The sequence below is a fragment of the Equus przewalskii genome, chromosome 5 (genome assembly GCF_037783145.1).
Source record: "Equus przewalskii isolate Varuska chromosome 5, EquPr2, whole genome shotgun sequence".
NCBI lineage: Eukaryota > Metazoa > Chordata > Mammalia > Perissodactyla > Equidae > Equus > Equus przewalskii.
In genome coordinates, this window is record NC_091835.1 from 16,171,274 (window position 1) to 16,315,452 (window position 144,179).

Genomic DNA, 144,179 nt, shown 5'->3' on the forward strand with positions numbered 1-144,179 from the left:
CAGGTGATGCTTGTTGACTGAAATCAAGAGACTGGGTAAAAGTTAATTAAAGGAGTCTATTTTATAATCAAGGTGAGGAATTCAAATCCCAGGAAACAGTTCCACAGAGCGCTCTAATGAAACTGCTCTGAGGTGTGTGAGTCGAGCTTGCACCTCTTTCAGGGAAGAGGAGGAAAAAACCTTACAACTAGATTTCATATATGTTAAAAAAAGAAGTGGGGAGATAGAGTACATCTGGGCTTTTCTCTAGATTATACATTAAAGGTAAGATAAACAAAATTTCTTGGTGATACATCAAACAAGTTCAGAGATGTGACGTTATCTATGTGTGGAGGGAGGCAAGGAGCAGGGTCAGTAATTATTCTCTCAACATCTGAGAAAAGCAGCTGGGAAACGTGAGGGCAAGCTACGCTTTATCTTTCCCTCTTGGGGATCTGTCCAGCTGGCGTCTTCAGTCCTGAGAAGTGCAAGGTCATTTTGACACAGGCTGAAGATGGGCTGCACGGCTCCTTCAGAGTACAGCATGGATCTTATTGTACTGACTTAAAGCCTATGCAGTTTTGCTGGATTCGCCTATTAGCCCAGGGAGAAGAGTCCCCAAATCTATCCACATTCTGGTGCACCTAAGGTTGGAGAACCACTGGATTAGAAGATAAACTTGAGAAAAACTGAAGTGAGCTTTTTCCGAGTGAATACATGGGAATCTCCCAGGACATCTCTACACAGTATTCTCTATTCTCAGAACATCTCCACAATTCCCATTCCATTTTCCCTATACATCTTTAGAGGAAAATGCCTTGACTAGGTTATCTATATGCATGGTCTCAACTTTCTCTGCCCTAGCAATGTGTTTATCTTATACTATGTTTTTCCAAATTCGAAATATTTCAGCTGCACTTGGTTATGAATGCTGTATCTTTACACTTTGAATTCCCCACTGTCACGGTTCTCCCAGTGTCAGGTGGTAATGGAGTGACTACGGACACTTTTAGGATCTGGTGACAGGGAGCTGAGTTTGGGATACATTTATTTTATCTTTGGTAGATTATTTTGTTTTGTAGTTTGTGGGCACTTCTGTATATACCTTTTTTGCAAGCCATCCAGGTGTGGGAATGGCCTTTAGGAATAATGTGACTACCCATTGTGCCAAAAACAGCATTGTCACACAAAGATGGAGGAGCAAAGGTTTTATTGGGATATGGATGTGTCAACCATCCCTGTTGGGAAAAGTATGCCAGTCTAGAGAAGAAACAAAGTTTCCTGAAATGAGTGGAGACAAAAATAGTCAATGGAAAATTTTTCCAAGTCTTAGGTTCACCAATAAAGAAACTTTTAGTAGAGATTTTTCCTATCCAGATTTAGCAATAATTCTCAAAATTCACACAGCATTACCAATAAGAAGTTTTGAAGCTAAAAGAAACTCTTATAAATTATCAAATAAAACCATGGCAGAAGAAAGATTGAATTCTTTTTTATTCTTTTTGTACAAATGATTTTACACAATTGTTTTCTTGTGAAGAGATGATCAAAGACTATGGAGCCAAAAACAGTGAAAAATAGTATTGTAAAGTGGAGTCAGCCAGTTGGCCAGATAATTCATAAAAATATGTTATTTTTATATATTTTTGCAATGTTTGTGATATGCCAGCTTTTTAAAAATACGTAATTTTGTTGTATTTTCTTTTTTCATTCTTAACAATAATTCACTTTCTAACCTAACTTTATATCTATAACTTTATATTCTTTTTTGTAAACAGAGCCTCAAAATTAGCTTTAGGCCCTACAAAACTAGATCTGCCCCTGGATATGGACTACTGGCTGTTTAATAGTATATTTTGCTGTTGTTTTTCTTTATTCTCTTTAGAGGAGCCAAGTTCCATTCTCTAGTTAAAAATAATTGATTGATAGTAATAATTTCTTAGTTCTTTTAATTCTCTCCCCACAGCATTCAATACTCTTTCTCTCTGTCAATATATACAAGTATATATGCAAAGCCTTCTCTGAATTGTACAGTGTCTGACACCAAGAAATGCCATCACTATTTGTCAGTAGTTGAAGAAAAGGATGTCGGAGAGTATATTGCATGCTACTAATGCCTCTTCTTCTATGGAATATAGTATATGTTGACAAAGATTTTATTATTTTGAATTTTTGATAAACTGGATTACAGTAATTCACTGTGCATTATTTTATAATTATAGTTACATTCTTCAGGAAAATAATCTGTTCCTGGGATAGTATTCATCACTCAAATGTAATAAACTTCATTAACGACATAACTAAATGAAAGCTATATTGACTAAATGTCATACAATATTAATGCAGGTTAATAAGGGTTGGTTTCTGTGAGTGGGATGATAAGATAAAGGTCATTTTCTTCGACAGGTGTGGCTTCTGTTGAGATATATTCATGCACGGATCAGTTTCCGTCCTCATACTGACTGTACTTAGGATGTAAGCCGCATTTCTTCCAAGTGCTAGCTCTGATTCATGCGTTGAGACTGTCTGGGACAGCGTTGAGATGAACTGTGGAGCCCAGTGGGAAATCGCGCCTTAATCTATGAACAGTCCTCTTCATGGCCAGGAAAGGCTGAATGGCAACCCACATCCTCATATTGGCCAGCTATGGATTATGAATCACAGCATGGGGCTCTCTCTCCTGAGACTGTGTCTTGGACACTTGAATCCCTCCCATATAACACAGTACCCGACTGAGGATGTGGTCAAAGGGCTATTATTGTTGAATGGATCTTCCATAACTGTGCTCCATTTTTTCCATTGTATTATTTACCTACTTACTATGTTTATTTTCTGTCTCCTTGTACTAGCATGTAAATTTCACAAAGTATGCATTTCTTCTTTTCTTGCTTTCTTCATTGCTAGAATCTTAGTGTTTAGAAAAGTGCTTGGCTCACAGCTAGCACTCAATACGTATTTACAGAATTCATGAATTAATAAATATAATTGGTGACATTTCACTACCTTCCATAATGACTTTTATCCAGCAAGTCAGACTGCAAGGGGGAGGAGAGAAGTTTCCATCCAACCATGTAAAACGAAATCTGCCTCAATTATTCTTTACCTTCTACACAGCTGCACCCAACTGTTAACCAATTACCTCCATTGTCCTCTGTTTACTCTGCTAAACAGAAGCCTTTTGAATTTTTCAAATGCCCCCATAATAAAACAGCCATAATTTGGAGATGATGTTTCCTAAAATTTCTTCATGGGGAAACCATTCCACATTCACCCTAAATATGAAACTCAAAGACAGAAATACCATCCGTTGATGGTGCCATCCATCTTCCTGACCACACATTCCACATTCCTTGTTTGTTTCTGTCTCCGAAGAAACAACCCAGACAGAGAAACTCTAACCTTGATGTTCACCTGCCTATTTCAGATGTCAAGCAGGGTACGGTCGTGGGCAAGTTAGGAATGGAGGCATCTGGGATAGAAATGGTCTAGGGAAGCTAGAGAGAAGGGAAACTGGATGAAAGTACCATCCTCTCCTAGGCGTATTAACTGCCTGAGCAGTGAATAGAGGTCTGTAAACTGAATCTCAAACCATGCACATAAGTGCGTCTCTGACGTTATTGTTTATTTGTTTGTTTGTTTTCCAAGTAAGATTAGCCTAAGCTGACATCTGCCAATCCTCCTCCTTTATCTGAGGAAGACTGGCCCTGAGCCAACATCCGTGCCCATCTTCCTCTGCTTTCTATGTGGGATGCCTGCCACAGCATGGCTTGCCACGCGGTGCCATGTCTACACCCGGGATCCGAACAACCAGTGAACCCTGGGCCACCGAAGCGGAACATGCGCACTTAACCACTGTGCCACAAGGCCAGCCCCAGTCTCTCATGTTTTTGATGCCCCTGGGAAAGTTCATCCTGCCACCTTACGTGATAAATCCCCTAAGTGTTTAATATGCACAAACTAATTCATTTCCAATTAACTTCTGAATTGCAGAATATTGAAATTCTTAAGGCTTGAGCCCTTGACTTTTGTATTTCAGAGGCACCAAGTATTAGCGATGGCTTTACAATGCTTTGCAGGGTTCCATTTTCAAAGGTTTTTATACCAATGTAAGCATTACTACCAATAAGGCAGCATGTGCTGCTGACCAGAGCGACAGTGTGTTGAGAGATAGAAAGAGAATTGCACTTCACAGTTGTTGTCATCAGTGATACTCCTCCCCCCACCCCCAGCCAGCACCATTGCCACCTCTGTCCCTGTGGCCAACAGAGAGCGCTTTCAATGCTGAGCACCCCTCACTTTAGTTGGAACTGATTCTGGCTCTTGGTCTACAGCACAAGGATGTGCTATCTTGCTAACCTCCAGGGATGATCTTGTCAAAATTAATAAAGGGTGTTATTTTTCCTCCCGTCTTTCTGCCTGTGACTATGTACTCAAGTCTCAAGCTCTTACTATGCTTCAGAGATGTTAAGAATTTGGCGCAGGGATCCATGACATCAAAATTCTCTGAGGCCCTTGGAACACAGATTGCCAGGCACAGCTACAGAACTATTAAGACAGGATCTCCAGGGCTGTGGCAGGTAAAAGGATTTTTTTATGTGACCTCGCAGATATGTATGATATATTTCCATGGGCACCAACCCCCTAAGAAATAACTGGAGAAAGAAGAGTTTGGCTTAATGGTGAGCAATGGGATTCAGATGCTGTGTTTCTTTCTGTTTCTTTCATCCACACAAATATGAAAAGCTGTGCTGTGGTTTCTGACACTTGTCTGATCTCACTTTTGGTAGAAAGAACTAATTTCCTTTGTGAGTATGTTTACACCCGTGAGCTGCCCAGGAGTTTCTGTAGAAATATTCAGTGGAAAATCATGTAAAAATTGTCATGATTTTCGTACTTAAGAATCCTTTGAGATCTCAAGCTATTTGTAAAGGTGTAAATTCAGTGGCTTAGGATACAATTGCTTCCCTCTTTTTTGTGTGCATTCACCCTGAATAGTAAATCTTAGTATTTTATACTTATGAATAATTCATATACAATGAAAAATGCAAAAAGGAAAAGAAGGTGCTGATATTTCCATAAGAAATAAGCCTTAAGCTCCTGATTTGAAAGTCTCATGATGTCAGCCTTGGAATTCTACAACATCTGGATATTTATGGCCTCAACTACAACAGAGAAGATTATCTGTTTATGTAATAAAAATCTTTCAAATTCAGAATGAAATGAAGTCTCTGTTTTTGGATTAAATTTGGCTGCTGAATTTAGAATTTCTCCTTGGCTAGAAAAAGAGAGATTGCTGCCGTTAGTGACTACTACCTGTTTTTGAAAGGTGAATTACGGCACCAAAACAGAGGATGGCTGCCTTTATCCCTCTTAAGTTAATCCACCTTTTCCAGGCTGTTTCAGTCCTCAGTTCAACGCAGGCTAGAAAGATCTATTGGGAAAGAGGTTCATTATTATTAACAATGCTAGGTCGGAGAGAAATTGTGAAGCAGGCAAAATTTGGTTGTGGTGTTGTCAGCAGCTCGTTTTCAGTAGCTGTTTCTTCCATCTGGAAAGCCATAATCTGCCCAGCAGTCTTCAAGCACTAAATGGTTTCTTAATTGTCTTTCAAAAAAAGGGGGGAGGGAGAGGGAGGGAGGGAAGGGCAGAGGGAGGGAGAGATGGATGTGGGATCATCCATTCATACCTTTAACCAAATTTCATTCGACATTTTTTCTTTTTTCTTTAAGGATCGCTTATACTGGACTCATGTTGAATTATGAAAGCCAAGAAAAGAAAAGAAGAGCTACCAGCCATGCAGCAGGAAGCTAGGATAGGAGGCAATATTTCGGTTGGGAGATTTCCTACGTCGTTCGTTGAAGGTATCCACTTGCATTTGTGCCTCTTATGTTTTAACTGTCCAAATCCATAATTAGAAGAATATGGACTAACTGTCCAGGTGGACTAGACATTTATGTGAAATTATTGAAATTATTGAAATAGTAGGGAGTCTTTTAGTCAATATCTTTCATCTGATTTCAGAGGGCAGCATTTATGAAGTGGTGTAATAGAGACTGCCCACAATGATTCCATTACAGAGTTCTAAAAGGCACACCCTAAGATGAAGGCTTTGTTTTGCCTCGGGAAAAGCATGTTTGCTTTTATTAAAGTGGGCTGAGGGCCTAATGATTTTCTGAGCCTGATGTTTAAAGTGCGGTTTTCTTGCCCTTTTTCCTGGCAAATGCAAAATTGCTGACAGATATCATGGCATGCATTATCACTGCTGGCTAGTCGAATATGCAGTTGCCAGAAAACTGGGCCAGCCCTTTTCCACTGGCAGGCCTGTACTTTAATCATGCAAATCTAAATACAGAGTGAGCAAGGGAAAGCAAGTAATTGTCAAGGTGGCTGGGCAGTCGCCTGTCCTTTGAGGGGCTCAGCATCTCCATGTTGCCCTGCACGTCTTGCCCGGGCTCCATCACAAATTCATAAGAACTAAACCCTAGTTTTCATTCCTTTTTTTTAACTTCAGTATTATAATTAGTTGCATAATTATTATATAACAGGGAGCTGGATATTCTATAGGGCATTGTTAATCCTTTTAAGCGTATTTCTTTCTCAGCATCAAAGAGATGTGGTTGACTTCACAATATGTGTGTTTAATTTGCATAAATTCGATGTTAAGTGAATACAATTTTCAATTCACCATGAGGAGCGTTCACATCTCTTAGCCTTATGAATTTATGTAACAGCTCAAAGACAAAGCACTGTCTTAACGTCTGCAATAGGTAAGGATATCGAGCAAATTCATACTTAGGGTCTGTTGTAGTTTTTTCTTTTTTTAACCAGGGTGATCACTAGGATGATTATAATCAACTACAGATTAGTTATGAACAAAAGATTTCTTTGACTTGCAGCATATTAATCATTCTAAGAGTAAATGCACTTGCAGGTGTGAGGTTTTATTCAACAAAACTGTTATTAAATATATATAGTAGTGCATAGCTGTGTAGTCTTGAAACTCATCACTTGTGTGTGTTTTCTCTTCTGTAAAACAAGATTAGATCTGTTTCAAATCTGATTTCAAATTTGATTCTCTTATTACATTAGTGATTACAAACCAGGACTTATGTATATTTTTTCAACAAATATTTATCAACCATATTTGTACCTGGCATTTATATAATAAGCAGTGAAGTATTTACAGGTAATATTTAGCCCTGACAACAATTCCGTGAAGTGGGTATTTTATCGCGATATTATAAAGGAGGAATGTGAGTGACTCTCTCAAAATCGAACAGCTCGTGATTGACCAAAATGGGACTCAAAACCCAGGTGTGTGTGTTTGTGTGTTAAACTTTGAGACCACTTCCCTGTATGTATTTTTTTATCCAGTGCTTATTATGAGCATAATGGTGTGTCGGACTTTGTGACAGATAGAGGTAAAATACCAGATCCCTTTCCTTAGAGAATTTGTATCCTAGTTAAAGAGGAAAGACATGCAGAATATTAAATGACACTGAGAATTGATAATGCAAGCAGTTTCAAAAGAGTGAGAAGAAGTGCCAAAGGAAAGGGAGAGACAATAAATTTCGTGGGTTCCTGTACATGGAAAGAATCAGGGGACCTTTGGAGGGACATAGTCAAACCAAGAGAAGAAAGACTGGATACGGAGCTCCAGGCTTCTCAGGAAGGGATGGACAGGGGTTCCCAGTTTCTAACTGGCAGTGACTATACCCTTGTCTTTCTTCAGGACTTCCCCAATCTGGAGGTATGATTCTAGAATAAAGAAAGCCTGTTGACTGACCATCTCATATCTTTTAAAGCTGAGAAGCAATACCTTTTCTCAGAACTAGGAAAATACCATAAAAGATTTTTAATTTAAGCGTCCATTGTGGTGCTGGCCCTGCATTGTGATGGATGACAGCAATTGCCTCAGCTCTGGGCTAAAATGAGGGGCACTGAGGTGAGGGACCAGGCAGTCAGTTCGTCCCTACAGTTGCCCTCCCCTTTAAATATATATTTTGTGACTCCTCCTCTGCTCTCCTCAAGTGAAATCCATGGAAAATACATATCTTTATCTGTGTATATGTTTTTGCGTCTAGATCAAGTGTATAGCGTTGCTCACTTCAGAGGGTTGGCATTAATTCAGATGCTTCTTTATTGTTTAAATTATTAAAGCCATTATTGTTTGAATTGTTAACTTAATTTAGTAATGTGCTACTTTTCTAATTCCCAAGGAGTGACATTTAAAAAATGTTTTCCTGCATCCTGTTGAATCTATTGAACTTCGCATTTCTGAACAGAAATAAATATGAATCAAAGGAGATCAGCATCCATTCTTATTTTAGAAAATCCTAGGTGGTCTAAAAAGAATGAGAAGAAAATGGTATTGAAGATACCCATGGTTGGTTAGCTCAGTTGGCTGGAACATAGAGTCAGTGCAGGCCAGGGGATCAGCTTAATCCCTTGGTGGCCCTTTAGTTATGATCAGTTGAAAAGCCTCAAGCTGCCTGCCCAGACAAACCCCACACAGCCTCTTGGCAAAAGCATATCATTGTTCTTAATGGGAATCAAGTGACAAAGTGTGGCCGGTTCAGTGAAACCCAAATTAACTGTGGAGGAAAGAGGGCCCTTCACATTAGGGATGGCAGTTAGCAATTGCGTCATGTGTGAAGAGAAGCAGTATCTTCCTATGGTGCAATTTAGCTTTGAAATATTTCTCCAATATATAAAGTGGCAATCCAATTGTATACATTATTTTGCCAACCCTTTACTGCCAAAAGTATTGCTGGAGAAGTCCTTGACCAACCTAATTTTCGCAGAATGGATTGTACAAAATAAGTAGATTTTTAGATATTCCTAAATCCATGCCCAAACATAGTGAATATTGGATGAAGGTAGGTTCTATTTTGGCTCCAGTCTGATTGCATTTTTACAGAATTATGGAAGTTACTGGAAAAACATATTTGATCATAGAACAGAAAAATTCACTTTTGTAAAAATATAGTTTTCTCTGCATTAGTTCATAAATTCAAAGCCATTCCAAGTAAAGTGACTATAAGGGTTTGTTTCTTTTGTGTAATTTCAGAAAGAAAAATTGAAGTTAAAAGTTTTTTGGAAAAATAATCGTGCAAAAATATTGTTCTGAAAATGAAGATTAACAGGAGTAGGGCACTAGTTTGACTAGAGGGTATTAAAATTTTCCATTGATTAAAACACGTGAAAAGAAAAACCAGAAATAAATCAATAAAATCGAATAAAGGCTTCTGATCGTGATACGAGTATATGAAAATTTTACATAAAATGACTCCGACATTTTAAATAATTGATAAAATGTGGACTTAGTCAGTTATTAATATTGGTATAACTGGCTAGCCATTTAGAAAGAAAAATAAGAAAACTTCTTACTGCATTTGATGCATTAAAAGAAATTCCAGGTCATCAAAATTCAAATATCAAAAATACATTTGACAGGTACTGGAAGAAATCAGAGGAAATGTTTCTCTTAAAAATATTTTCCTGAAATAAATCCAATATTACTAAAAATATTTCTTAAAATAAATCCAAATTGCATTAGAAGAAATTATGAGAAATAGTTTCTTAAAATCTTGGGTTAAGACTGTCACTAAAATGACAAGTCACAAAAGAAGACTTATAAATTTGACTACTTGAAAATAAAGCCTTCTAAATGTTCAGGATAATTATTTTTAAAGTCAAACAACAAATTATAAACTGACAAAATAGTTGCAGCACATATGAAAAACATAGGCAAATTTTCATAATATGAAAGAATTCTGACAATTAATTTATTAAAAGTTCAGTAAAGTCTTTAAAAATTTTATGTTTCAGGAAACTGATATTTTACCCAGCATTGATTCTTTTACCCTGTTTAACATCACAATGAATTAAATCAAGGCTTGAAAAAATAGGCACAAAGGAAAATAAAATGAGATTCAGTTTGAATTTGCAACTTCAGGTTTTTTCATTTCTTTTTCCTGAAAAATACATAAAGATAGTCCTACTTCTAGGGAGGTAAGTATCACCGGTGGCTTTAAAGAGCATAAGGTCATTTATGTAGTAACCCTTGTGTCCTGGCCTCTTGAATGTCTCATCTCTCATACGTTGATCAGTTATCAATGTATATAGGACTAGGACATTGAGTTTTTCTGGAAAGGATTGGGAGGTGTTTAGGGAGCTCAAACAGGACCCCTTCCTGGCGGTGACAACCTGCACAAGAAGATGCCTCAGACCCATGCAGCAGCAGGGATTGGAGTTGGGGGCTGGGAAGACCATAGATTATGGAGAAGGCTCTGGGCGGAGAAGGCGAGAAGCTAGAGGGATGCAGAGTAGGGCTTCCTGGAGATAGGGTTGCCCAGCCTTCACTGATTTGGTCCTCCTTCTGCCATTTATAAGCCAAGTGGGTAAATTTATATCACTGAATTTTAGAATTAAGAGGGCTCTTAGCTTTGCGGTCTATCATTCTGCACAACCCAGAGAGCTTTATGCCTTGCTCCTACTCTTAGTGTCACTATCATCTGTTTGCATGCCTTCAAACAGCATCTAGGAATTTCCCACCTTCTGCAGGTAGCTCTTTTTTTCCTATTGAAAGCAAAAACCAGAAAGGCAAATTCATACCCATAACTAAATCATCTGGGTTTTCTAAGTCTGGTTTGCTTGTTTGTTTGGGCGATTCCAAGGCTTGAATTCTACTGATTTAAAACTCTTCAATAGGGGGATTGTGTGAGAAAGGAAAAAGGAGTTGTTTTCTTTTCACGATTGTTATTTTCTCACAATAAGTAGCGATTATTTCTCAACCATTGACGGTCCATCTAGGCGTCTCTGTCTGGATGGGGATGGGCGGACAAATTCCTAAATTGAGTAATTGTACTCAGAAAGCTTGCGAACTTTGAAGAGATGAAGAAAGAAGGTGAAAGTATGGGCTATCATATCATTCTGCTTTCCTCTAATGGACCTAACACACTTTTGGTAAAGTCCTCATGAATCTATTTATGTCATGTCTCTGTCAAAGTACCTTTACTGTCTGAGGACATAGTACATACCCTACAGAATGCCAGAGGAACCTGACATTTTGAATGTTCCATGGATTTTTTTCATTAGTGGAATTAAGAGCCATGCAAGGCTCTTTGAGATTTTCCTGTTGAGCAGTTTAACTTTATAAGTGAAAAGCAGAGGAGCAAGGGGTCTCCTGATCAAGGCCCAGTTTCCCGTGCTGCGTCCCCTTTAAATTATATGTAAATGACAACCATGTGGTCGAACTGTGCAAACACTCAGGTATTCCTCCATCACCTGCTCATTATATTTAATGTTTCCCAGGTGAGAAACTCAAACCTACTTCTTCCAATTATAGTTAATTATGTCGGTCCTAGTAACTTTTATCATAGATCTTGAAATAATAAAAGCTAAAATGGCATACTTTTTACATAAATAAGCAAATAAATAAAACAAATCAAGTAATCAAAGTCTGACTACTGAGTGGAGTGTTTTTACTGCCAAACCTGCAACTAGAGTCTAGACTCGGGGGATGACGTTCGGGGCAAGAGATATGATGTAGGTCTTTTAAAACCAAAATATCATGAACTTCTTGTATTAGGAAAGCAAAGCCTCGGGGCACTGCTGATTAACTGGCCATCTTTGGGCTTGTGGTCACATAGCCAGTAGCCAACTGGAGATGGTCTCCTGTGGTCACAGGGACACTACCTGGGGTTGTGGCAACCAGAAGCCTCTGCTGCATTCACATCATGGCACAATAAAGGTTATGGGGCCAGTCAGGTTTACACTGATGTCAACAGGCCAAGTGTCCAGGCTGGGTGTCAAAGTAGGTGGCCAGATCCACGTTTGTCAGGGTTGACCATGTGCCAGGCATTTCTCTGAGAGCATTACATATATTTATTGATTTAACCCTCATCAAACCAATGGAATAGCTCAGTTGATTAATCTTTACCTCACAGATGAGAAAAATAAGGTACAGAAAGGTTCAGAAATTTTCCAAGGTCCCAAAGCTAGTAAGGTGGAGCTAATTGGATTAAACCAGACAGTCTGGTTGTGGACTCAGGTTCATATTTACTGTGCTGCCTACAAATAAGAACAATAAATTGGATTTTTAACATGCCTAAGGCTATTCTTTATTGTATAATAGAGAAAGAGAGAGGAAAAGAGTTTTTTTAAGGGAAGAAAGCAAAGTTTCTTGATACGTGAGTAGGAAATTTTTCTTTCTTCTTCTTTCTCTCCTCGTTCCACTCATCCTCTTCTTCTTTTTCTCCTAGATATGGTATCTGGGGAAAACCATGAGAGGTGGTACTTTTAAATGATAAAGTTTTAGTACATAGACAGAGAACTCTCTGCCTACATTACTAATCACTATTGCCTCAGAGATCCTTGTGAGCAATTTAGTCTCCCTCATAGCAAAATGAATGGAGAGAGCACATACAGTTGCTGGTTAGTGGACAGAGTCGTTTTGAATATACAGACACAGCAGAGACCTGGTGACAGATGGAAGTGCTTCAGGCAGCAATTGCCATACACACTCCTCTATCCGCACCTCCATCTGTCAGCCGAAGTGTGTTACTATTTTAAGACTCAATTTATCCATTTGGAGAATAATTTTCAGGCTTGTTCTTAAGGTTAAAATGAAATCTGTAACTCACCAAAACTTTTTCTTTTTGCCACTTAATTTCTTCTCTTTTCACTAGAAGTAAGAATTATTGGGGTGAGGAGATAATTATACATTTTTTGGAGGGTAGGGTGTGCTTGGAGGGGATAACAATATTAAAATTTGATGCCAGCACAAAATAAAAGTAATTAAAAAGGGGACTGAAGATATCCTGCCTTCTGCAGAAAACATACTGATTTGAAAATACAGTCTGATGATAATTCATGAACAGGAAAGTCCAGACTCAAAATAGAAGTGTCCATTTCCACCACATCTATAAAGCACCTATGAACCTAATTCTTAAATTTAAAAGGAATATCCAAGGAGTGACTACTTAGCCAATGGCTTTTTTTCTCCCTCACATTCGAAGAGCCTAGAGATTAGATCAGCCATAGTCTTGCTTCGACAAAAAGAGATGAACAAAATGTTTTGCCTGTGTCCTGCAAAGAGAAGAATCTAAGTCAAGAGAGTGAAGGCTCAGTCTAAGACTCATAGGAAAGGGAATTCAAGGGACACTATATTGCGTGCTCCGCTCAAGGTAACAGCTAAGAAAGGTTGCCTTACTTTTGCCTAAAAACAATCTCAGATGTGCTTCCTCTTTTAGATTAACAAAGAAAATAAAAGACTGCAATGAGTTCAAAGGAAGTCAGTCTTATTCATTTACACCTTAGGCTGAGCCCATAATAACGCTCTCAGATGGACATAATAATGCTCTTGACAGACATCTTGGACACTGGCGTCAGGACTCATGTAACACTTATTGTGAAGACTGTCCATTTCCAACTTTCAGCAATGGAGCTCCCCGAGGAGGAATGAACTCTCTCCCATCCTCCAAGAATACCTTATGTTTTCCCCACCCTTTCCTGGGCTCCTCTCAACAAAATTGTCCTTTCTTTTCTCTGCTGCTTATGTAAATCCTACACAGCCTCTGAATACACGTCCATCTTCTCCCTCCAGGAAGTTCTACCAGATCGCTCCATTCTACAAGCACCTCTTCCTCTCTCTCCTTCTAAACCATATGAAGTCCAGTGGTCAGTCAGGGGCCTCTAGTATACTGACTTGTGCCAGTTAAGCAAGAAGACACTGAGGTGGGGTTAAGAATATCACCGGTGTGCCTGGGAAAGATAATGGAGGAGAGAAGTAAAATGGGGCAGGAAAAGCCTCAGACTGTGACAGAGATCTGACATCTGGAGAGAGGGGAGGAAGCAGAATTGGACAAGGAAACTCACCTGTGACACAGATCTGACAGTCTCAGCCAGCCGAAAAGGGAATTGGGAGCAAAGATTGCCTATTAGAAGAGTCTTGCTGTGGGCAGAAATGGTCAGACTCTAGAAGCCTTTCTGTGCTCAGTCCTTGGCTGGGGTTGTCCAGGAAGAGCCTGACATTTGCTCAAAAGCTGTGGTGGCTGCAACTAGAGGCTGTCAGCTAAGTGCCCATGTTGCAAGTTCTTTCTTGAAAGGAGACCCTAGTGGCACACCTTCAGGTGGAATGCTTAGAACCTGCTGATTTTATTTTGTGCTATTATCTGTGTCTCTTGTGGCTGTTCAATTTACCAGGTGTGCTAGGCTGAATAATGTCCCTCCCCAGTAGATGTGTCCATGTCCTCATCTCCAGGACCTGTAAATGTGTGCATACATTAAAAGTATTTTGCGTATGTGAATAAATTAAGGAAATTGAGATAGAGAGATTGTCCTGGATTATCCAGATGTCTTCATTATAATTACCAGGGTCCTTAGAAGAGGAAGGCAATAGAGTTAGAGACAGAGTAGGAGATGCTGAGGTAAAAGCAGAGATGGGAGTCGTGAGACGGAGGGGTCCTGAGCGAAGGAACGCAAGTGGCCTCTAGAAGCTGGAAAAAGCAAGAAACTGGGTTTTCCTCTAGAGCCTCCAGAAGGAACACAGGCCTGTGGACACCTTGATTTTAGGACTTCCAACCTATAGACTGTTAAGATAGTAAATTTGTGGGTTTTTTAAGTCATTAAATTTGTTGTACTTTATTATAACATTGCCAGGAAAAACTAATACACTGGGTATTTATGACTTGCATCCATGTGCAATATGATCCTCTTACAATAGAGAGCCCAAGGGGACAAATGCCTACCAAATTGCTTAAAGATTATGATTATACAGATTTTATTGGCTCAGATTATGGGCCAATACCAGCTGCAAAGCTGAGGCAACCGGCTTCGGCTCACTATTTGGGTTATAAAGGCTGGTTAATTAAACCAAATTCATCAAAAATTTTGCAGGAGATTGGAATTATAGCCCCAGGACCCACTAGTGGAACTGTGTGGATCACAGAGAGAGATCCACTCCAAATATGCCTCATTGCATAAGGATTATTTCAGGTTGATTATTTTTAAGAAACAGCAGGCAGAAGGGAAGCTCTGAAAACCAAGAAGTTACTTTTTTCTGAGACATCAACAGTTATAAGGGAAATCTCCAATTGTAGGAGTGTCTTCCTCTCTGTACCAGGAAGAGGAGGATGACCAAATCTCTAGAAATTCTTACTAATTGAGAAGGCAGTGACTTAAATCTGCATAACAACCTTACCCCTGTTTACTCTGCTTTTCCTGGTAACCTCTCATGACTGGATCCCCCTCCACACACACATCTTCTTTTGTCTTTAGTTGGAGATGGTATTTAAGGTGGTGGCTTGGGCCGTTTCAAGGAGTTACTCAATTTTCTTGGGTATCTCCCATGTATACAGGAGGTATACATGCTATTAAACTTCTGTTTATTTTTCTCCTGTTAATCTTGGAGAGAGTTACTTGCTCCATTGAAGTCTTGATTGAAAGCCCAGCAGGGTCTCAGCCAAGAACCTAGAAGGGTAGAGGGAAAATTATCTTTTCTTCCCTATACCACAAAGGAACTCCAGAATCCAGCAGTCTCTACCAGTAGATGTGGGCCAGGTCCCTACCCAACTTTACACAAGGAAGTAAACAAACTCTTGCTCCAATACAACCACACTCCTCCATTGGTCAGAATCCAGACTGCTTGCCCTCAAAGAGGCCCCACAAGCTAGTCAAATGCAAACGATCTCCTTTGTTGTGGCTATTGCTGTTATTGTATACAGCCTCGATAATAGGGTTACTAGAAGACCCTTCAAGCCTAACCTTTGTCCCAAGAGAGGCGCTGGAACAAATTCAGCCAGGTACAGGACTGCACCACAGGAGGGTTGAGAACCAAACACTGGCATGTGTCCCACTGGGTGTGGATTCTGAACCAGAGCTCACCTCCCTCTACATTAACTGGTGCCAATGGAAGTGATGCTTAAAAAGTCACCCCCTCTTTACACTATGCCTCAAATTATAGCCCCAGCAGAATGGCCTTCCCAATGTACCCAAATAAGACCCATCTGGCTGGCAGATTTGTGTGCTAATGATCCTACCAAAATTTTAATGGGGCAATCTCGGGACTGTGTAGCTGCCATCCACAAAATGTCCTTACAATTAACTCATCAATGTGCCCAGAATCTGTATGTGTTGTGGATGGAGTTCCCACAAATCTCAATAAAGGACATCCTGTGCTCCTTTGCAAGGTGTACCCTTGATGATCTGAAAGAGCTCACTGAGATCTGCTCAGCTGGCAGTAAATTCCATACTTGTAATTCCATCCTGAGTCTCTAGCATATACCTTCAGAATTTAACACCAGCTAGCTACTCTTACCTACCCTTCATAGATCTTCACCTGCAAAGGCATTCTTTCCCGGGCTGGCCTCTGCCACCCTGAGGTACACCAGTGCCTCAGACGATGTCACCCCAGCACAAGAAAACAAAGAGTGAGACAATGTTCCCCAACCTTATTAGACGTTGGGATTCCCCCTCCTCCTGCCCCATATCATTTTCACACCAGGAGGGAAATGACTGTGGTGGCTGTCAACTTGGATGCCAGGTTGCAAAAATGCCTCCAATTCATTGACCCTGAGGACCATATAGGATGTATTTTTCTGAAATAATTAACTGGTTGCCCCTCCAACCTTGCCTCTGTCAAAATGCTTGCAATTGGTTAGGTTCCCTGCCGACTGCCTGGCAGCGATAGATCTCATTTGCCTTGAGGGTAAGCCAAACAATGTATTGGAAACTACACTAGCCATGATAAGGCACTTTCTCACAAAATCCCTACCTACCCTGCTTAGACCTCATCCCTAGGGACGTTTTGCTGCTGTGTTTGTTACTCAGTACCCTAAATTACAGCTTCTGCTTCCCCCCATGCATCCATAACAGACACTGTTAAGGTGGTTCTTACTTGGAGGGCATGACTTACTCCATTGGAGTCTCGGTTGAAAGCCCAGGATGTTCAACAAGGTTCATCAAGCCATAATCAAATTCCAGTATCTCCCCATCATGCCGAGATCTCTGAAATCTATATTTATCTTTCCAGGCTCCCAGTGGCTGTGCCCTGCTAAACCATTCAAAGTCTTTCCCTGTGCATGTGATACCAGCTCAACACAAGGTTGACATAAGGGAAGCCAAATTGTAGAAAAGAAACCATATTGTAACTCTGAATAACCTCTGATTAACTAGCCCAGATGTGCTCTGTAGATTTTGTGGCTCCTCTCAGCTGCTTTAAGATGATAATTTTGTTCCTTTGAGTTCCTTAGGAATGTGATGACCCCTGGGCAGAGAGTCTATGCTGATAGCCATCACCAATGACAACTGAAAGATCAGGGTATAGGGCATTGCTCCATTCTCTGATGCATATCCAGTAAAACAAAGGACTATCAGGAACTGGGACCAGATGTCTGTCTCCAATAGAGATCACATGGAGTCCCCATCCAGACACCAACCACTTTCCCCACCTGGAGACTAGCCTTGTATATAACTGGCCTGTAGTCTTTCTTCTTAAAGACGTTTTCTTTTTTTCTGGACATTAGTCAGCCATCTTCTCTCTTGCTAGCAAGCTGTGGTAAAAAACCCTTTCTTTCCTCCCACCTTGCCTCCTGACTATTGGCTTGTCTTACAGTGAGCAGAGGACCCCCCTCGGGCGGTAACACGTGCAGGTGGGAGTCATCCAAGGACCTGAAGTAACATGGGTCTTTTGCAGATATTCAGGGCTCTTTTTCTGCAGGTCTCTCCTCTCTAGTAATCTGCCCCAACTGCCTTGGTAACCCAAACTACAATCTCTGTTTCCTCCATCCAGAAAGACTTCTTCTCTCTGTCTGTGTTCTATTTCCTTGCATCATAATCTTGAAAAATGCCTTGAATGAGAAAACCAGAACAAATCCATGTCACCTGTTGTGCATCCTTTCTCTCAATCAACCTTAGTGTTGATTGCTGTTCAATGCCTTCAAACATTTAAACAATGTCACAGATATATACGTATTCAAGTGTATATAACTATTTGCAACAGCATGGTAAGTCACATATCAGCTATTCTATCACAGCCAGAAAGGAAACCCTGTTACTGCCAGCTTCATTTTATCATTCTACTTTTTTTCTGGTTTGCATAAATCTATGTATCTATGTTCATGAAATTGTTATAACGTTATATGTTAGCTGTCTTAACCTTTTACAAACCACACAAGCAAGTTGAAGTGGCTTGTACCACAATAAATAAAGATAGTATGTTTGTATGTAGCCCAAGACTTCAATGTTTAATGTATCTATATCATCTTCTTCTTGGCTTTGATTAAGTTTTTGAGTAGCTTTTTCACATGAGTTGATCAAAAAGGATCTCTCTTATTCAATCCTGTATGATTCATTTTGAATCTGGATGTAGGGCTATATATATACACTGCAGTAGAATTTTACCCCATTAATTCTGTTTTCCTAGGGTGGGAAAGCTTTCCTAGGATAGGACCTTCTTACAGTTTAGTTGGCCATGTGCTAAAAGGGAATCTGCTAGTACTTGGATAAATATGATCATTAATTCATATTTCAAACCAAAATATAGTTTGTCAGGTGAACATGTGATTAGTTTAGTCGGTAAGAAGAACCTAAATTTATCTATCCCTAAAGGGTTATGAAATCCTCATTAGCACCAAGATATGCCATACAGAATTTTAGCAAGTGCCATTTCTGTCTGAGTGCAAGGTCAAATACCAGACTGATAAAGCCGAGGACTGACAGCAGTACAGGAGTGAGGGAATCAGGGACTGAAAACCATTAAAGTAATTTAATGACATAGATGAAATTAACAGTTAATTATTAGAAGATAGTATAATGATTTGGATTGAATGCCTCTCTCAGCAGCATAATTCTATCCCTTCTTAGGAGCAAGAAAATGGTCACGTAAAGAGTACAATTTGTTGAGGATGAGTGCTATTAGTATTAAACAGTTGTGAAATCAATAATTTTTTACTTAATGACTAATATTTACAAAGTACTTCTTAGTACTTCTGTAAGAAATATCGTAACATGGGAAAGCAAGAAGATATAAGATGTGTTGTCTAATAGGTATATTTGCTTTAGTTGGAGAAATATATTGATGTCATTCTTTCCATTTTTAAATGAACTCTTTAAAAATGGAAATATATTCCCCATAGAACAACAAAAATGGCTTTCATAAAGAAACTGCTTTAGAAATGCATTTAAGGTGAAGATTAAATGGTGCACTGTATATTTGACTACTTTCTCACTAAACGTGATAGAAAACATAATTTTTTAAAATGCTATAATTCAAGTTGTAAACAAGAAAAGTGATGTCATTTATTGCTTGCCAGGATACATTGGGATAGGTAATAACCACATTTTTCAAAAAGGGAAACTATGTCTCAGGTCACACAGAGCTGGATTCAAACACAATTTGGGATGACCACAAAGCCTGCATTCTTGTTTTTGCTGTGAGGACATTCCAATTTTATTTATTTATTCACTTGTACAAAACATATAACATGAGATCTACCCTCTTAACAGGTTTTTTTTAAAAAAATTTTTTATTGAGTTAATGATATGTTACAATCTTGTGAAATTTCACTTGTATATTATTGTCTGTCAGTCATGCTGTAGGTGCACCCCTTCACCCTTTGTGCCCACACCCCACCCCCGCTTTCCCCTGGTAGCCACTAATCTGTTCTCTTTGTCCACAGGTTTAAAGTCCTCATGTGAGTGGAGTCATACAGAGATTGTCCTTTTCTATCTGGCTAATTTCACTTAACATAATTCCCTCAAGGTCCATCCATGTTGTTGCAAATGGGACAGTTTTGTTCTTTTTTATGGCTGAGTAGTATTCCATTGTATATATATACCACATCTTCTTTATCCAATCATCTGTTGATGGGCACTTAGGTTGCTTCCACATCTTGGTGATTGTAAATAATGCTGCAATAAACATTGGGGTGCATGGGACTTTTGGAATTGCTGACTTCAAGCTCTCTGGATAGATACCCATTAGTGGAATAGTTGAATCATATGGTAGTTCTATTTTTAATTCTTTGAGGAATCTCCATACTGTTTTCCATAGTGGCTGCACTAGTTTGCGTTCCCACCAGCAGTGTATGAGGGTTCCTTTTTCTCCACAACCTCTCCAACATTTGTTACTATTTGCTTTAGTTATTTTTTGTCATTCTAATGGGTGTAAGGTGATATCTTAGTGTAGTTTTGATTTGCATTTCCCTGATGATCAGTGATGATGAACATCTTTTCATGTGCCTATTGGCCATCCGTATATCTTCTTTGGAGAAATGTCTGGAAGCATCACTATCCCTGACTTCAAAACATACTACAAAGCTACAGTAATCAAAACAGCATGGTACGGGTACAAAAACAGGTGCACAGATCAATGGAACAGAATTGAAAGCCCAGAAATAAAACCACACATGTATGGACAGCTAATCTGCGACAAAGGAGCTGAGGGCATACAATGGTGAAAAGAAAGTCTTTTCAACAAATGGTGCTGGGAAAACTGGACAGCCATGTGTAAAAGAATGAAAATTGACCATTCTTTTTCACCATTCACCAAAATAAACTCAAAATGGATCAAAGACCTAAAGCTGAGACCTGAAACCATACGGCTTCTAGAAGAAAATGTAGGCAGTACACTCTTTAACATCAGTATTGAAAGGATCTTTTCAGACACTATGTCTTCTCAGACAAGGGAAACAATAGAAAGAATAAACAAATGGGACTTCATCAGATTAAAGAGCTTATTCAAGGCAAGGGAAAACAGGATTGAAAAAAAAAAACCAACCAACTAACTGGGAAAAAATATTTGCAAGTAATACATCTGACAAAGGCTTAATATCCATCATATATAAAGAACTCACACAACTCAAGAACAAAAAATTAAACAACCCAATCAAAAAATGGGCAGGAGACATGAAGAGACATTTCTCCAAAGCCTGCCTTCTTAACCACAAGGTATCACGTTTTTAGTGATCTCTCTGCTTTCTCTAAGATGGCAAGACTTTTCCATTCTCTACTCACTGAGTGATTTGTTGGGCCCATTAAATTCTTGCCTCTTATAGTCATTCCAAGGCTTAGCTTGTTTCAGAGAACATTGCCCAGTAAGAAGATCTAAGTGAGGAGCTCTTACAGAAATGAAAACTAATAAACTGATTTCACAGGAAACTATGGTTCATAGGCTTCTTAGCAGCATTTCCATTTAATTGCCAATTAGTTTTATGATTCTTGTGACATGTGTCAAAATCCACAGTAGAAAAGTATTGCTCTGTCCAAATGGGTTGCAAATGTCAAAAATTTGCTTCCTGTATGAAATTAGCTCACTTTTAGAGTAAGTGCTATTTGTTCCAGATTTTATTGAATTAAATCATTGTTGCTGATTGTGTTCCAAAGCTGGTCCCACAATATCTACTTTTCACATGCTCTTCAGTGATGTGAGCTACATTCCTTATCAAGAGATGGAGTTTCCTTCTCTGCCTCCCTGAATCTGAGCAGACCCTGTAATTCCTTTGAGCGATAGAATTGAACAAAGTGACCCTTTGCAGATTTTCTATAGCCCTTAAGAACACTGGCAGCCTCAGCTCCCTACCTCTGGGAGCACTGCTTCTTGAAACCCATCTGCCATGCAGTTAGAAGTTCAGGTTACACAGAGACAGCGCGCAGGGACTCTGGTCAGCTCCCGGAAGACATCCAGCAGAAGCTGATAGCCCTGTGAGTGAACCTTCCTGGACATTCAGCCTAATCTACATTTCAGGTGCCTGCAGCCCTGTCTGGTATCTGACTGCCATTGTCTGGAAGAGAGACTCAAATGAGAACCACCCTGCTGAGCCTAGTCAACCCACAGAAATGTGACAAATAGTGACAAATTGTCGCTTTAACCCACGAAGTTTTAAGACAGTTTATTATGCAGCAATGCATAAGCAGAACAACCATCAAAGATTTTTAGGATTTTTTTCTCCCTATTACCCCAGGAACTGTTTGAATGTCTCTACATTCAAGTGCTTTGCATAAGTCTACTTATACACGAAGCTTAATTTTAAAGCAGCAGCCTGAAGTGAGTTACTATGCTTATCTTTACTTGGTAAATATGGAAAATAGATTTGGGAAGCAATATCACTTACCTAAGTCTTGAGCAAATAGTAACTAATCGTATATTAAATTTATACAAGGATTTACATAACCTCTAGGTTCCTTAGGCTCTGTGACCTCAAGATAGAGTGAGGGTTTCCAGGCACCAGTATTGAAAAAGGTATTATAAAGGTGATCTAGTCTCAATTACATTCTTGACTTTAACCATTCTCACAGCCTAGCCTAGTCTGTGTCCTGATCATACATGTCAGTTATGGTACTTCTTGCTTATCTTTCTATAGTAGTGATTTCTTTAGGGTTTATAATGTACGTCTTTAACTTATCAGACATAGTCTGCTTTCAAATGATATTATACCATTTTACATATAACATGAAAATTTTACAAGTCCATTCCTCCCCTTCTGACAGTTGGGTTCTTGTTATCACATATTTTACTGATACATGTGTTCTAAACCTCACAATATATTTTATTTGCTTTCAGCATTCAATTGTCTTGTAAAGAGATTTAAATTAATACAATTTCTGGTATACACCCTTCCTTTATCTAGATCCAGATTTCTGTTAGTCACACAAGCCTAACAGACTTGCTTTAACATTTCTTATACTGCAAGTATGCTGGTGATGAATGTGTTCAACTTTTGTTTGTCTCAAAAAGTGTATATTTTGCCTTACTTTTTATAAGATATGTCTGCATTCTAGGATGACAGTTCTTTTAAAGATGATGCTCCACTGTCTTCTGACTTGCAAAATTCGTCACAAGAAGTCTTTTGTCATTCTCGTTTTTCTGCTCATAATGTTTCTTTTTTCCTCTGGTAGCTTGTAATATTTTTTCTTGATAACTGGTTTTAAAGTTCTTTGGTGTAGTTTTGTTCAGGTTTCTTGAGCTCCATTGAACTTCTTGAATATTTTTCCACTTGTTAATTTTAGATTGGATGCCAAACATTTATGAATTTACCAAAAAGTGCTGAATATTTTTGTATTCCTAAAAGTATTTTTTTAACTTAGTCATGGAATGCAATTAAGTTACTCAGAAACAGTTCAATCTTTTCTGGTCTTGCTTGTAAACTTTCATAGGCAGGACCAGAGAAGCATTTATTCTAGAGACAACTTTTCCCCACTACTCAGGCAAAACCTTTTTAATTCTCTACCGTATGTCCTGTGAATTATGAGATTTTTCACTCTAGCTGGTTGGAACACAATCTATTGCTGGTCGTATATGAGCCCTGAGTATTATTTCCTTGAATCCTTTCAGATGATTCTTTCCTCCGGTCTTATGTAGTTTTCTTCTACATGCAATGATCATTACTCAGCTGAAAAGTCAAAGGGCCCCTTCTGCTGATCTCTGGAGCGCTCTCTATAAGCGGCTTTGTTTTTCCCACTAGTCTGGTAGCCTCAACCTTCCCAAACCCTCATCTGTGGTTCTTCTATTCCGTGAGACCATCAGCGCCTGCCGAGTTTTCCCCCCAATCCAGCACCATGTCCTGGAAACACTTTCCAGGCAGTAATCTTGGGTAATCATGGGGCTCAATTCATTTGTTTTTCATCTCCTGGGGATCTCCTACATTATCTAATATCTCATATCTTGAATATTTTGTCTCATATTTTGTCTGTTGTTGTTTTTGTTCAGGTGGAAGGGTAAATTTGGTCCCTATTACTCCATTTTGACTAGAAGAAGTCTCCAATTCCACTAAGAGGAAACTATCACTTGGCCAATTGAGTTTATTTGAGCTGTTTCCTAAGATTTCAGGTGGCACAGAAAGGAGTCACCATTTGACACCTAGGTCACCTGCCTGGGCATCTGTTATTACTTCTCTGACAAGTTTTCATGGTAAAATTTTTTAAGATAGTCACTATGGTCAGGGTTTCATTCCTCTTAGCCATTAAAGGTTGAATTGTCCCACCTACTGAAACACCTAAACCAGCAAAAGTATTACCTGAGGTTGAAGGGAACCCAAAACGGACAGTGGAAGAGAGTGATCAGTATCACTTCATACACCATGATCACTAACATTCCTCTTCTAAGTTTCACCAGAAAAAGAGGCCAATCAAAATCCTGGAAGAGGTGAAGGAAGCAAGTGGATCTGAATGGTGTAAGTGTGGGACTATGGTGGACACTGTTCTGTGCTATTCAGATTTTCCTTTCAAGTCTGAGGCACTCATTCCCTTAGCTGCCAGATGTGTTGCCCGTTGATGGCTCACAGATGAGTCCATCCACAGAAACTGCTCATGGCCTAAGGGCACTGCTTAACCCAAAGATATACCCTCTCCCTGAGGACAGTCTCCATACAATGGCTGGTCAGGGCAGAAGGAATGGATTAAAAAGGCCAACCCCCTTGACTAAATTCAGCACATCTCTGAGGGGCCATCTCAGCTCCCAAGCTCTCCTTGGGATTGGCCAAAGCTGATCTGCATTCAACTGCATTGATGTATAATTTCTGCTTCTGTGCAATCCTGCTTCCTTCACAGGTGCCTTTCCTGAGAACTCTTATCTGTAAACTTCTTTCATGCAAATCTGTTTTGAGTTCTTTCATGGAAAACCTGACCTAAGACATACTGTAATTGAACCCAAGTTTTTACAAATCTCTAACCGTCTCAAAGTCCTCTGTGACTTACAGACTGTCATTTGTAACATGTATTATATCTCTAAACATTTCTTAAACATTATGTCTTAAACATTTATCTGAATATTCACTTTATGTCATTGCTCTAGTTAAAATGTGACAATTCCTTAAGAGTTTTCTGGAAAGCTCTTTCAAGAAATGGCTGCCCCCCAACTTCCCGAACACACATGACACAATTTCCAATTCCCAGAGATTCCTGAGATGACATGAGTTTTTAAGAATACCTTTCCTTTTTCCTACACTAAAAATAAATGCAAAAGTAAAGAAAAATTTAAAACATAATTCCTTTGAAGCAAATGGTATCATACTTGCTACACATTACTCTTACTCATAGTAATTATCTACCAATACCACAGTATCTCCCTTTCATACATTGAGGTTTGGAGCACCTGGTCTGAGTGTTTTTCTTTTTACAAATAATCTTGTATATTCATATAAATGAATTACCCAATACTCTATCCTAGATCTACTTCCAATCATATTTTCACACAGTCATATTTTTGACCTTTTATTACCATGTAAAAAATCTCTATTTTGAACATCTTACTCTTTTTATCACATCCAGTCTTTCATTCACTCTATTATGTGCATATGAACTGTGTTTGACCCATTGATCTTTTAATCCACTGACCCTTCTCTTTCTCTACTGCCCATAATTTCCCATGTAGTCTCACTTTATTCTTTAAACAACTTGACTCCATTCTGCAACATTATTACCAGTGTCTTGAAATCACTTTCAGCTCCCTTACCCATCTCTCTCTTGATATTATGGCAAATATGTGGAGTGGCAAAATCTCCGCCCTGAGTAAACGCACTCTGAATATTTTGGCTATGTTTAAGAGAGAGCAGAGATCTGACTTCTTCCAACCTACAGAAGAAGAAGAGCCAGGCACAGAAGGTAAAGAGCTGCCAGAAAGATAGAAGGGAAACCAGGAGACTTATTCCAAGCAGAGAACTTTTCACTAGCTTGTGTCTTAATTGGACCTTACAGGAGCACTATTTCTAGAAAGTTCTTCCTAAACAAAATGTTTTAAGCAAAAGGAGTAATCAAGTTTGCTAAATGCTCCTTAAAATTCAAGAAAGAGCAGCCATGGAAATTAACTGATTGGTTACTTTCTCCTCTATAGCCAAGTGTTCCATGTTGCAGCAGGTGTGAACTTGCGCCTTGCCAACCTAGGAAGAATGGCTCTGCCTTCAGTGTAATGCCTCTCCTTGAATAATCCAGGGTCCTCCTGACAGGTCCAAGATCAACCTTTAACAGAGTGAAGATAAGGGAGGATGAGGGTCAAAGTGAGATGGGAGGGGTGGGAGAGTTGCAAGAGTGAGATGATGAAGAGATCCTGGGAGAGCTTATAGAGAGAGCGTGTGAAACAGGGAGAGGACAGAGACAAGAAAGACAAGAGGGGTCGGAGCAAAAAGCAAGAATCAAGAATGAAACTGCTGACCAATATCTGAATTAATTACATAGCGCAGGGAAAAGCTTTGACATTTACAGGCTCTAAATTATCATTGATGCTGCAGTACTGGAGAGCTAAATATTGAAGTCACTCCACAACACTCAAGTGGGGCCCAGGCAGTCTGGATTAATTTTGATTGATTATTTGCTTGTTTCATCTAATAAAGCTGTGTTTAGAGTAGCCAAAGAAAAAGAGATGTTACTCTCCCACACTTTATGGCCATAAAGAATTTGAGTTTCACTTTCATTTTCTTCATATTTTTCTCCAATCACTAAATCATGTAATTCAACCAGATTAAGTAGTATTCTGAGAACTGAAATAAGCTGGTTAACTTCATTCCCTCTACCATGTCAATCAATTCTCATGTGACTAGTTAGCTAGTTAGACAAGAGCTAACGAGTCCATGATGTAGGGTTTAATTTCTCTGGGGATCTGTAGTGACTACCAGATCTCTTCTTCAGGGATGACGCATCCATTTCCCTCCCACGCCAACATCTGGGAATATTAATTGCTTGTCATGGCTCCATCCCTCACTAGGAATTGCCCTGAGCCATAAGGAACTGCCTCCACAAGAATTATGGGCTTTCAAAGGGTGACTTGCTGTTCATGACTGGCTGATGTAAATATACAGAGGTTTAGCCACATTTTCTTAATTTGAGGTGACAGTGAGTTCTATTCCAACTCCAGGGCTCCACATTAAATTGGCTAAAGTCTTCATTACAACCGCAGTGCAGGTCAGCTTTACCCTCTGCCCAGTGCTGCCTTCCTCATTCCCTGATAGGTGTCATCTAAGAGCAACCCCCAGTAATCCATCTGCACACAGTTCTTGCCTCAGAGTCTGTTTCCAGGAAACTCAGTCTGAGGCAGGGGACAGGGCCTGACAATCTTTGTTCTGTTAAATGCCCACAAACTGCACCCATACAAGCTTGGCTATTTTTCATGAGAAAGCTGGGAGAGGTGCAAACCCATCTTCTGCCAAGGACATATTCCTCCAAAATCAGGCAGGCCATTTAGCATATTTCTTAGACAAAGAGAACAGAAGATAATTTCTACTTACACCAAAACATAATATAAGGGACGTTAACAATGAGGGGATTTCAAGTTATTATTACCACACTGAATTTGTTTGCCAGCAAGGAAATGTGGAAAAGACATCTTAAATTGTTGGTGCAGCAAATACAAATGCAGATTCCAACACCTACTGAAAACTTCCAACATAGAAACAGCAGAAAATAAACTGCTATTTTAGATTTCAATCCATATGTTGGGCAAACTAAGGAAAAAGTGGTGAAGCAGTAGTTTAATGTGTAGTAGAGATAAAAGACTGAGCAACTGGGAAAAGGATAAATTCAACAATCTTTTGCTAGCATTCCAGGACTCTATCTTTTCCTGACATAATTTATTGTTTTTGTTGTTCTTGTTGTTGACCTTATGAAGTTACTTCTACTTTTAAAATGTTTGCTTCCCGGGTGAACATGTTACACAAAAGAGATGTCCCCTCTGGAGCATGAATGACAGGTTCTCAGGCATGAAGTCACTGCTTTGTGGTTTTTGAGGCTTGCCAGATGAGGTGAGGAGTGGTCAACCATTTGTTGAGGGGATGAATTCCATTTTATCCTCAATCTTGTTGGATTGTCTTCAGTAGACATTTGCTCATAATTCTTCATATGTGCACTTGAGCCAGGACACCAACTCCCAACCCTACCTACCCAGGAAGCAAGATAAGACTCCAGGTCTAGATTCTCACTGGCAGTACAGTTCCAAGAACCTGAGAGGTGTTAGCTACTTCACAAAGATGATCTCATTTGATCCTAACAACACCTCTTTGAGATAAGTATCAAGAGCCCAATTATGTTGGTAAGGAGTTTGAAGTTATAGAGTGTAACTTGATGGAGATATTCTAGTAAATTTGGAAACCAGGTCTACTGGGTTCCAGAGGTGATTTTATTATTCATACCCACAAAATGCAAGTTTCTCCCCTCCCTGTAGAGTTGGGACTTGGTTTTATGAGCAATGGAGAGTCCTTGAATTTTTAGAGCACGGAAGCCAAGTGATGATGTGGAGTTTCAGGATTACTATTCTTCCTATTCTTCTTAACAGAGATGATTGGGTGGGGGCTGGGGAGAAAGTTGTGAAGGTTATTGTAGCTGTTCACATGTAAGGTAAAAAGGCTCTGATTGTTATAGTACTGAAAGAGGAGAAGAGAAGACGGATATGAGAGATATTTCAGGGTGACAATTAATGGGACAATAGATTGCATAGTGAGCAAGACAAAGGAGAAGGAGCTATGAGGATTTGGAGTCAAATGGAAATGGGGAACACAACGATTAAAACATTTATTATTCTTTATACATTTTGATTTTGAGATGCTTCATGGACTTTCAGGTAGAAATGACTACTAAGCAGTTTGAAATTCAGAATCATAGTAACAATTCAGTCTCTATAAATAATACTAGACTCTTGCCATGTTGATTCAAAGAATTAACTTTAAAGTATAACAGCCAATCGAAGTACCTGATTTAGTTAAATTTACTCACACAGGATATATAAAGCCTGATATTGATCTGGTAAATAATTGAGCAGTCATGTAGAGAATTAGATGCATAGATTTGAATGATATAGTATTACCAGAGGGCTTTGAAGTCTAATATGGAAATATGAAAATCTAGACTGTAGAGTGCTAGAGACAAAAAACTACTTTTTTTTCTCCCAATAAAGAATAAGGGTCTTAAATGAAATAAATATTTTTTGAAATAAAAAACGGGATGCGGTATTTATTATTCTTAACTCAGTATTCAAAAAACTATATCCAATATTAAAAAATTGATGGGGCTGGCCCGGTGACATAGCAGTTAAGTCTGCGTGCTCTGCTTCGGCAGCCTGGGGTTTGCTGGTTTGGATCCTAGGCACGGACCTAGCACCACTCGTCAAGCCACGCTGTGGCAGCATCCCACATAAGATAGAGGAAGATTGGCACAGATGTTAGCTCAGCAACAATCTTCCTCAAGCAAAAAGAGGAAGATTGGCAACAGATGTTAGCTCAAGGCCAATCTTGCTCACAAAGAAATAATTGAGCTGAATTCCCATGTAAAACTCCACAACTCTGGATTTCCACCAAAAAAAACCCCCAAAAAACCAGAAGATCTAGCTATACTAGGCACCATTGTTTTTCTTTTTACTTAGCTGCACTTGAGTAAGGAGTTTCTTTTATTTGGGCATCAACTCTCCCCTTCATGCCAGTTCCTATTTGCTCCTACCATTAACATCTGCCTGCTTCATTTTGTTTTCTTTCTTACTAGAACATGCCTATTCCTTGTAGGAGTTTGAATTTAAGATCCCAGATTTGGGATAAATGTAAAATATTCTCATTGGTTAAAAGTCTACACACCACATTCACATGAAGATACATAAAAATAATTATTTAAGGCCTTGGCTAGTGGAAATACTTCAATGTATGAATACATTTAAGTGAAATGTCTATCTTTGACAACTTGAGCAAAATAATTCCTGTAATTCAGGCCATGGAAATATCAGGAAATAGGAAAAATGCAATTATTTTAACATTTACTGCTTACTCTATAAGGAGCTATAGCTCTCATCTGGCTTGATGACAATATATTTGGGTTTAATTACAGGTCACTCCCGCCCAAATATTTTTAAGGTCACAGCAATTTGCTTCTAATGGTTAAAACTCACTGCTAAGTGTTGTGTGCTGAAATAGCAGGTGCTTTGGACATAAGTCTCCCCAGAACAAGCAGCTCTGGAGAGATGCCTGTTGTCAACTAGAGGTTTCCATTCTCATGATGCTGAAGCTCAGTGATTCCAAACAGTAGGCTGTTACAGAGCTGTCTTCTGTTGTGGATAGCTCTCATATGGGGTCACCTTAATCTGTTCAAGAAGTGCTGGCTTCTCTTAACTTCTTGTCTTCAAATGTCTCCAGTTTAGTTTTTTTTCCTTCTTTTTCATGAAGATATAGTCCACATGCCGTAAAATTTACCCTCTTAAAATGTACAATTTAGTGGTTTTTATCATATTTACAAAGTTGTGCAGCCATCGCCACTATTTAATTCCAGAGCATTTCATCTCCCCAAAAAGAAGCTATGTGCCCATTAGCAGTCACACCCTATCCCCTTCGCCTCAAGTCCCCAGCAATCATTATCTTATCTTCTATCTCTGTGGATTTCCCTGTTCTAGACATTTCGTATAAGTGGAATCATACAATACATGACCTCGTGTCTGCTCTCTTTCACTGAGCATACAGTTTTCAAGGCTCCTGCATGCTGTAACATGTACCGATACTTCATTTCTTTTTTTTTGCCAAATGCTGTTCTCTTTTATGGATATACTACATTTTGTTTATCCATTCATCTGCTGATGGACATTTCAGTTGTTTCCACTTTTTTGCTCTTAAGAGTAATTCTACTATGAACATATGTGTACAAGTTTTTGTGTGGACACATGTTTTCAATCTGTTGGGTATATACTTAGGAACAGAATTGCTGGGTCATAATAACCCAAATGTTTCAATTTTTGAGGAGTGCCAAACTCTTTTCCAAAGTAGCTGTGCAATTTTACATTCCAACTAGCAATGCATGAGGGTTCCAATTTCTCCACATTCTAACCAATACTCATTAGGTGTCATTTTGATTAAATCCAGTACTGTGGGTATGAGGTGGTATCTCTTTGTGATTTATTTCCCCAATGGCTCATGATGTTGTGTATCTTTTCATGAACTTATTAGACAATTGTACATCCTCCTTAGAGAAATGCCTGCACAGATCCTTTGCCCACTTTTTAATGAGATTACTGTCTTTTTATTCTTGAGTTGTAAGTATTCTTTATACGTTTGAGATTCACGTACTTCATGAGGTGTATGATTTGCAAATGTTACAAATGTCATTCATTCTGTTGGTTGTCTTTTCACTTGTTTGATAGTCTCCTTTGAAACACAAAAATTTTAGGTCTACTTTATCTGTTTATTTTTCCTTTGGTTGCTTGTGTTTTTGGTGTTAATAACCCATCACCTGAGCAATGGCCTAGTGGCTTGATGGCCTAGTGCTTCAAGTTCAGTGCTCACTGCTTTGGCAGCCCGGGTTCACTTCCCTGTTGCAGAACCACCCACCACCGGTCTGTCAGTTGCCATGCTGTGGTGCCAGCTCTCACAGGACACCTAGAACAACTTACGATATACAATCATGTACTGGGATTTGGGGAGGAAAATGTAAAAAAAAGAGGAAGATTGGCAATAGATGTCAGCTCAGGGAAAATCTTTCCCTGCAAAAAAAAAAAGAAAAGAAAGAGAGGAAAAAAGAACCTATTACCTAATCCAAGGTCACAGAGATTATGCTTATGTTTTGATTTAGGTTGTTGTTTCATTTTGAGCAAATTTTTGAATATGGTGAGGAGTAGGGGTCCATCTTCATTTTTTGCATATAGTTACCCAGTTTTCCTCATACTACTTGTTTGAAAAGACCACTCTCCCCATTGAATTGTCTTGGAACCCTTGTTGAAAATCACTTGACCACAGATGTATGGGTTTATTTCTGGACTCTCAATTCTTTTCCTTGATCTACACCTCTATCTTTATGCCAGTACCACATTTTATTGAGTGTTTAGAGAACGGTTGAAGGACGTTCTCAACGATGTGAGTGGGAGGTCACAGATTTCCACTTACAAAAGTCACATAAAACAATCAGGTTATGATGAAAATTGAACAAGAAGGCAGGTTGCAGAAAAAACTCCCTTTGAACGACTTAGCAAACCCTATGCTTTTGTAGCAACTATAAAAACAAGGGCTGGTGTGGCTAAAAGAATCCTGTATTTAACCTCACTTCATTGCTGAAGATATATAGCCATTAAATATAGTCACCCAAATTAAGATAATAACCCCAAATTGATAGGAGAGTGACATTAATTCTTTTGAAATGATAGCAATGTTTGCTTTGTGGGTGAGTAAATGTCAAACCATGGGAATAAATGTAGTTAATAAAATAAAGAGTCTATAGCATTAATAAGTCTATACTAAGTTTAGGAACAATTTACATATATTTGGCATTTAAATTAGTTAAGATAATGTGGCCTAATAATTGTCTAACAGATTAGCTTTATAGTTCCAATGTAAACTCTGTGGCTGATTTTAAATTTGTGACATTTAGTTGAAAGGTATTTAAGAATTATACTAAATTTATAAACGATACTAGAATGATAGGAGAATTTGAATTTAACAGTTCATTTAACTTATGACATTTAATGTGATTTTTTAAATACTGAGAAATTTTGCTTGTAAAGTCAGGCTCGAAGAAATTTCATTAAGTTAAAAGTGGGACTACCTAATTAAAGGAATTTCGTCAGTTTATCTTGAGTTGATAAATATTAATCAAGGACGTTTTTCAAAGTAGCTGTCAAAATCTACTAAATTTATAAATAGAATATTTTTGTACAGTATACTTCAGGCTCAAGGAATATTAAGTTTTTGAATTTGTAAGCTAAGTAAGTGGAGTGTTTAAGCTTCAGGTACGCCAGATGAATAAGTTTTAGAGATCTGCCGTATAACATATTTCCTGTAGTTAGCAGTACTATATTGTACACCTCAAAATTTAAGAGGGTAGATCACATGGTAAGTATTCTAACCATGCACAAAGAAAATTCAAAACAAAAGCAAAAAGCCCCAAAAGAAGACAAGGAAACTCTGGGCAGCGTTGGATATGTTCATTAGCTTCACTGTGCTGATGGTATCATGGGTCTTTGCGCATGTCCAAACTCATCAAGTTGCACACGTTAAGGAGGAGCCGTTCTTCGTGTCTCAATTACATCTCAACAGAGCCTTTAAAAAAATCCTAAGGGACAACTGAATATAATTTTGTATACAAATATGACATGTGGACATAGAAATATAGTTGTAAAATTCTACTATATAACAACTTTATTAGAACTAAAGCACATTTAGGATAGAAACTGAAAATAATAAATTCTACAATTTTTATTATTAGCATAACAAAAATGCTGATTACTTTGTACTATATATTGCATATTTTGAATGATCAATGGGTTTCTGCTATTTTTAAATGTTTCTATTTCAACGTTTTTCTATTTTTAGAACTAGAAATATTTCAATTAAATATTTTTCTATTAATTCACTCAATAAGCCTTTCTCAAATACTTGATGGGTATGTGCGTTGAAGGGTAAAAATAAGGCAGTTGTCCTCAACATAACATTGAGTTTGATAGAGGAGAAACCAGAGAATTTGCTGGGCTCCTTCCTCCCTTTTCCGGACACCACCACCATAATCCAACTGTTATAGAGGGTTTGGTGTTTCCTTCAGGGTCACATCAGATTGTGACTTCAACCTGCCTTATCTGTTAACTTTATTCTGCACCATGCCCAGCAGGAGAGAGTGATTGCTGCGTATATAAGGGCCTATGGTGTTTTAGAAAGTTTAAGATGCATCTACAGAGGCTAAGCCAGGAATTATTATCAAAGTTATTAACAAATGGCTTGGCTTGGGCACTGACCAATCTGAGCAGACCCAGACATTGCCAAATTAGTCTTTGAGATTCCTTACTGTGCCAGACACTAACTCTTTAGTTGCTGCATTGTGGGAAGGTTCTGGAGAAGTGGCTGGGGTGACTAGGGTGAAGATTGGGCACTTGCAGAGTTAGAGGCATATGCTATTTTCCAACTGTTACAAAAGTTTAAAAATATGTTAACAATAAGCAGGTTGATACCCACTGCATTCTCGTTGAATAGCAGCTCTAGATTAAGCCATCGCTATGGAGTTCTGTTTCTCTCCTACTTTCTTCTATGAAGTACCATTGCATTGCAGGAAGGCAAAGTGACATAAATTCCTGTTTAGGAAATAGTATTTCTTATATTAATTAGAAAAGTGATGCCCCAATCTTAGAAATAACCATGCCATTATGATTAACAGTCTTAGGTTTTATTTATCCTCTGACATTGAGTATGTGAGCCTTACTGGAAGGAGATGCTCATCAGCTTTGCTTTTAATGGCTCAGCTCTCTGACATACAGAGAGGTGCTAGTGTACATCAACTTCTTTACTCAGCATTTGCCACCCAAAGGGGTCAGAGCCACAGAGGCATGTAGTCAAGTGTAAAAAATGGCATTGATGAAAGTTTGTGAGTAAAAGCTGACGGCTATTATTAATGGCTAGTATTTTTATCTTATTTTTTTAATTTACATACTGCAAAATTCACATTTTTGTTACACCATTTTATAAATTTTAACGAAAGCATAAAGTTAGATAACTACCAACACAATCAGGACACAAAACTGTTCTTTCAAATATAAAAATTTCAGGGGCCAGCCCAGTGGCACAGTGGTTAAGTTCTCACATTCCGCTTCAACAGCCCGGGGTTCACCAGTTCAGATCCCAGGTGCTGACCTAGCACTGCTTGTCAAGCCATGCTGTGGCAGGCATTCCACACATAAAATAGAGGAAAATGGGCAAGACGTTGTCTCAGGGCCAGTCTTCCTCAGCAAAAAGAGAAGAATTGGCAGCAGATGTTAGCTCAGGGCTAATCTTCCTCAAAAAAAAAAAATTGCCTCATGCTACTCCTTTGTCATCAAACCTTACCCCTGGAAACCATTGATCTGTTCTTCATTGTTGGAGTTCTCACTTTCCAGAATGTCATATAAATGAAATCACACAGTACATAACCTTTCGTAGTCTTTGAGTCATCATTCCTCTCCATGTAATGTGCCATTTTTTGGTCTGCTTTTAAGATTCTTTATATTTGACTTTCAGTAGTTCGGTTATGATGTATCTGGGTGTGGTTTCTTTGAGTTTAATCTAGTTGAGATGTACTGAGCTTCTTGTATCTGTAGAATTATATCTTTCACCAAATTTGGAAGTTTTCAGACATTATTTTATCAAACATTCTTTCCATGCCTGTCTCTTTCTCCTATTCTGGATCTTTAATGACAATATGCGTATCTGATCTTTTGATATTATGCTACAAGTCTCTGAGGCACTCTCCATTATTTTCCAAAAGTTTTCTTTCAGAATAAATTATTTATATTGATCCATATTGTCAAGTTCACTGACTCTTTCTTCTGTCATCTGCATTCTGCTGAATTTTTAAATTTCCAGCATTGTATCTTTCTCAGTCATAAGATTGCCACTTTTTTTCCTATGGTTTCTAGTTCTTTCCTGAGAACTATTCTTTTTCCATTTGTATCAAGAGTGCTTAGTATTGCTTCATGGATCCTGAGTACAATAGCTACTTCAAAGCCTTTATTGGATAATTCCAACATCTGGGCCCATCAGTCAGACTTCAAATTTTGATTTCCCTCCCCAATGCACCTGCTTTTATTTACTTTTCAGAGCTCTCAGATTCTACCTCACATTATCTTTCCAGAATTTTTAGTTGTAATCAGTAGAAGAGATAGGGTTGATTGTACTTATTCCATCTTAGTCAGATCTAGAAGTTAGTGTTGCTTTATTTTGACTCTGCCAGACTAATTTCTAGAATCTGCCTCCAAGTATAGATGCAAAGTCAAAGAACAGGATATATGGCATCGTTGTTTTGTCATGGCTTCTTGACATGGGGATATTAGTGATATCTGCTTGATATTTGGGATATCTTAGCGCCATCAAAATATACTGTGTCTTATTTTAGCAGACTGTTCACCACAGGTATCCTTACCAGTTATTACGGAGTAACCTTTTTCTGATTCTGCTCCTGCTTCTCAGGTCAGCCTTTGCTTCCTTGTGTTTTCCGTAAGTCTCTAATTTCATACCACATCCCTGAGTTTCATGCTACCTCTGAGCCTCATCTCCATCCTGTCTTAGGGTCCCACCCTATTTATGGTTCTCACTCCTTTCCTGAAATCATCTAATTTTTGAGTTTCAACTCTTCCTAAGCCTCATCTTATTTCTTGTCCCATTTGTTCTCCTCATTTGCCCTTGACAACGTGCTTATTCCAAGAAGAAAATCTGTTGTGTGTTGGTTGTGGTTACTCAGACAAAAAAAGCAATGTTTCTACATTTTTATATATCAGGACAAAAAATAGTATTTTAATTTGAAACTTCCATTAAAATAAGAATAAGAAGTCTCTTTACTTCTGTTCATCAATTGTCTGCTATGCAGTTACTATTGCTGAATTTACACCTGAAATTATCAGAACTGAATACAGTAATGATAGTGTTTTGTGGTTAACTTGTTTTTCTTCTTTTCTTTTTCAGTTGTAACAACAAGATACTGTAATTATGTTTATTATAAAAATATACTTGAGTCTCTTTCTTTCCTTGCAGGTGAAATGGTTCACTGAGTTGTTCCCTAAAATAGAACAGTTATTTTGGACTCTGCCAAGGCACTGAACTGGATTTTCTTCAGCAGTGTTTGATAATATATTAATTTTGCTTATTTTCAAAAAAGTGATTTTCCTAATCGTTTAATCTTAGTTCCTGTCTTAGTTGACTCAGGCTGCTGCACCAAAATACCATAGACTGGGTGGCTTAAACAACAAACATTTTTTTTTCATGTTCTGCAGGCTGGAAGTCCCAGATCAGGGTGCTGATATGGCCCAGTTCTGGGGAGAGCCTGCTTCCTGGCTTGTGGACAGCTGTCTTCTTGCTGTGTCCACACATGGCCAAGAGAAGGAGCTCTAGTCTCTTTCTCTTCTTATAAAGACACTAATCCCATCATGGAAGCTCCACCGTCATGACCTCACCTAAATCTAAATTCCTTCCAAGTGTCCCACCTCCAAATACCATCTCATTGAGGGTTAGCATTTCACATATGGATTTTGTGGGGACACAGACTTAGTCCATAAGTCCCTAACTCCTTGTGATAAACATGAAATGCCTAGGAAATGAAGGAGGAGGTGAAGTATAAATGTTTTCACTGCACACTCAAGATAACATAATCTGTAAATTAAAATCCTTGACATTATTTAGATTAGCTTAACTGCTCAGAATGCTCATCAAACATCAAAAGAGTTAAAATTTACACTTTTAATTTCTTTTCCTTCTTAGGGAGCAGTAAAACAGTGTAGGTTAAGATGTTAATTAGAAGAATATAAATACTTGATTAGAGAGATGGATTTTCTGAAATAACTCCTTTTATTCTTAGGTAAAGATTCAAATTTTACAAAGAAAAAGTCACTTAATAGGAATGGTCAATATATGTGATCAATTCTATTTTTCAACTTTAGAAAAGCAGTGTTTGTCAGATTTTTTTTTTAAATTTTTTTTAGTAAAATACTTTATTTAGAAGGCAGCTTGGAATTTTATTTTATTAAACATGCCAATATACAAAGTTGAAAAGAAAGCATAGACAATTGGTGTTTGGGAATGCAATGTTTACAGAAATTGTTTTTTAAAAATTCATGGTAATTCCATTTGGTAAATGTAGCAGAATCAACAGTCTAATTAAATATGACATTCATTAAACAAATGATGATTGAAATATTGTCTTAGTTTTCTCTGTATTTTGTTTCTGTTTTAACTAACTAAATAACATTAACTGTTTTGTTTATTTTTCATACTTTCTCCAAAACAAGTTAAATATAAGAAATAAAAATGAAAGCACACTGATGGGCCTCATAAGGCATATCTCACATAAGGCCACTTCTCCAAGATCAGGAGACATAGCTGACCCATCTAATACGGAGATATAAGCACAGAGGAAGAGGCAAAATGAGGAGGCAAAGGAATATATTCCAAGTAAGGGAACAGGACAAAACGCCAGAAAAAGAACTAAATAAAACAGAAATAAATAATCTATCTGACAAAGAGTTCAAACAAAAAGTCATAAGGATGTTCACTGATCTTTGGAGAAGAAAGGATGAACTCAGTGAAACCATCAACAAAAAATTGGAAAATTTAAAAAAAGAACCAATCAGAAATGAAGAATACAATACTGGGAATAAAAAATTCACTAGAGGGACTCAACAGCAGAGTAGATGATACAGAAGAACGGATCAGTGAGCTGGATGAAAGACTAGAGGAAATCATCCAAGCTGAACGAATAAAAGAAAGATTAAAAAAGAATGAGAACAGTCTAAGGGACCTCTGGGACAATGTCAAGTGCACTAGCATTCATATTATAGATGTCCAAGAAGGAGAAGAGAGAGACAAAGGGGCAGAGAATCTATTTAAAGAAACAATAGCTGAAAACTTTCCTAACCTAAGGAAGGAAACAGACATCCAGGTACAGGAAGCACAGAGAGCACCAAACAAATTAAACTCAAAGAGGCCCACACCAAGACACACCATAATTAAAATGTCCAAAATTAAAGACAAAGAATCCTAAAAGCAGCAAGAGAAAGGCAACAAGTAACATACAAAGGAAATCCCATAAGGCTATCAGCTGACTTCTCAGCAGAAACCTTAAAGGTTAGAAGGGAGTGGCATGTGCTGAAAGGAAAAAACCTACAGCCAAGAATACTCTACCTGGCAAGGTTATCATTCAGAATGGAAGGAGAGAGAAAGATTTTCCAGAACAAGCAAAAATTAAAGGAGTTTATGATCAAGAAAACAGTTTTACAAGAAATTCCAAAGGGACTTATTTAAGTGGGAAAGAGAAGACCACAAATAGGAATAAGAAAATTATCCACAAAAGGAAATAAAATCATAGTAAAAGCAAAAATACAGTAAATGTTACAGATCAACCACCTATGAAGATAATATGAAGGTCAAAAGACAAAAATACTAAAATTACCTACTTCAATGATAAGAGGGTAATGAATACACACACACAAAATAAGAGCTTAGATATCATATCAAAAACACAAAATGTGGGAGCAGGGAGTAAAAGAGTAGAGCTTTTAAAAAGAAGTCAAACTAAAAAGACCATCAACACAATATAGATTTCTATATATGTAGATTATTATATCTGAACCTCATGGTAATCACAAATCAGAAACCCATAATAAATGCAGAAATAACTAAGAGAAAAGAACTCAAACATAATACTAAGAAAGCCATCAAACCACAAAAGAAGAGAGAAAGAGAAGAAGAAAGGAACAGAGAAGGACTAGTAAAACACCCAGAAAAAAAGTAACAAAATGACAATAAGTACATATTTATCAATAGCTACTTTAAATATCAATGGACTAAGTGCTCCAATCAAAAGACATAGGGTGGCCCATTGGATAAAAAAACAGTACCCATATATATGCTGCATACAAGAGACACATTTCAAACCTAAAGACACTCACAAACTGAAAGTGAAGGCATGGAAAAAGATGCTCCATGCAAATTGTAATGAAAAGAAAGCTTGGGTAGCAATACGCATATCAGACAAAATAGAGTTTAAAACAAAAACTGTAACAAGAGACAAAGAAGGGCACTACATAATGATAAAGGGAACAATCCAACAAGAGGATATAACACTTGTAAATATCTATGCACCCAACATAGGAGTACTTAAATATATAAAGCAATTATTAACAGACATAAAAGGAGAAACAGATAGTAACACAATAATAGTAGGGGACTTTAACACTCCACTTGCACCAATGGATAGATCAACCAAACAAAAGATCAACAAGGAAACATTGGCCTTAAATGACTCATTAGGCCAGATGGACTTGATAGATATGTACAGAACATCTCATCCAAAAACTACAGAATACACATTCTCCAGAGTTGATCACATTTTAGGCCACAAAACAAGAGTCAATAAATTTAAGAAGAACGAAATAGTGTCAAGCATCTTTTCTGACCACAAAGATATGAAACTAGAAATCAATTACAGGGAAAAAAATCAGGAAAACCACAAATATGTGGGGATTAAACAAAACGCTACTGAACAATGATTGGGTGAATAAAGAAATAAAAAAAATCAAAAAGTAACTGGAGACAAATGAAAATGAAAATACAACATGCCAAAATCTTTCAGGTACATCAAAAGTGGTTCTAAGGGGGGGAGTTTATAGCAATATAGGCCTCCCTCAACAAACAAGAAAAATCTTAAATAAACAATTTACCAGTACATCTAAAGGAACTGGAAAAAGAAGAACAAACAAAGCCCCAAATCAGTAGCAGGAAGGAAATAATAAAAATCAGAGCAGAAATAAATGAGGTAGAGACTAAAAAACAATAGAAAAAAAATCAATGAAACAAAGAGCTGGTTCTTTGAAAAGATAAACAAAATTGACAAACCTTTAGCTAGATTCACCAACTGGGCAAAGGAAATAATGGAAAAAATAAACAAATGGGACTACATCAAATTAAAAAGCTTCTGCACAGCAAAGGAAACCATCAACAAAATGAAAAGTCAACCTAACAATTGGGAGAAGATATTTGCAAACCATATGTCTGATAAGGGGTTAATATCCAAAATATAAAAAGAACTCATACAATTCAACAACAAAAAAAGCCAGCAACAAAATTAAAAAGTGGACCTAAGATTTTAACAGACATTTCTCCAAAGAAGATATACACATGGCCAACAGGCAAATGAAAAGATGTTCAACATCACTAATTATTAGGAAAATGCAAATCAAAACTAAAATAAGATATCATCTCACTCCCATCAGAATGGCTATAATTAACAAGACAGGAAACAGTAAGTGTTGGAGCGGATGTGGAGAGAAGGGAATCCCCATACACTGCTGGTGGGAGTGCAAACTGGTGCAGCCACTATGGAAAACAGTATGGATATTCCTCAAAAAATTAAGACTAGAACTACCATACGATCCAGCTATTCCACTGCTGGGTATTTACCCAATGAACATGAAAACACGAATGTATAAAGATACATACACTCCTTTGTTCATTGCAGCGTTATTCACAATAGCCAAGACTTGGAAGCAACATAGGTGTCCATCAAGGGATGAATCAACAAAGAAGATGTGGCATGTATACACAACGGAATACTACTCAGCCATAAGAAAGGAGGAAATCCGGCCATTTGAGACAACATGGATGGACCTTGAGGGTATTACGCTAAGTGAAATAAGTCAGAGGGAGAAATTCAAATACTGTATGATCTCACTCATAAGTAGAAGATAAAAACAATGACAAATAAACACATAACAACAGAGATTGGATTGGTGGCTACCAGAGGGGAAGTGGGGAGGGAAGAGGGTAACGGGGTAATTAGGCACATGTGTGTGGTGATGGATTGTAACTAGCCTTTGAGTGGTGAACCTGATGTAATCTACACAGAAATCAAAATATAACGACGTACACCTGAAATTTATATAATGTTATAAACCAGCGTTACCACAATTAAAAAAAAAAGAAAACATTATAGATACATGTAAAGTCTCTTTTGGTTCCTTTCCAACATCCACTGCCTTCTCCTTCACCAGATGCCACTGATTTAATTGATTTGATATGTATCGCTCCAAAATTTTTTAGAAAGTAATGTAATAAAATATTGATTTCTCTACTTTTAAAATTTTTACAAGTGGTGTTATTGAAAATATATCATTGTATATCTAGCTTTTTTCACTCTGTGCTCTATTTCAAGATGCCTATACTATATATGTCCATTTATGTCTAGTTCATTGATTTGAACTCTACATAATATTTCATTTTGTAAATATGTCATCTTTCAATTATTCATTCACAGGCTCAAGCATATTTAGCTTATTTCCAAATTTTCACTATTCCAACAATGCTGCAGGGAATATACTTTTGCACATGTGTGCGAATATCTTGGGTCATATACTTAGAAATGGATTCTGAATTAACTGTTTTAGCAGAATGAATTATTCTCTCCCATACCTATGGTTCCTCCTCATTTCCCAGACTTCTTTGGCAGTTGGGTTGGTCATATAACTGAGTTTTGGCTAAAGGAATATGTGTGGAAATAATAGAAGCCACTTTCATGAGGGCTCCTTAAAAGTTTTGTGAGTCGTCTTCTTGCATTCTTTTTGTTCCTTGGCCAGCTAAGCGCAGAGAGTTAGAGGACCTTAAAGAAGCCTAAAATAGGATGCAAGAGGGTGATGATCATTTAATTATTTATGGTTTCCACTTTTCCACATACGCACACACATATACACACGCAGAGCCTTAGAGAAAACACTTTCCCACATCCTCACTGCTGTAACCCCAGTTCAAGCCATCAAGCCATCAGTAGCACCCACCTAAAGTATGTAACAGCTACTTATCCATCTGCACAGCAACCTCCACGTAGCAGCCCCATGAACTTACTTTCTCAAAGATCATTTCACTCCCTGCATAAAATTCTTCAGTTACTTTTCATTTCAAACAGAAAAAAATTCAAAGCTTCTTAGTAGGGCATACAAGGCTCAGTGTTTCTCAATGGGGAAAAGATTGGTATTTTGCAGTGGAGTACTTTCTATGGACCTGTCTCACACATTATAGGATGTTTGACATCTTTGCCCTCAGGTACAGTATGCCATTGGAATTTCTCTTCCTCCTTATAGTTATTACAGCAATCAAGAAGCCCCCTCCCGACCCTGACACACACACACACACACACACACACGCATTTCCAGCCCTTGGATGAGAAATACTTTGGCTCCGCCTACTTTTCTAACATCAATCTACCTCCCTTCTTCCCCTTGTTTACTAAGTTGGAGATACAATAGAGGTTTTCTAATTAAACACAGGGACTTATTTCCCATGTGCAAGCCTTTGCACTTCTTCCTTCTTCCCAGAAAGCTCTTCAGAAATTTGCTTATAATACCTCTTCATTATCTAGATCTCATGCCCTCAAAGTAAAGCCACCCTATATAAAATACCAGCTCCTACGCTCTCCTTCTCTATTTCTTGTGTACTGTTTATTGTCTGCTTCCCATACTAGGATGGAATTTTTCATTAAGATTTTATTTTGTAGAGCAGTTTTAGGATTACAACAAGATTGAAGATAAAGTACAGAGATTTCCCATATATCCACTTCCCCGTTATCAATGTCCCCACAAGAGTGGTACATTGTTACAATTGGTTAACCAGCAATGACACATCATAATCACCCAAACTTCATAGTTTACATTACTGTTCAACCTTGATGCTGCACATTCTATGGGTTTGGACAAATTTATAATGAGATACATGCATCATTATGGTATCACACAGACTATTTTCACTGCCCTAAAAATTCTCTGTTCCCCACTTATTAATCCCCCCTCCCAACTTCTAGCAACCACTCATCTTTAAATGTCTACACAGTTTTGCCATTTCTAGAATGTCATATAGTTGGAATCATACAATATGTAGCCTTTTCAGATTAGCTTCTTTCACTTAATAACATGCATTTAAAGTTCCTTCATGTTTTTTCCATGGCTTGATGGCTCATTTCTTTTTAGTACTGAATAATATTTCATTGCCTGGATGTACCATAGTTTATTTATCCATTCACCTACTGAAAGATATCTTGGGTGCTTCCAATTTTTTCAATTGTGAAGAAAGCTGCTGTAAACATCTGCATGCAGGTTTTTGTATGAATGTAAGTTTTTAGCTCCTTTGGGTAAATACTAAGGAATGCAGTTGCTGGATCCTATGTAAGAGTATGCTTAATCTTGTAAGAAACTGCCAAATTGTTTTCCAAAGTGGCTGTTCCATTTGCATTCCTATCAGCAGTGAATGAGAGTTCCTCTTGCTCCACATCCTTTCCAGCATTTGATGTCAGTGTTCCAGAATTTGGCCATTCTAACAGGTAGGGTGCAGTTTTCATAAGAAGTTTTTTTCTTTTATCGATCTAGAACTTTATCTGGCTCATGTTGGACATTCTTCAAATATTAATTGTATAAAAGAAAAAATAACAAATGAGTCTAAATCTCTCTTTCTCTCAGAAAAACCATCCCTGATCAAACTAGCTAGAGACGTTCTCATTTCATTTTTTATCATATAGTCTTCAGATCTTTTTGGTATCTAAACCAATGTATTTACTAAAATGTGTTTGTTGGCTTTCCCCACTAAAATGCAAGCTCCTTGAGAATAAAGATTAAGTTTCATAGTAATACTATTTCTAACGCCTAGAATGGTGCATAGATCTTAGAAGATGTTCAACAAATACTACTTGATAGTTGACTTTTCCCACTCAGTGTTTATTGGTTATAATCTTGGGTTTAGACATGTTATCATTAATTATTACTCACTTAGCAATATGTATCTTTTATTTAAAGAATTATACAGTAGGTTTTATATACATATTTTAATAGTTACTTGGAATTAGTTCTATGTTTAAATTATTTCATTGCTCTCCATTAGTCCTAACATATTACAAATTTCCTATTCTTTAATCCTAAATTTTGGTTCACTTCGTGACTACCTGGAATAGTACTTTAAATGTTTTGTTTTTTGTTATACCTTATATTATTCATTTCTGGGAAGAATGCTAAATATCATCTATTTTGTTCCATTCCATTATTATGAGGGCAAGGTGTAGGCAAGGACAATAGCTTGAGCAAGGACAGCATCAAGAGATGCTTGTGGGTTCCAGGATAGTGGAGTCCCTGATGCAGTTTCCTGAAATTACCCTAGCAGGCAGCCCTAAGACCACAGAGAGGAAAGCCTCTGATGTAACTGGCCAGAGGGAACTTAGGTAGCCTTGCAAAGTCACCCTGTCATAGGTGTGCCCAGGTGCAGCAAAATGATACTAGACCAGAGCAAACTATGTGCAGAGAAATAATAAATATGTCAGCAATAACCTGTGTAGACTGACAACCAAGACCCACTGTGGGTCATCTAAGAATTCTACTGCGCAGTCCTTTCCTCAATTTATTTTTCCCCTTCTCTAGTTTCTAATAAGCAGCAAGAAGAAAGCAGGGAGCCCCTTCAACACTTTACTTGGAAATCCCCTTAGTTAAATCACCAAGTTTATTAGTCATATTTTTCTTTCAATATAACTGCAGGTGACAGTGTCAGTAAAATTTCTGCCCCTATAGAACAAGGATCTTCATTCCTCCAGTGTTTGCAATAACATGATTTTCACTTTCTTTTGAGCTATCATTGATAATACCCTCAATGTCCATATTTTCACTAACATATATTTTTACTAACATTCTACTAAAGTTTAGGCTTTCTCTAATATGCTGCTTAAAAGCCTTCCAACCTCTGTCCACTGCCTGTCCTTCCAATCTTCATCCACTTCCTGGTCCCTAGGCCAATTCCAAATATTTCGGTGTATGTTATGGCATTACCCCCATTCTTCACACCAAAATCTATATGAGTCATCTATTGCTGCATAACAAATCACCCCAAAATGTAATGGCTTGAAACAATAACATTTATTGTCTTACAATTTCTGTAGGTCAAGAATCCAGCGTGGTTTAGCTTGGTCTTCTGTGTCAGGTTCTGTCATAGGCTGCAAACGAGATGTCAGCTGGGACTCCTTAATGCGTAACGGGAGAAGGATCCACTTTTAAGCTCACTCAGTTGATTATTGGTGGGATTCATTTTCTCATGGGGTGCTGGACTGAGGAGGATCTTGGTTCATTGTTAGCTTTGGCAGAGTCTACTCTGTTCACTACCACATGGTCCCCTCTAAAGGTTAGCTCACAATATGGCAGCTTGTTTCATCATACCAAGCAAGTGAGAAGAGTGCCATGATGGGGCCATTCCCATAAAAGGCCTTTTGATTCCAGAGCCCACAATCTTAATCATGACTCCATATGTTTTAGCTTTAGTATATAAAATATCTAAAAAGGCTATTAAGATAGTTCCTTTCTCATAATTTTGTATTGAAGACTTAATGAGATAATATGTGTTACATAAATATAGTAATATCTGATATACAGTTAACACCTAATAAATGTGAGATGTTTATTATTTTCTAGAAAAACCAGCATGAATTATCTAAGAATATTTTGGGGAAATGAGGAAGTACATAGAAATGTCAGGACTACCATCAAAGATATTAAAATGCTTTCTGAATCAAGATGAAAAATAGACGCAATCATATTTTAAAGTTAAATTTCCTTATTATATTACAGTTCTTTTAAAAGATTTTTTCAGGATGACATTTGTGGTAACTGGCAAATAAAACACTTATATACTCAATTCTTGGCCATGCTAGATAGCCATGGGTTTAAGGTAATACCTTATATTTATTTGGGAGCTTTTCTTTCAAAATATTTTCAATTTTCACTTCAAAATCAATGAGTTATTTTATATCACCATCAAGAAGTGTTTTAAATGTTCACCATTTAAAACTTTGAATTAAAAACTTAACCGTGAACACACTCTGCAGGACATTGTATCAGGCAGTTACAAGCTTTGTATTTATTCATAGACCATAATTCACATGCATTATATTATAAATGACTTAATGGATTTTTGAAGTAGAAACTTAAAATCACCATAATAAAAAGTTAAATTTGTTTCAAACTCGAAAGGAGACGGTTTTTTTAAATGAGCCATTAGCTTGGGTCATGATACTATAATTTTGAAAGTCTAAGCCTGAGCAATACTGCTGCTTTTGTCAAGAAAAGAGTGGGAAAATTACATCAATGTAATTGCAAAGGGCTTCAGATGTTATACGTTTCTGTTAGCTCTCATGTTTCCATAGAAACGGTGACTGAGAAAAATCAGTGTTAATTTTTGCTTCTCCCTCTTGTCAGTCTTCACATAATAAACATCTGTGTATAAACATATGCGATTATATACGTAGACATATATACACATGCATATGCTATACGAATGTGTATATGAAAATAATGTCAATTTACTTATTATTTACTATTAATAATATCAATTTATTATTAACAAACACACAGCAACTCAAATCCTATATACAGATGTGTGTTGAGAAAGCAGACTAATAGCCCCAAGGCAAAACAAGGACCCTTTTACTTAACTTCATGTTACCCATTTTTTTTTTCATTAAACTGACAAATATAGATATGGGCTGTATAAAATTCTAGATAATAGTTTTGGATTTAACTACATGTAAACATAATAGAAATGTTGCTTTATTTAATCAAAAGTCTATATATTTCATGGATAAGTCAATATTAGATTGTTTAATAGTAACAACTTTTATACTTTATTGCTGTTCAATGTTATTACTTGAATAGAAAGTACACAGTTTAAACTTTTCATTATTAAAATCTCTCTAGGCCATAATCTGGCATATTTAAATGCACTTGACATTTTAAAGCTGGAGACTCCTAAAAGAATATGATGAATATTATCAGTTCATGCAGAAGAAAATTTTGTTTCTTAAATAAGCACATAATGCAAAAGTAGTGTCGTATTTCTTTGGATATTTTTCAAATGCTGGATTTTGATGGAAAATTACTACATACTTTCTACCAATTTTTCTTAAAGTATAATTTAATGTGAGGGTGTCAACTATCTCTGGAGAATAATACATTTAACTTTGTCTTGGAGTACGGCAGAGTTGTAGCAATAATTTGAGCTTTTAGGAAAAGTGAAGTCAGGAGGGTTTCAAGCTGAGTGCCTTAGGTATTCTGTTAAGTTCCTTCTCTTAAGTACTAAACTGTAGGATATGAGAGCAATGTAAATGAGAGGTCCTACTAGCAGATGGGGAGTTGTAATACTATATCTTTACCTTTTATAGGACTGTTTAGACTCGTTTATCCCTAGAGTTGTTGGATATTTCCTTTTCAATTAGTTAATGATATTCATATTATAAATTGTTACTACTTACTGGGCACTATGTACCAGACATCATGTTACACACTTCACATTTATCATTTCATTAAAACTTTATAATTCTATAAGGCAAGTACTATTATTTTTCTGATTTCACAGATGGTCTAGAAATCAAACCCAGACATTCTCACCCTGGAGCTTGTTTCTTAATTAATATATACACCACCTATTGATAAAAGTGGCTTTATTAACTCATAGTATTTTTGTACTCATTTAGGCACATTGATTATCTCTAATCAATACCATCTGTGGAAAGAATCAGGTTCTTTCAAGCAACTCAACTGAAACTTCTAGCCAACATTATTTGTTTTGCATCTAATATTCCACATCTATTCATTAATTATTAATTTTAATTAATTAATGCTACAAATTACCATGAGCTTCTATTTTGTGCAGGGAAATATTCAGAAACACACACACAATTTTCAGTCTTGAAACAATTTCTTTTTTAATTTTACTTTATTTGTTTCCTCCAAGTGAATGGTTTAAATTTGATATGGAAAATAATATAGATGCTTTATAATATCCTTCAATAAAGTATTACTATTTTCTCCAAAGGCTCTTGTATGTCTTCTGTTAGATTTTTACTTAGGCGCCTTTTAAAAACTATATAAATTGCACATTTAAAAATTACATTTTATCTGTGTGTTTTGATGTTTAATACAGAATATATGCTAAGCTCCCTCTTTGGTCCTCAGTGTAGACTATCTTACCGTACTATTACAGAAACAAGAGCTCATACCAATACCTCCATCTCCAATTCATCACAACAGGGATTATTCTGACATTTCACTTTGGCTTGTGTCAACTTCTTTCTCAAACCAGCTTCTGTTAGCCACAATGCACTGCCTTGTTCAGTCCTAGGATAAACGTAAAGACGTTTCAGAACTGCTAACTCATACTCTTTTAGAAATGCATTTACCAACAGAATAGAGTGTGCACTTTTTTTAAACTTTCTCATTCCAGTGTCTAATCAAACATTTTTTTCCAAAAGTCAGCTGCTTTCTTCTTTACAAAGCTAAAGTAGTCATGTCACTCATCTGTAACACAATTGTGAATCCACCAGCACAATACCATGTAGAACAGTTCCAATCCCCCCAAAATTTCTTCCTGCTGCCCCTTTGCCATCAACCCTTTCCAGCAACACCAACTGTGATCACCATGACCTGTTTTCTGTCTCTGTGGTATTGCCTTTTTGAGAATCTCATATAAATGAAAAATTACAGTATACGGCCTTTGGATCTAGAGTTCTTTCTGGCAAAATGAATTGAAGATTCATCCACGTTGGGGTGTGAATCAATAATTTGTTCCTCTTATTTGTTGGGTAGTATTCCATAGTATGGATATGCCACAGTTTGTTTATTCACCAGTTGAAGACATCTGGGCTGTCCTTAGTTTATAGTGGGTTGATTTTAGTTTATAGTGACCATATACAGCTGCTATAAAGAGTCACATACAGGTGTTTCTGCAAACATACATTTTTATTTCCCTTGGGTAAAAGCAAGAACAGCACTGCTTGGTCATATAGGTAAGTGTATAATTAACAAGCAACTATGAAAATGTTTTCTGAAGTGGCTGCGTCATTTGGCATTCCAGTTGCTTTTCATCCTCACAAAACTTTGGTATCAGGAAGCATCCTTTTTTTCTGTCTCTATTCTAATAGTTATTTGGTGGTATCTCCTTGTGGATTTAATTTGAATTTCCTTTATTTTTTCAAGGAGAACATCTTGTTTATTTATTTATTTATTTATTTAGATATGCTCATTTTCCATTTGTATATCTTGTTTGGTAAAATCTTCTTTCCAAACTTTTGCCAATTTTTAATTGGGTTGTTAGTTCTCTTATTAGCAAGTTGTTAACGTTCTTGGTATATTCAGGATGTCAATTCTTTTTAGGATGTGTGATTTTCAAATATTTTATCCCAGGTATGACTTGTCTTTTCCTTCTCTAAATGGTAACTATCACAGAGCAATGTTAATTTGAATAAAGTCCAGCTACCAATATTTTCTTTTATGGATCATGATTTTGGTGACATATGTAAAATCAATTTGCCAAATGCAAAGACACACAGACTTTCTGCTATAGTTTCCTCTGGAAATTTTATAGTTTTTTTATAGTTTTACATTTTATGTTCAAGTCAAAATCAATTTTTAGTTAATTTTTAATAAAGTTTGAGATATGTACTGAGCTTCATTGATTTTTTAAATGGATGTCCAATTTCCCCATATCATTTTTTTAAAAGATTGTACTATCTGGATAGACCTGCCTTTGCATGTTTGTAAAACTCAATTGATAATATTTGTATGGGTCTATTTCTTTCTCTGTATTATTTTACAGTAAACAATATGTCATATTTGTATGGGACTATTTCTTGGTATCTATTATTTTGCAGTAAACTATGTGCCATTCATGTTTTTCACCAATAATACATTGTCTTGATTATTGTAGCTTTACAGAAAGTTTCAGAATCAGACAATGGGAATTTTCCAAGTTTAGTCTTCTTTTCCAGAGTTATTTTTGCTCTTTTAGACTTAGCTTGTGACTGTATACAAAAATCTTGCTAATATTTTGATTGGGATTATGTTACATCTCTAAATCAAATTGGGGAGATTGGCATCTTAATAACATTGAGTCTTCCAATCCATGAACATGGTACATTTTTCCATTTATTTAGGTCTTCTTTGACATCTTTCATCAATGATTTGTAGTTTTCAGCATATTTACTCTGCATATATTGTGTTAGGTTTATGTGTAAGCATATCTTTTGGGAGGTGTTATTGAACATAGTATTTTCTTTAATTTCAAATTCAAACTATTCATAGCTACTATGTAGGAATATGGTTGATTTTGTATATTGGCCTCGTATTCAATAGTCTTGTTAAACTCCCTCATTGAATTTAAAAGCCTAGATTCTTTGGCACTTTAAATGTAGATGATCATATTGTCTGCAAATAGAAACAGTTTTACTTCTTCCATTGGAAGCTGTATACTTTTTAATTTCTCTTTCTTGTCTTATTGCACTGGCCAGGGTTTCCAGTGTGATATTGAAAATGGATGGTTAGAGCAGACATCACTATCTTTTTCTTGGTCTTGCAGAAAGGGCATTCCAATTGTACACGTGCTTGATTGTATTTCTGTGTTTGAAGCTCAATTTTTGTTGAAAATATCTCTAGTTATTGCTACCATGATTCAAGTATTTACAGGTATGTTTCTTGAAGGTTTAGGAAGTTGACATCTTTTTCCAGCTCTATGAAGCTCAATCTAAACCATTATCTTTTCCAGGTTTTCACATTCTGGTATTTAATTTCCTTGTTTTGTGAGACAATCAAGAAAACCAAGTAATACTATAAAAATAAATGCGGAGTCAAGGTTGGTAGAAACAAAATGCCTGGGTCTTAGGGATTGAATTTTAAATTGCTTTTGTTCTTGGGAAAAAATAACTGATAATTCATCTTAATTTCCAGTAACTCTGCTAATTCAATGTATGATTAAGAAGAAATAATGGGGGGGGCAGCCTGGTGGCACAGCAGTTAAGTTCACACATTCCACTTAAGCTGCCTGGGGTTCGCTGGTTGGATCCCGGGTGCAGACATGGCACCACTTGGCAAGCCATGCTGTGGTAGGCGTCCCACATATAAAGTGTGGAAGGAATATATATATGGAGGAAGATGGGCACTGATGTTAGCTCAGGGCCAGTGTTCCTCAGCAAAAAGAGGAGGATTGGCAGCAGAAGCCCAGGTCTAATCTTCCTCAAAAAAAAAAAGAGAAAAGAAAAAGAAAGAAGGAATAATTGATCTAGGCACATAATTTTTAAGTAGTTAGTGATATATGCAGAGAAAATCTATTTCATTGAGAAAATGATGTTAATGTAAACAGAAATTTCCAAGAATAAAATTTTCATGATTATGATATTTTACATGACAGATAATATAGTTGGATAAGTTATTTTGTGTTTTGTTACATGCCAACTGAATTTTTTGTGTGTGACTATATAATTCCTTTTTTGTCAAGAGTGCCTATGTAATATCCAGCTGATGATTTAGGCAATGCAAACACTGAAGTAAGGTTTTTCACCTGTGAGGATCATGTTCACTAAATTATGAATTCAATTTTCTACTTCAGTTTGTCTAAAATACTGGAAAGCAAAACACGAATGCTAACAGCTTATGAAGAATTAGAAAGAAAGGCATAGAAAAGTATTAATCATGAAAAAAAGCAGTGAAACTTTGTCTTCATTTTAATATTTTATTTCTCTACCTTTTTAGGAAAAGCTACCTTAATACACAAAAAATTATGATAACTGAATTTTTTATGTTAGAGCTGAAGAGCTTTTATCATTAATAGTAGTTTGAAACATTCTGATTCAAAATCTTGTGTTTAACAAATCGCATAGGATATGTGACTTTAGATAAATTTAATTTCAGATTCAGCTTTCCTAAGATTTTGGTCTTTGCCAAAAAACTGTATAAATTTAAAGTATTATTTTACTTCTGTTCTTAAAAGAAATATATTTTTTCTAAAAATAGACATGAGAAAAGTTTTGTTTTTGCTCTGAACTGGGGTAATACCTGTAATCACAATCTACAGTCTATGAGGGAAAGCTGCAAAGCCATCACAAACGAGACTTGCCCTCTCCCTCTTAAAGCTTTGGTCTTTAATCCACTGAATTAACAAGCTATAGATGGAACAGAAAGTTGGATGAAATACAGGTGACATCTGATCTTGGGTGTGCAATTCTCTAGATTTACTCTTCCACTGATCAATTCAACTATACAAATCTAACTCTGGTTTTCTTAATCTGTCCTGAAGACACAATTTTCTCTCAGTCTGTATGTCAAAATTTCTACACAATACCCCAATTTTCTAGACCCTTTAAGATGTCAGAATGTCGTGACATACAAAGCTTTAAATTACCTTCCTCCCATTTACACAAAATTCAACCTCTGTAATGTGTCTATGTAGTATAGCGTTTCTTCATAAAACAGGTCTCTCTCTCTTCCCTCTTTCCCCTCTCTGTCTCTCCTCTCTTATTAACGGTAAGTGACTTCTCTCCTTTATACCTTGATTGTGTAATTATAGATTATAGCTCTTATTATGGTATGTTTTTCTATAATTGAATGAACTTTCTATTTAAACTTCATACATTTTTGCTCAAAATTCCACATTTTAGAATGCTGCATAGTGAAGCGCTCCATCTACATTCTACATTAATGGATTTATAAAAATAATTTCCCCTGAATTGTTTAATGTGTTATAACACATTGCTTGAAGCTGTACAGTTAACTCTTTTGTTATTCAGTAGGAATTATTTACTATCAGATTAAACAGGGTTATTACAGATTTCCGTATAAATCTTCCTGTTGCTTACAGCTTACATTTTTTTTATAACACGGTGGTAAGTGTAACAAAAGCTCTCATAAATTCCTTGGCATTGAAGAATGATAAATCATTATTACTTGAAACAAAAGGTAATAATGCAATCTTCTCTCCAATGCCTCCTATGTTAACACAGCTCAGTGTGAAGGAAAATATCACAACTAAGTTGTGATTTGGTTAAATTTCATGGCCATTATTTCTTTTATAAAATGCTGTCGTCTTAAAATAGTTAACGTTTGCTCATTTCCTCTCTTTTCTTAAAATAGTATTTAGTCATTGGTATTTTTAATCCTAAGACATATAAAATCACTGAAAAGGAAAAAAATAAGATTTAAGAATACCTTAAATTCTTGTCATTTTAGGAGTTATCGATCGTGCTCCCCCTTCCCCTAAAAATGGCCAAAAATAAAATAATTGTAGCAGAAATTGTAGCCAATTGAAGACGAAGAATAATGTACCAAGGGCTTAAGGCACAAATATGATTAAAACTGTGGTCCTTTTTACCTTTGAAATCAACTACAAGAAGTGTTAATTTGAGAGAGTTTTTCAAGGTTAAGACCAGTCATGGCCATTTCTAACAGATTGTTTGAATATTGAGTAATTGCAGCTTTATTTCCCATAGCCACAGGAAATTTCCTCCACTAGAAATAACAAATGGGCTCTTTTCAGCTAATAAAAACCTGGGGCAATAGGGCAGGAAGATCAAGTTTCAAGAGGCTGCTATTGGTATAAACAAGGTGCTCTGCCATATGAACTCTCCAGACTGGATGTTGCTATGAGCCAAATTTCTAAATTCTTTCTGCACAGTCAACTTCTCCCTGGACCTTTAAATGACCCATCCAGCCAAATTCCCATATTCTTGCATACCATTAAATTCTTAACGCAAAAGGGTTGTGTTTGCTACTTCTTACAAGGTGTGGTGGTTAAAAGACAGGTCTAGTTAGGATGCATGGATTCAAACCTTGGTCCAGACACTTGGGCAGGTTGTCAACTTTCTGTGCCTCAGTTTCCTCATTCTTCTGTTAGTAATGGTACTGTCTTCATAAGTCATATAGGGGTTATTAAATGAGTTAATGCACATGAAGCTTCTAGAAGAGTGCCTGGCACATCAGAAGCACTATAGAAGCATTCATTTTTATTAAATACACTTATTTTTAGGAATCTCATATCCATATTTCACACCACCCTTTTATTAACTCTTTCCAATACTCATTTAAAAAAAAGAAATCCTCTTTTTCTCCTACCTTTAGAAAAAAACATTTTTCCATGCTTTGCTTTAACTGAAGCCTATCTTTTCCCAGCTAACACGACTTCCAACTTATGTCCTGGATAGGTTTAGTGAAATTAATCTATATTAGAGAAGTCCAGGACCTACAGTACTGTTATAAAAATCTGAACATGAATGCCTTAAGGCTAGATGTGGACTATCCAGTATGCTATTATCTCTATCATTAGGTTTGACTCTTGTGTTAATGGAGGACTACACAGTTCTGCATGGTGGAACATTGATGTGGCACTCTTGTTTCCCCATCACTACTCAGTTCTCTCAAGTGAGAGTCATTATTTCAGTGATTTTCAGCAAGTTATAGGCAGAATCCCTCTGAAAAGATCCTTTCTCCTCTGGTTTCTGTTCCCCACATGGATCTTCAGGAATCTGACATATGGGTCTTCATTGATGGTATGCTTTTTCAGTTCATTCTTTCCTTATTCAACACAAGGATATGGGAGAGAAATTACAAAACAGCATATCTTACTTTCTTATTTAAAAAAATGTAGACATTCTGTTATGCATAATAAGTAGACATGTTGGTAGATAGAGCTATAGATTGAATGGCCTGATTTACTAACCTGGGGGAGATATTAATTTATATCTATTTTACATTCAAATTAGTATCTCAAGCTACTATCTGTCCAGGTGAACAGGCAATCCAATATTTCTATTTTGGGGTCTCCAAGAATTATTCAAGAGTTCTGGATGCTTCCTAAATCCTTAGAGGTCTTTGCTTCTTGTGTGCTGGTGCAGATATTTCAGAATTCAGGGGTATTCTTTCACTGAGATTGAAAACCTACAATTGCTTCTGAAACGTCTACTTTAGAACTGGCTGAGGGTATAAAACAGCTGCCAGGAGGGAAGACCTCAGGGACTCTCTGCTCATGGTTATAGCTGTTTCAGAAGGGTTATCTATGTTGGAAGTAGCTGTGCAACTTATGTGGCTGGGACTAAGTCTCTTACACTGTTACCACCAGCATTAGTGTAGATCTCAACTTACTCTGTCAATTTCATGTTCAATCAAGGTTGCTCCCTGTTTGAGATGACCAGTCTTTGGCTTTAGTTTACACTCATGTGCTCTTGACATTGTAGCCAAAGTCCATTCTCAGCATCACGTATCTGTGTATACATGTTTCTTAAATTATGCCAACCAGGTTGCCTTTCCCATCAGCCCTTTCATATATGAGGACCTATTTATGGTCTTTTCTATGTTTTTATTAGAAACAATGCTGGAATGAACAGCCTTCCACATATATATTTGTATATTTGTCGAATTATATTTTAGAGTGAAATTTTAGAAACTTTATCATGGAAGCAAAGAGTAAATATTTTTAAAGACTCTGGCATGTCTTTCCAAAAGACTTTTAGATTCATATACATGTCACCCTTCTATCAATGTTGTATAAGAGACATCATTCATACCAACTCATCAACTGCATCTTAGAAGCCTCTCGCACTTTTCAAACAAAGCATTTGTACATGCTTTAATTCCTGTATTAATCTTGTGAGACCGGCAATATTATTCCAATTCTACTGATAATAAAAATGAAGCTTAGGAAATTTAACTAGCCTGATTAAGATCAAACAGATAATAATTGATTGAGGTACTATCTGAATTTGAATAATATGATTATAATTATTTATTGATTCGTTCTCTCATTCCATATGCATTTGTTGAGCATGTACAGTGCATCAGGCACTATGTAGGGAGCTGGGTATATGCCCACTAGCTGGAAGATAAGCTCTCTGATACCACAGAGCTTACATTTTAGGAGGGAAGAGATATTTAAAAAGTAAATATTTGCATATTTGTTAATATTGAGATTGTGATGGGTACATGTTGGAGGTTCCTGGTGCAATGAGAGAATACAACAGGGAGACTTGAATCCAGCGAGGGCAGTCAGCATGGCATAAAGAATATGACGAGGAGGAAACTACAAGAAGATCATTGTGGCTAGAGCTTAGAGAGTGAGAGTCTGTAAAACATGAGATAAATCCAGAGAGGTAGAGGCCAGACTGTACAGAGCCCAATGGTCCAGCATTTCCCCAATTTTCAGTGGTGAAGGACCAGTTTTTTTTTCAATTTTTCATGATCCAATATTTTTATAAAATAAAATAAACAATAAATAACAACAAGAAACTTAAAAAATAAGCAAATACATAAAAATATAAGCCCTAAATTTATTTTTGTTTCATCAGACATAAAAGTACTCTGTGAAATGCTGTCTAAGTGTCTGGATGCTGGCTCGGGTTTCTGTGCTAATCTCTCTGCAGAGCAGGAGCACTCACAAGCACTGGGCTGCAGATGACAAATCAAGCAACATCGCTTTAGGCCATGGCTGTACCTAAGAGCACTAGGAAGCAGGGGCATAACATTACGGGGTGTGTGTTTTGAGAGGATCAGTCTGGCTGCAGTGTGAACAGACTAGAGTCGGGGAAAGAATGGATTTGGGTGACTGAATTAGGAGGTCAGCTCATAGTGCTGAGAGAGACGACGATTGCGTGAATGTTGTAAGCAAAATTTCGAAAATGGTCCCCCAAAGATATAGCACCCTCGTCCCTAGAATCTGTTAACATGATGAGATATTGCACCCTTGATGATGTCATATATTATATGCACAATTGACTTTAAAGTAGGGAGATTATTCGAGTGGGCATGATCTAATTGCATGAGCCCTTAGAAGCAAAGAGTTCTCCAGCTAATCGCAGGAGAAGTCAGAGAGATTCAGAGTAGAAGAAAGAGTCACTACACTGTTGCTACGTTGGAGCTGGAGAGGAGCATGTGATCAGGAACGTGGGTGGCCTTTAGAAGCTGACATCAATCCTCTGCTGATATCCAGCAAAGAATCAGGGTCTTCAGTACTATAAGTGGAAGAAGCTAAATTCTACCAATAACAGGAATGATCTTGCAAGGGGACCCTGAGCCCCAGATGATAATGCAGTTAGCTGACATCTTGACTTCAGCCTGAGCAGAGACCCTAGCCTCCCTCTGTGGACATCTAACCTACAAAACTGACCTAATCAATGAGTGTTGTTTTAAGCTGCTAAGTCTGTGCTAGTTTGTTATAAAGCAACTGAAAACTAATACAGCCAGCATGATGGCAGTGGAGATGTAAAGAAAAAGATGGATGAATTTTATCAATATTTAGTAAGTAGAATGGATAGGCGATAGTGATAGATTTTATATAGGAGATGAGGGAGGGAGAAAGGTGCCAAAGATGACTCTTATGTGTCTGATTTGCGTAACTAGGTGGATGATGGTTCCATTTACTGAGATAGAACATTCTAGAAGAGGATCAAGTTTTAGGGGAAAAGGTCATGATTTCATTTTTAAGCCAGGTTATTTTGAAGTGTCTGTGATTCATCTGAGAAGAGCTGTCAGGCAAGCAGTTGTATTTATAGACTTGGAACTCAATGAGAAATATGGGCTTGGAATATAAATGTGTGAGTTATCTGTGTAGAGGTGGTGATTAGAGCCCTGGATGAGGCTAATACAGAGTGAATAGAAAGTGCATCCAGGACAGAACATGAGGATTTAAAGGCTCAGGAGAGGAGGCTATCCATGCAAAGGTGGGACAGCCCAAGAGAAGGGAGGAATGCCAGGGAAGAGTTAGATCAAGAAACTTATATTAGTTTCCTACTGCTGCTGTAACAAACTATCACAAATTAGGTGATATAAAGTGATGCAAATTTATTGTCTTAGAGTTCTGTCAGTCAGAAATCTTGTACAGACCTCACTGGGCTAAGATCAAGGCATTAGTAGAGCCACATTTCTCGCTGGAAACTCTAGATGGGATCCGTTCCCTTGCCTTTTCCAGTTTCTAGAGTTTGCCTGCATTTCTCAGCTCAAAGCCCCTTCCTCAGTCTTCAAAGCCCATAACATGAAGCCAAGTCCTTTGAATACTGCCATCTCTCTGGTTCCTTCTCTTCTGCCTCCCTCTTCCACTTTCATGGGCCCTTGTATTTACATTGGGCTTTTCTGGATAATCCAGGATAATCTCCTTATTTTAAGGTCATCTGATTAGCAAACTTGATTCCATCTATTATCTTAATTCCCCTTTGCCACAAACATAACACATTCACAAGTCGCAAGGATTGGAATGTGAATGTCTTTGGGGACCATTTTCCTGACCACCACAGAGGTTAAGGATCCGTCTGCAGGATGTGCAATATGATGATCTTGAAGAAGGCTGGGGGGTTGAAGGCTAGAAGTGGAAGTAACAGTTCAGTAGGTATGGAGTGAAGTCGGAGGAGAGAAACGGAGCGACTATAAAAAACTGGTGAAGTTCAAGTGTCAGTTTGTAAAAGGAAGCAGAGTGTGGCTGTATGTGGTTTGGGATCTAGAAAGAGTTATTTTATGGGAAATTGTGAAAATGTCTAATAACCAATGTGAAGTATCGAATTGGAAGAAGTCTGTACAACAGAGAGAAGTGATACTCATTAACCTCAGGTTCTGAGATGACAGGTGGAGGGCTAAGCTTAAGTGTACGTTAGCCTCTATCATACACAGTAGAAATGAGAGTGGGATGGGTACACATGTAGATACATTTATATGTTTATTAGCAGAAATTTGAAAGGTTCACATTTTATGTCCTCTTAGCCCACTATAAACACAGACCAGAAAAGGAGAACTCAGTTTGCAGACTAGGAACACAATGGTTAAAAATAAACATAGTATATAGCAATCATATTCCCCAATGTATGGAAACTTCTGCCTGCTAAGTGAAAACGTCCACCTCACATTGCACATAAACGAGATAACTCCCTGGTGTGGCCATGTTTTATGTCCCATCAAGGTTTATGGTCTACTATATACTATTTGGGAAACATAAACCGTTTCCCACTAGTGCTATCATCTTAAAACACTTTGGATTTTTGACTGAATAGCTTACTAAACAGCAGCTTGTTAGATGAATGATGTAACCAAGTGACTTTTTAATGGAGTCTCAGAAGATTTCGAGAAAAAGAGAATGTACTGTTAATGGAAAGAAACGTAGATGTGGAAGCTACAAACGCACATTTCCACATCTTGGGCCCAATTCTTTAAAAAACTAAAGGTCAAAGCACCCATTAAGACACAGAGTCCAAGGCAATCAGTGAATCTGTCCTTTTATAGTAAGGAAGTATAAGGCGGCAAGAACTGAATCTAACCTTTTGTGCCTTAAAAAAAGAGGATAAATATTCTAAGTGCACCAATTAGAGGAGACACCCCTCAGTAGTGGGCCCCAGTCAGGGAAGCCAGATAAAATACCGGATTTACAGTTAAATTTGAACTTCAGATAGTGAGCAAATCATTTTTTAGCATAAATGTGTCCCAGATATTGCATGGAACCCACTTACACTAAAATTGTTTTTGTTGTTTATCTGAAATTCAAATTCAAATTTAACTATGTTTTCTTTATTTTTATTTGCTACACCTGACAGCAATTACCCTAGTGAAAATCCAGATATCTCCCATGTGTCTAGGGTAAGCATGTTTTGTAGGAAGACAAATCTGAATTCATGGGCTGAAAAATAATATTTGAACCACTTCAAGACTTGAGAAGTCTGGCCACATGGTTTGGAATCCAAAATACGAGTGTTTCTGGGATATTTCACTATTCATGGGGACAATCAACAGCATGTTTGCAATTAAAATAAGGCTAAAACAGTTATTCTAGGAAAACACTTATGGCTGCTTATATGTATTTGGGCTATAGTTTCCTTGAGGTCTTCCCTAATAAGATTTCAGCACTAACTTTCTACAGGCATTTTTTGTTACCCTGTAATACATAACACTGTAGAGAGGTAGGTTATATATTTTGTATGGTCAGCAATCCATCAATTAACTGGCCAAATAAAACTAGATTTACCATAATTCTAATATTTTCAGAACAGGCTACTTTTCCAGTCCTATTTAGAAACGAGCAGCAATTTAGAGAAGTCACCATCGAGGATTATGATCAATTTGGATGTCAATTCCTTGAAATCTACCTTATGATACTTATTTACTCATTCAACAAATGCTACTGAATGGCTGGATTGAAAGAAGTGACGATAAAATAGTGAACAAGACTGACAAGATCCTGTATTGGAGGGACTAATACTACATTATGATAGAGAGACACCAACACGAAGAACATGTCAATAAAAAAAGGCAACACAGAGAAATAAAACAGGCTGACATGGTAGAGGCGCAACATGGCGGGCCACTTTAGATTTGGTGATCCTGGTCTGAGGGCATGGCTTTTAAGCTGAGGTTCTGGATTTTATATTGCAAAGGCCAGCAGGAAGTTGCTTCGTGAGATTAAAATACAGAGAGGAAGCCCACGTGGCTGGAGCAAAGTGGAGGGTGTAGTAGAAAATGAGGGGAGGAAAGTCGGCTAGGGAGACCACGCAGGGCTGTGTAAGTCAGGGCGAGGAGCTTGGTTTTATTCTTATTTTTATTTTTTTAAATTTTTATTTATACTTTATTCACAGTGCTGAACTATAAGGAAACAAAGTGAAAATCTTGAGTTTTTTAATGTAAATCATCATGACTTCTTACCAAATACTCTGCGTCAAAATAAAATGATTCTGATTTGCCAGTATGGTGAACTATAAAAAAATACCTAAACAATATTAATAGATATAGCTATAAATAAGAGAAAAGAGAAAAACGTACAATGACATCAATTATGATAAATGTGAATGAAATAAACATTCTTATTAAAAATAAAAATGCTCTCATACTAGTTAAAAACAAAGAAATCCAATAAAATGATTACAGATTTGTTGACTCATAGATGTACATAGACATTGCTATTGAGCCATTTAAAAACAAATTTCTGTTTCTATTTTATTGTTTAAATAAATAAAACTATTATATAAATATAAATATATATTATTATATAAATATAAATAAAACTATTATATATTATATATTATATATTAGGTGTAACTTTTTGAATTTTAATAAAAAAACACTTATTGATTTTCAGACATCCTATAATATTAAAATACTAATCCCCAGGTGCTAACGGATGTTAACTAGATTTAACGTGGTGATCATCTCATAATGGATACAAACATGTAATTATTATGTTGTAAGCCTAAAACTAGTGTAATATTATACGTAAATTATACTGCAATAAAAATAAAATGAAATAGAATACTAATTTCCTCATTCTTGAAAAAAATAAACTCTTTTTTTCCATAGTCAACTTGGAAAATATTTGAAGGTTCGACTTTTGGACTGATATCTAATAAGCAACATTTCATTCCTAAAGGGGAACATTTTTATATTGGTAATGAGGAAGTGAAAATAGAAATTTGGAGGGAAAAATCTATATATAACCCAAATGGTTACACACAATTGAAATCCTGAGGAATACCTGAGTCTGCCAGGATGCTGAAAGCTAATTACCACGGTGAGAAGTACTGACCTAAATAGGAGCGACTTCAGCATCCTTCCATCTTCAAGGTGCTGCAGATTCAGGTGTGTGTGTGTGTGTGTGTGTGTGTGTGTGTGTGTGTGCTGTGGGGGGGAGGGTGCAGGGTGGTGGGAGAAGCTGTGTTAAAACCACAAAGTGGGGATTATTTGAAGTCGTATATTTTCCTGTAGAGAGATAATTGTCTTATAAATTGTTGCTGATAGTGATGCAGGGTCGGTGAGCCGAGGAGTCGAAAGGAAAGTTTCGTAGACTCTCAAGATCTGGCAGTAGTGCTCTTTTATTTAGAGAATAGTGTGGAATAGCATGGGGACAGGACCCATGGGCAGTCAGAGCTTCTGCTGCCGCCGCTTCTGCTGCCCCCGCTGGCATGGGGACAGGGCCCATGGGCAGGCAGAGCAGCTGCTGCTGCCCCCGCTGGCATGGGGACAGGACCCATGGGCAGGCAGAGCTGGTGCGTGGGGACAGGACCCACGGGCGGTCAGAGCTCCTGCTGCTGCCACATGGGGACAGGACCTATGGGCAGTCAGAGCTCCTGCTGCTGCCCCGAGTTGAGGGTTAGGGCTAATTTTATAAGGCATGGGTACGTGACTTATTTTTACTGGAGAAAAGAAAAGATGATGTAAAAAGTCATTAAATGATTTCAGTGCAGATGGGGTCTGGTTATTGTGCGGTCATATAACTTTAGATACGAATCTGGCCATATAGATCGGCATGTAGGTGAGGATGCCCTGGGCTTCTCTCCCTGGGGCAGTCCTAATTCATACCATAAAGAAAGTCCACTGGGTCGTATAGTTTGGCATGTAGGCCAGGTCACCTTAGGCTTCTCTAGCTGGGGCAGCCTTAATCCACATCAATAGTACTCAGAAAGCATTTTATAAATGAGAAAATTGAGACCCAGGGAGAAGGCATGCAATTTTAATTAACCAACATGGCAAAACTAAGTATGGTTTAAGAAAAGACGAGATTTCGGAGGCAGATTTTGTGGGGACAAGGCAGACCTCCGGCTTATGTCATGCAATTCTAAGCCATTCCCCAGAGAACGCCTATGGTATGAATTTGGAGTTCCATTTTATCATTAAGGGGAAACATTTTTATGCAGATTAGTTGAAAAGTTTACACAACAGACCTTCTGCCCTTGGCAATTTCCGTCTAAATTTTAGGGTTTGAGGTGATAAGTGATTGGCTGTCAATCTTGATATTCAAGTAAGAAGGAACCTAAACTGGAAAATGCATCCTTGATTCTAGCTTGCCCTACCTTACCGTGGCTAGCATTTTAAATGAGTCCCTAACCTAAAATATATTCCATTTCAAAGTGAAAGCTTATTCCTTTCATGCCACTTGAATGGCAGTTAACAGCCCTTAACGCTTCTCAGCAGGAACAATTTCCAAAGTAATTTAAAGAAATATTCAATCTTTCTCAATATTTGCTGAGTGAAATAGAAACAATTAACTGCGAATTTTTGTTGAGTTCTTGATCATCCGGCAAATCAAGACAAAACACAAAGGATATGTTAGTTGCTGAACAAGAGACAATTTATTTCATGGACAAAAAGCAGATTGTGGTCAGAGGACAAATCTTTTCCAGTTATAATCACGTCTAAAAGGATACCATAATTACAGCTCAGTGCTCCTCAATCAGACCTTATCATTGCTCAGGAAAGCAGGTTGCTTGTAAGACTCTAATGATTTTCTTTCTTATCAACTGTGAACCGTGTCTTTTATCTCTGTAATTAAGGCCTTTGATATGCATGCAGTCAATAGCATTGAGATAATGAAACAAATCAAGCCAAATATCCTGTTGTTGAAGCTGGAAAATCTACAACAAATGCCGATCTCCTTTTGCCTCAACTTGTGCATATGAAAAAATATCCCATTCTCAAAATACTCCCATTTAGATTTGGTATTGACAAAATCAAGATATTAACCATTTTTTGAAATATTATATATTAAATTAATTGAAGACAATGGTTGATTCCTATATCTGAAGATCTTTGATAACTTCAACGTGTAAGTTAAATATGTCACAGGATATATTCCTACTATTTTTATGGTGAAATATTTAATATTTGCAAGGTTGCTGTACTTAATATTCTCCATGACATGATAACTCATGCTTAGAAACTTTGCTATTCAAATTAAATTTATTTTACTCATCCGTTCACCACAAGCGGCAGATACTATGATGGGCATTTTACATGTTTAGTTTCTAATCATCAACATACCTCTGCAAGGTCAGTTTTATATTCCCATTCTCCATATGAGGAAATTTAAGCAGAGAAAAAACAGTGGCTCCTTAAAGAGAAACATCAAGGATGTGGCACAGCTGACCTTCAAATGAAGAAGTGTAATGGAGAGGGTGGAATGACTTTGAACTAAGACTTCAAGGAGGAGTGAGAGGGAGCCTTGTGGATATCTTGGGGAAAAGCACTCCAGACGAAAGGAAGGGGACTTCCCGAGGCTCTGCCAGCGGAAGACTATCCACTATGCTCTAAGATCAGTAAGAAGGCCGGTGAGTCCACAGCCAAGGGAGGGAGGAGGAGAGAATGATGAGAAGAAACAGTAAGAGAGGTTACGGTGGGTTCCCAGGTAATTGTGTGAGGCCTTGTAGGGCGCTTTAAGATTGTGACTTTTTTCTGAGTCAGATGAGGGGGCATTGAAGGATGTTCTGTTATTATCTGTTTGATAAAAGATCCCACTGACTGCTGTGTTGAAGATAGACAGGGGGCCAAGGGTGCAAGCCAGGAGAACGTTTATATATCTCTTCGGCAATATTCTAGGCTACAGTTGATTGTGGGTTGATAGTGTGTGTATAAGGGCAGAGAGGGGCATGAAAAGGGCCAGATTCTGGTTCTGCCTTGAAGATGAGTCTATTGGATTTGTAGAAGGATTGCACGTGGCGTGTGTGAGCAAGAAATTGATGATGACTCTAAGATGCTTGGCTTCAGAAATTGAAAAGATTGGCCTGCCATAAATGAGATGGAGAAAACTACAGATGGAGCAAGTTTGGGAGGAGCAAGAGGACCTCCCTGGAGGGAAGATTTAAGTGCAGAATGCAGAAGAGAATGTTCCGTGGGCCATATGCTCTGTGGGTGTGCCACTGGCAAAGTACAGTGTTGGAAAGAAGCTGAACTTCAGTGTGACACACGTTTTGTTTTCCTTGTACTGCAGGAAAAGCAGTAAGGGAGGGTGATTATTAAATTCTATCATAGAACATGGAATATTTGTCACTAAACACAGAATAGACTTTGGTGGCAATTTCTTTTTGTATTTCTCTTCTTATAACCATTTTACAATAAATAATGCACGGATGCATACCATCAGCATGCATTTTCCCTCTCCCACCAACTTTATATCTTATGAAACCAGCAATATTAATAACTGCCATTGAGAAAAATATTTGTGCCTGGCACCTTGCTTAGTTCCTTATATGCATTATGTCATTTAATCATAAGCACAGTCTTATCAATTCAGTACTGGTAGTTTACTGACAAGGAAACCAAAGCTTAGAGAAGTTGCATAACTTGCTAAGGTTCACACAACCAAGTGACAGAACTAGGATTTGAACCAAAGCCTAAATTCAGGCTGTAACCACAAGCCACTAAACTTTCTCCAGTAAGAGTTCAAAATCTGCAGTCAATGATTTGTAGGAACGTATGTCCGCATACTAATTAGGATGATATAAAGCTAGAGACGATAAATCCTCTCTTGGCTGCGTGTGTGATGATTTGGGTTTTACAGAATTAGTTGCTACTGGAAAATATGTGAGCTCAAGGAATCTGGTCCTTCACGGACAGCTTGAGTGGAAATTGTCTATCTTCACTTCTTGATGTGTGTTTGTGTATTGATGTTTTTTCTCCACTGTCAAAGTTATGTAGTATTTCATGATCATACAAAGGTTGATTTATAGAAAAACAATATTTTGTATAAGTATTTCATAATTAAGAAGTCTATACTTTTCAAATTACTTAGTGATATTATTATTGTCATTATGACCTTGATACTTTCCTTTCAATTTATAAATAAACTTGCCAATATCTGTTATTGGGCATTTTTGGCCCAATTTCTTAATTTCAGACAGTATTAGGCTATTAGTTTGTGGGAATCACAGCTAATTAGTGGATATAAGGAAAGGAAGAGACATTCCTTCACCTTTTAATTTATGCTTAGAGAGATATTACTCTATGGTAGAAATAAAATATAATTTGAACAAGAGGATATATGAACTTAAGCAGTCCATAGTGCCTTTGTGTTTCAGCTCTCACATTTGCAAAAGGAGAATATAATAGCTTCAATTCATCTAGCTGTTGTGAGGATTAAATGAGATTACATGGAGCATAGCTTATTAACAAAAATATTTTTGAACCTAAACAAGTAATATATGGCTACATTCTCACTGTACCAAATGAAAGCAATTTCCTCAAACACTAAATTACAAAGAAACACACAGAAATTAGTCAAAACACCAAGACATAGACCCAAGAAAGAATGGGTCCAACCCAAGTGACTTGTGAAGGGAAATCAATGCATAAAATAATGTGAAGTGGGTTTAAGAAAAAAAACTATCCATATTACAGCAGGAATTTGAAAGGTATATCATTTGGACGGGAATTAAGAAAAGAGAAACTAACCTAGATATTGGAGGCACAATGGAAATTACATAGGAGATGCTTCTGAAACCTTCGGAAGGGCTGAAGGAGCCGTACTTCGAGGATAGCTGTCAAAAGTCTCAGGAAATCAGCATCTTTTAAGGGTCACAGATCATGTCAGCTTCCTACAGGACTGAAGCTGGTGTCCTCAAGAGAATGCCCAGACCCACAGTAAACCTCGAAGTCCTCCACTGCCCGTCAATGTCTCAAGAGTCTAAAGCTTCTTCCCTCTTGCTTCCCAGTTCTGAGAAACACCCGTTATGGTCTAAACCACAAAACTGCTGCTACGGAAATTTAGGAAAGATAGTTTCCAGACTTCCAACCTCTGCAGAACAAGAGCGGGTTTAGTAGGGCAGAATGGTGCTGAGAACCAGAGGGAATTCCCGGGAAAATGAAAGAATAAATAGAAACACTGAAAAAAAACCCTAAGTTTGTAATAAAAGATTAAAAAAGTAAATCTGGTTGAAGTTGACTGCAAGAAGATTTTCTTTTGAGTGGCACAAGATTTGTGAAATTGAGATCAGGGGAAAGAAGTGCATTTCTCACATTCTATTAGGCTTTAGAGTGACATTTAAAATAACGTAAATGCCATTTATTGTTTTTCAAATTTAAAATAAACTTACGGAAAGATAACCTAAGATGTATGTATTGACAAAATTAGAATATAAATATTATGCTTTGGGAGATAGTGAGGGATGTCAAGTTGTTAAGAATAGGTGGAAGCAAAAACATACAAGAGTTATTGTCTATGATTGCTACACGATAAATGGGGGTTTTAGTTTGTTGTTGCAGTGGAAGAGATGATCAACAGGGTAATTGAGAACACTTACGTAAGGAGTGGTATAGGTATGCTTCAAATTTTTGTCTACGTCCAGGGATTCACTAGGAAATGTCTCAAGAAGATAAATTTTAACATAGCTATTTAAGCAAATTATTTAGAACCTTGGAGGCAATACAAGAATAAAATCAGATATTTGTGTCTGGGGAGCAGATAAAAAGCAGACAAGGATTGTTATTTTTTTTATAAGGCCCTAAGATTTAGTTCTTTTAAAAGCATATTAATATATTATTTTGATTAGTAAAATAATTAGCAAACAATTCAAATAAAGCAAGTCTCCTTTTGCTTTACAGAGTAATTTCTGTATGCCTGGCATGATGTTAACTAACTATGCATAGGTTAGCCAAGTATAATTCCTGATATAACAGTTTTACAGTTTGTTAAGCCTAGCATATGTGTAGATAAAAGTTACAATAAAATATGAAAAGTTCAACAAATGAGGTATATATTTGAGTCAACAATATTTGTGTGTAATCTTAATATATGCTTTATTTTAAATGTGTTTTTAATAAAATGCACTGCCCCAGCAGTGTTCATTCGAGGGGATGAGCTGAGCAATTAATTATTAGCTTTCATAATATATAATCCATAAGATCTTTGAAGAGAACTGAACAGCAGAAGTTGGTTCTAAATAAATGTGTCTTATTCTAAGAATCAGACTTTATTAAACTCCCCAAATGACTAGCATAAATGAAAAACATGGGAAGAAAATAGCAGTTATAAAATTCTTATGTGGAGGCATGAGAGAGGCTGATTTTTGAGGCTTTCTACAGCTTCAGTTAGGACTAGAAGTGATTTTGTTTATAACCGGCAATAGCCCATTTATATATTTAACATAAAGAGAACTTCAAATTTGGGATGTTAATTTTTTATTTCACAAAAGGAAAATAGCCTTCTCATTTTTTGTTTTTTTTTTTTGTAAAGATTTTATTTTTTCCTTTTTCTCCCCAAAGCCCCCTGGTACATAGTTGTGCATTCTTCGTTGTGGGTTCTTCTAGTTGTGGCATGTGGGACGCTGCCTCAGCGTGGTTTGATGAGCAGTGCCATGTCTGCGCCCAGGATTCGAACCGACGAAACACTGGGCCGCCTGCAGTGGAGCGCGCGAACTTAACCACTCGGCCACGGGGCCAGCCCAGCCTTCTCATTTTATTATGAAAAATAGATCATTCTTGGTTAAAAACGTAATTCTAAGAATGCAGAAAAAATGTCATGAAGAAAGTAAAATAACCACTATATCTACACCCAGAGATAATATGCAATTTTTAGTGAACATACTTTTGGACATTTCTTCATGCATTTATATTTATATAAAATCCATAAATGTATATAATTTTTGAAATTAAATGTGGTATCATATTCTAAAACCTGTTTTAAAATATGCCCTGGCAATCTGGTGTGGGCATCATTCCATGCCACTAAATATCGATTTACATATTTTTTCAGAGTTTTTTATGGAAGCATAACACATAGATAGAAAAGTATACAACTCATAAGTGTGCAACTAGAGGAATTTTTACAAAGTGTACGTGCCCATGTATACACTCTCTAGGCTAAGATATAGAACGTTACCAACGACCTAGAAGCTTCCTAGTCGTTACCCTCTACTGAGGCTATTAAAGATGTTCCATTTTCTTCTGGCTTCAACATTCCCTGTGAGAGGTCAGCTGTGGTCTGACTTTTGCTCCTTCGGGAAAGTATCTTCTCCCCTCCCCCACCAACCTCAGTTGCTTTCAAGATTTTCCCTCTACAGTTTGTTTTCGGAAGTTTTACTATGATACACTTAATTGTGTGTGTGTATTTTTTAACCAGTTGAGGAATATTTTTAATTGCCATTTTTTTCTTTTTCTTTTTTTTTTTTCTTGAGGAAGATTAGCCCTGAGCTAACTACTGCCAATCCTCCACTTTTTGCTGAGGAAGACTGGCCCTGAGCTAACATCCATGCCCATCTTCAGTTGAGGAATATTTTTAGCCATTAGCTCTTCAAGTGTTGTTTCTTCTCGGTTCTCTCTCTTATCTCTTCTGGGGATCTTATTACCTGTATGTTAGAATTTTTCATCTAGACTCATGGTTTTCTGTATTTTCCACTCCACTCTCTGTCTGTTAACACAGTATTTTCTATTAATCTTTCTTCCACCTCACTGGTCTTCATTTTTGTTAACCCTAACGTGTGTTAAGTCTACCTATTGGGTTCTTAATTTCAATTATTGCCTTTTTTCAGCTTTAAAATTTCTACCTGATTATCTAAAAAATAAACTCTACTTTTCTAATGATAGTCTTCATCTTTTAATTAATATATTGAATGTATTAATTACCATTATTTTAAATCAGCACTTGATAATTCCAAATAAGTCAACTGTAGGTATTGTCTGATTAGGTTTTACTAGGACACATTTTGGTGGGTCCTAACTTTATTTTTTTGGTTTTGTTTTCTTAGACCCTATCACTTTAAAATCTGTTTTTGTGTCTGGCAGCTTTTTTGTCTATATTCCCAATTTCTCCTCCTGCTCAACTTAAGAATTTAACAAATGCCATAAGGCTGAAAAACATAGTGTTTCACTCCCTTCTTTTGGTCTCCCTCTTTCTAGGATTTGGTCTCTCAATCCGACCACATAGGGAACCTATGTTTTATATATGTTAAAATTATTTTCCTAGTTTATTTTTCAGTTCAATTGCGGCATTTTTGATGTATAATCATTTAAAAATGTATCTGGCCTCTGTTTTTCTTCTTCCATATGGTTTTGCTGTGTATTATTCTTAGAAAAGTCATCTTTATCACCAAAGTTCTGATATTCATCCATTTGTTATGGGTAATATTGTTCCATATTTTATAACCAAGTATTTGATATACCTGGAATTATTTTAATGGATTGATGTAGGAATATATGATTCATTTTTTTTTCTATTTTTTATAGAAATGGCTAGCCAGTCATTTCATAACTGCTTAATAAATTATTTATTCTTTCACATCTATTGTTAATATCAACATTTTCTTATATTAACCTATATTAATTATGTTAAATTCCCATGTAACTTTAAATGGATTTTAAGACTTTCTATATTATTTTATTTATCCCTACAATCTTGTTTTATGTGTCTTTTAAATATATTTTGATATCTGAAAGGGCATGTCTTTCTTCTTATTCTTTTCTCAGAATATTCATGGACATCCTTGCATACTTATCTTCCCAAATTAGTTTTATTTACTTTTCAGGTTTGAAAATAATTCTTTAGAAATGTTATTAGGATTATATTGCATTCAAATATTTAGTTTTCATTTTTGGTAGAAATTACTGCTTTGGAAAAAGTACATTAATCAGTTATTTTGTGCATTAATTTATTATCCTTCTGGATTTTAAAAAATCCATTTATGATCTTGTTTAGTGTGAGCCTACTATGAATTGTGAATCCAATTTTTGAAATCATGCTGAAATAATCAATTCTCCAAGCATAGCCAAATAAGTCAGTCAAATTCTATTTTTATCTTATGGAATGTTGGGTTGTAGATTAAGAAAAGCTAAATAATATTGATAATAATAATGATAATAGCAATAAAAACATAGTAATTAATAATGAAAAGAATAATTATATAGTGTGTTAAAAGCATAAGACCTGTAGTGAGACTTTTGGAGTTCAAACCTCACGTCCAATGCAAAATCACTAACGGTCTGGCATTGGGAAAATTACTTATGGTTCTGTGTCTCAGTTGACTCACCTTTAAAATAAAATTATTATTATTGTTAAGTGGAATGGTACAGACAGGTGTTAGCTGTTGTTGTTCTTATCATTATTATCAACATTACTATTATTAATTGTTGATCATCTATCAGACACTTGGCACTATACCAGAGGTACCAAATAATTTATCTTCAGTCTTCACACTTTTACGTAGGTAGGTATCTTAGAAAACAAATTAGATACCCTTCTCTTTTATTTATCGTGGTGGATATATGTAGATTTGCATATGCAAGATAGAAACTGAGCACAGGAACAAATTCATCTGGAAGTCAATATATGCAAATGAAATGGGATAATTATAAAACTCCAGTGATATTGACTAGATTTTCTGCATCTCCCTCTCTCTCTATTACTTACTAGACATATTTTGATGAAAACCCAATCACCATTTCCTAGTTCCACATACCACTCCCTTTGCCATCATCACAGTTGGATACTGAAGATAATTGGAAAGCAAAAGGATTTAGTCTTCAAGTCGGGGGAATAAGCAGCAGGAACAGATGAAACACTTTAGAAACAGAGACTGTGATTTTATGGGCCTCTCCAAAGCCACATAAACTAAAGGAGGTTAAAGAGAAACAAAAATGATTTCCCGATGGCTTGTTTTTCTGAGTTTGTTATAATTGCCTAAGGACGAATCAGAAGCTATTCCACATCCTCTTCCTTTCAAATAGGTACATTATATAGCAAATTCAACTTTATTTGTAGTTTCATTAGTCAGAGATGTGTTAGTCTTTTTCAGAGTTTTTGGGTGAAGCTTTGGGTAAACTTTGAAGTAAGAAGCATGGAACTTAGACATTGTGGTTATAATGCACTGATCTGCTATGTCCTTAGGAGGGGTACTTGGTCCACCACAGAGCGCCACCTAGATGGTGACATATTGTTGTCACTATGATCACTGGGCAACTCTTTATATTCATTATTTTAGAAACTTGAGGTATTTTTGTCAGGTATCCAGAGTATCTAAGTTTCCTAATGCATGTCACAATCGATTGATACAGAAGCTACAAAGTCAGTTTCGTAATCTGTACAGAAAAACACAGTGTTGAAGGGACCAAACACTATAGTCTACTGGTCAATATAATTTCTCACTAGAGATTAACTTGTATGAGATGTTATTTGGCATTTGGGAGGTTGCTAGGTAAACATGGAATATTAACGAATTGTACCAGCCAGCTGGCGTATCTTCTTACATCATTTTCGCCAAGGTTATATACCTACCCGATAGACATGATATTGGGTCTTCTTGCAGATTGGGTCTTCTTGGAATATGCTGGTGCAAAAGTACTTTGAGACTCCCTTTTTTAAGCATTCAAGCTGATAATCATCCTTTTCCTAGTGCCATCTTTTTTCAGACAGAGAAAACAAAAGTGTTGTTTCCATTTATAACCTAGTCTTTCTTCTGTATCAACACAAATAGAATAAAGATATGTATCCAGCTCCTTGGGTATTTCCTCATTGATTGTTACTTAAGTGTGAATCACTTCTAGATTTAGCTGACCCACTTTCTTATATTTCATTGTCCCCAGCCAGTTTCATCACAGTTACCTAATTCAAGTCTGGGATATATCTTGTTGTTATCCTATACTGTTGCACATATAATGAAGATTCCAATGGAATCCAGCTATTTTGTAGGCAATATATTTAATAAAATACATGATCGACAAAGGCACTGAATAACTCTTGGGGATGACTGTGGCATCTCCCTACATCTGCTCACTTTTGACATTTCTTTCTCTTACTCATTTATTTCTCCCCTTTCCCCTCTTATTTTCCTTCTCCGTTTCTTCTCCTTCCTTTTACCTTCTCCTACCCAATGCTGAGAAGTGGTATTCACAAAAATAGCTTTTGGACAGAGAAAGTAGTTCTAATAATTAACCATAAGTGACTATAGTTTCTTCTCCAATATCTGCCATGATGGAGACACAGAACCTGCAGCAAAATTTTGCTCAAAAGTATAAAATATATATATATAATGGATTGTAACTGGATAAAATCATAAGTTGATGGTCATGGAAAAGACCCCTGTGTCATTTAACGTGATTTTGGGTCTCAGTAGTCCTTCAAAGTGTTTGATAAATATTATCTGGGTATTATAAAATATTTACTAGTTTCAGATGAAATAAGCTGCTACAGCTGAGTTTCTTGAACAGAAATTATCCCAATGGTGTGATCTCTTCTTAAGTTACAATTTAAATATATGTCTCGGAAAAAGGCCGAATTGCTATTTAGTGAATTTTGATGTTCAGTCAGTTTGTGATGGGGTGAAATTTCTATAAATGAGTAAAATTTTGAGAATGTTTTTCTTCTGAGATACAGATTTCTGTGGATAAAATTTGGGGTTAATTCACTATGACTTCATTGCAGCTCTGTCCTTTGTTGCCACAGATATGCTTTCTGCCTTTTTCAATATGGCTTTTCAAATACTAAAAATTTTATAATGAACTCTCATACTAACATGTCCAGGAAGATTCCACCATTTTTTTTCTCAAATATACTGAGAATTCTAAGAGTAATGGTATTTTTGTCCGGTCTTTTTTACTCAGTTTTACTAATATTAATAAAGTAAGTTTTATTAACATCAGTTTTGCTAATATTACAACAAAACTTGTATCAATTGAGTGAAACGATCATGATATTCTGAACAACAGGCTGCACCCTGAGCTCCTGCAAACTCACACCAGACATGAGCTCAGATTCAACGTGGAATTTGATGAGAGAGGAACCGAAACTAAGGAAAATTAAATAGGGGGTCTAGAATAACGTAGTCAGTAGTCAGATTAGTGTTGAAAATGTATTTTAAAATGAACAGACCACTGCAAATGGTCAAACTTAACACCTATTAGAGGTGATGATGCTTTTCACTCTCTATGGGGTTAAAAATCGCATCTCACGATATCTCGTTGCTTCCATGGGGCATATGTGGCAGCGAGTGGGCCTCTTTGTGATGGTACACTTGTAGGTGGTCTCTTCTCTCTTCCAGAGAAGTCTCCAGCCAAGCATGGAGTACATCCCCGCTCTCTCCCATCCCATGACCATGCCACATGCACTTTGGGTGTTTCCTCTGGATTATGCCCAACATACGAATGCAGGTACAACTACAAATTGAGCAGAGGTGACTTTGAGACAGTCATTCCTACCTCGTAGTTTTGGTCATTATACCCTTTCCACTTGAGGTGCCCTCAACACAGGCACATTGGACAATGAAACAAAATCATACATTTCTTTTCCTTCCTTTGTGATGTTTTAAAAAATCTTTTTTGTCTTACTCTTTTAAATTATTTAAAAACAAAATCAGTCAAAATAATATCTGAAAACATTGAAAAAATCTTTTTAAATCTCATGAAATTGTTCTGGAATTAGATAGTGGGAAGTAATGTATAACTTTGTGAAAAAGCTAAAAGAGAGTGAATTATACCCTTTAAAGGGGTGAGCTTTATGGTATGTGAATAATATCTCGATAAAGTTATCAGTAAAAAAAGAAAAGTAAAGCAATCCTTTTGGCTCTGCCTTCAGGACAACTTAGAGTTTGACAATTGCTGCTGCTCTGCCTGGACCATTTGCATCTCACCTGCTTCATCTTCCACTTTTACTCTTGCCCACCCCTCCACCCAATAGTCTTTGTTCAACGGAACTACCTCATTAATTCTTTTAAGAGTCAAGTTATTCCTGTGCTCAAAATCCTCTCCTGGATCCCTGTTTTACTCACAGGGAAAGCCAGAGCTGTTTTAAAGCCCTTTCATGAGGCTTTACCTTTCCAACCTCCCCTCTTATTCTCTCCTGCTCACTAACGCCACTCTGGCCGCATGGCCTCCTTGTTGTTGCTCGTGATCAGCAAGCATGGTCCACCTTAGGACATTGCCATGTGCTGTTTCTCTGCTTGAAACATCATTCTTCCCAACACGTCCATGACCAACTCTCTTACCTCCAGTAAGTTTTTGCTCAAATGTCACTTTCTTGGTGAGGCCCACTCTGAATTCTCTATTTAAAATAACAAATGCTTATACTTCCCATCTAAGATCACGTCTTCCCTGCTGGGCCCTTCTTTCCTCCATGGCACTTACCACTTTATAATGTGCTGATGCACTTTACTTATTTGTTTTACTTATCCCTCTGTCTGTCTCCCTCCACAAGAATAAAAGTTCCCTGAGGACTGGATTCTTTATTTGCTCACAGATAAATCCTCTGAGCCTAAAACAGTGCTCCTGGAAAATCATAGGTGCTCAATAAATGTTTGTTGAGTAAAATAAATGCAAGAAAGCTTATTATCCAGGAATTCTTAATCTAGAGACATCACAGTCATCAGGGGATTCTTGAATCTCTGATTTTATGCAAAACTTTGTGTGTAATATTTGTTTGCACTTGTGTGTGTGTGTGTGAGGGAGAATGTTGCTGAGCTAACATCTGTGGCAATCTTCCTTTACTTTGTATGTGGGATGCTATCACAGCATGTCTTGATGAGCAGTGCTAGATCCTGGCCCGGGATCCAAACCCGCAAACCCCAGGCCGCTGAAGCAGAGTACGCGAACTTAACCACTACACCACCAGACTGGCCCTGTGTTTGTAAATTATTTTTTCTGGAAAAAGTGTTCATAGTCCTCATCAGACTCTCGGAAAAAAACTATGATCCAGAAGTTGTAAGTATTTTTGCTTGCAATCTCTATCCATATTCTTAATTGGATTTGTCAGTAGACTTTATTTTTTAAAGCGGTTTTAGATTCACAGAAAAATTAAGCAGAAGGTACAGAGATTTTCCATATACCTTGCCTCCACAAGTGCACAGCCTTCCCAACTATTGGATTTTCTTTAAGTCAGACTCAGTGACATTTAAGTTCTGTTGCTTAATTAATCTGCGTTGCTATCTTAGGAGTCAGTCCACTTCGAATTTATTTCTTCTTTATTTCCAAGATAGTTTCTCTAGAACAGAGCTTCTCAAACTTTAATGTGCATAAACATCACCAGGCAATCAGAACTAAAAAACAGATACTGATTCATGTAATTCTGGAGCCCAGGGTCCTTGTTTCCTAACCTGTTTTCAGGTCACAGTCTTCACTACAAGTGTGTCCCGGGTCAGCGTACCAGCATCAGCGGCATTGGTACCACCTGGGCACTTGTTAGCTTCTCAGGCCTCTCCCTCGATCTGAGTCAGAACGTGAACTTTAGTCAGATCCTGGTAATTCATGTGCATGTTAAAGTTTGAAAAGTACTGATCCAGAGAGTAGCTTCTCAACCCTGGCTGTACAATGGAATTACTCAGGGCACTTCTGAAAAATAGTGCCCAGGCCTCACTCAGAGAATGAAATTAGCATCTTGGGGTTGGGGTGGAGGGGTCTAAACATTAGTGGTTTTATTTAAGCATCTCAAATGATTCATTCTCTCCCAAACGCTCAGTCCAATGAATGTTGAACAACACCTGGTACCAACAAGATTCAAGTTCCAGAGAGGGGACTGAAAAAGACAATAACTGGTAACTCTCATATAATTGGGCATCTGATGACATCAGACCTTTAAATAAGAACAACATGAGTAAAATAATGAAGAGGCAATGTCTTCAAAACTGAAGAAATTATTTGTAAATTAGACTTGTATACCAAGCCGTATGACCAATCAAATGTGAAGGGAGAATAAAGACAATTTAGATTATCTACCTTTCTCAGAAGCTATTGAAAGAAGGCTCACCAAGATAGAGGGAGAAACTCAGACAGAGAAAGACATGAAGGTCTGACACAGGTAGAATGGTGTGTGTGCACGTCGCGGCAGGCTGAGAGCTAACAGACTGTTATGAAGGAGGAAGACCATGGCGTCCAAGAGAGTTGTCTCCAAAAAGAGAATGAACATATAGTTTACCTCATGTGTTTGGTTGTAAGATTTAACCACCATAAAAGAGGCTGTAGGCTTTAGCTGCTAAATTTGTGACTGAGTTAAGAATATATATATATATATATATATATACACACACACACAGACACACACATACAACTAGATATATATATACAAGTACAAGAAACATACATGTACATGTATATGCAAAACATATATGTACATATAAAGCTAACTAATTAAAAGAGGCAAAGGAACTGAAGAAATAATTTAAAAATGCACAAAAATTTAGAATTAATGGTTTGATTTTTAATAATGTCTACATGGTAAAATAATGCAAACACTGAATATTGATTTAACAAATAGTTGTATCTTATTATATTGAAGATGGGAAGGGATATGTGAGTGATTCAAGAGAGGAATAGTGTGCAGAATCAAATAGATGACATCTAAGTGTAACGCTCAAGAGATGCAGTCGTAGCAGATTATTTGGGAGCCTGGAGGTAAATAACAGATGAGATGTCTAAAGGAGTGGAGGGTTTGCCTCAGGACAGGAATCAAGGTTGGGGTGGGGTCGGAAAAGAGTTTTGCTTCATTCTTTGTTTCTTGCTAAAAAGAAGTAAAAACATGTTTTATACTATGAACATGGACTTGAACTTAAGAAACATAAAAATCAGATTTTAAAAAGAAGACTATGTGGCCATTAATTATTCCAACTCAAGAGTTTATTGAACACCTACTACAGCATTGCATTAAGTGTGGAGTGGAATATAGAAAAGAGTAAACACGGATCCTGCCCCGGTGTCATTGCAGAGTGTAGCCACATGGGTGTAGTTCTCATGTGCAGTATCTGTTGCATGGTATTGCATAGTTATGCTACTATAGTAGTTGCATTACTCTTGCATTTATCATGCAGTTACTTACAGACCTCTGTTTCCTAACTGACCATGAGCCCTTTGAAGAAAGATTCTATGTCTTATTCAAATCCTCTTTTCTATACCTCACATATAGTAGGTGTTCAATAAACAGCGTTTGAACGTAATGAATGGATTATTTTAATTTTAAGGCACAACCTTGAATAAACCTAGTTATGCATTAGAGTCACCTGAGAACTTCTCAAAAAATATGAAGATCTTGTCTCTACTTTCTGAGCATCTGAGTTAGAGGACATACTGTGGATACCAGGAATATGTATTGTTTTAAACGCTCAACATACGATTCAGAGGTGCAGCCAGTCAAGAGCCATTGAAGTAGAGCCTATGCATGTCCTCAGGGAATGGTCTGTGCTGTGGGATTCTGAGAAGAGCGAGAGCCGTTTTGGAGGGGCATTTGGAGGAGCCAGTGTTGGAAGCAGACATTCCATACTGTGCCCCTGTAAAGAGTATCTTTGTGTGGCTGGCTCTGGCTATTTAAAGTGTGAATTCTTAGGCTGAGCGTTAACCCTGAGGCTCTACTTAAAATATTATGGCTGCATTTTTTAAGGGTTGCATAACACAATATTTTCTCATCATGCTTTTTATCCAGATGGATGGCAGCAGTTTTCTTCCTAGCCTCAAAATTATTTCTATGCTTTTCCTTATAGCTTGAAAATTTTTTCCCCTGCAGATACCAGAGAGAATATGGGCTGGTGTTCAAAAATTAATAAGCGCTTCTTCTGGCTCTGCCCATCTCTTACTAATGTTCTCACCTCAGGCACAAGCCATTAACCACGCTGAGATTGTGTCTTCATGTGTTAAATGAAATAAAGATTACCAACTATTTGTTTTATAGGGTTGTTACGAATATCTAACGAAGTCGCAGATGGAAAAGCCTAGACTAACTGTAAACATTAACAGGTCTCGGGGAATTTTGTGATTATGATTATTGTTTAAATATTGTTTATCCATCTTGTCATCATGCTAGCATTTATTCTTCAAATTTGGGAGCCCAGATTTAGTCTGTTGAGAGGAGGATTTCTTGGTGATCCACATGGAACTAGGAAGCTAGAACTAAGAGTTCATGGTGATTTCAAGTAGACATTATTTGTGAGAATAAATATGAATGCAGATGATCAAGGTCGAAGTTGAGAAGACAGATTGATAATTTATCCCAGTGAATTAAATGTCTTACAATTTGGTTTGGATGCTATCGTCACAAAAAAACAGGGAAAGAATGGTTGAATGAGGTTGCTGGTGAGACCATAATTTTGCATTTTGGTACATTTTAACGAAGTGCTAAGAAATAATTTGTAGAATAAATAATTAATGATACAGAAGACTCATACACTTAGACGTAATGTCCCAGAATATTAGAAAGCTGGAAAGATGTAATCTGTTGGCTACCGTGAGGATTGTCTGGGAGGGTAATTTTATATTTATCTTTTTCTAATCTTTATTTGTGTACATTTCAAATGAAATATAAAAATTCTATTCATTGTTATGAACAGATATAAAGCTTTGAAAACATATAATAAAGAATAGTTCATTTCTTTATTGCCCAATAGAAAAACATTCGGGAAAATAATTTTAAGTCAACTGGAGGCATTTGCTTAAACTTCCAATTTTAAACAAATATGTCAACTACAAAGTACTAATTTTGGACTCATCAAACAACTCAAATTGTGAAGCTTTTTAGTCAAAAGAAAGCAGTTAGCTGCTGCAGCTGGATACAATGACCTATTTCTCTGTGGTCATTTTTTACAACAATCATAAAAATGGCATTTTCTATCACGGCAAACTTTAGACTAGTCATTTTCTAAGAAATAATTTAGTTCTGGGATGCAAGAGAATCACTTCTCCACAGCATATGTGTTTCACCCAGGAGGGCTTGTGGGTCACAATGCCCTATTTTTAAAGCAAAGGTTGGATTGTGCTGTTTTGATGTCCTCTATTGATAGCTACTATACTTCTCTCTCACCTGGAAAATCTTCCCTGGCTGTGGGGAAAAGCAAAAAGTAATTTTATTACTCTTCAAAATTGCTATCAATAAGACTTTCATAAACATCAAAAGTAAATTACACTCATGGAAAGGCATTGTGGGAAGTATGGCAGAAAGAACAAGCATGACTCATGGTCATAAATGTCATTATCAAACATAAAAGTCACCTATTCTTGACTTCTTGAAAACGATGTCTCCCTGCACCATTTCAGCCCACAGAGAGCTGTGCCCTCAGTACCATCCTACAGGGAAAGGCATTCCTTAGATCACATGAGTTACTCTCAGAATTGCCAGATAAAATACAGGATGCCCAATTAAATTGGAATTTCAGGTAAACAATAAGCAATTCTTTAGTATCAGTATGATCTGATTCTAGAAAAAAAGCATTTCTTTCCTTCTTCTTTCTTTTTCTTCTTTTTTTTTTGTTTTTTTGGTGAGGAAGATTGGCCCTGAGCTAACATCTGTTGCCAACTTCTTCTTTTTGCTTGAGGAAGATTGTCACTGAGCTAACATCTGTGCCAATTTTCCTCTACTTTATGTGGGATGCTGCCACAGCGTGGCTTGATGAGTGGTGCTAGATCTGCACCTGGGATCCGAACTCGTGAACCCCACACTGTGGGAGCAGAGCATACAAAATTAACCACTATGCCACCAGGCAGGCCCCCAAAATACTTCTTTTTTTGTCTGAGATTCCAGTTTAACAGGATGTCCTGTATTTTTATTTGCTGAATCTAATTATACTTGACTTAGCAATGTTTTGGTGGAAAGTAGCCTTTAGGGCATTAAACATTATTTCCTGTGGACTATCTCGATAGAGCAAAGTTTTGATTAACATCTCCCGTGTGCCACACTTGCTATCGTAAGGTGATCCCAAATTTCATCCAACATCAATGAAACATAATGAGGTAGCCAGAATTCTAGAAGGGTTGATACTCCTGAAAAAAGGAACAGGAGTGGCTTTGGGACTACTTTCCACAACAATGAGGGGGCTCATGTGTCAGGGCATGGAGTGAGGGCTCCTTCTTGAGAGAAGGTGGATGGGACCATCCAGTGGGAGGGAGTGTGGGCATCTCATGTGAGCAGAGAGAGCACTAACAGATGCCATGAATAAAAAACTCTGGGAGGGGCCACCCAGTGGCACAGCGGTTAAGTTTGCACATTCCGCTTCAGTGGCCCAGGTTCACTGGTTCAGATCCCAGGCGCAGACATGGCATCATTTGGCATACCATGCTGTGGTTGGCATCCCACATATAAAGTAGAGGAAGATGGGCACGGATGTTAGCTTAGGGCCAGTCTTCCTCAGCAAAAAGAGGAGGATTGGCAGCAGATGTTAGCTCTGGGCTAATCTTCCTCAAGAAAAAAAAAAAAAAAAAAAACTCTGGGAGAAGAGGGATGTCCAAGGAAGAGTTTTAGGAAACTCCAGCATGGTGTGACGTATTTCGTGAAATCTGTTGCCATCTCATCAATAGACTATTGCTCTTTCGAGACTTCTGGATTAAGACTGCTTTTCTTTCTTCATTCTTTTTCTTTTATCTTTTTTTAAAATGTGACACCCAGTACAGCCAGACCGCCAGGGAAGAGCCTACTTTGGAAATGAGCAGAACACCATCTAGGACAATTTATTGACAGAATGATGGCAAAGGATGAAGATAGACCAGACCTAAGCTTGCTGTGCTCGTGGACGATTACCAGAAAGCTAAAGAGATCGCACGGTGACAAGTACAGTGACCATACACGGCTTCTTATGAAGGATTCTAAGCAGAGGTCTGATTTAAGCAGCATCATGAGACTTTGCTAAATTAATCTGAAAAGCTCCTATTAAAATAAGCAAATTTAAATTGTGAGTTAATGCAGCATCTAGAGCTATCCAACTTCTTAAGAAATTAGAAGCCTTTTATGAGGCAGAATGGCAATTGGTGGCAGATATGTCTAGACTCATTCAAGGCTTTTGCTTATTCCAGCAGGAAATATCTGAATGGGTCTTGGCTGACAAAGCAGGGCCATTAGTTCAGGCTTTGTTTTCAATGACACTTTTTGTTTTGGAAAACTTTTAAGTTTACAGAAAGGTCGTGAAGATAGTACAAAGACTTCTGTATACCTTCCACCTAGTTCTCCCTAATTTCACACAACTATGATATATCATTATTACTCATACATTATTATCAAAGGAACTCCCGGCTTTTTTTGGATTTCATCAGTTTTTCCGCTAATGTCCTTTATCTGTGCCGGGATCCAACCCAATCTGGGACATCACACTAACAATTAACAGGGGAATGCCCCAGGGCAGCAAAAATAGCATGAACTTCCTCTCTATGGAGGGCTAATGTGTGCAGTGCATTGTGTGGACAAAATGCACACAATGAGTGATGTGATGAAGAAATTTTTTTTTTCCTACCAAAATTCCAGGATGACTGACTTTCATGAACCAGAGAACCATGCAGAGTGTGAAGGTCCTGTGGTTGTCAACAAGGAGTCTGCTGGCTAGGTGTGGGGGAGAAGGTGGCGACGGGAGAGCTGCACTGGTGAGCCAATGACACAGAAAGAGCCGGAGGTAGAGGTTTTTAGCAATGAATAGTGATACCAGCCCTGATATTGGTTTCCCTATGTTAAATGCAGCATTTATGGTGTTAAAACCAAAGCACTCTTTCCCTGCTTACTCCCTGACCTCCTGGCTCCAGAATCCACTATCTGCCAAGGAGACAAATGGCCAAAGACAAGCACTTGGATTCATTATCTCCTCCCCACAAGAAGCTATAGGCTGGTGGGAAAGCTGCTGACCAGCAAGGTCATGGGCTCCTGCCGCTTTGCAAGTAGCCTCAAGGCCAAACACAGGCTGTTGGGAAACCTCTGACGAACAAGGCCATATGCTCTCCCTCCCCTACCTAAAACCCCAAATAAAAACCCTTACTTTTAGCTTTTTGGGGAGTTTGGGATTTCAGCATTAGCTGCCCTTTCTCCTTGCTCAGCGCTGTGCAATAATAAAACTCCTACTTTCTTCCACTACACCCGGTGTCAGAGATTGTCTTGCTGTGCAATGGGTGAGTGAACTCACTTCAGGTTCGATATCAATGGGATACTTGAGAGAGAGGAATACATGATCAAACGAGATTTTAGGAACCTTCCATTGGACGGGCTGAGTGAACCACTGCATCAAGCCCTTAAGAAAACCCACATTAAAGATACACAGAATTCTTCAAGGCCCAGAAGGATCACGGCTAGGTTTTTACATACAACACCAGGCAAAGATTGGGCCAGGAATAAGCCCTGGTTTTATGAAGACGTGCTAGTGATTCCTGGGATGCATTGAGGAAGAGACTACTTTTGCCCAACACAAAAGTCTGGAGACTGTCTTTACTGTACTTATTAGGAACTCAAATGAACATACTCTGAAAGCCAGTGTCATAGGGAAATGGATAAATATGTAACGTCATTAACATCCTAACTGGACCTGTAAGTAAAAGAAAATCTGACTCAAAATGGACTAAGTAATGGAGTTATTTTCACACACAACAAAAAATTCCAAGGTAGAGGGGGCCTCAATTTTTTTTGTTTATCTGGTGGTTTGTCCATTTCCTGCTATGTTGTTATTTTAGTCAGTTTTGTCCTGAAGCCGGTTCCTCTTGCTGTCACAGTATACATTCGGTAGCAATCAGGGGTAAGTGGAATATAACAGCTAACTTAGGTTATGCAGCTATTTCTGACCAAATATAGTCACCAGGGGAAAGACACTGGGGTTGGTTTAAACTAATTGGAGACTTTCCCTGGAGCTGGGATGGGGCCACATTCCCCTGAATCACATAAATAAAATTGGGGTTCAGTAAAAAGCTGTTTGGGAGGGCATCAGTGCTGTCCCCCAGTAAAAAAAATCTCCATGATGCATTTTGTGCTGGATAAACTGTCCTTTGATTCCTCTTGTTTCTCAGATGTTTGAGAAAGGTGAAGAATTTATCTAAATTCAGCTGCTGCCATCATGGATCAATCAAATCTTAGTCTAAATATTTGATTGTTAGCTCCAAGTTAGAATAGGTACAGTTTACATGAGCTACATTATTTGATATTGTCACCTCTTTACTCAGATTTCCCTTAGTTCAACTGGAAACAACAGCTGCGTTTGATGTTATTGCTTTCATCGGGAACCACTGCAAACAGCAGCTCAGAGTACTGTCTTTCCTGGCCAAGTGGGCGCAGCTGGCCGACCTCACAGTCTTATTTCATACTTCATTTAAACTCGCTACAGTAATTTCACAGTGCCAGTGTGCCTGGAGAAAGTTACATTATAACCAAATGAAAAAAGAAATCATCAACGACAGCCAAGATTCAGTTTTTTGTTTTTAGTATCGAAATCAACACTCCTTCACAAATCTTGTCTTTCAGGGATTAAGGTCATGTGATCTCTCCATCTAGGGAAATGTAAAGAGTAAGATAAATTTATCAGCTAGGACAAAATCAAACTGCCCTGAAGTCTGAACTATTTGACCTCTTCAAATGCTCCCAAAAAATCAAAATTGAATGAATCTATCAATCTTTCTCCCTGCCTTTTTTAACATTGTGAAATATTTTCTACAGCTTTCACTGTAGTAGAGTGTATTTGTTTTTTATTGCTGCAGTAACAAATTAGCACAGATTTATTATCTTACCATTCTGGAGTTTTCGTGTGCCATACACAATAAGCCCATCATTGAGACACTAGTGCTTGGAGATGAAAAAGTTTTATTCAAAGTGGCCAAAATGAGAAGGTGGGAAGATAGGTTCTCTCAAATCTGCCTTCACAAAACAAGAAAGCAGTGTTATAGATCTAAGGGGCTTGGGAGGGGGAGTTTTGGAGAAACAAAGGGGAAATCTGTATTTCTTTCACTCCAGATAAGCCCTTGGGCAATCAGACTTCTGGGTGTCAGTGGCAGCTGGAGGTAGTTACCTGGTGATCATAATTTCCTTCAGGGCATTCTTTTTCTTCTACAGAACAAGCTCATAAATCTTTGTGACCCTTGAGCCACCCCTCAGGTTAAGCAAGAAAATAACAAATTAACAATATTAACTTCTTTTCATCTGTGTCTGTGTTGGGAACAAGGTTGAAGGGTAATCATGTTCTTATTGAATATTTACAGTCACCCTCAGGTACCTGGTTTCATTATGCCTCGCTGTTTCATTGATAGGGATCCTTGTGATTACACTGGACCCATATGGACAATTCAGGCTCATATCCTCATGCCAGAAGTCTTAATTTCATCATACCTGCAAAGTCTCTTTTGCCAGGTCAGATAACATATTTACAGGTTCTAGAAATTCGGATGTAGATATCTTTGGGGGCCTTATTCTGCCTACCACATAGGACAGGTCAAACTTTCTGGTATTTATCCATACATCTGCTAATTTTTCACTTCACCAGCAATCAAACAGCCACAATGTGCTAGGACCCTAATATATGTCCACATTTTTTTCTGCTAATCAAGCATTTTTTTTGCCTATATGTTATCTGGTGACAGGTAGCTCAAGGTGGAATTTCTTGCTCTTTTGTGGTTTATCTCTAGTTAAAGTCGAGGATCCTATACACCAGCAAAGCCCAAGAAACAGGAGTTGTCCCACTTCCCATGTGCTTTTGGTTCTAGCTATTTTCACACTCCCTTCTCCTCCATTTTACTGGGCTTTATTTAAATTTTAAGGCTTTATTTAAATTTTATTACTGGGCTTTATTTAAATTTTCATCCCCTTTGCGAAAACTTTGCTGAGGTTTTCTTCCACAAAACATAGCTTCTTTATTCTCACTGCTTTCATCCCACTGTCAATCCTTGTCAAATTGCCATAGATATGCCAAAACTTCGCACATCTGCCTCCGCCTTAGCCTGTGAGAACTTGCAGCGGGTCTGTGAGCTACTCATTTTTATATTCAATATTTTGTATGTGCCAAACAAATATTGGTTTAATTAATGAAAGAATAAGTTAAAAGTTCATCTTAAAATGACCCAAATTATCTCTAAAAGAAGTTTTAATGCTAGTGTCGATCTTGTTTTTCAGTTCTCATGTCGAGCACATCTTCAGGGTATGGTGTGTGCTATGTTGGGAGTTTGAAGTCCAGACGAATATAGCAATTGGAATGTAAATTATACACTCAGAACATGGATTATGTTTGGTTCACACTGTTGTTCTGAGCAGATGGCACAAAGCATGGCACACTAGGACTCAAGAAATGCATTTTCGAAGAATGAATAAACGTGTTTCTACTAGTGAGATCTCTTTTATGATAGAATATGCTTTTGGGATTTTTTAAAAAATTTCTTTCTTTTGTATTTTTGTGAACTGAAATATAATTAAATCATAAATAGTTTAAAGTTTCAGACAGGAAATGTTTTCAATACTTTTTGTGTGATCTGCCATGAAAATGCCATCACACATTTGCATTTTTATTCATGACCTTTGATTGACTGAGGCCACATACTGCTGTAAGTGGCCAACACCTCAGACACAAGTGAGCCTCTGTAAAGACCTGCCGGGTAAAATCCCAATTTGGTGAGGGTATTGCTTAATTGGCTCAACCATTCTGTCTACCAGAATCCTAAGTAAGTAGGCTAGTGAATGTTCTAGAAACTTATTAATAACACTCAAGAAGACATTCCCTAACAGGAGCTTAACAAAGACAACAGAGTTGTTTGTCTTGTCTGTTTTAGAATGAGTAGACTCGTACTTAAGCAGTTTTTATTTGGTATCATTTACTGTTTCAATCCAACTAGAAATATTTATAATATTAGCATGAAAACATTAGATGATTTAGTGACCTTCCATATGTTTTAAATCTCTATTAGTAATTTGCATATCTCCTTTATCTCTGTCGGCTATCTTCCCTGAATTAGCCTAATTGTCTTTTTTTTTAATGCCATTAAAGCTATGGTTAGAAGAAAATGTCAGTCTTCCAAGTGAGCAATTACAAAATGTGCTGGAGAGGAAATGTTTCTCTTAATAGGACCTAAGAAGCTAAGAGAATGTTCTGAGGACATTACTTTCCTTCATCATTTTCATTATACCTCTCTCCCCTGGCATTATTTGCCTTTTACACCAGCATACAATGTAGAGTAGATTCCAAGAGTCTACATTATGTCTCAGTTTTGTTGCTGAGCTAAATTCCTATACAACGCAAGCTGGTGTGAGGAAGTTGGACATTTGGGAAAGGTGCATAACTCATCCAAGCTTTCAGTCTTTATGCACAAGCCGGCCTCCATTTTCTTATTATGTGATTATGCCTAACTTTAAATGAAAAATCTAGCCTTTTACAACAAGTCTCAACAAGTTTGTATTTGTAGACCGCGTGAGGAATTTTTGCAAATATGGAAGGGTTCTTTTTTTCTGATTTAATACAAAAGTTCACAATAGCTGTACAGCCAGTTACCAATAATGAAATCCTTCATATCTAAAATGACATTCTTAATTAAGAGAATCTAGATACCAATACCTTGTAAGTTTTACCATGGTTCCTGGTACAAATCAGGTGCTAAATGCATACAAAGTAAATAAGTGAATTTCTCACCAAGTTTTGTTCATTATTTTTGTACACATGCCAAAGTACTGAGATTAATCAGGGTATTTTTGTGGGAAAGGAAAAGGACAGTATAGAGAGTTGTCTTTTATTTTCTAGTTAGGAACTTTCCAGAGCAGAGGAAGCACACTTGTTGGAAGTATTGACTTGTTAGGAAATTTTCTCAACAGTTTCCCTGAGAACATAAAAACTTTACCTTTTGCCAACAACGAATGTAGTCGAATTTCTGTTCAGTATTTACACAGTCGGAAAACTCTAGGAGCCTCAACAGTGCCTCTGGTGTTGGCTAAATGCTTTTAAATTAGAGGCAGTTCTTGTCTTGTCCTAGTTGTTTACTTAAAGCCACCTAAAAACAAATGAATGACAACAATGGAGGTGCCACTGGGTGCCAACCTTATTGAATAACTTGACAGTAAATAACTTGGCAATGACAGTCTAATGGCAGAAAACATATTCAATCAGTGTTGTAAGCATTTACAGTGCAGCGGCTTAGAGACTCCATAATGTCAGAGTAACTCGTGTCAAACTAACCCTTCTACTGACAAAAATGATAAACTTTAAACAAATATAAAAAGTAACTTATTTGAAGGTACTGGAGAGTGACCAAGGGAAGGAAGAAACCAGAGGAATTGCAAACCTTGAAAGAAGGGAAATCCAGGGGGTGAGATCCACACTTAAATGCTCTTTTTCCCTAAGGGTGCTCCCCAGCCCACTGGGGAGTAAGCAGAATAGAACTCAGGCAGAAAGCAGCAGTCTCACTGGGTTGAGGAGTTTGAGAGCAGAGGGCCTGCAGGAGCAGTAAGAAAGTCAGGGGAGAAATCCTCGATCTGTCTGGTCTTTCTTTTTCCAGCTTTGATCAGCTCCATCACGCGCATGTGCAGATCAATAGTCAGGCTCCAGGGCATCCTTCTGCAGAATCCTAGGCCTTTTCTGCGCAGCTCCCTACTCTCCAGCGTTTTTCCCTGTCAAGTGTAGCCACCTCAATTTCCTTGGACTCCAGCTCAGTGAGATTGCCCACTCTGTCCTGTGGTCTTGAACTCCTCCAGCAGGCAGTAAACTAGGCCAGTAATAGGGCTCACCTCATCTGTTTCCCTTCTCTCACGGATCAGTTGTCTTCACTGCTAATTGTCTTATTTTTACTGCCTTATTCTCTCTCTTTCTGCTTCTAGGACACCAATTACACGTATCTATCGTTGTTCTACAGTCTTTAGATGTTCTTTTCTTCTTTTTTTTCAGCGTTTTGTTTATGTGTCTCTATGTGTGTGTCTTAATTTGAGTAATTTCTAACAACGTATCTTCATGTTCACTTTGCCTTTCATTAGACGTACTGCTAGATATTTGATGTTTCTTTTTGATAGTACTTAAAGGATAATTTTTTGAACATTTTATTGCTTATTTATTGCTGGTATAAAGGAATACAACTGATTTTCCCGTATCAATATTAGATCCAGTGGCTTTGCTAAATTCACATGTGAATTTTATTAGATTATTCTTTGGACTTTCTAGGTACTCAATTACTAGTCTTCAAATTATTTCTTCCTTTCCAATCATCATAAATCTAGTTTCTTTTTCTGGTCTTATACCACTGCAAAGACCTTTGGTATAATGTCAAATATAAGTAGTAATAATGTTACATTTTCAGTCTCATGGCAAAGCTTTAAATGCTTCACATTTATTAAGTATGATTTTATTCCTAGTGTATTGAGAGCTTTTCCGATGGTGAATATAAGTACCTTTTCTGTACCTTTTCAGATGATTGCAAGGCTTTTCTCTTCTATTAGGTTAATGTGAAGAATAACATTAGATTTTAAAATGGTAAGATGGCTTTGCATTTTATGAATACACTCTATTTTGTCATAACGGGGTATTCTTTTTATACACTGCTGGATTCAATTTACTCAGTTCGTATGGGATGATTTGAGTTTCAGAACCAAGTTTTGTTATATACAAAGATTTATTCATATTTTTATTTATTTTAGGTCTGTATTTTTTTCTGAGAATTTAAGCATTTTATCTAAATTATGAAATGTATCAGGGCCTGTCCAGTGGCACAGCGGTTAAGTTCGGTGGCTCAGGGTACGCTGGTTCAATTCCCGGGTGCGGACTCACACGCTGTTTGTCAAGCCACGCTGTGGCAGGCATCCCTCAAATAAAGTAGAGGAAGATGGGCATGGATGTTAGCTCAGGGCCTGTCTTCCTCAGCAAAAAGAGGAGGATTTGTGGGAAATGTTAACTCAGGGCTAATCTTCCTCAAAATAAATAAATAAATAAATAAGTGATGAAATGTATTGACATACAGTTGTTCGTATTACACTCAAATGTTTTATATCACATATACCCATATGTAGGTAGACATATCTTCTTTTTTATTTCCAATACTGTAATTTGAGCCATTTTCTCGCTCTCTCTCCCCTTGCTTCTCTCTCTCTTTTCTTCTCCCCTCCCCCCTCTCTCCTCTCCTTTTCTCTTCTATTTTCTCTTCTCTCTCTTCTTTCTCTAAATTAGCTTTGCTAGAGACTTATGAAACTTATTAACGTTTTTAAAATACAATATTTTGAATTTGTTTTTTTCTCCATTGTTTTTATTTTCTACTTCACTGGTTTCTCCTCTTATCATTATTACGTCCCTCTGTCTACATTCTTTTGGTTAATTTCCTTTTCTTTTTCTAATTTCTTGAGATAGATACCTAGATCATTGATTCTGTGGCCTTATTTTCCTTGAATTATGCACCTGAAGCATTTTCCTTTAAGCATTGTTTAGTTGTATCCTATATATTTGATACATATTTTTTCATAATTATTTATAAGTATTTTCTAACTTCCATTTAATTACTTCTTGCAATCCAGGGTTGTCTAGATATATGTTTATTATCATCGAAACATTTGATAGTCTTCAAATATCTGTTTGTTACTGATTTCTTATTTTTTCTGTGGTATGAAAACATACTCTGAATTGTTATAATTCTTTCAAATCGATTAAGATTTGCTTTATGGCACTTCTTATAGATGATTTTGGTAAATGTTCCTTGCATACTTAAAAATAATGTATATCTGCACTATACAATTTCCATTGGGACACATTTATGAATGGAGATGTGCAAATTTTATATACCATTTTTGCTCTTCCTTTTTCACTTGAATTCCCAGTTACTGAGAGAGGAGTGGTAAAATCTCCCAGTATAGCTATGAATTTGCCTGTTTCTCCTTTTAGTTCTGTCAAATTTTATGTATTTGCACTTTGTAAATTTTAACATATTTTGTGAGTTTTTCATCATGTGCATAACAATTAAGACTCAAATAATGTAAGTGATAAAGATTCATCATTGGCTCCAGCATTATAAAACTATTGGTGACCTTAACAAAATTAGCATGATTGGAGTGGTAAGCAATAAAGGCTAATTGGAGTGCAATCAAGAGAGAATGAAAGGAGACATATGGAGACAGAGGTTATAAACAGCTATACTCAAAGATTTATTCTTTAAGAGCATAGAAATGTGATGGTGGTTAGAGATGAAACGAGAGCTCAAAGGAAGTTGTGTATGCGTACATGCATGTGTGTATTTAAAAAGGAAATTATTGGGGCTGGCCCTGTGGCCGAGTGGTTAAGTTCGTGCTCTCCGCTGCAGGCAGCCCAGTGTTTCGTTGGTTCGAGTCCTGGGCGTGGACATGGCACTGCTCATCAAACCACGCTGAGGCAGCGTCCCACATGCCACAACTAGAAGGACCCACAACGAAGAATATACAACTATGTACCGGGGGGCTTTGGGGAGAAAAAGGAAAAATAAAATCTTAAAAAAAATAAAAATAAAAAAAAATAAAAAGGAAATTATTCTAGGATTTTTTATGTGGATGAGAAAGATGCATGCAGAAGAGAGAAATCTGACAATGAAGGAGAGAGGAGGATTGACTGCAAAAGGAGGTCCTTGAGAGAGTCTGCAACCCAGCATACAATGACGAGCCGTTCCTCCATTGCAACACAAAGGACAAAAGAGCAAATGGACCCACATATGAGTAGATCAGTCAATTTTGTGTCAGACACATGTGGAAGTTTTTTTCTCACTGTTTCTATTTCTTCTGTGGAATAAGAAATGTCATCTGAGAATGTGGAGGTGAGGGGATATTGGGGATTGAGAATAGAAGGGAATGGTAGGAGTGGTTTTATGAGATAGTGGGAGAATAAATAGCTAGAAATATGTAGTAGGATAAAAAGGCATCAGTGAGGACCTCCTTGAGGATGGTGGCTATGAAATAAAAGTTGGATCAGCTTCGTGTCTGTAGCCGCCCCTGACGCAGGAAGGGTTAATAATCACTGGAAAAGGCTTGCCAACAAACTGTGACCCGGAGGTGAGAAGGACGGTTAGCCAATGACGGGTAAGACCTCCAGGGGGAGGCAACCTAAGCCAGGCATCGGTCGCCCGGGGTCACAGATGGAGAAACGATATCGATATCGGGAGCATGAGGAGCCGTTGCCTAGGAGGCCTTGCCTGCTCCGAGATAAAAATATACGAGCACAGCAAAAACATGATAATATCAAAACAGAGGCTGAGGGAGGGCTCCTTGAGAAATCACTAAGAATTCTTGGCATTCGCTAATTACTTCATCCAGAACACCTGTGTATGTTTAACAGACGTAAGCTATGTATATATTGAAACGCTGGTCATAATAAACTCAGAGTGGCTATCAGCCCTCTCCGCATCTATCCTGATGTGTACATTGGATTGTGACACCGACAATGTCCCACGAAGAGAAAAACCTGAACAGCCGAGGAGGTCCAATCTAAATCTGAGGGCACGGCACAAAATTCTTTCCCCTTTTCTAGATGAACCTTCTACTCCTTGTCTGGAAGCTTATCTATTACACAGGCGTCATCCACTGCATGACTCAATTTAGTGCCATTTGCCAGACCATAGGTTTTGTGCTTACTGTAAATTTCCTGCAGATTTTGCAAACCCATTAACTTTTAATCCTAGTTCTGAGTGTTGTAAAGTCTTGATTTTTTGCTTTCAGTAGGAAATTAGGAAGGATTGAGCAGTTGATTTTAACAGACGTCGTTTTGAAACCGAAAGAAGTGGGAAGACTTGTTTATTATCCACCTGATGACACATTTCTACTTTATGAAAATGTGTCACATTACCTTGCAGAAATATCACGTCTTCACCATCACTTTTTCTATTTTGCACCTTTTTGTGTCCTTTTCACTGAATCGTTAAATATTAATCTGATTGTGACTCTCTCAGAGCTGCTGTCCAAGGATTCAATTGGTACTTCTTCGCGTCCCAGGGTCATCTAAAAGTCAACTCTCCTTCATGATGAGATGGCTCTATTTTTGTGCTAACTCAACGTGTCTGAAAAACTAATTTATGTGACAGATTAAAGTCACAGAAACAACACTCTAGGCACAGCCATTTCGCATGATACAGCAGATTTCCAAAATAAAACAGCTTTTATTTCAACCTAGTACCCTCGAGAGGATCGGATACTGTTTGGCTATTAAGTCCTTCACACATCATTAATTCCCAAGCAAAAAGGTGATAAATCTCACCACAAAGCTAGTTCAGTGCACATAGGAAGACAAATAGAGCTCATATGATATCTGACTTGATCACAGACTGTAGGAACAGTCAAAAATAAACATGAAATTTGCATACAAATTCTGGTTGGCAAGAAAAATGTAATCCATGTAAAGGCTATGAAGGGTATAAGTTCAAACATCACCTCTCCACATGCTCCCTCTCTCTGTATCAACAGGTCCACCTTGGGGCGTTACTTTCAGCATTCTATAAAGACAAACTTTTGCAGATATTTCACGGATTCAATATACATACTTAGAAGCAAGAATGGTTGTTGATTGCATCCTTCATAATCACCTATTCTTGTAATTACCTCTTCTATGTATTGACATAATCTAGCAATGTCTTGGCATAGTTTCCATTTTGGACCAAATCAGAGACATCCTTGTGGCAGGACACACTCTGGACTTATTCCAAGTCATGAGACATTACAGCACTGACTACTTCTAGCCAATAGCCTGGCATAGCTTGAACCCCCAAGGAAGAAACCTTTATCGGCAATGCAGCTTGGGATAGAAAGTCTGAGACAAAAACCAGGTGAGAAAGCTGAGGTTGTTGATAATTTTGTGGATTTCTTTCTTTAGATGAGAGTTTAAAGAGGTTGACGGCATCTGGAGAACTATCACCACTGGTCTAAACAATGAATCCATTCAAAACGCTGTCCATGAAATGTTATGTTTTTAAGGGGCGATATGAAATATTCAGTAAAAAAGAGAAAAAGAATACTCTTGGAACCCATTTGCAGATCATTCCTCCTCTATGACATTTTAAAAGCAAAAACCAAATTCAATATACAAAGGATTGAAGAAAAACCTTAAAGATCCACATGAAACATTTCTCATTTTACATTCAAGTAATCACTACCTAAATGGTAAAATTGCTAATTATGATGCGAGAAGATACATTTTCATTTTCTTCTAGCTGGTTTCCTACATAATGGTTGCTCACTAAAATATAATCAAGAAAATGTCTCCTGTAGTTCAAATTACCCGAATCAACTTTAATGGGAGAGAGCACAAGATGAATTCAATTCTGGAAAGTTGGTAAAGAAATATGATTTCACAAAAAACATTATTCTTGAGTTTGCACTCACATCATCCAGTACAGTATTTTCCACTTCAATTCTGCAAATCTCTTTAGTACCAGCTGTGTTATACCAGCCATGGGCATCAACCCAATTAGTGATGATGATAATGGAATAAAATTACCCCAACAGGGAAAATGCAAACCAAGTAGATTGACAAAAGTGAACCTATTTGTCTATATGATTCTTGGTGTGACACCTCTCTTACTGCAAAATGAATAACTTAGTGGATCTATCCATTGCCTGACATGAGAGAGACTGTCAGGAGAATGACTTAAAGATAGGCTTCAAGTAGACTGCCTGACATTGTGACATGGACAGCTTGAAAAGTTTCCAAAGATATGTCTTACGTTAACATGAGTGCAATTGATGCACTGTTGTTCAATATTCAGTTCCTTCTGGGAAATATAAGAAAGAAGCATCCCTAATGGTGTGTGTCTTAGCAATTTGCTTATGTGAAAATATGCTGCACTCTGTTAGTAATTGTGCTGAGCTGAGATCTCATAACTCGTATAAAATGTAAGGCAGCTATTGACTGGCACTGGTATTAAAGTCCTGGAGAAGCCACACACTCCATTTTTATGCAATTTTTAAAATTAATTAATTAATTCATCAATGATTAATTGATGAATTGATTGATTGATAATCTTTTCTGTTTTAAATACCATTGTAGGCACTCAAGGAAGGCACGGGTCATTTCAAAATGGTAAACGTTAAAACAAATTTGCAAGCCCGACTTAATAACTGAAAATGCCAATAAATATCTGCTCTTTATTTGACTTTATTTTCCTTCATATGTTTTTATTATGTATATTTAAAAATACGCTGGTCTGTACAAATTTTGCTCTTTATTCAATGTTTAGACTCAAACAATGTCACGCTTCATCAATCTGTTCGGTTCCATTTCTCACTTTACCAAGGTGTGAAAGCACAGACACATTTTCTAGCTTATAGAGAGTCCAAACTGAACACTCCCTGAAACCATAACAAAAATGCAATAAGATGAACGAAAAAATATATTTGCTTGTTGTGCCATCTCCCAACCCTCAGCTTTTTTTTCTTTCTTTTTAGACATGTTTGTAATTGGACTAATTCTCTTTAGACTTGAGCCATTTTTGGCTGTCTAGCATGTTGTTTTGTTATTTTGCTTTCAAGCACCATTTTTCTAAATTTAAGTGTAGTACTTATTCCTTGTAGAATCTTTGGACAGTACAGGAAAGCTAAAAAAAAAAGAAAATGCTGACAATATTTCCTTCCAGCCTTTAAATACAATTTAGAAAGTTCTCATTTTCCTGAGATAATTGGCACTACAAAAATGATGCAAACAAAATCCATTTAAAATGGATATTATCGTATTGAGGCTGCCAGATTTAACAAATATAAATATACAGGACATCCAGCTAAAGTTGAATGTAAATAAGCAACAAATAATATTTTTAGCATCAGTACGTTCCATATAAACATTGCATAAGACATATGTATGGGACATACGATAATAAAACTTTTTCATTGTTTATATAAAAATCAAATTTAACCAAGTGTCCTGTCTTTAATTTGGCAATCCTATAATATACAAGGGAAAGGCTGATTTTGACTTGGTTTGAGAACTATACACAAGTTATATTTTGTATTTAGCCAAAAATTGTAATTATAGCCATAATAGTGCATTAGTTCTTTAAATGAATTATGTGGGTTTTTTTTTCCTTTTGGGGTAATTTTCACTTCAAAATGGTATGCAAGCATAACAGGACATCTTTTACTTTACATCTTACTCTCCAAGATAAAATATCACACGCATAGATTTTACTAATAGGTATTTAAATGGTTTCACTTTTAAGCAGTGATAATCATATGTCCATGTTCACTCTCTTCTCCAATGGTTATCTAGTCAAGCTTGCTAGATCCTCAGTTGTTGAAGACATTGCTGTTGATCTGAATAGCTTTCATTATCTTTTGCATTGATTCAGGAAATCTTGCATTGTTTACAAGTTTTCAGTTTTACTCTTCAATTGATTTGCTCTGTATTTGCCATTTTGGATAAACCCTATAAAAAGCAAGAGACAGATAAACGATAGTATTAATTCAATGAACAGGAACACCAATTGTTTTAATCAAGGAGAAATGTTGAAAAGGGACTAGTTTTATGAAAACAGTCATTGGTGATATGTTTTCTTGGCTTTCTGATGACTTTTGCCTTTCTTCAAACCCTCACAATCAACTGGTTTTGAAATTTTCATGATGAAGAAAAATAGCTTTACCACAAAAACTCTCATTCTACCATTGTGACAAAATGACATCCTCAGTATGGCATCTTGAGGATCCTTTCAGAAATTTTTCAGCATATGCAAAAGATTGTGAGTGTATGTCCATGTAGCTATGTGGTGTTTGGCCACCATATCTGTACAGGGTGGGTTGCTTGGGGGTATATATGTATTTACCTGTGTGTATACTTGTGTGTATGTGTATTAATGCTTCTACTTAAATATCTAAATCACAGATAGTAGCCTCCTAGACACATAGCTCTATACATTTTCTTTACTAGGTAATGAATAAGATTCTTCCCTATTAGTCATAAAAAAGCAGTATCATTCATTTTAACTGCGAATGTGTTACATGAATATATACTATTATTTATTTAAACGGTTCTCCCGTGGTGGATGCTTAAGCATTTTGAAAAAACTTTGCTTATTTATAAACAAATATGATTAATAATGGTAATATAATTTATAGATAGATAGGTGTAATTTGTACTGTTTCACACTGCACACATGTGGAAATGTATTTACGTGATAATATCCTAGAAATAAAATTATTGGGTCTATAAGTTAGGGATTGCATTCAGCTGTAAGAATAGACACAATATGGCTTAAACTCATAAGGGTTTAGTCTCTCCTATTAAAGGAATCCATGAGAAGGCAATACAGGACTGAAAAGCAACCATAATATTTTCCTTAGGGACCCAGGTTCATCTCTTTTGGCTCCTCCAATCACTCAGATCATGGCTTCTGTCTTCAAGTTCACCTCAAGATTCATAATGTCTGTGTAGCTCCAACCTTCGTATCCAAGTTTCAGGCAAAAAGAAGCTCTGTCCAGCAGAATCAGCCTTTTTAAGGGACTTAAGAATTTAAGAGACTTTCTAGTAGTCACACAATAAGCGTTTAATTTGTATTTTATTACATAAAACTTTTTCACCTTGCGGTGCTTAGGTGCCAGGAATGTTGGGAAATGTAGTCCTCATTGCAGACACCTAAATCTATGTTCCGATCCTGACAAGAAAAGAATGAACAGTGTGTAAGTACTTATAAACCCCTGACATACTTGAACAAAGTGCATATGGGTCTTAAATTTTGATAGATATTTCATAAAGATGCCAATTTTCTTGAAATTATACTACCACCAATAATTCATGATAGTGCCTTTTTCATAATATCCTATCAGCACATTAACATTAAAAAAAATTGGTAATCTGTCAGGAGAAAAGTGGTATTTCAATGTATTTTATTTGCATTTCCCATTTGATTGATGAGAATGCATATCTAGTGCTATAGTTAATAGCCATTTGTATGTCCCTTTCTGTGAACATTCAGCTTATGTCTGTTTGCCATGTTTGTTTTTGGGACACCAATCTGTTTCTTACTAGTTGGTAGGAGTTCTGTATACATGAGGAAAATTATGCCTTATGCTGTCAGTATTTTTTGTGTGTATATGCATTACAAATTTTTTTCCAAGTCTATGGCTTGCTCTTTTCATTTTCAAAATGGTGTCTTTTCATGATAAGCAGTTTTAATTTTGGCTAAGACCAGTTTATCAATTATTTTATGTTAGTGCTTTTTGTGATCTGTTTAAGAAATCTTCACTTACCCCAAAGTCACAAAAATATTTTCCTATATTTGCTTCTAGGAGCCTCATAGATTTCTAGCTTTTATTTTTGGCTTATGCTCTCATTTCAAGTAAATTTTATACATGGTGTGAGGTAGGGGTCAAAGTACGTGTTTTTTTCCCAACAGATATCTACTGATTTACCATCATTTGTTAAAAATGTATTTTTTCCCCATTGAATTGCTTTGCCACTTGTGTTGAAAGTCAATTGTCTGTATATATGAGAGGCTGCTTCTGGACACTCTATTTTGCTCTGTTGTTGTACCTATCTGTATTTATGTCAGTATCACTCTCTTAATGACTTTATTTATAGTAAGTTTTAAATGAGACAGTTTAAGTTGTCAAGATTTGTTCTTTTGTTAGAGAGCTTTGTGTACTTTAAGGCTTTTATAGTTATAAATTTAGCTATCAGACTGTCAATTACTACTAAAAAAAGTTAGGATTTTGAATTAAATTTAGAAATTTAAGGAAACTGATATCTTCACATCATCTAGTCTTCCAACCCAGAAGCAGGGCATACTTGTCCATCTATTTAGCTCTTTAATTTTTTTCAGCAATGTTGTGTAGTTTTTAGTACAGTGATTTTTGACATTTTTCATTATATTTATTCCCAAGTTTTAATGGTTTTTGGTGCTAATACTAATAGTGCTGTTTAATTTCTTTTCTTATATTTAGTATGTAAAACTATAATTGATTTTTTGTATATTGAACTTGCACCAACATATTTCCTGAATTCATTTAGTAAACTATTTTTTTAAGACTCCCTATGCATATTTTTACGTACATGTTGACTGAGAGTAGACTGCTTTTTTCTTAGTATGCATGCCTTATTCTTCCAGCATTAGTACATTTTCTAGGACTTCTGGTATAATATTGAATATAATTGAGAGAGGAAACATTCTTGACTTTTCTCCCATCACATGTGGAAAGCATCCAATGTTTCTCCATGAACTATGGTGATAGCTGTTGGTTTTTCTTAGATGCCTTTATCAGATGGAAGTTTCCTTCAATTCCTAGTTCGCTGATACATTTTGTGTTGTGTATGAGCATGTGTTGAATTTTGCCAAATAATTTTTCTCCCTTTTTGAGGTGATTGTTTATTTTTTCTCAAAGGACTGAACTACTTTGACTGATTTTTTTTTATGCTAAACTAAACTTGAGTTCCTGGAATCAACTCGGCGTGTGTATGAGTGTGTGTGTGTGAGTGTGTGTGTGTGTGTATGTACTGACACACCTTCAAGGAGTTTAGTTTGTTGTTGGATCCAATTTGCTAATACATTGTTAAGAATTCTTGAGTCTATATGTGTGAAGGAAATTCATCTATAATTTTCTTTTTTCATGATGTTCATGTTCAGTTTTGATACTAGAGGTACACTGGCTTCTAAAAACAATTGGGAACTGTTTCTTCCTCCTATGTGGTTTTTTTTCTTAACTTAATCCAGTAGCTCTGGGCCTCAGATTAAATGTTGACTATCAATGGTAAGTGTAGGAATTCTTGCCCTTGTCCTTATCTTCAGGTACACAGTTCCGTCGATACCATGTGTGCTTCTAGCTGTAGATTGTTGTTAGATGCCCTTTATAAGATTTAAGTACTTCTCCAGTCTGCTAAAAGGGTTTTTTCCATTGTAAGTGAGTGTTAAATTTTTTCAAATGATATTTCTTCATCTATGTATGTGATCACACAGTTACTGTCATTTATTCTCTTAATATGATGACTTGCATTGATTGCCTGTCAAACGTTCAACCAACCAAACTTTCATTTGTGGGATAAACCCAACTACATCATGATGTATTATTCTATTTATATTGCTAAATAATTTACCAATTTTAGTAGTAGTAGTAGTAGATTTTAACAAAGTACCACCGACTGGGAGGCTTAAACAACAGAAATTTATTTTCTCCCAGTTCTGGAGGCCGGAAGTCCAAGATCAAGGCATCGGCAAAGTTGATTTCTTTGGAGGGTTGTGAGTGAAGGATCTGTTCCAGGCTTCTCTTTGGCTTGTAGGTGTCTGTCTTTTCCCTGTATCTTCATGTCGTCTTTCTTCTGTGCGTGTCTGTGTCCAGATCTCCTCTCCTTATAAGGACACCAGTCATATTGGACTAAAGCCCACTTTATTGACCTCTTTGTAACTTAATTACCTGTTTAAAGATCCTCTCTCCAACTTTAGTCACATTCTGAGGTACCACGTGTTAAAACATCAACATATGAACTGCAGTGGGAACACAATTCAGCCCATGACGTCAATACTTCGTAATATTTTCTTAAGGACTTTTGCTTCTTTATTCACGAGTGATATAGTATGAAATTTTCCTTTCTTTATTTTTTGTAGTGTCTGTCAGATTTTGTTATTAGGGATATACTGATCTCTTATAACGAATTGGGCAATGTTCACTTCTTTGTTTTCTAAAAAGGATTTTTTATAACTGATGTTATTGCTTCTTTGAAATGTGATAAAATTCCACTAGGGCCTGGAGTATTCTATTTAGGAAGGTTTTTAACTTAATCATTTAAAAGATATTTAGAGGGCTATTCAGATTATCTATTTCCTCATGGGGGAGTTTAAGCAGTTTGTATCTTTCAGAGAATTTGTCCATGGCATCCCAACTGTAGAATTTACTCATACTATTTTTTGTTATTCGTTCAACGTTTGTAGCACCTGCAGTGATATCACCTCTCTCATTCTTGATATTGCTAACTGTGTCCTCTCTCTTTTATCCTTGATCAGTGGTATTAGTGGTTTATTAACTTTAATGATATCTTCAAAGCAGCAGATTTAGTTTTGTTGATTTTTTAATGAATTTTCTGTTTTCTATTGTATTGAGTTCCCTTCTGATCTTTAATATTCTCTTTTTCTCTGCTTAAATTGTGCTTCATTTGCTCATCCTTTGCTCTTTTCTTAAGGAGAATGCTGAGGCTCTTGAGACTTCTCTTCTTTGTTAATAATGGTCTTAAGTGCTATAAGTGTACCCCTAAGTACTATTGTAGTACCTAGTGGCATCTCACAAATTTTGACATGTCTTGTTTTTATTTTCACTCATTTCAGGATACTTTCTAATGTCCCTTCTGATTTTTTCCTTAACCCATGCTTTATCTAGAAAAACAACACCTGTTTACCCAAAACTTCAGGAATTTTCAGAGATCCTTCTGTTATTGATTTCTGTCTCAATTCTATCATGGTAAGGAAACCTGCGTACAATATTCCTTGCACTCTTTTAAATCTATTGATACTTGCTTTATGGCTCAGAATATGCTCTATTTTGGAAAATGTTTCACATGTATTTGAAAACAAGGTGTATTTTGCTGTTCTTGGTTGGAGGGTTCTATAAATGTCAACTAGATCAGGTTAATTGATGGTGTTCAAATATTCCATATCTTTACTTATTTTCTGTATGCTTGTTCTATCAAGTATTGAGAGAGCAGAGTTGAAATCTTTGACCACAGTTGTGGATTTGTCTATTTCTCCTTGAAATTCTAAAAGTTTTTACTTCGCACATTTTGGAGCTTTGTTATTAACTGCTTAAACGTTTAAGATTGTTATGTCTTCCTGACAACAGAACCATTTAACATTATGAAATGACCTTCTTTATCCCTTGTGATATTCTTTGCTCCAATATCTGCTGTAATTATATTAATATAGCCATTCTTTCTAGAATTAACACTAGCTTGCATTCCAATCAACAGATTATAACTGTGTCTATTAACAACACCCTCACCTTCATTGAGAATAATCATTTTATCAAATAACCATTCATTTGATAGGTGAAAATCATATCTTATCTAAATATGTATTCCTTAATTTTTCATGAATTTTAACATCACTTTTGTGTTTGTTTCAGGCATTTGTATTCTTTCTTACTTGTTAGTCTCCTATTGATGTTTGCCTATTTGTCTATGGAAGTTTTAACACTTTTGCATTTGGTTTGCTTGATTTGTAACCTGCTATTTCTAAGAGTTATGGCAAACGTATTTCCAATATTGTGGTATGCCTTTTAATTTCTGCAGTCCTAAGATTTTATTATATCTAGGTAAATAAATTTGTGATTTTCTCTGTGATGTATGTCATTGAATATCTGTCTTCCCAATACAAAATTAATTTAAAGGTTCTTGACCTTTGTTTTCTAAATTTTTTCAGACAAAATTACTAATCCATCTAACCTCTGAATTCTATTAAGAAAATCTTTCTAGTAGCAACAATTTATGTGATTAGTAGATACTAGTATTTGAAAGTACAGTGAATAAACCAAGTATCATGAAATGTCATTATTAAGCAAACCTAAAATTTAAAAAATATTAAACATGAACTATATCTTGTTATTGCAGAAGTTAAGGGATATACTAGTTACTCAATATTATTTACTGACCTGAATTGGAAATTTCAAGTTAGAAGTTCAGTCAAGGTGTAGTCTCTTCATGTTGCTTGTTACTCTCTTTCCTCTTTATACCATCGAGTGAGATTGGTGAAACACCCAAACTGCCAATTGTTCTGCTTTTTCATTCTTCAATCAGTGTCCTAAGTTCCCTGAATTGAGCCCAGGAGTTGGGAAAGTAGAAATAGAGGAAACTAAGATAGACAGAGCTACCACGAAAATCTATTCTTTTACGTGTTTTTCATTTAAATGTCACCTCAACATTTTGAATTACATATTGATTAATTTTAATTTATTGAATAGTTACTATGTGCAGCCAGTTTGCTAAGAGCATTATCTGGACTATTTCATTAAATATTCACAGCGACCTTTGAAGTATGAATGCTGTGCTTACATTTTCTCAATTATCAAGTAAAGGAGAGATAACTCATAAGAATACTTTTCAGAAATGAAATGAGGATAAAGACTGATAACATTTGCAATGAAGCCAAGGGCACATCTGGTATTTAGTAAAGTCGGACAAATTAGCCATAAATATTAAATTGTGCATGTCCCATTACTTGAGCTCCAAGCTAATGTTAGTAATATAAAAAGAAAATCTGCATGCAAATAAAACCAGTGCTTACTAGGGGCAGAGAAACCTATGCTCTAACTAGCTCCATCATGAAGGAGTGTCTAAAGGCACATCTATGTATAGTTTGAGGATAAGAACAGAGAGCTTGCAAGTTGTTTTCAGTTTTCACTTGAAAACTCAGTTTTCAAGTTTGTGAACATCATAGAACTGGGGTATCTCCCATTTATTTGGTCAATGAAGAAATTTAAATACTTTAAATGTCGGTACTGTCATGTGCTCTAAATACATGATCATTGCCATATTGAAGGAAATAACAAAATTGAGAGACTGTTGAGCTCAGTCTCCTGGTGTGGTAGTGTTTGCAAATTAGCTTGGGTACTTAGCAATATGGCCGCCTCCTGCTTTGAGTGCTTCCTCCAGTCATAAAGCATTGCCCCGACCAAGATAATCAACAGGAAATTTTAGGTGTAGAGTAGGTAACTAAATTGCACAAGCCGAAAAATGGGCAAGAGCGAGAGTCAATTACAGTTAGTCAGGCCATCTGACCCCTCAGCCCACCTTATTAACTACTGGGCTGTACCACTTTCCTTGGGCTCCCAAAAGCCAGGGGAGTATGGCCAAGTGAAAGGTTCTATGAGCCTCTGGAAAGTCAATAGGTATTGGCTTCAAGGCCGCAAGAAGCCTATGACACTGGGAGCATTTTGGAATCCTAAAGAAAAAGTGAAACAAATATCTCAGTCTGATGATTTTATTTATCTTGTACATTCCTTTGTTCTTCTTTTTCCATATGTCTTCATGCTTAAAGTATGCCTAATCTCCAAGACCTATCTTACAATCTATCTTTAGTTGGGAAAGGCTTTTCAAATCCCCCTGTGTTTCTCTTCCCTCAATAGACTTTCAAACTTTCACGTGGTTTCAGCTTTGGAAATTGGAAAGCAGAAATGAACTAGTAAGGAATAAAACATAACAATACTTTTACAAAAACAATTAACTGGAATGTCATTTGCTTTATCCTAGTGGTCTTTAATTAATAGAAAATTTCCTAAAACAGATCATACTTTGTTCCTTGTAGAGGAGCTATAAAAATCATCACAAATCAGGGTTCTAATCAAAAGCAATTGATACCTGGTAAAAGCATTTACAAGAGATACCTGTGGTAACAATTCATAAGGGCACATTTTAATATGCCTTTTTATAAGTTTTAATATTGTATAAGAATCTAATAAAGTTATATTGACCAAAACCGAAACCAATAAAATTTCCCTCTAAGTTTTCATGTCCTCAGTTGCAAGACATCATTATCATGCTGTAAAAATAAAGTGACTGTTCAGTAATTTCAGGACAATGTAATTGCTGATCTTTACCTCTTTCCAGGGCCTCACTAAAAATCTAAATAAAGATTGTGATTTAAAAGAACCTATGAGTCTCTTGTATGGCCTGGTGCATATTTATTGAATCTCAGCTTGAAAACAGCATCATATTTAAACAACAACGGAGCTCATACTTGTTTTCTTCCCTCGGCCAGATGGTGCATCATCTTGGAAAATGGTGTAACCTGTCATGATGTATAAGTGTGATCTTGTGTGAAAAAATTCTGCAAGCTTGGGATACTATCTGTGGAAGCCACATGCTGTCTCTCATTATCTCAAATAATTAAAATTTTGCATTTTCCCTGACAACACATCATTGAGATGAACAATTAAGAATCAGTGACCAGAGTCAAGGAAGCATAAGAATTTGATGGTTAGAAAGGAAGTTTTCTAATTTTTTTCTATCGTGTGTACATGCGTATATGTTAAGAAGATACTAAGATCTGAGAAAGAGTTTGCTCTTGAGCATGCCCAAACAATAAAATACCACAACCATATGTGTAGAGAAAGTATGTGCATTTGGGATGGCATATAGATTTTCTTCTTGTGGATCAGCACAATTTATAAGACCTGGGGATTTATTTTTAAATGTGATTTTCTTAAATTCCTGATGGAATTTTAAGACAAAGGGCTCTGTTCTTGGGAATCAAAAGATATAATTCAAGTTGTATTTCTGCCATTTTATATTTGACCTTAGGCGAATAACTTATGTTCTCTGTCATCTGTGAAGCAAATTATGATTTTAAAGAATCTAAACCCAATATTAATGTGAGGATTGAATGAGACAATTGCTGCGAAGTAATTTATAAGCTGCAGAAAGATGACTGCGTGGCATTACTATTCTACAAAGAAGGAAAGTAATATTTTTTCTCTTGTATATCTTTCTATTTCCCTAGTTTTTCTTAAAGTTATAGAGCAGATTACTGAGATAAATGGCTTGAAGTAGTTTAATAATTTACCAACAGTAACAGTCAGCATGCACCCAGGGGAATAGGAAACCGTTCTCAGTCTTTCAAGCAGAGAGGAGTGTAATGCAAGGAATTGCTTAACGTCAGAAGGGTAGAGGAGTGAATGGGACAGAGAGGCCACCAGAGGAGCCCAAGAGAGGAAGGGCTTATCCAGAGAGATGGAAGCTGTTACCTGCCCTGAGCTGGAGTCTAGCTCTCACATGCCCTTGCCCTGATGGAGTCAATGTCCTTGCTGTTGCTGCTGCTCTGAAATTGTACCAGTGTAACTGAACAGGTGCTCAGGAGCCTACATACCCTCTTGCACACAACTCCCAGAAGCACTGCCATATTTATCCCTTTCTCCCTATTCCAATATCTTGCCAGTCCCTCTCACTGACAAATCAAACCAGAACCTAGCTGGCAAGGGAGTCTGGGATATTCAATAAGAGATTACTCCTTTGTCTTTGTCTATGAATTTCCACCCACTTGGAATCAGAGTCTTGACTGGAGCTGAAGGCCAATACGGTACACATATTTCACGTGATTTATTTGCACAGCTCATGCTCTTATCTGGTAAATCAACCAAATCTACTTAGTTTCAGACTACCACTCATGTTTAGCTTAGACTATTAGTAGAGAAAACTCACTTTCTTATACTTATTGTCTTACCAAAGTGTTTGTAATGTAGATAGATTTTAGACTTTCAACATGTTTAAAGAAGCTCTTCTCAAAATGTGATCCATGGACCACCTCCATCAGAAGCTCCTGATGCACTTTGTGGTAAAACAAACAAAAAGAAAACCCCAAAATAGGTATCTAGACTCCACCCTAGATATTCCAAATCGTAATCTCTGATTATAAACTCTGAGAATCTTGGTTTTATTTAAGTTCTCTTTGGAGTCAGTGTCCAGTCAGTGTTCCTGCAGCAGAATAGGCACCCACTCTAGCTTTTTCAAGCAGAGAGGGATGCAATGCAAGAAATTGCTTATACAAGTGTTATATGCGCTGGTTTAGAAAAATGATTCTCAGGGATTAGGTGGTGCTATGGATTGAATAGTCTCCCCCCTAAATTCGTATGTTGAAGCTCTAACACCACCATGTGACCGTATTGGAGATGCAGTCTTTAGGGAGCTGATTAAAGTTAAATGAGGTCATGGGGCGAAGCTCTGATCTGATAGAAGTGGTGTCCTTCTATAAAGAAAAAGAGATCCCAGAGCTCTCTCTCTGCCGTGTGAGGACACAGGGGTAAGGTGGCCGTCCGCAAGCCAGGAAGAGAGCTGTTATCAGAAGGCAAACCCTGATGGAACCCTAATCTTGGACTTTCCAGTCTCCAGAACTGTGAGAAAATAAATGTCTGCTGTTTAATCATCCAGTCTATGGAATTTTCTTATGGCCACTGAAGCAGCTAAGACAGATGGTGAGCGGGAGCGGGGCTGTGGGGACTCAGCAGAATCCTTACTCTCTACTCCTCACCTGGGTGAGAACGTTATAGAGATGAGCTGCAGCACACACTCTGCCAATGCCGGAATATCAGCTGTGGACACTGTCACCCACCGCTGCTCCCTGCATTATACAATCTCGGAGATGAAGCTGCTGGTTACAGTTTTACAAACAAATTGAGGTACGAATAGTCAAAACAGCTTTCCATTGTTTTCTCACCTACTCACCTGTTCCAACCTGTTCCAACCTGTTCTCCCTGATCCAAGGACTCACTTCTATTTTCTCATCCAAACCTTCTGTGACCCCTGCTTCATGAATTTTTATCTCAGGCTTCATCTGTTTTATATCGATGCCTGACACCCTCAGTTCTGGAAATGTGGTTGGAAAGCACTCTCAGAAATTAACGGCCAGAATGCACTTCTCGTCAGTCTTGTCCCCATAGCAGCCACCCACGGAAATGCTGCAGCTTTTAGAGTGAGCTGAGCTGAGGTTCCGCTATGTGTACAGCTGCCCCTCAATGGCTCTAAAGCGAGCAGCTGGTGTTACAGTTGATGCCAAAATTCAATCCAACCCACTGGGCAAATGATGTTCTGCTTGATGCTTAGTGAGATATTTTCCCATTCTAACAAGCTAATATAATGATTGCACAAAGAATGCTAAGTGTTTGACTTTCATGAAAATATCTGTTGCTGTGATATGAATGTTTGTGTCATCCTTAAATTCATACATTGAAGTCCTAATCCCCAGTGATGATGATATCAGGAGCTGGGGCCTATGGGAGGTTCTTAAGTCATGAAGGTGGAGCCCTCATGAATGGGGTTAGTGCCCTTATAAAAGGGACCCCAGAGAGCTTTCTCACCCTCTTTCCACATGTGAAGATATAATGAGAAGTCAGCAGTCTGCAAGCGAAGAGGGCTCTTACCAAAACCAACCATGCTGATGCCCTGATCTCAGACTTCCAGCCTCCATACCTGTGAGAAACCAATTTATGTTGCCTATAAACTATCCCATCTGAGGTATTTTGTTATAGCAGCCTGAACGCACTAAAATATCCATCATCACCCCTTTACTTTGCGGGAAGATGATTAAACCCCATTGAGAAACCTAAATATACAAGGATGAAGTACCGCTTCTAAACCTCATCCATCCTGCCTTCCGCTCTCAGCACACTGACCCCTCAGCCTCATAGGCTGCTCTTTTCTAAATTTCATCTGGTGTGTTCCAAGGTTTGTGTGCCCAATCTCTAGCTCACAATTTGGCAAGTATTACTAGACTTAGAAAACTCATTAGGGATTATTCCCTAGTCTTTGTCAGTAAGACGTTTATGTGATCAATGTGGTTTTTCTTAGCAAAATCTCTCAAACCTTCCTCCATTCTCAGTGTTTTCCCCACCAGACAAGTCCCCTCTGCCTGGGGGAAAGTGACTTCACAGAAAAATCTTTTGAAAACAGAATGAGGACATAATTGAGGACAAAGCTGACTCAGAGGACGAGAACAAGGACAAAGAAAGGAGAGAAGCTTTGTTCTCTGTTCCCTACTTTATGGAAGACCGAAAAGGAGCAGGAATCAGTGTCCTGGGTGCCCTCCAGCAGTGTCAGGGTAACTTGCAGTTATGGATAGCAGTGAGAACATCAGCATCCCAACGCTGCCGGCTGGAGCCTGGGAGGGGGACCAGGGCTCCAGGCTCTGTTCTAGCCACAGCCCTGCTTCCTGCTGGATCTTCTCTACTTTATAGATAGCGGTGCTGGCACTGCAGCTTCTCTAAGGCAACTGCAGCTCTCAAGATCCAATAAATCTTTGTTTCCTTGGGTTCGGCCATCTCCAGCTCTAAGCATTTTTAAAACACTATTTGTCTAATTAGAAATGTTTTGAGACATTGTTGAAGCATAAAATACATACAGAAAAGTAAATGTTCGTAAGAGTATACCTTGATGAATTTGTGTATACTGAACACACCTGTGCCTAGATCATGAAGCAGAACATTCTAGAAACCCAGAGACCCTCCTATGGCCCCTTCCAGTCACACCTCCCCAAAGGGTGCTATAATAACATAAGTCAAGGTAGTTTTCAATAAAATGTATATTGCCAGAGGAAAGAAAATGGCGTTTTATGATGATAAGAGGATTGATTTATCTGCAGCACATGACAATAGTAAATGTGAACATTTTATAAAGGCTTTAACGCACAGGGAGTACTGAAACCCAGTCCTTCGGTTGTGCAAGTGTCCTGCTGGAGTTTTAGTTGCTCTGCTCATTGCTGACTGCAGGCTGCCCTTAGCTAAAATTCATTAAAATATGGGACACTCATGCCACGTCATGCTCTTCTTGCTCCTGATCTCATCTATTTAATATCTGTTCGTTTTTGTGGCACTCACGTGATTTTAGATTATCTTCTCCCCAGTATTTATGTTTGTTACCTCTAGGGTAATTGTTCTGGAAAGACCTTATTTGGCCGTAGAAGAAGTGGAACATTCATTAATGTTTTATATATTCCCGTGTAGAAATCTTACACATCTCATTATATTTATTTACTATTTATTTGATTGTTAAGTATTTACATATTAGTGTAAATGGAATAATTTTCTTGAAATTTTAATCCTATACGTCTAACTTACAGTAATACAATTGCTTTTGTATATTGGCCCTGTGACCAGTGACTTTCTAAATTAACTTATTCTACTGGTTCATTGGTAGATGATTTTGTATGTCTAGGTCATAGCCAATCACAAGTTCCAGGAAAAATGATAGGTTTCCTTCCTCCTTTCTGTAGCTTACACCTTTCACTTATTTCTCTTGCCTTATTGTACTTGCTAGACTCTCTAGTATGAATTATAATAGAAATGGCTACAGCAGACACCATTCTGCCTTTCCTTTCTCAGGATAAAACTGAATATTTCACCCCCTATACGTGGCATTTGTTGTATGTTTTTGAAGATGTTGTTTATCAGATTAAGAAAATTCCTTCCTATTTTTAACCTATTAAATGTTCTTCTCTTGAGTGTATGTTGACTTACTTCAAATAATTTTTCTATATCTTTTGTGGGAGTATAGGATTTTCCTTTTATGCAAGTGTGAAAAAGTAGTGGATGTTATTTCTACTGTTAAAGAACTCTTTCATCCATGGAACACCACAATTTGGTGATATATTACTATCTATGTGTCTATGTATCTATGTTCGTATAAATCATCTGTCATCTCTCTATCTACTATCTATCTATCTATCTATTATATTTGCAGTCAATTTTAGAAAACCACCAGTCTTTTATAACATTTTTCAGAAGCTAGAAACAGTAAGCACTTAATAACAACGTTGGTATACATTTTGATATACCATTTTTTTCTGGCTTATACTGTTTGTGTTGAAAAGTCAGCTCTTACTCTTGTCATCTCTGTGAAGGTAGTGTGTGTGTGTGTGTGTGCGCACACGTGTGTGTGTATGTGTGTTGTCTGGCTGCTCTAACAATGTTCTGTTTGTCTTTAGTTTTGAGCAATTGTCCTGTGATATGGCTAGAGGTGCTTTTCTTTGAATTTATCTTGCCAGGATAGTTTAGAAATTCACGTAATATCAGTGTAACACCTTTTATGAGTTTTAGAAACTGTGTTGGCTGTTATGTACTCAAATATTGCTTCTGCCGTGTCTCTCTCATCTTTTCCTCTAGGGCTGCAATCACAAAAGTGGTAGACTTTTCACCATATCCTGTGTATCTCTTATGCTCTCTCCTTTTTCGTGTTTTACCTATTTGGTTTCTTTGTACTTCAACCTGGATATTTTCTGTTAATCTATTGTTATGAGATGAATTGTGTCCCCAAAACGTCATATGTTGAAGCCCTGAACCCTATAATCTCAGAATGTGACTAGATCTGGAGATGGGTCCTTTAAAGAAGTGATTAAGTTAAAATAAGGCCATTAGGGTGGGCTCTTAACCAATCTGACTTGTGTCTTTACAAGAAGAGGAAATTTGGACTCACAAGGGGACACCAAGAGAGCGCACATACACAGAAAAGATATGTGAAGACATAGAAAGGAAATAAGACCTGCAAATCAAGGAGAGAGGACGTGAAAGAGATGAAACCTACCAACACCTTGATGTTGCACTTCTACCATCCAGAACTGTGAGAAAATAAATTTTTGTTGTTTAAAACACTGTCTGTGGTATTTTATTATAGCAACTCAAGCAGACTAAAACATCTACATTTTCCATTTTCAGGAACATTGGCCCTGAGCTGACATCTGTTGTTAATCTTCCTCCATTTTATGTGGGATGCTGCCACAGCACAGCCCAATGAACAGTGCATTGGTCTGTGCCTGTGATCTGAACCTGTGAACTCTGGGCTGCCTAAGCAGAGTGTGCAAACCCAACCCCTGTGCCACCAGGCCAGCCCCTATTACTTACAAATATTTTAAAGTCTCCAGCTGATAATTTCAATATGTATATCATTTATGATGCTGTTTCTAACATCTATAATTTCTTTTTAATGTTGTTTAGCTTTTTGTTTCTATTTCCTGGCATGACTGCTATTATTTTTTTAATTTAATGCTAAACATTGTATATGAAAACTTGTAGATGATCTAGAGAATATTATTTTTCTCAAGGGACAAGCTTTTTCTAATACACAAATAGAGTAAAGGCAAATAGCCATGATCTACTTGAGGCTATTTCTGGTTTGCCCATACTCCTAGGGCGTAGCCCTGTATTACTTTTGTATGTGTGTGAGGAATATTGTCGCTGAGCTAACATCTGTGCCAATCTTCCTCTATTTTGTATGTGAAATGACGCCACAGTGTGGCTTGATGAGCGGTGTGTAGGTTCACACCCAGGATCTGAACCCACGAAACCCCAGGCCACTGGAACAGAGTACACGAACTTAATCACTATGCCACCAGGCCAGCCCCAAGGGTGTAGCCCTTTAAAAGTCTTGGTGAAAATCCTGAATTCCTCCTCATTGCCAGCCCTAAACTCTAATGCTTGTTTTCCTAGCACCATAAGACTATTAAAACTCTGCTTAGAGATTTAGTCACCGAGCTTTCCATTTCTTCTCTGAGCATTTCTTCTATGAGTTTTTCATTTCTTCTTACATGTGCATCTTAGCAGTTTTCGAATACTTTAAGGGTAAATTCATCTTAGAATAGTTATTCACTTCTCTGTGGGTTTCCACTGTGCTGTGATCTTGGTCTCTCATGTCCCGGCTGTGTCGGTAGCCCTGAACTTTGATCTTTGCCTCCGTAGCTCAGTGAGATTGCTGCACACGTCGGGGAAATGTTTTCTTTTTGGTGTCTGTGTTCTGTGCTGTGAATCAGCAAATGCCTGAGTGGGAAAAACTGGACAGAAGGCCTTCGCCTCAGTGGATTCCCTTCCATTTGGGATCCTGGTCTCTCAAGTCCTGATTGCCTTTTGTGCTTTCCGACACATTTCAGTAGTTCTTAAATTAATTTTATCCAGCGTTTAACAGCTGCTCTCAGCAAGGATTTTGATATGACATCAAATGCTCTGTCATAATCCAAAAGGAAAGTCTAAGTGTTTAAACATATACAATGTTAACTTTTTGATCTTTACAACATTATTATCTCTGTTTTACAGATCAGAAGAACTAAAGAAATGAGAAGATAAATAACGTGCCAACTTGTGAGTAAGGAAAGCACAGATATAATGGAATCTGAGAAGAGCCGTGTTTTCGGACTGTGCTCAAGTATACAACTAGCAATGAAACAAATTGAATACGCTCTCAGTCTGGATTTTAAAAGCTGTTATGTCTTCTCTTTTCGCTTTTTCTCATGAGATAATTTCCATCATCTAATAAAAAATGTAAATGTATTATCAGAACTCCTGGTTCTATTCCTGAGATTCTGATATGTTCCTACCAAGCACACATTGTCCCTGTGTGTGGTCACAGATGATTCATTGGAGTCTAAGGAAATTCCAAAAAGCTGCAAATTATTTCACTCGTAATATTCTGTATAGATTTGTTTTCTATATGGAAGAGTTTATGAAGATGATGTGGGCAATGAAATCAGAGCTATTGTTTTTTGGGGCTTGGGGATACTTTAGCTTTTTTGCAGTTCAGTTTCTGAGATACTTAATAATCCCAAGACCAAAGATATCTAGGGGTGTGGTAACATTTTGCAAAATAGTTGGCAAGTGAAGCAGACTAGAAAACTGTTGAATGTATCCATTATCTACTGTCTCACATGTTTGCAAATTCAGAGCTGTGTTGTCCACAATTGTCAGCAATGCAGATGGCAAGGACCGGGGCATTTTACATTTTAGCTGTGAAAAAAGATCAACATCTTTGTAGTAAGGCAGACCCTTTGTGGTGAGTGTTAGAATTCATCCCTGCCGCTAAATAGTTCCAGACCTTTGAACAGTTTGTTAGCTTTGTCTGAGACTCAGTTTCCAGTTTGTAGCACGGAGATTAGAGTCTAGTGCTTCGTGTTGCTACACAGCTTTTTACAAATTTCACTCTACTCTTCTCTCCTTAATGTGTACGTTATTTTACTACACTGCTTTGAAAATCTTTTCTGGCAAGTGGTTATATTTTTGGTCTCAAATATTATCTACAAAGTTAATTCTTTAACACTCATAGAAAAAATGAGATAAAAATAATATATAGTTTGTTACCTTTTGATAAGACATTAATATAAGTGTAGATAGAATCACAAAGGTTGGGTAATTGATAAGCTCTATCTTGTGCCCTCAGCTCCCAGCGGCACCTCATGTCCCATAGCTGGTCAACTAATATTTCCTTGTCTCATGCAGAATGAGTAATGTACAGTGTAACGTTGTAACCACCGAAGATCGTTAAACACTCTTTCTGCAATATCTTCTGACTGGTGGTTACACTTGCATTTTCTTTCCACATAATCGCACAAGATTTGAGTTACTAATATTTTAAAAGCTTTCATTCTTTTCTTCAGGCAAATATAACTAAATTATTTATCCAAATAAATTGCCAATATCAGAATTTTTTTCTGTTATAACCGTCTAGGTCCACTTATTACTGTTATTATTATTATTATTATCATTGCTATGCAACTTTACAAACCCAATGCTGACTCCTTGTGTTGTACCCAGAGTGTCTCAATGTGGAGGAATATTCAGCCAAACTCCTAACCAAAATTAACATTATTATTACTATTGTTATTTTGACGATGGTCATTACGATTTTTACTTGAAATTTTCCCTCCCCTTTCTCGCAGAGCAGAGTGGCTTCATAGCAGTAAGTTAACTCTATGGTAGAAAGAATAATAAAATCAACAACTTTTAACATTACCATTAATTGAAACTATGTGACAAGCCATGAGCTCTTCTCTTTCTAAAAAGTTTACAAGGTAATTATTACTTCCACATTTCACAGATGAGGAAACTGAGATTCAGAGAGGTTAAGAGTCTTGCCAAGTTGATTGTTAATGTTAGTGGCAATACCAAATTTAGTTTTAACTTACTCCTGTCTGACTCCACCATGGTCCACTGCCTCCCTCCTTGCACTGTGGTGGTTGAACTTGGTATATCTTGAACCTTTAGTAGAGATACTATAAAGCATGAGATTTATGAATAATGTATGAATTATTAGACACGCGCCAACCATTTTTTGGCTAAACAGTTCCCATATTGATACAATGTGGACAATCACTCACAGTAACCATCCCTTCCACTACCTTCTCTTAATTTGGCCCTTCCCAAAATCACATTCATTTTTTTTCTGATTATGAAAGTAATATATGATCAATGTGAAAAGCTGAAAACTATGTAAACCAAAAAATACCTCACCAAGAGAGATCACCATCGCTTCATTTGGTATATTTTGTCCAATTTTTTAACTCATAATATAAGGAAGTATTTAATTTGGCATGAAATATATAAAGACACATATGCATATTTATAATTAAGTACCATGTATCAGTTTTTTCCTGTAACTCGTACTTAATATTTTCTTGGAAATTATTTCCCACTTCATTATTTTAGAAAATTACGATGATGTTTTGGTTACATTATATCCATCATAAAATGTACAAATATTTATTTAACCTTTTCAATTTAATTAGAGCATGTATTTGTTTTAGAAAACTCAGATATTGTTACAAACTTGGATTCTCTTCATTTTCTCTATATTATGTTAAAATGTCTTCAGTGAAAATCTTTGTTTAAAAATGTTTGAATGCATATTTGTTTATTATCTTAGTACAGAAGTGAGATTTTTAACTACATGCTGAAAAAAAAGCTTGGTTCAATATGTCACTTAAAAATCAGCCACTAAATGAATAAAAATAGGATGTTTATCTTTCAGACCCTAGTGGGAATAAATTTAATGATGAAAGCTCCATCACAAGAGACTCTATGGGATGAGATTGAACACCTTAAAGAGGCAGAAGCTGACACATCTCCAAGAAAGGCTTTGCAAAATTCTGCTCCTGTACCCCAAAAGACGGGGGTTGGTAATGAACTGAGAAAGCGTCCCTTCTGACCCTGTCTGGGCTCTCATGCCGCTTTGGCATCCCAAGGATTCTAAATTGAGAGCATACAGAGGTAGCACCCTTGGCACACATACCCACTTTTTTAAGCTAGGCAGTAGTAAATTTGGCTTCTCTGAGGGGGCTCTTGAGCTGGAATTTGGAAGTGAGCAAGTGGAATAGAAGTATAGAAAAGGAGGGGAATAGACGCTGCAGCTGCTTCTAACTGGTTTTCAGGTTCATGTGAGAATATCTAGACGACCCTTTGAGGCTGTTGAATTCCTGCTACTAGATAAGTTGGAACGATCCAAGTGGGAAACATCTGGACTCCAACAGTGGACTTGAAGTTAATAATAACGTCATAGTATGTCCATTCTGTGTAATCCAACATCCATAAATTTCACTGATGTTCTATCATTAAATGACTCTGATCCACAAAGTATTACTGGAGGCCTACAATCTCTGGAAATGCCAGCGCTAAGATTCCCTCTCAACTGCTAATGCTCTTTTCCAGGCTTTCAACCAACTTAACTGTTACTAATTACTCAGTAATATCTAAATTGTTAACACTCTTTCTAGTTACCATCAGCCCTTTGAAAATCATCCTTCACAATAGCAAGCCTGTTAACTCATCACACAAAATTCCCTGCTCAGAAATCTCTGATTGGCTTCACTATGCCAAAGAATAAGGAGGAGCATCCTTACACGAGAATCCCAGGTAGTCTGTGAAAGAACTCCAGCATACTTTCCACCTTCTTCTTTCACAAGTCTCCCTTTCCTACTTGGAAACTCCTCAACTGTATTAGTCCTCCAGAAAACGAGAACAGATATTGAGATAGATAGAGATACAGAAATAGAAACAGATATAGATATAGATATAGAGATGTTAAAGCATTGGTTTATGCAATTGTGGAGGCTGGTAAGTCCAGAATCTGCATCTGGCAGGATAGCAAGTCAGAGATCCAAGGAAGAGAAGGTGCAGCTAGGCTGTGAAGGCAGTCTAGAGGCAGAATTCCCTCTTCTTTAGGAGATCTTCATCTTTCTTCTCTTCAGACCTTCAACTGATTAGATGAGGCCTACCCACATTATTCAGGGTAATCTGCTTTACTCAGAGCCTACTGGTTTAAATGTTAATCTCATCTAAAAGACACCTTCACAGCAACATTTAGACTGGTTTTTCACCAAATATCTGGATTCTGTGGCTTAGCTGAGTTGACACACAAAATTAACCATCACGCCAAGGGAAACGTAATTTACTAATACTCAAAGTGCTTTTAGACATCTGAATATTTTTTTTTTTCTTTTTTTGGTGAGGAAGTTTTGCCCTGAGCTAATAGCTGTTGCCAATCTGCCTCTTTTTTCTTTTTTGCTTGGGGAAAATTAGCCCTGAGCTAACATCTGTGCCAATCTTCCCCTATTTTTTGTAGGTGGGTCACTGCCCCTGCATGGACAATGTGTGGCATAGGTCCATGCCTGGGATCTGAACCCATGAACTCAGGCTGCAGAAGGAGAGCACACAGAACTTTAACCACCATGCCGTGGGGCTGGCCCCAGAGACATCTGAATTGTTGCTATTACTAATCTCAAATGGGGAATGCCTTCTTTTTAATCTTTTGAAATACATGAGTCTATGGTTATGTGATTGAAAAGGATCAATAACTTCCTTCACAAAACCTTTTCTGGTCTCCCCAGTCCTGAGTCGTCAAACTCTTTTTCCATACCCCCATAGCCTTTTGCTTATGCTGTACCTTTAGCAATTCTCAGATCACATCTCAGATTCTAATAATTGATGTCCACATGTTTCCCTCAGTGGAGTTTATCCTGCTGCAGTGGAGGGCATTTTATTTTGTTCTATTTATCTTGGTGAACAAATGCAAGGAGGTATGTAGAGGCAGAATTCAATAAGCATGAAGTAAAGACACAACTCCAATAAGAATTTGATTATTGAAAAAAGTTACTTTTTATTATCTCACATTTGGAACTGCATGCAAAGGTCGTGAGTTTGTGTAACGCTACTTGCCTGGATTTTAGAGTGGAACCCTTTCTACTGAACTGATAAACTGCAACTCCAAGGTTACTCAGGGGCCTGACAGATTCAGATACTGAAGGCTTTATGCTGGTGTCAAGGAGAGGGAAATGGATATTAGAAAAGGCCCGCCTCCTCTGCATATGAATAGAGTTGGTTACTGCACTCCAGTCTCTGTGGGTGATGTGCGTCTAGGTATTTTACCCCAAGTGTAGACATCAAAGTGAGAATTCACAGGTCTCACTTCTGCCTTTCTCAAGAAGAGTCACGTAATTGTCTCTAGGGTGAAGGGAGAGCATTGGGAGACAAAAACTAAACTAAAATAAAACCTACCAAACAACCCAACCTTCCTTTGTTGCTCTTGTTTTGCTTGTTTCTTCACTCTTCCCAAGTAAGTAACGAGCTCATAATTTCATCTCCATAAAATCCCCAGAGGATAATCCTCATTGTGTCTGCATATATTACAGAGTCACATTTACTTACCTCTCTGGACCTGCTTCTTTTTTACTAACCTGTAAAAATTCTTGAGTACCCATGTTTAATGAGGCAAAAGAGAAAACAGTGAGATACAGAATACACAAAGCATTTTGTTTTTTTTCTGACTGACTTTTCTTTTTGTGTGGGAACATAAGTCTCTCCCTGAGCTTGGATTATGAATCAATCGTGTATGAATGACTCTCAAACTTGTATCAAGAGGTGGAAGGGAAGAACTCCAGCTACTAATTATACAATCCATTGAATGCTTATGACAAAGAATGGCATACCTCTCTCCCACCCATTTTTAAAATAAATAAATGTTTTTTTTAAAAATGAAATACAGGTGGGAATGCAAACTGGTACAGCCACTATGGAAATAGTGGAGATTCCTCAAAAAAATAAAAACAGAAGTACCATATGACCCAGCCATCCCACTACTGTATATCTATCCAAACAACTTGAAATCAACAATCCAAAGTAACATATGCAACCCTATGTTCATTGCAGCACTTTTCACGATAGCCAAGACATGGAAACAATCCAAGTGCCCATCTACCAACGATTGGATAAAGAAGATGTGGTATTTATATATACAATGGATTACTACTCAGCCATAAAATAGACAAGATCTTCCCATTTGCAACCACATGATGGACCTGGAGGGTATTATGCTAAGCGAAATAAGCAAGACTGAGAAAGACAAACACCAGATGATTTCACTCATGTGTGGAATATAAACAAACACATGGACAAAGAAAACAGTTCAGCGGTTACCAGGGGAAGGGGGGTGGAGGGTGGGCACAGGGTGAAGGGGAGCACTTACGTGGTGACGGACAAGAAAGAATGTACAACTGAAATTTCACAATGACGTAAACTGTTATGAACTCAATAAACAAAAAAATAATAAAATTTTTTTAAAAAATGAAAATACAATAAGCAAACATGCTGATCTACCATCAAGTGTTGAAATTATTTAACTGTTTGCCCTGGAATCTTTTTGCCTCTTATCAAACCTGAATACTGCTGGTACTTCTGGAGGAATTGTCTGGCTTCTAAAGAAACATGGAAGGAGACACAGTGCTGGTGTGGTCATCCAGACCTGGGCCAGTTGTCTGGGCCAGGTATTATTTCTGTTTTTTGGTGCAGACTTTCCCACTAACTCCATGGAATGATACGGAGCTTTAAGATAATTTCAAGACAGGGCTTGGGACGTAGAGACGGGATGAAAGTTTGCTCAAATGAGTTGACAGTTGGCTTTATCAGACATTGGTACTTGCCTTCATTTCAAAAATATTTTGAAGGACTAGGGTGAAGGGGAGTAGGGAAGTTCTCTGGGATTTCTAAATACCATGTTTTCGACAGCTCATCATTTCAAAGACAATTACACAGTTAGAACCAACAGAACTATGGAACTCTGCCAAGCCCTTTATCTTTCAGTCAGCAAAGCCATCACAGCCCTTCATTGTTAAAGCAAAATGCCTTAGGACATTTGCCTCTTCTGCAACCCCCCTCCATCTCACCCTGCTCTGTGCTATAAATTAAATATGCATAATGTTTGTGGTGCTAAAAATAACAACAAAACAAAAGCTTTCAGCGCATCTACATCAGATTAATCAGTCTATTTTCAAGGTTTATTAGGCTTCTTTCTTTATAGCTCCAATTTGTAGGGTGGGTGATTTCAAAGAACCCAACAGAATACAGTCCTTAATGTAAAATAAATGATGCTGGCAAATCAACTTACTTAGGCTGTGGGCAGTGTGGTGGCGCTGCTCTTGGTTCTTAACCAGTTTGCCCTTTGAGATAGGATAATAGATTTACTTGCATTTTTTCATTGACATGTCAATCTCATGAGGTGCATATGGTACCACATGGATACAAAAGAACAACAGCCAAGGGTGAGACGTGGTCTAGGATGAACTGAGAATAGCCATTCCAGGAAATGTGCCCCAATTCCAGGTTCAAACTACCTATCTCACAACAAAGCAAGTCAGACCAAAAGTTCGCTCTTCACCTTCCCCTCCCCAAGCAGCCATTAGCTCTTTAAAAAAGTTTGATTCATTTAGATTTCTCTGTAGACTCAGAATGACCCCACAGATCACTGATTCCATTCTGAATCCACTTATCTTTATCTTTAAGAATCTTTGTTCTGCAGATTGGCAAACTCTACTCCGTAGCTCTTCAGTATAGGAAAACAAAGGATGTGGAGAGGGGTGTTGTTATTTCTGATGAGATAATGGCAAAAAGGGGCACCAGGCAAGAGAGAACAACACATTGATTTGATCGTGTATAGACTAAGGATTTAAAAGCAAGCTGGAACATTTGATGCTTTTAGCAAAAGTCTCTAAATTTTTGGATGACCAGCTTCTTTAAGACATCAAAATACCATCTGTTAACATCCATCCTTAGCATGTAAAAGGCATGAGAAGAGATCTGTTTATCTGTTTGCTGTTGTAACTCCAGTGCTCAAAACACGATAAGAGCTCAAAATATGCTTATTACATAGTTGAATAAAATGAATGAATATTATGTGATGGTAGCTGCCATCCTATCTTCAGGGCTGAGCCATCAGCTGCTAGGATTAAGACACATCTGTGTAAGACTAAAGATCTGATGGATGAGCTCAGGAAAAGGCTATTTAAGACTGAGGGACTGGGTAGGCAGGATTCTAAAGATTTTTCCCCTAAGATTTATATCCTCTAGTTATTCAATTAAACATGAATCTAGTCCCTTTGAAGGGACTTCCCAGATGAATTAAGGTTAACACATAAGGGTTCTTAATAGGGAGAGGATCTGGCATTATCCAGGTGCACCCATCTAATCACATGAGACCTTAAAAGCAAGGGAACATTCTCAAGCTGCTTACAAAAGAGGAAGTCAGAAGCAGTAAGCAGAGGAGAGATGAGGCCAAAAGAGATGTCAGAGAGATTGAAGGATGAGAAGGACTCATTGCTGGCTTTGAAAATGGAAGAAGGGGGCCACAAGCTGAGCCATGTGAGTTGCCTCTAGAAGCTGATAAAGACTCCAAGCTGATGGCCAGCAAGCAAATGGGCCACAGTCCTACAACCCCATAGACTGAATTCTGCCAACAACTCGAATGGTTAGAGTCCTTGGAAACATATTCAGAACCTCAAGAAAGGACCTCAACTCTGCCAAAACTTTCATTTTAGCCTTGTGATACCCAGAGTAGAGATCCAGGTGAGCCAAGACGTGGCTGGCACAGGAACCTAATATGAAAGAATTCACCGGGAAGAAAAAGAGAGATGGCAAAGCAAGCTTGATACAGGCAGAAACGTTAGTGATCAGTAGGGGTGATACTGAATTTGCTTACTGGTTATAATTCAGATTTTTCAATACAATGGGACACATGAAACATTGCTTTTGAACTTGATAAAGGGAAAGGAACAGCAAAAATAGAGATTTATCCACCACCCATAGGCAATAGAATCTCCTGCAACCTGGGTACATAGAGTACATAGGTGCCTAGTAGAGTTAGCCACGCGCAGTGGGAATATTAACCCACAACAAATGTGGAACAGGAAATGCAAATTCATGCTCCCCTCATAGCTCCAGACTCTTCAATCATTCAATATTCCCACCTGAATGACTACTAAGAATGCCATAATACTTCTCTCCTCCCAAATCTAGTTCACTCAAAGTGTACGTCATTTTAATAAATGGCACCAATCCCTACCATGTTTCTCAGACCAGAAACCTTGAACCACACTTGGTTCCATTCTTTCCCTCCTGCCCTGTAGGGTGCTTCCAGTTCATCAATGAGTTCCTTTGATTCTAATTATATTGCAAACCTGTCACATTGCTCAGGCCCTCTACTTCAGCAGCCCAAGTCCTAGCAACGTCCTCCCTGGTTGGGAGTTTCACAGCAGCTTCTTGTGTAGCTTGTCTACCTCCGCTCTTTCTCCAGCAGGCCTCCACAACACGACCACCAATTCCGAACAGTTCCTGTGCTACACAGCAGCCAGGCATCTTTCTTTTTTCCAAGCACAAATTAGATCATGTCATTGCCTGCTTGAAATACTTGTCTGCAACAAGAATAAAATCTAAGCTCCATCCTGTGGCCTACAAAGACTTCATGATCTTGCCCCAATCTTCCTCTCCACATTTACCTTCCCCTACTCTCCCCACGTTACACTACAGCCCAGTCATATGGGCCTATTTATGTCATTGAACAGCACAATCTTGCTTCTCCTTCAGGGACTTTGGACGTACTGTGGTTGGAATTTTCACATTGTCTTCTCAGGTCTCAATTCTAATGTCACTTCCTCAGACAGTATACTCTTGTTCTACCTAGAGTACTTTCCCGAAAGCTTAACTTATTTAATTTTTTTATAATACATTTTATTTTTAAATATATTCCTTCATTTGTTTTTTACCCACTTGTTGATGATCTATGTCCCTTTAAAGGACAAATATAAATTAAAAATAAGGGACTTAATTCTCTCTGTTGAAATTAAGGGAAGAGGGGCTAGCCCAATGGTGAGGTGGTTAAGTTTGTACCCTCTGCTTTGGTGGCCTGGGGTTCACAGATTAGGATCCTGGGTGTGGACCTACATACCACTCATTAAGCCATGCTGTGGTGGCATCTCATATACAAAATAGATGAAGATTGGCACAGATGTTAGCTCAGAAACAATCTTCCTCAAGCGAAAAGAGTAAGATTGGCAACAGATGTTGGCTCAGGGCCAGTCTTCCTCACCCCCCCCCCCAAAAAAAAAAGAACAAGAAGAACAAGAAAAGAAAGAAAGAGAGAAATTAAGGGAAGAGATTCCACCTTCCCTCTTCTTAAAGCATCTACTTTAGAAAATTTTGCAATTGTAACCTCTTTCTCTGCCTCTTTGAAATGTATGTAAATCTTCTTAAAGGCCTACGTAAGCATCTTGCTAATTTTACATCTCAAGAATGTTTCCTTAAGGACCTGGGAACCCTCTCTTTGAAATGTAATCATCTAGGAAGATAGTGTCCCTCTCCCCTAGTTTCCTGGGAGGATATGACCCTAACTTCAGCTGATGATGGCCTTAAGTTATGAACTACTTCACATCATAGAGATAAGAGGAAATTATAATTATTTTTTATGCTTTTTGGCGAGGAAGTTTAGCCCTAAGCTAACATCTGTTGCCAATCATTCTCTTTTTTGTTTTCCTCCCCAAAGTCCCAGTAAGTACTTGTATATCCTAGTTGTAAGTCATTCTAGTTCTTCTATGTGGGATGCAGCCACAGCATGGCTTGATGAGCAATGTGTGTGTCTGTGCTCAGGATCGGAACAGGTGAACCCTGGGCAGCCAAAGTGGAGGGTGCAAACTTAGCCACTTGGCCATGGGGCCGGCCCCAAGAAAATTATTTTTTAAAAGACACTAGCAACACAGGTTTTCTACCCCAATTACCAAGTAAATTTGGGGTAAACTATGTATGACAAATGTTGCTGTCATACCTCTCACTGGAGGACTAGTTAGTTTATCTTGAGAATATGCATGTAAAATGTTGTATCAGCTTACCTGCCTAAGAGAATGAGATTTCTTTCCATCTTTCAATCTCTTTTGTGGATTGACTGTGATGCACGTCCCATTTTGGTTTAATGCTTATTCAATAATAAAAGCATTTTCTTTCTCTTCTACTTTCTGGAGAGATTTTCTGGGGTGATAAGGAGAATTTATTTTTAATCATATTTTCCCCAGCATCCTTCACTGAAATTTAAGACCTACATGAGAAAGACATTTGCTATCATCTTTGATGTGGACACTGGTGCTGGGCGCTTGGTCGGTGCTCCATAAATATTTGTGGACTGACTGATCAGTAAGAATGGTGATGCTTCAAGCAGAGGCAGGACTGCTGGATGGCTGGGAAGCTCCAGGAGGCCACAGTAGTATTCCACAGAAGAGGATAGAGCTGGAAACGTGGATGAGGGCCAGAGGAACAAGATAGGGAAGTGGTAGAGAAGCAAAGAGCTTAGTGGTCTCTTTTGGAGCACCTGTGAGAGACTTCTAGGATATCTCAGACACTGCTTTGGAAGATCTCTGCAGGTGCATTAGCAGGCACCTGCAAGAGATTGCAGGACTTAAGTTACACACAAAGTTGATATTACTTCTTACAAAGTCAGACAAGGAAATGCCTTGGATCAAATGGTTCCTGCCCAAATGAAATAAAGTTCAACCCATTTCCCAATCAGTGACTATAATTTGATGGGAGATATAAAAGTTAAAAAAAAAAAAAAAAGAGAGAGAGAGAGAGAGGCTGGCCCCATGGCCAAGTGCTTAAGTTCACACACTCTGCTTTGGCAGCCTGAGGTTCACTGGTTTGGATCCTGGGCATGGACCTAGCATCACTTGTCAGGCCGTGCTGTGGCGGCATCCCACGTAGAAGAACTAGAATGACCTACAACTAGGATATACAACTATGTACTGGGGCTTTGGGGAGGAAAAAAAAAAAGAGGAAAATGGCAACAGATGTCAGCTCAGGGCCAATCTTGCTCACCAAAAAAAAAAAAAGAATCCAGTTGTCATGGGGGAAGCTCCTACCCTGATGGTAGTGTTAAAAAAAAAAAACAAAAAGAAGTAGCAGAAAGAATTGTAAGGTTCTGCTTAGAAGAGAGTTGTGGAAAAGAAAATAAGGACCACTAAAATGTCAAGATAATTGTATTTGGCACATGCTTTGAAAGTTTAGTTAAATATGGAATTAAGTAAACTAGAAAAACAAATCATAAGCATTTGCATTTATTAATAATATTAGCTCATTTATAGGAAGGAACAAAATTAAATCTCCTAGATTAAAAATAAATAGATAATAAGATAGACAGCAAGCAAACAACCTTCAGCTGTGCACTTAACTCAGGGTTGAGACGTCCAGACTACATTAAGATTAGCAATGAACTTGAGCTTCAAAATATCCCTGACACTAGGCTTGTGCGGTTACAGAACTGCGCGCGTCTGCTATACGATGCTGGGATGAAGTTTGAGTTCAGAGAGGTGAAAAAAAAAAAAGCGGGAGGAAAAGGTGGTCTCGTCATTATCTAAATGTTCATGGAAGATAAATGACTCATTAAGATGAAAGCCAAGCGTGGCCTATAGTCAATTTTAGACACATGTTGAGCTCCATGACGTTCAGTGTTTGCTTTTATTAGTAGCAAAGAATGATATTTCTCCTTTGTTGGCACACCCTTTCATCATTTTTCCACTAACACTTACAATTGTCCTCCAAGCATTTTTCCAGGATTTTTTGGAAGGTTTTGGCAGCATAAGATGCCCTTGGGTATGAAGTCAGCCGATTCTGAGTGCGGCTGCACAGGGACTTCTTTACAATCTTATCAGCAGAGAACAGGGAATGCTAATTGAAAACAGTCTTGCTCTCCTCTGGGTTTCAGCAAAGAGGAGATTTTGAAGAGATGAGTCACATAGCTTCAGGGAGAGAATTCAAAAGTAGAAATGCCAAGAAAGGTCTGGAGTTACAGGACTGAAAAGATTTTAATTATTTTTATCAATAAAACATGTAAATATTTTAAAAAGCACTGAATTATTGGAAGGTCAAGGAAGGGACATAAATTATTTCTTGAGGATAACCGGTTGCACCTTGGTTAGATTTTGCAATGTTTAAGACAATATGTTTGAGAGTTGCAAAAATCATTATAATTTCGACTTTACCTCTTGCTAAATGTGTCTTTAGGAAATCTACTTAATTTTCTTGAACTTTAGTTTGTTATCCATAAAATGGAGATAATAATACCCAAATCCCATAAAATTTATGAGGATTTGATATGATTCTATATGTAGGGGATTTAGTGAAGTATCTGGCAGATAGTAGGCATTCAGAAATAATTGCTATCAGCAATGGTCATATTAATAGCTGTGGATTTCACAAGCCATTTACTCAGAGGTGCAAAAAGAAAAATATTAACTCTTTTTACAGTTGAATTTAACTTCTCTCTTGAATTCCTATTGTCCGTGATGGCAGAAAGATTAATCTGGTCATCTCCAGATAAATTCAGGCATTTCTGAATTTTCATTTTAAAGTCAATGTATGACTTTCTACCCTTTTTTCTCCCTGAAGTGGTACTCAAGCTTCTGTGTGTCTGGAGGTAGAGACAAGGTATTTGTCTGTGCTCTTATTCAATTATACTCACATTTGATTCAAAATTTAGTTTTGTGTAGGGGCTAGCCCAGTGACGTGGTGGTGAAGTTCGTGTACTCTGCTTTGGCGGCCTGGGGTTCATAGGTTCAGATCCCAGCCATGGACCCACACACTGTGCATCAAGCCATGCTGTGGCAGTGTCCCACATAAAAAATAGAGGAAGACTGGCATGTGTGATAGCTCAGGGACGATCTTCCTCACATGCAAAAAAATTAATTTTGTGTATAATAATAGGTTAAGAGTTACATTTCCTCAGAACTTTCAAACTACCTTTCCATTGTTTTTGAGCCCTCAGTGTTTTCTCATAAGTGTGAACCTAGTCTGACCCTCATTCTTTTGAAGGTGACAGCACTTTTTCCTCTTTGGAAACTTTTTTGGATTTTGTTTTTCTCCATGAAGCTGTGCAAACTCGTCACATGTCTAGGAGTGGATACTTGTTCTTCATCCTGCTTCGCATTTCTTGCAATTTGACAACTTGAGTTTACTTTCTGCCCTGGAAAAATCTCTTGCATTATTTCTTTGATGACTTCTTTCCATCCATTTTCTCTATGGATGAACAATTCTGTGCATAAAACATAGTCTAAACATCTACTTAGTTTCTTGGGATAAATTCCCAGAAATGAAATTAGTGGGTTAAAGTTTATACATATTTTATAGCATTTCATAAATATTACCAAATTCTTCTCTTGCATGGTTGGGCCAATTTACCTTTTTTTTTCTGAGGAAGAGTACCCCTAAGCTAACATCTGACACCAATCCTCCTCTTTTTGCTGAGGAAGACCGGTCCTGAGCTAACATCTGTGCCCATCTTCCTCTATTTTATGTGGGATGCCTACCACAGCACGGCTTGTCAAGCAGTGCATAAGTCTGCACCCAGGATCCGAATCAGCAAAATCCCGGGCCGCCAATCAGAACGTGTGAACTTTGCTCCACCACCAGGCCGGCCCCTGGACCAATTTACATTTTTAACTTAGTAATAATTGTGAGGATACTTAGGTACTAAACAGGTGTTCAAACACAGATGGCATTTTAAGGATCTAGTTTAAAGGACGTACAAGAACCTTAAAATCAAACCATTCATTTTCCCTTTCTTTAGTTCAATTGCACATTAAAATAATTGTATATGTTTATTTTACAAAGTTTTGAGCAGAATATTGTTAATTTTATGTCAACTTCTATAAAAGTAAGATGGAAGTCATGCTGAATGTGTTTAAGTTTAGATATTGAGTATCTTGTGTCTTAGATTATAAATGAATTAGATATGACTTTGTAGTCTTAGCAAGATCTGGCTACAACTATGTTTAGTACTTTAAATTTGTCTCCCAAGCCCAAATAAATCAGTAAAGCCAATAATTAGCCCCAGCTTTCCAAAATATGACGTTTTAAATAATCTAATGAAAATAAAAAGGTCTAGTTTCAGTTAAAATGCCTTGAAGGAGAAGGGCCAGTTGGATCTTGCTTCCCATTTTCCTGATGGTATTAATTCCTTCTGCCCCTTTGTGTTCACTTTACCCAGTAAGTGGGATTTTTTTTTAAGTGGCTGGTGTTAAGAGTGTTTATTTAAGCAGACGGTCTTAGCATTTTTCTAGATAACCAAGGACCATTTGGTACATACTTATATTTTTAAAAAAATTTCTAGAGACATAACACATCTTCATTGCTTATCTACCATGCAAAGTCATTGACAAAGAAGGATATGTGTGAGACTTTTTATAAGGATAAAAATGCTTGTAATTTATAAAGGATTTATGCTTTGGATAGTTTTGATCTCCTGGATACACACTCAAATTGTGTCCATCCTGTTGACCTTTATAGTCGTGTATCAAGAGGCTCTCTCTAAATTCTTACTGCGTTTGATCGATCAAAGACACTGGCAGGTGTTTAGAGGAGGGGAGAGGAGTAGGGTTGGAGTCCCCTTTTCCCAGGCTCACTCTCTGTTGTAGGTTGGCTGAGTTTCTCCACAAAAGGACACAGCTCCTGTCAAGGGGCCCTCTCCTACACTGCAACTGGTACCTGCTCCTTCCTCTTGCCTATTCAGCGATAAGTGTGGTAATAGCTCCTCTCTGATTCATCATCCCATGCTTTGCCTTCCCTTCTTGGTTCTTGTAACCCTACATTCATTTTGTAAACAGTTTCTCGATTAAGCTCCCCTCAGTTACCCTGTTGGATGTGCCATTTGTCTCTTGTTGGGATTCTGACTGTTGCACTCTCCCATGGTTTCTGTCTAATAGATGTGTCTTTCTCTTTTTGTTTATGTATAGGCATAATGACAGAAACATGAAATAAAAATCAGTATTTGCGACAAAGCAGTTTTTGCTATAAAAATGATCTGTCTTGATATCCATTCAGGCAGTTATATTTCTAGTCAACAGCAACAAAAAGGAAAAGATGAGCTGTTTCTATAAGGTAGATTCACCTAGAGGGAAGTTCTTCTGCAAAGGCTCCAAAAACAGGTCAAAGAATGAGTTTGATGCTTCCTGGTAGAATTTCCAGCACCTTCATTACTATAGGTTCGTAATTAGTTGGTATATCTCCCAAGAATGCAGGATCCAGTTCTGTGAAAAAGAAGGCAGTTTTTGGAACTAAAGGATAGTGGTTGATTTTGGATGCTTCAATTTTAGTCAAGAACCAATGGATTGTCTTGGAATAGAAGATAACATAAACAGAAATGTCTATACCTGGGAAAGAAGAAAAAATAGCATTATTTCTTTTGATTATTGTATTCAGCTCAGTTATCGAAGTCACCTTAGTTCAAATTTCATCTGCTTTAATGGCACAAGTGATCTTTATGGATTTTTTCTTTTTGCCCATTATCCTTTTATTTTCCTCCAACATTTAAAAAAGGAATATTCAAATATATAGAAAAATTGAAAGAATTTGTGGTGAATACCTTAAAGCCACCACCTAAATTCTACCATTAATATTTTACTATACTTGTTTCCTTACAAGTATATCATTATTCTATGTATCCATCTATCCATCCATTCTTCCCATTAACTTTGTTCTCTTCACAGATTCTTAATAAGCTGTCATTCTCTTTAACTTTTTTGAATTCTTTTCATTCAGTAGATATTTCCTAGCTACAGAAATTTATCACACTTATGTATGATTAAGATCCTTTGACAAAGGCACCATAAAGGGAAATGATGCAAGTTAAATCTAGTTTTCTCATAAAACTGTTTGAGTAGGAAGTTATGTCCCTAAGGGATTAATGACTCACTTTAGAGAAAGGGGTACATCTATACAAAATAATCAAAAAGTATTATATTTATTCGACAATCAGCATAATTCTAATAAACAGAGCAATAATATTATGTAACATTACAATATTCAACATTCAAGAAATAGTGGAGGGGGTTGAGCATTTAGTGCCACTCTGTGTCCTTGACAGTGACCTTTCATTTAAGGATAAATATACAGGAAAAAATCATACAGCTTTAGATATCTCTGCTTGCTATTCTCAGTAACGTAGATGACTGCTTCAGAGAGCAGTTTGGTAAAATTTAATAAAAGCATACGTACATATGCCCTGCAATCCAATAATTCCATTCCTAGGAATTTACTCGTGATAAAAGTCTTACACTTGTGCAGAAGATATTTGTGCGACCATATTCATTGCAGCACAATTCATAATAGCAAAATAAAATCTGTCCCTTAGCAAGATCAGGAGTAAGTGAAGTTGTTGCATTAATACAATGGAATTCTATTTGCAATTTAAAGTAAGTGATCTAGTCTTGCATGCATTGAGTTAAATAAACCTCAAAAAAATGTCATACTGAGTGTAAAAAAAGTTTGCAAAAGGTTTTGTGTAGCGTGATACCCTTTATGCAAATGTGTAAAATGCACGAAATAAAGCATATGGAAATTTTTAAAATATTTTGGAAAAAATAACACTCACTGCTAACATTCTGACCTATGAAATATTCTTTTTTCTTTAAGTTTCTATTCTTTCCTTTTTCCTCTATAATTAACAGAAATTACTATTCTTACTCCTACTTCTATTACACTTCATCACTATTTTTACGTGCACATAACATTTCAACATCGATATTTACTTTTTTGTAAAATTGCATTGATTTTCCAGATAATCAGGTGAGTTAGCCTCTTTTTTCAGTTGAAGAGTTAGATGTCATCAGTCAAGGAGGGACTAAGTGACACGTCCAAGGACACATACTCAGTAAGTGATAGTGCCAGAGGGAAACAGCTTTCAGATGAAAAATTAGTGGTTCATTTACTTGCTGTTCCTACATGTTAGAATGATATACACCTGAGAATTCAATAAGTGTTTTTATTGGCAGTTAGTAACAATAATACTATTATTATCTGAATAAGGTTCTAAAACACTATGTTCTAGGCATGGTTCTAAGCACATTAGATATATTGGTCACTTGATCCTCACGACAACTCTGCAAGGAATCTACTATCACCACCTGAATTTAGCAGAGGAGGAAACAGGTGCAGAACATTTGAGAAACTGCTCTGAGTGCTCTAGAAAGAAGAAGCAGTGCTGGGATTCGAACCCAGGCAGTCCCACTCGCAGACCATGCTCCCAACCAGTGTCTCATCCTGTCTCATAAAAAAATCTCTTTGTTTCAAAGCCTCCTAGTAGAGCTGCTAAGTGGCGAACTCCCTGAGGAAGCCTTCCAAAGCTGATGCGATTTTAATGAAAGCACTCTCTGGGGGCTTCCTGAGACTTTTAATTTAGTTCAATTTTGCCGAGTTTATGTCTCAGCATGCTAAAGAATTTTGTTGGCAGTACGAGCAAATGACCCCAAATTGAGCCACGGTGATAATTACTTCAAATTTTCTTTCAGTTTGTTTTTTCATCATCGATGGGCATTTTCTTACCATCTTCCTTAATGTTTTTCCTTCTAAAGATGTCAGTGTAACTATGCCACACGCCACGATTAAATTGCTAACTTAAGCTGAGGTTTAAACAAATTTTTTAAAAAAGGAGAGAAAGAGAAAGAACATTCTAAGAGCAGCAGGAGCCTTATCAGTGAATATTTCTGTGATATATTTGTAAGAAAATATAATAATTCAGTGTTTGAAATGACTTTATAGGAAAGTCACTCTGCTATTTTGGCAACGTCAGTTGGCTTTATTCATGATAGGCAATATGAATTTCCTCAGGAAATGGGCCTTTTATGTGAAGTAAAAATTCAAAATTAACGAAAGGACATACAGTGACACCCGAAGCACTCTGGTCTTGATTCCCACACAGAGGCAAGTACTACTATCAGTTTGTAGGGTTGTCCTTTTAGAGGAAGTAAATGCTTTTATTCAGCTAGTCTTACCTTCTATGCAGTGTTTCACATACTGTTTTCCCTTTAAAAAATTTAAAATATATGTTGTTGTTTATCTACATGTATACGTATGTTGATTTTTTAAATATTTACATAGCATTCCATTTATGGGTATATTCTAATTTCACTAGTTATCTAAGGGTGGACATGTAGCACATTTAAAGTATTTTACTATTCCCCACAAAGCTGCAATGAATGCTACATTTGTAATTGTGCATATGTGCTTGTAAGCAAGCTTATCGGTGGGATGAATTTACAGTGAAATTTCTGCATTAATTTCTGGGTAGATAAGGAAATGACCTTTTCCATTTATTTTTCTAATTTACTTCTTGCTCACGGCTGTCACTATATGTGATAATTCAATTACTCTTGATTATTTGTTCATCTGCCTATCCCTTATTAAAACAGTCTTTGAAGGATAAAATTGATGTTAATAAATTTGTAGCATTAAAATAAAAAATTATTTAAATTTAAACAGTATTAGGTTAAGTAATTTGTGTAGGAAGTATACTTTGTTACAGGTGTTTTCTGTAGTTATGAGTAAGGCCGTATTTTGGAAGTTGTGTCTTTTGGGTAGGAATAGAATATATAAAGGAGCTGATTAGACTAACAATGATACTATGGCAAAGAAGCACACGTGTCAATCAGTATGATGGGAATTGCCCTCAAGATGCAGAGAGCGAGCCAAGGGGATTTTATACTGTGGTACCATGAGAGACGAAGGGACTTCTGTGCCTTTGTAAAGTTTTTACGGAAGACAATGACTGGGAGCTTTTGTGGAAGGGCATGGTTGGGAATCAAAGAGGATCTGTCGGCATCTTGGGCACTGCACTATACCTGGTGTCTCCCACTGACATAGTTGTGACCAGCACAGATGGCCAAGTATCTGGAAATCCAAATGAACCTTTCCTATCCTCTCTCTCATCATCATTGCACAATGAATACCTTGGCTTGGGTAATGTTCGTGGTGGCTTCTGTAAGTTGTGTAGGTTGTTAGTGCTTGTGACAATCCATTGCCTCTATTGTCATCTGTGGCCCTTTTGCTGCCAAAGAGGGTGGGGCCTCCCTAATTCGGTGGGATAAGGAGCCAATGGTTCTTTTTCATCGACTCACCTCTCCAGTGATCCAGTCAATAGCAAGTATAGATCACTACTCCTGATATTTATTTAATGCAATAATATCCCATCTCACATTTTTCTCTATGCCCCTAAAAACCATCTGAGCTGCTCTGGAGAGTTCTCTGGCTAGGCTAGAGAAGTAGAAAGTGGGTTTAAAATGTTTGCCAAGCACGATCTGATTACATTTTTACCAGAGATACGGGGTAAAGGATGCTATGCCAAAAGTTGGCATTGAGCACTGGGAGACTGCAAAAGTATAAACCAAAATACCAATTTCCTCTCATTCCCAACACTGTATCTTGATGCCTTTAAGATTTTCTTCCACCTTTAAGTTGTAAATATATAAAAATTGGAAGTGCTTAGTTAGCCTCAGTGAAGGCATTTTCTATGGCAAATTACAAAGTAAAAAATACTTTACATCCATGGTACAAAAAGGTATTTATGACAAGAGTAATGAAAGTTCCAAAATAAACTTTTGTATGAGTAACACCATCCACTTCATTAGATACCATATTTTAGATATTTTATAAAAGTTTAATGCTTATTTGAGCATTCAGGGTTAAATATGATGTTCCTCCTGTTGCCACATGTCTGTGGAGTGAACAGGATGAGGACTGCCTTGTGAGAGGCTTAGGGATCGATCTCATATTTATGAAATGAGTTAGATGAAAGAAAACAGAATGACTGTCAATATTAGAAAGGAAACCACATGCCACCATTGATCTTGAAATGTATGATAAGCGTTGTTGAATGTCTAGCAGGGATATATCTAAAATATTATTCTTTTTGTAAAGTATTTCCTATGAAAATTTTGTCAATTTTGGACTTCTATTAATGTATGTTTTCCTATAGACATTTATTCTTAAAACAAGGCACAAGTATATGCAAATGTGTGAATTATATACATATAACATACATAAGAACATCTTATAAAGAATTCTGCCTATTCTAATGTTTTTTCTTATTAATTTCATAATGGGTCAGTACATATATTATTAAATAGTTCTGGAGATAATAAGGATAAAGAAAGGAAGTATTTATTAGTTTCTTCTACTTGCCTGGTTGTCATTAGGTGGTCTCCACTTTTCAACTCATTTACTCCTCACCCAGTACTATGAGAGGGAGTCATTAGTCCATCATTTATTGATAAGGAAATGGAGACAAAAAAATTAGCTAATTTTCAAAAGACCACAAAGATAATAAGAGGCAGAGATGAATTTGAACCCAGTTGTATCTATTTCTAAGTTTCTTAGTCTTGTCCCTTCTCCCTATTTGTAAAAAGATGATGACTTCAGTCATGGTCACCATTAATAATCTTTCCATCACTTACAATGTGCCAGGTTTTCGATTAAATGCTGTATTGGCACTGTCTCTAATAATTCTCACATAGAAACTATTATTGTTCTCATTTTATAGAAGTAAGAGGGATGTCAGGGAAATAAGACTGATTTCCCAAATCCACACAGATAAGGGAAGAAGAGGGAATTAAACTCTGTTAAGCTGCGTTCCTGTTGTGGTGACTGACATCACACTTCATGGAAAACAAACAGGACTGGAGCTCACTGCTCAGTTTGAGCCTAACGGGCTATGTTTCCATAGCATTCATTTTACACTTACATTATATTTTTGCTGACTGAAATGTATAATATGTTTTGAAACATTATCATTTCATACTAAACGTTTATTTCTCCAATCCTTTTGAATTCTAATAAAAAGTATTTGATGTCCTGCCGGTATGAAAATAGCCCCATGAAAGAAAGAACCACGGAAGCATTTACAGCACCAGTGGTCTTGTCATTCTCATCATTGCTATGCTTTGAAAACCATCTCCTCTATAATTTCAAGTTCCCTTTTCTCTTTAAAGTCGTAAGCGGCTGAAATAATCCGTATAAACCCTATGCAGTGTTCCTTTAGGATACCGATTTAATTTCTACATGAGAATTGGAAGCACGATGTGAAAAAGTTAAACCTTTTGGATAAATTTCATTTCCTTTTATTAAAATGTTTAATGCATTAGAATGAAAGCTATGTATTACAAATTCAGGAAGAATTTTGCCACCAGGGCAATCATATACAACTTAACATCCTTTCAGATAAGAAATTTTCAAGTTATATCAGTAGGATATAATTTTCTCTAATCACTGTTCTTAGCAAATAAATAATACATTTGCTTGTGAAGCTGTGAGGCTAACGCATCAAAATACTTAGAAAGTTGTGTAAATGAATATTTTAATGTTACAATTCATAAAACTGTTTTACCATCCCATTCCTTACCAAGTTACCATACAGATGATAGATAGAATGAATCAAAATGATCTTCTTTTTCTCTTTATCTTTGAGTTCAAGAATCTTACTAGCATATGTCTTTCTCATTATGATTTCCAGAAACTTAGTGTAATTTTGCAGTCTGTAGAAGCCAATCTTTGACCTCAGGGAAACATTCTTCAGTCATTAGTATAGTTATTGGTATATCTCCCATCAGTTTCCTTTTCTCCTTCTGAAATCTTGTGATTTGGATACTAAGTTTCTGAAACCTAGTCTCCAGATCTCGTATTCTTCCCTTCAGATTTTCTCTCTTTTCATATTATTGGTGTGTAGTTTGAGAAGATATCCCTGTACTCACTCTTCCAGGCATCTCATCTCAGGCTTAGCAGCAATCATCCCATTCTTCCACTCATCTACTGAATTTTCTACTTCAAACATTTAGTTTTCATTTTAGAAAGCCCTGTTTTGTACGGAACTGGAATCTTCATAGCTGTTCTTCGCCATGTCATTATTATATGTTGGTGTCATCTGAGTCCTCATCTGTCTGCCCCAGAAGTTCTGTTTTGCCTGATGTCTGATCTATTTGATCTTCCTTTGCTGGCTGTTTGGATTCCTCAGATGTGTGATTACTTTGATCTCTTTAGGAATCCGCTTTGGTTGTTGAAGCACCCTAAGCAGAGGAACTCTCAAAAGGGATGGAAGTTGAATCTCCATCTACTTCTCTTGGCTAAGGGTATGCCGATAGGTAGGCATCAGGAGAAATCCTACCTGGGACCTGATTTCCTCATACTCTCCCAGCCTCAGGAGTAGGGAGGGATCAGTTCATCTTTTCAGCTCTACTTTCTCTTTTGAAGGCTAAGGTGGTCAGGCCCATCCAGTATGCGTGCGCGTGCACACTCACACACATGGGTGTGGTGTTGTCCCCTCCAAATCCTCAGAGGTCCACAGATTTCTGCAGGGTAATCCCTTTCCGATATCCCCCATAATCTTTTCTCAGGGGCTCTCTTACCAGCGTCTCACCAAGCCCATGGAAGGAAAGACCATCATGATTGTCTTCCGAGGGATTCTTCAACCCCCAGAGCTAAAGACCTCTCTCACACCTGGGAAGCTGCTGCCCCCCACAGCCACATGGACAGGTGAGCCAGAGGTATTCTTGTTAATAACGGAAAGAAGGATGCATTCTCTGAGTCTTTGCAGAATCCATGTATTTTATCTAAGTTCTTTCCTTACCATTTGTGTTAAGATTTGTCAACAGAATAGCTGAAAATGGCATCTAATTCCTATTAGCAATTCTTCAGTATTGGAATAACCATCAATTCAGCACATATAATTTCTTTCCTGTGTTCCTTCTTACAAATGACCTGCTCTTACCTATACTCCATTTTTCTGCTGTCTATGAAGTAAAAGAAAATGCAATCAACTACATAATTAAACCCTAAGTGCTCTCAGAGCTGTAGGAAATTATCTTAAGAATTCTCAGTCTTCCTAGGAAAAAGCAGACAAATGCTTGTTCTTACCTTAGTTGAGACAAGTGTGCCTCTGAATTCTTTCTAGAAATGAAAAAAAGCCAGAGGTGCTATGAATCCTCTTGGGTCAATGTCAATACTTTTTTTTAAAGTATCTTTAGGAATACGAGTGGTATTGATACAAACAGGTAGAAAGAAGGATATTTTTGGCTCAGCTTTTATAAGTATTGCTGGAAAAAAATGACCTTAAACTAGTAACATTCCATTAAGTAGAAGCAGAGACAAACAAGAATATGGGAGAAATGGAAAAATCATGTTAATAATGCTACGCTGCTGTGCTCTGTCTTGTTTAATGACAATAACATGAAGGTTCGTGTCTGTCAAGCATATTTATTAGCAGTTTCCTGGAACAAGCTTTGTTATCTAAACTAATGGACACACATAATCTAGCCCTATATTTTCATTAATTTATAGTTTACTGATTTGGAGACACAGATATTTTATATTCAGGGCCAGGAAATACGTTGCATATCCTCATCTATTTTTTTGGAGGTAAAGCAATATCATCAAATACCGTATTTCTCCACTATTTTTTCACCGTCATTGCATCACAGAAAACAAGTTGATGCAGTTAAATCTGCAAATGGCCCACAGCATATATAATTAGCCCTCTAAGAAAGATCTGGAGAAAAATAACGTGCTAAGATGTAAAGAAGGAACAAGTATTTTCAGCATTTACTCTCATGCAGCGAAGTATTTCTACTTTTTAAGCAAAAAAACTATTTTATTGCTAGTATACTTTAGAAATGACAGTCCTATTGTTGCTTCTAATCTCAAAAAGAGTAAAAAATAGTGATGAGAAATATAACAGCAAGTTCATTGAAAATCTGTGTAGCTCACTGAAATACACATCATGGGTGAAAGCATTGTGGATGATAAGACTCAGTCTCCCAATGCCTCTGTATGGTGTGATGTGGTGCATTCCCAGCTTGTGAAGCTTGGGGATTTACTTCTGTGACATGTAGAGAAGTAATACCAACCAATTCATCCTAGAAACAGACCACAGAGGCTGCCTGAGCCATGTAGACTTATGACAGTCATGTCTTTGGAAAGGTCCCTCAGCATAGCAGTGTACCCATAAAGAGACAATCTAGGGCCATTTCAAAGCTGACCAAATTTAATAAAACCAGATATTTCATTTTTCCTAGGTATATATAATCCTCCCTCTGCTATTTCCAGGAGGTCAAGGCCCCGCCTGTAGGCAACCCTGGTCTTAATCTACAAAATTTCAAAGCATTTTACTTTTGCCCATTCATTGGGTTAACAAATATGTGGTAAATTTCCATTTTGTGTAGGATGCAAGGCTAAATGTAGGGTTCACAGAAATGGAAGACACAGATATGATTCCTGCCTCTTGAAGGTTTTTGGCTAAGACCTGTGGTGAGGGTTGGGTAGATGATATGCAAATAATTAAAATCGTGGCAAGTATTCAAAATAGAAATACAAGATACCATAAAAATATAAAGCAGGGGCCTGATATGAAGGATTGAGTGGGATTGTCTGAAAATGTGATATTTAAGAGGCATACTCTGAGATGAGTGGGATGTAGCCAGGTAAATATTAGGAAGAAGAGATTTCCAAGCAAATGGAACCACATGACAAAGGCCCTAAGATAAGGAGAAGCAGGTCACGTTCAAGGTTCCACTGTGAAGGAAGTACAGAGAATTTCAACAACTCAAGATGAGGCGGCACAAGGTCTGTATCCTGTGAGCAATTACAGCTTGGATTAAGGTCTCAGATCATTATCAGAAGTAATAGGATGATACCAAATTGAGTTGAATTCTAAATCGAAAAGTGTCAAAGATTAGAAGTTGAAAAGCATTTATCTGGCTTCTAAGAAAGGTTAGATTGGAGGGGTAAATTGTATGGGTGAGAAATGCCAGTTACAGGTTATTACGTTGGGTGAAACGAAAGTGATGGTGCAGACTAAGGTGGTGACAGTGAATTCAGAAAAGAAACAGATCTCTTTGAGAGATATTTTGAAGTCAGAATCACCACGATTTAGCAGTTGAGTAGAAGTAAGAGCTGAAGGAATGTGAAGAGTCAAGAATCACTTCCACATTTCCAGCATGAGCAACAGAGTTGATGGTGGCATCATTTACTGAGATAAGGAATTCCAAAGGGAAAAGAGGCAAAGATACTTGGGGAAAGACCCTGAGTTCAGTTTTAGATGCACTGAGTTTCAGGTGTCCGGAGACTTCTCAGTGGGCACATCAATAGCCAGGCTTACATATCAGCCTAGAATATAGGAGATAGGCTTGTCTTGAAAAGAAACATTTGGCAGAAATATTACACTTGGCAGAAATATTATATTGGGTAGAAATATCATGCTATGAGCACAAAGATAGTAAATGGAATCATAGGAGTGAGTGTGCCAAGGGAGCCTAGAAAAGATAAAGTGGGAAGAAAAGAAATATTTAGAGCTGAGCTCTGAAAAATTCCCAACGGTTTAACTTAGTGTAGAAGAGAAAGAACTAGAAAAGAAGATTGAGATATTGGCCAGAGAAATGTAAGGAAAAGCCAAAGAAAGAGAGTATTTCAAGGAACACTTGTCAATGTCAAGTTCTGTTCAGACATTACATTCAATGAAAGTTGAAAAGCATCCATTGTGTTGAATCACATGGATGCCACCTTAGTGAGGGCACTCATGGAGCATGGGGACAGTCAGATGGTGTGTAGTGTGAGTGGTCCAAATGGTCAGTGGGAGGAGGGAAGTGGACAAAGAAGGTAGACAGCACTTTTGAGCGCTTGACCATGACAGATAGCGTTAGGGCCATATAGGCTAGGGTGGAGGTATGGTTATCATCTTGGGTTTTGTTTTTTATTTTTAAGATTGGAAAAGCTTAAAATGTTTAAGTGCTGATATGAAAGCTCCAGAGATGAAACAGCTGACAATTCACAAGTGACATTGTCTCCATTAGAATCTGGGGGTACAGCTGCAGATAGGTTTGTGTGTTTGGTTACAGGAAGATCCACCCACTAGCTTATCTTTTCCCTGGGAAAGAAGAGCCACAGTCTTCTGCTGAAAATAAGGAAAGAAGAGAAAGCCACAGGGGAGGGTGAGTGGAGCAAGGAACTTATAGGAGCTACGCAATAGATTTTCAGAGAGGAAGAGTGATCTGACTAAAGAATGGTAATTGAATTGCTGGGAAGGGTTAAGAGCCCAATTCTTCCCCCATCCTCTCACCCCTCCCTTCTTTTTAGCATTGCAATCACTGTAAAATCTAGATTCCAGAAAGCATCTGATAAACTTACAACGGAGTGCAAGCAATAGGTATGATCTATGATTTAGTTTATTCTTTTGCCATGATAATTTGTATTTTATGAGGGGTTATATCATAAGCCCACTAATGGCCTCCAGATTGTGAAAATATCAGAACTGATCAGCTTCTGGGAGATATTTGGGGTGGGGAGTGTTAGCTGAGTGTCTGTGGCCCACGCATTACCGTGCATGGGGAATAGAAAGTTGGCGCAGCTCATTATTTGTGCTGCTGTTTCAAACCCAGATTTGTCAATAACAATTAACACTTCAATTTTAATTTGTCTATGAGTTCACCTTGTCAGTAACTTCATAGGAGCCTGGGGGCATGGGACACTTTCTAAAACAGACAAACCCAGATGAATTTTTGCAGAATGAGGCACTGGGAAACCAGGGAGCATTTACATTGTGAAGGAGAAAGAAGCTTCAAGACAGGAGGATGCAGCAAGTGCTACAGGCTGCTTTGAATTTTATGTGCAAGATGATGTTGTTTATTATCTAAATGTTGCAGTTTCAAGTAAGGCCTCAGGGGTCTGATGAGAGCAATTGTGCTGTCAATTCATGGTGGCAGCTGGGACAGCTAACGTAATTCTCTCAGGCGCAATACAGTTGTCATTTGGCCCTGCCAGCTCTCGAAAGAGGAATGTTCAAGGCCCTGGGAAGAGCCAAAGGGAAGGAAGCCATTCCCTCTGCTGCTCTTGTGGATTAGGAGTCCCAAGTCTTCACCTCTGCATTAATTTGTGGAAGGCTTTTCTCAGTCCGGGAAATTCGAGTCTGTTTTGAAGGTTGGATATGAGACAGCACGGTGGTGAAGAGGCTACACAATTTTCAGGGACCAGAGCAAAATGAAAATGCGGGGCTCCTTATTCAAAAATTATTAAGAATTTCAAGACAGCATGATAAGCGCTAAACCACACTCAGGGCCCTTCTAAGTTGGGGCCCTATGCAATTGCACAAGTCACACACCCAGGAAGCCAGCCCTGATGATGGGTAATGACTGCTGTAACTTGACCCTGGCTTCTAAATGTGGCTTTATTTATCACTAACCCTATGACCTTTCGTAAGTCACTTAGCTTACCTATTCTGTAATTCCTCAACTGTAAAATACAAGGTCAAGCAAACATTTATTAAGCACCTATTTTGTTCAATTACTGTGCTAGTCGCTGTCGCTGTATTGCTATGAACACTCAAATCACCACCATTAACCTCACAGAGGATTTATAGTGTACAAGGCAACTGAGAGTAAATAACTAATTTTAAAATTAGTGATCTAATTAAAAATATGATGAGAGCTACAATGGGAAACGACTATGGACGATGATATATAATTTGATGGCTTAAGGCAGTTTTAACCTGGTTTGAACCATTGTTAATTTCAAAACTTTTATTAATAGCCTTACTTTAACTAATAGAACACTATTTTGTGCCAGACACATAATTAAGTTAGTTAATACAATTACCAAAAGAAGTAGATACTGTTAATAGCTTTATTTTGCAAATGAGGAAACGAATGAGAGAGATGAACTTTTCAAAGATATTCTGTCTAATGAATGGTGAAGCTGGTTTTGATTCCAAACCGAGTCTTGTGGCCAGACACTGAAGCCTTTATGTTGTGTTGGGGCCCAGGGCAGGCTGCCCCAGCATATCCTACAATGGCATATGAATTATTTTAAATTAAAGTTATTTGAGAAGCAGTCAATGCAAAAAGGGCATTTTGACCTTCTCTGTTCCCCCTGAAAGCAGGAAATAAATCTCTCATGTGAAAGGTATCTGTCCTGTACCAGGAGCTAAGGAGACATCCTTATCATCAGAGATGAAGAATTCAGGGCCAAGAAGATTGTATAAACAAACCTTGTTACTTTTTTACTAATTTACTACCCCAAGCCCAAACTCTGCTTGGATTCCTTGTTAATTAAGCACCCAAACCTAAGTTTCTTTGTCCTGTCAAATACTCACAAATGTATTGTTTCTCTGGGTGAGAAGCAGAAAAGCTGCCTGCCTTGGTCACTTTTCTGAGCATCATTTTTATGATCTCCCGTACACACATATTAAATTGGGTTTTCTCTTGTTAATCTGTCCTGTGTTAATTTTATTATTAGTGCAGCCACAAGAACTCAAGAGGGGTGAGGAGAAGATTTCTGCCTCCTCAACACTGGTATCCTACCTCTCAGGACATAAAAATGATCACTCAGTAAACAATAAAACCAGGCAGCTCTCATTAACCCTGGGGATGGAATCTGAAGACCCAGATTTTCTTGCTGGTTCTCTGTGGACTGCCTTGTGAAAAGTCTCCTAATACCTTCATTCTTTCATTTCCTCATTTCTAAGGCAAGAGTCAGCTTCCCAGGGATTGCTGTAGGTCAAAGCATGTAGATAAAAAATATTCCATATCTTACAGCATTTGCAAGGGGAGAAAATAAAGTTATTGAACACTTATTTACTATTATCTACCTATTACACCTATCTGTCATCTAACTACTGATCTACTACATATAGTTACATAAATGATACTTCAGTGGTACCTAAATCAGTATTTTTTTTTCAAACTATAATTAGCATTTAGCTAGGAATACCCAAGGAATAGTTAAACTCTATTAAAGACTAATGCCAATAGTTGATTTGCATAGATTTTTCTCTTTTTTAACCTCTATTTTATTTCCTCTTTGCTTAAAATTTTATTTCATAGCCTATTTGTATGAAAACACCACTTTTCAATAGTTTTAACCTTTAAAAAATATTTTTTTTTCTGATTAACTTACATCTGAATTTTTTTAAAGAGCTTTCAGTTTTGTTTTAAAATATTCAATCTTTGAATTCCATTTCTCGTATATCTGAACATTTTACAGAATATTACATAGCGAAATAATTGTTCATTCTTTAAAAATAATATTCTTGGTCTGCTCTCTTTTAGGATTGTCCAACACCAAGGCAAAAAACAAACTCTGTTTCTCATTAGTGCCCACAGATAGGGCATTATGTCCATGAGACGTCAACTGTACTTTAAAATTTGAATGTTAATTCTTTTCTGTATAATTGCTATTTGCTCTTGACATTTGCTTGTGGCAGTGAAAGCCCTTTTCCCCTTTGCTCATCATGTTAATTTGGTTTCCTTTCTGTCTCTGTCCAGTGGTTTATGTTATACTTAGACTGAAAAATATACTGCATTCTCTTTACCAAGTTGTAATAATGCGCTCCCTGCTCCCATGACAGATGTGTAGCTCAGTAGGAACATTATAAACATCACACGCCAAGATGAGTAATTTCCCTTTTTTCCCCTAGTGTTTGGCATCTTTTATAAGACAGAGTCAAGAAAACTGAAACCCAAATCAGGAAATTTGCATCCTGTATAATCAAAAATAAGCCTATCTTCGGTATCAAAAGATAAAAAAAAATTGTTTCCTATATTCCTGACCTGCTACCAATGTCTTTTATGAAGCAATTTTCAATGTGGAACTGAGATGGGAAAGCAGTCAGAAACATGAGCTTCTTTTTTGTGCTTTCGGTGTCTCTGGTGTTAGGTTGGTTTTTGAATGGCTTTTATAGCCAATTTAGCAGTTTCTTATCTAGACAGCATTTTTAAAAATTTTCAGTTTATTTTATGAATAATAAATCCTCAGGGTCCCCAGTGTTTTTCTCTGAAAAAATAGCAAACATGCTTATTCAAGGAGAGTGTTTCTAATGGACAGTTATAGGAAGCATAAGCAAACAAAAAAGTGGACAGAATAAATTAAACCAGGTGTGAACTAGGGCTTTTTTATATTTTTAGCATATCTGATTTTCTTTTGTACTTTTCTTTTTGCAAATATAGCATCAACTGATCTCCAGAGCAGCTATTTTCCCAACTGCAAATCAATTTGATTTGAGATAACAAAAATATGCATTACTACATAATACATACCAGGCAGGAAAGAAAACCATAAAAAGAACTGTGTGTACTGAAACAGCTAGTCAGAAGCTAGTCATATTACAAGCAATGTGAGAATCTGTGAAAACTATAAACGAGGATCTTTAGAAGTGTTGTCACATAATTTCTATTTGCCTCAAATTGTGGACTTTGGCAATCACTTCTATCAACCACATAGTCTGTCCAGCTTCAGGAAGAGACAGCAGGCTAGCTTCACAATTAGAAATCACACATAATGTTGAGGTACCACCATGTAACTTGTCGGGCTTCTCTCTCTGTGTGTATCTGTGTGTTTGCTCTAACGTCCTGCAAAATATCTAGACACAACCTTATACGACATTTTACATTTAAAGAATAATTGGAATGTAACATATGTCACTTCAGCTGCTATCAATCAGACAGGGCAGCAAATTCAAACCTAAACTGACATGTACTGGAAGAAGAAAGTTTTCAAGAATATACCGATTATGGGAAGGGATCATCTGCTAGGAAAGCAGCAGTATGCCACGTCAATACAGCACCCATAAGTGTGAGAGAACTAGATAGTTTTTGAAGGGATAGAAATATAAATGGTGACAAAGGGTCATCTATTTCCTTAAGGCAGTCATCCAAGCATGACCAGAATATGATTTTTTCTTCTCAGAATGAAAATGGCAGGATCCATGGCCTTTCTCAGTGTGTGTTATGAAGGTCTAGAAGTTTCTTTGGGAAGTTATGTGAGACACAGCCAGAGAGACATGAAGCCACTTAATGGGAAGCCTGACTAGGAGTTGGAATATGAGCCCTGAGTTCTTGCTAGTAGAGCCAAGAGGGGTGACTGAGGGAGAAGGGTCAGTGATGAGGTCACCATCATCATTGCTGTAGTGACATAACCAATTTAGTGTGGGGATTTCACCAGGCAGGAGGTCCTATCCCAGCCCAGGTGGGAGGGTAGCCATGGAGCAGTAGAGGTTTGTGGGATCTCAGCACAGGCCAGGGTGGGTAAATGCAGAAAGAAAAATAGGACATGAAAACCTTTTTGCCATTGAGGATAAAACAAACATCTTCTTACAAGTACAGAATACAGATGAGAAAATGTCAAAGCAAGAACTGAAAATAAAATAGTGGGAGCAATAGTCTCAACTTTAGATGGAGAAGAGTCGAAACTATAATTGAAACTACAAAAAAGAAAAATCTTTTAGTTTGTAAGATGAAATCTATCACCAACACCGCTATTACTGTTACTATTTGTGTAGGCTAGAAAAGAGTG

At 37.3% G+C, this 144,179-nt stretch overlaps 1 long non-coding RNA gene across 1 annotated transcript; it reads left to right on the forward strand.

The window, feature by feature from the left end:
* Nucleotides 1-5,707: 5,707 nt before the first annotated feature.
* LOC139083679 (uncharacterized) lies at nt 5,708-117,284 on the forward strand. Its single transcript, XR_011540590.1, has 2 exons — nt 5,708-5,840; nt 112,047-117,284. It is a non-coding gene; the product is annotated as an uncharacterized lncRNA (long non-coding RNA).
* Nucleotides 117,285-144,179: the final 26,895 nt, after the last annotated feature.